Genomic DNA, 144,179 nt, shown 5'->3' on the forward strand with positions numbered 1-144,179 from the left:
GCTCGCTTACCTTTGGACAAGTAGAGTGGTGTACCTAAACGCTGTTTGCTTTTCAACTTGTGGTTTAGTTGTTATTTGTTTGCCTTTTTCCAAAGCCATTGTTACTGAAGAGTTTCCGCTCATTATGTATTTGTGTAGGCAGTGTCACTCATAATGCAGTGTTACCCATAATGCAGTGTCACTCATAATGCAGTGTCACTCGTAATGCAGTGTCACTCGTAATGTTGATCGCATCGCTTTAATGCTTCCCTCAAGTTCTAACCCAATTTTCATAAGAATAGATTGTGTTCTTTGAAACCTTAAATTACTGCTAAACAAGCTATAGGTATTAACATCTTTATTTTACAGTTAAAGAGATCTGAACTGATAAATATTCTTACATGGTCGGCTTAAAAGAGAAAGTTAAATTCTCAAATTCCTCTCAACTCTTCATCAAGAAAATTCCTTCTGGAACAACTATCCAATCAGTGTGTGAGTAGATAATTGTACTTCTGTAGGTCTCCATGCGTGAGAAAAGAAAATGAGTCTCCGTCACTGATTGTTAGTTCCTAAGGCGATTTTATTAAAATATTTCACGCCATTTTCATTCATTATGTTTGAAAACCCAAAATTTTGAAGCTCAAAAAGCAGTCAAGTTTATGATGCTACATTATTCTGACAAAAAACAAAATTCTTATTGCTATGCAAGTTTAACATCAGCCATTATACAATTACAATTAAACCACCTTTAATTAATTTGCACTGTTCGTTTAAACTTGATTACTGGCTGATATTTTGTAAGATTTTCCTAATTAGTAGCATAGCCAGGAAACCTTCAGTTGGTATAACTGAGATCACTCTTTGTAGCAGTAGAAGAGTATAAAATAGAGCTCTTATAATAATCCTGGATTTCATGTGAGAGACTAAAGCCTTCCTTTTAGTAACTTTTTCCGGAATTAAACTATACATTAATTAGTAGCTTGAGTTCTAACACAGAACTGAGATTTAAACACATTTAATCAATGAAGTTTTTAGCTAGACTCAAAGTTGTCACATTAATTTGCTACCAAAAGTAGGCCAACTCCAAATAACTTGTACAATGGCTCCACTGTAATAATAATAAAAACTATTGAAAGGTTAATAAAAACAATCGAAAAACTTACTGTTGTGCAAACTTAAAGTTTTAAATGTTTTAATGTCAATATTGGTAATACCAAATAGTAATTAATTATTGTGTATCATAAAATATTACATCTGGTTTCATACATATGCTAGTTGAAATGTTTGAGACATAATGTTTAAAGTCAGCACTTCTGGCTTCAAGATTTGTTTCCTTTTGACTAAACAAGTTTCAGTAGTTTTGTTATTATTTTTGTTAGCAGGTTGTTTTTGTTGATTCGAGCACCTGCCTTTATTACTGGTCTGCTAATAAATAATTAAATTAATCTATTGATAAGCTAAGTTTTCAGAGAAGCATTACTAGTTCTGACCAACAAAATGTTTAGTATTAATATAAGTAAAGGGTTTTGAATAAATGGTGTTAGCTAAAGAACTTAATACTAAAATGATGTTAGAATATCATAACACAAATGTCTAAATATATAAATCTCAAAAACCATCGTTCGGTTCCCCCTGCAAGGCTCGACATTCAACTAGTATTTGTTAAATATAAATGAGGATATTTATCGTTATTACAGCTCTGTTTAATAAGAGTCTAGTAGCTGACCTCTGCATAGACCTCACTCATCAGATAACAGTGGTTAGTGGGGTAACCTAATAAGTAAAGTCATATCATGTAGTACTATATTATATTTTACTAACTTTTCAATATTTCATTATGCTACATTATAGCAGTTCAAAGTTTACCTGCTATCAAACTTGAATGTTCACCAGAAAAATAGCGATACCTAAGTTTCAGATCATTTGCATTGCTCCTAATTGATGATTCTGACAAAAAAAGTAAAACTTCTGCATGTAGGACTGAATTAGATTAACATGTTCTAAAAATACCTGTTATCTGTAACTGATTCTCTATATTTTTGTTTTTAAGGGGTGGTATAAGTCTCAAGCCATCAGCTTTATGTTTTCTATATAGTGTAATAAGTTTATTGCACCGTTGCTATAATATATATAAAGATGCATGATGAGACGTTGCAAAGATGGCATGTTACCATTTTATGAACAGCATTACAAAAGTGCGACAATAAACATAACTGTCCAGAAGACCCTCGAAAGCCATAAATCCAACAGTCAAAAGCAAGAAAGATATAGCTTTTCTTTTAGTAGACATTTTAGCAGCAATCAGAAGACCTGGTAGAATGAGTTTGGAGAAAAAGTCCGGCAGATACTTTCTAGTTTTTTTAGAAGCGTGGAATCACTGGGTACCTTTTAAAACCTACTAATGCGAAACATGAGTAACACTAGTGCCAGTGAATAAAGGATTGGAAGATTGATGCTTTATAATTGTGGAATATTGTGAGTATTATGCCAACTAGCTGGTTGCTCAAGTCCAATATTATAAAACAAAGTCTCAGCAAACAATGATGTACCCTTTCAGCCTGTGCACAAGAAAAGTGTGTAAAATTTGTCATTCTATATATTAAAGCGCTACTCACAACAAATTAAAACATTTTACAGAAAGTATATATATTTTTTAGCATTTATAATTTTGTTTGTTTTTTTAGGTGATCTGACTGCCAAGATGTTTTACAATTAAATCTGATCAAACTTGATCTTTGTTAAAATGCTCTTAAGAAAGAAGATGTTCTTAGATTTTCCGAAAATGATATCAGTAGTTAAACGTACTGCTTGCACGTAATAAATATACATTTTCAACAGCATCAGGTGCTCTTAGGTTCACACAGCATTTAGACAAAACCATTGGGAAAAAACACTAACAAACCTAGTTTCAAACCATTTTAACCAACAACAGCTGTATCTGTGGCTATCTTTAAAGTTTTATTTCAAGAACTGCAATCAAATACAAAATAAAATATACCTATGTCAATAGAGATGCATAAGACTGCAACTTGAAAGCAATAGCTGATGGCATAACGAGAGGAACAAACAGGAAGTAAAAGTAGCCTTTTAAGCCATGATTTTTCTACAATGTTTTTTGGTGGTATTTCAAATAGTGTGAATGGTCATATTGTAAAGGTTTTGTGCAACCTTCACTTTCCTCCACTAGTACAAGACTCGGTGTATGAGTTTATACATATATTTCTGCTTAGTTCATCAAGGTGTACAAAAATGCTCAAGTAACAGGGAATGAACAGGCCCAGAACAGCTCTGCTCTCTAGCACAAATGTTCAGGCTTCTATAGCGGGTAGGCCCCGCCTCTCCTTCTACTTGGCTAGGCTTGACCTGGCTTGGCTTGGCTTTGGCTTGGCTTGGCTTGGCTCTACTCAGCTTGGCTCAGCTTGGCTTGGCTTGGCTCTACTCTGCTCGGCTTGGCTTTAACTGGCCTAACTCTCATCTCATTATTCTGCCTGACTGAGCACAGCCCGGCTCGGCTTAGCTCAGCTCTAGGCTCAACTCTCAGTGGATCACATTCCACAACACTATCGTTGTCATCGTTGCCATCATCACTGCCATCAGTATAATTAAATAGGTTCTACTACTACAATAGGTATGGTCATTTGAGCTATTGTATTTCACTACATGTGGTATATACCTGTCTATTGAGAAAAATGCTGCTTGTTTACAACTTATTTTCAAGACTCAACCAACGACTTTCTTAGCCACTAAAACTCTTATGCAAGCAGCTCTGTATCAATAAGCTTTGTGATTTGGGAATAACTTTGCACACCATAATTACATAAACTAATTTATACCAATTTTGCTTAGCTTGATTCTCAGAGTGTATGTGGATGGTTCTTTTGGTTTAAGGTGTTAGTCACTTCTCACAAGTACACAATAACTACTCCAAGGGATGACAAACTTATGCGTGTATTTATACTGATTTATATCTGTGAATCTATTGTATATAACATTATTCATTGTAAGATTACTCAGTGTCATCATCACTATTGATAATACTGCTAATAAGTAATGTAAGTGTGAGCCATATGGTAAAATAATGACTAAACATGTCACTTCATGATACAAAGTCATGAAATTTACCGTCAAAACATGTAATGTAGAAGTTGTAAATATGGAGCAACCAATTTTTTAAAATAGTCACTGTCACCAAAAATAGCCAAAACAACACTTTAGAGTAGAAAATATGCAAACGTCAACCAGATTGCGTTAATAGCTGTAGACTAAGCTACCGTTTTTATTTGAATATGACGCATTAAATTTGGACTGATGTTCAATCGAAAGTGAGTATACACAATTAAATATGGGTAGTTAGATAAAGAGGTTTTTGAAGTGGATCCCCTGGTTCACAGTTATGTTGTCACATATGGGTGAAGAGGCATACTGTAAATTGTATTCAAATTTATTGTTTATGCTTGTCAACACCGCTAAAATACAACAAAACAATAAATTGATTGTCAATAATTGGTTGTTGAAAGTATGTTAATTATACAGTTGATCATCTGTGAAGCCATTGCCAACATATAAAATAAAACACACAAAATGAAGGATCTGACATTTACTTAAATAACACATCCAGGAGATTGCTAAATAGTATATTATTCTCCTTCTGGTTAATTATTGCTTATATATGTATATAATAATAGCATAATGATGAAACTTATACACAAATAAAAAAAGTATCAGCATTGAAATCCGAGCTAGAAAAAATACTATTTTTGCTCAAATGTTGTCAGAAAAGTGGCTTCAAGCACACCTAATCCATTGTACAACACTATGGCAAGTCAGACAGACCACACAAGACCCAGAGACCACCCAAGGTCAACAGATCAACTGGCATTTAATCTAGGCAGAAGCAGTGAATCATACAAGGTGTCTGGGTTGTGAAGCGCCTTATCAAATTAGGAAATTTAACAGAGACAAGCAGAACCTTACAGTTTTGCTTGATAAATTCTATAAGTTGTCGAATGAAATGCACCGAAATGTTTTTTGTAGCAACTCCTAACACAGGTAGTGCTGTTTGTAGCTTTGATTACGCAATTATATTCTGCATGAGCATGTTTCTGTTATATATCGTGATCACCTTATAAATCAATTGTGGCATGTTTCCATTTATCTCCTATCATGCAACTGTTACCAATATTATTATAATATTATACTATTATTGCTATATATATTTTCTTAAAACAGCTGGTTCCGTTCTGAATAAATTATAGCAAATACAATCACTTGTTGGAAACAGCATTTTGTTGTTGGCATCAAAATGCAAATATATAACAGTTTCTATAGCCGTTATCTGGCTGATAAACCATAAACCATGTTTTACCAATGTACATAATTCTACCAATTTACCAGTCAATAAATTTTTGTCATGACTTCATATCGTCAACTGTAGTTGTTACTTACTGTCCTAGATCTGAGCCAGAAAGCGAAAAAAAGTTTGACGCCAGCCTTCATTCAAAAATTCAGGGTACATGTGCAAACGAGTGTGCGTTATACTCAAATAAATTTGGTAACTACTTTAAATTGATCTTGAAAAAACAAATAGGATCTTTAATAAAGATGGCTGAGTTGATTAATGAAAATCACAGTTATGCGTCTTTGATCGATTTTTTTTAATTTTCTGATATGAGATTAGCAAAAACAATACAGAGATAGTAGAGAAAAGTGAAATACAAACAAAACTAAGAATAGCTAGAAATCTTACTACAAATACGTTTTTGTGCTATATTTAAACTAAAAGGTGCATTTTTTATCCGCATAATCATTGATCTGGTTTACCATGTTTCTATTTGAGCTCGGTAAGCGGAGGTAAAAACAGAGCTGAGGAGTGACAGTCAAAGCTTCATGCCATTCACTCGCAGGTATGACAAAGGCTCTGTCATCTAGTTCATGTTTTCTTGAACAGTAAGCATTAACTTCTCGGTTCAGCTCCTTAAAGTGTTTTACCTGCAAAATAACAGAATAGCTGAGAAAGAGACTGACAAACCAAGAAAGCTTTTTACAGCAGTATCATAAATTTAAGCAGCATTTTGATCTCTCAGCTGTACTTTGAGCGATGAGAAATGATTTTTACCTACATGTACCAGTGCCATCATCACCTGGCAGTAGCGTGATGATATGTCTATGACATTAGGAGCTATGCTGACATTATGACCTACTGCTGTCATTATGGCCTATTGCTGATATTATGACATTGACACAAGTAGTAGCAGTGAATATCTCATATCTTTATCAAAATAAATTCTTACAGTTAACTACAATGGATGACATAAATCATTACAATCGAGTATCACATCATCATAAGCTATTATGCCTTAAATGGAATAAAGCCGAGATTTTGACGTTTTTGTCGGTTATGGAGCACTATTTAGAAAGAGCCTGTGAGGTTCGTTGCCCGTTAAGATCATCGCAACTCGCTTTTTTGACTCATCCAAATAAGAAATGCTGGATAAGGTTTGCTAGGGAGCCAAAATATTCATCCAAGTACTTTTCAAGCTGCAAGAAATCTCATACCATCTACAGAAACCGAGGTGAGAACATAGCAAATTCACTTACTCCATCATCGAATGGATAATCAAAGGATTAATCAATCAAGAAGTAAAAGCATTATTAAACTGAAGATTCTGCATTCTCTTCAAATCATTCACGTGCAACAATCATGTACAGTGAATGCTCCTATAGCGTATACCTCCTATAATGTAAAATCCGGATAACATATAAAATTTATGAGAGGTTTTTGCTTCGTAGTATGTAAAAAACTTGATATAACACTCGTGTCAAATAGAGTGAGTTCTCTAATTTGATTTCAATGTTAATCTATCTAGTGGCACTTGCAAAAGAAAATTGACTGGCCTATAGCATTATATCTACTATATATATAGATATATATATCTCAAAGTTTGTCACGTGTGTATGAGTGTACGTGTGTATGTATGTGTGTATGTACGTGTGTATGTACGTGTGTATGTGTGTGTATGTATGTATGTATGTGTGTATGTATATGTGTATGCATATGTGTATGTATGTGTGTATGTGTTTATGTAGGTATGCATGTAAGTGTGTACGTGGGCGTGTGTGTGTACGCGGGCGTGTGTGTGTGCGTGCGTGCGTGTGTGTGTGTGTGTGTGCAATTATGTGTAGGTATGTGTGTGTGCATATGTGTGCGCGTGTGTATGCATGCGTGTGGTGTGTGTAGTGCGTGCGTGTGTGTGGTGTGTGTGTGTGTGCGCACGTGTGCGTGTGTGTGTGCGTGCGTGTGGTGTGTGTGGTGTGTGTGTGTGCGTGTGCGTGTGCGTGTGTGTGTACGTGTGTGTATGATCAATCTCATTGGTTTTATAGACCATGATTGCGATAATTGTACAATAAGTTTAAAAGGTGTACATCTTCGACATTCATCTTTAATGATTGGCTTATTTTTTCTAACAGCAAAATATACTCTGCAATGTAAAACTAATTACAAATATTTTATACGTCTACAATAAGGCAAGACCCTAAATTATGTATACTACAAAAACAGCACTACTTGTTCACCGTCTATCTGTACCCAGGGGTCAAGGTTAAGATAAAAGGTAACTTTCAACAATACTTTAACTCGTGACAGTCAGGTTGGTGGACCGACGCTGTAACACCTGTGCCAATCGATCGTCTTTTTATTTAGGAACAATTGCTCAGCAATTATCTGTTTTGTTGACACCTCTGATGATCTATCACAACGAACTCAATTGTTGCAAAAGCTGTATAGAGATAGTTGTTGGCGAGTTAAATTAACTTAAAATCAAGTTAAAGAACTCGCTTGATTTGACAATTTACGTTATATGAAACTTTTTACACAGTACAAAGCATAAAATTCACATAAATTATTTACGTTATCTAGAATTTACATCATAGGAGGTATATGTTTTAGGAACGCCTACTGTGCTATACAACTTTCATGAGATTCAAATTTGCCACGATTAATCATCAGATGTGTCGAAAAAATAGAAAATAGAGTAGCTGACCAATTGTCCCACGACCGAACGCGAGCGAAGCGATTTTTTGGGAGCTTTATGATAAATGCATATGATAAATAAATGCATACACCACTCACAAAAAATTATCTGTAAACGACCGTTACCAAACCCTTGTACTGAAATCCCATCAAAAAATTTAACCCTTTTGTTTATAGTTTTTTTAAGTATAATAATGATACAAAAAATATATAAACATATTTAAATATGTTACCAAGTCTTTGAAAGGCTGATGCAATATCCTAAAACTAACCCATCTGATCGGATTATACATAAATAGACATATTAATTTGGCCTAAAACTGCCATAAAAACTTGTCATGGCTTTTTGAATTAAAATTATGACCGGCCAACAAAACGCTGATAAGGCCATGCGACAGAGAGTAGAACTATTAAGTCATGCGCATTTCCCCAAAAAAGCATCCACCTTTCACCAGTCTATGGCATCATCCAATTGCCGAAGGTTTCTGTAATTAACGTAGAAGTACTGAAAAGTAATTGTTTCTTTTTTGCCGATTCTACCAGACTCTGACATTTTGGACAGTTATACTTTGGTAATCCACCTGATGTCCAAAGCAGTGAAAGTGAAGGAAATGACCATTATATTTTCCTAATGATTTTTATAAGGTTATTACAATATTTAATTGTAAGAATAATTATTCGATTTTATACATTTATTATAAGATTTAGCTATTAGAATAATCATTTGAATTTACAAGATCGAAGTATATAGTGACCGATGGCGTGCAATATGTTACTGTTATTAATTTTCTAAAGATTTTATCGATGATACTGTGGCTGTGCTCAATATCGCGGTACTGCCAAGCCATTTTTAATATCTGCACAATTAAGTAATAGGCCTACATTTTTTTATAGATATACATTTATTTCTATGACAACCAGCTAAAATCTGTTTAGATTTTCAATTTCAGCATAATCTTTCAGATGTAAATACAGAAATCTAGATAAATATCACAACTTCTTGATATTGGTTGCTACGACCAATGATGTACAGCCCCCTAGCCTGTGTATATTACACAGCAGCTTGCCATTTTACTTCTAATATTGCATTTCTCCTATTGCAGGGAAGAGATAAAAGCATAGTATTTTCCTTTCATTAATGCTGTTTATTGTACATAGTAACACCCAGTACATTACAGCTACCATTGCAGCTACCATGGCAGGTCTCCTATTGCACTGCAGTGCCATTTGACTGCTAATACTGCATTTCTCAACCAACAATACCCTTTGTTTTTCCATGATCACTTTGGTCGTGGGCTGTATGACAGAGGAATTTCTAGTTCATATATACTTAAAGACGATCAATTAATGCAGGTGTAACAGCGTTGATCCACCAAACTGAATGTCACGTGTTGGAGTATCATTGAAAGTTATCGTTTGTCCTAACCTTGATTACTAGGTATAGATAGACGATGAACAGTTAAGGTAGTATTGTTTTTGTAGTGAAAACATTTTTTTGTTATGTTTTATTGTTGACGTATAAAATATTTGATATTAGTTTTACTTTGAAGAATAGACTCGGCAGTTTGGAAAAGATAAGCAAATGTTTGTAAGTGATTGTCGATGATGTGTGCTCTCTATTAATTTATTGTGAAGTTAGTACAATCATAGTCTATAAAACCATTGAAACTGATCAGCAAAAAGAAGAACAGTTGTCGATGCAAACCAATAATACTGCGAGTACAGTACAGCCAACAAATTACAAAAATCTAAGTCAATTTTTTTTCCTTTTTGCGGGGCTAAATGGGTGAGCTTGGAAAGATTTTAGAACAAAATAGGCAATTTACGTGTATTTTACTGTTCATATGACGTAAAATCCCTATAAGGTAAACGATCCTGAAACAGATTAATTACATTGTGGGATGGCTTACTGTATATAAAACCAAAATGTTGAAGGAAGAAACCCAAACTCATACGCCACTGCAGGTAGAGGTGGAACGAGACAGGTTTTTTAAGCTCGAGACGAGACTCGAGACACTGTCTTGTAAAAATTCGAGACTCGAGACACGAGACAGTAAAATAATGAGCATTTGGTGATGATTTCACTACACAAGTACTAGCTACTTGGTATATATAAAATTAATCAAACTCTTTTTAAATTGAATTTTCACCTGGTGTAAACGATTTAAATACAACATTTTAATAGTGATATGCATGTAGTTTTTGTAAACAAAAGTGACACAAACAGCTCTAAAATACCGAAGTTATATATTCTAAGAATTTTGAGCTTGATTGATCATAATTATTATAAACATATTGCTTTGTACATGTTTATTTTTACCATCTATTGAATAGTTCTTACTTTTTAATGTAATGAAACCGATAGCCGTCGCTCTACAAAGAAATACCGCAACTAAAAGAACACACAATAACACTTTCATTCTTATCGTTTCATTAATGTTAAGTTTTGTTTGTGTATTAGCTGTAGTATGTGAATTATATTTAAATTGTACTCATGAAATTATATTAATTACTGTATACATGCACATGTATATTCTTATATTGAACTAACAAAACGTCATTGTTAACCGAACACGGACTATGGTCGACACGGCCTTTCGTTCGTTTCTCTGTGTCCGGGCAAGTTTTACCCGCGATTGTTAGTATATACGTAAAAGAGGCCCGAATTTTATGAAGGGCAGCTGGCGTTTAGACACGATACGATAAAATACAGACATTTTACCCGCAAAAGACTTATTAAATTGGATTATCCGAAGAGTAATTAGATACGACCCGGTATCTGTTTTAAGGACACAACCGAACTAAAAAATAACAGGGCCGTTGTCTGGACTACATGATTAGACTCAGTGGCCAACGTAATCAGTAGCAACAGGTAGTTACGGACCGGGTATAACTTTGAAGGCAGTTGCCCGCAATCCATTACAATATATGGAGTTGTTGCTACCGCAAGAAGCCATGTTTTAACAACCGTGCGCAGGCGCTTTAGTTCTATTTCCTGTCTCGAGTTTGGCAATAGTTAAGTCGAGACGAGACCGATACGAGATGAGACAGGTCGATACTCGAGCCGTCTCGTGTCTCGTTCCACCTCTAACTGCAGGACATGAATTAAAAAGTTTAGAAATTAGAGACCTCTCAGTTCCCCCTGTATATTCAAATTTACCCCACAGGGAAATTTTTTTCCCTGGTTGGGAAACCTAGTCATAAATTATATGCATTTATTACATAGAGCTCAGGTAAGTTTCTCAGTAATAATCTTCTCTATGAAGGCCATTTTTTTGGAAAAACTTTGTCTTACTTATTATTCTAAACAGCCAATGGAGTCCCTAAATTGTTATGCTACGAAAATTATAGGTTATCTAGTCAAACATCTATTCTAATTGATAGGTTGTAAGGCCTAAGGACCACCAAATGGATATGAATGATACTACTTGCAAGAAAAAGTAAATGGGTCAAGATAGCTGTGGTAATGACCATGATGAAAAAATCTACCATACCACTGACATATGTCTGAAAATGTTCTAAAAGCAACACAAATAACGTGTTCTGGTAACATTAAAGGAGCCAAAAGTTGGTTGTACTGTCGATACAAAATAGTGTCAAGTAGCATTGTGTCGTGATAGCTTTGTTTTCTAGATAAATAAGATCAGTGATGAAGATGAAAAATGAAAGGTTATCAAAAGCTTTTATACAGAGACTTGCGATCATTGGTCATGCGTAAATTGCAAATGTAGAGAGTAGTCATGGTTACATATAGGCGCAATGGTCAAATATCATATGAGTATCCTAATGGTTTTACCATCAATTTTATGTGTTCCCTTCGACTCCCATTCACTTGCTAACATATCCTGGTTTGCTCGTAAGCATGTCAATTACAGATTCGCAACTAATTTTCCATGTGTGATTTTCTCTGCTAGACTCTTGCCATATACTCTGTGAAGGTTTGAATGGTGCAGCTTATGCACTTAATAAATACACTAGACTGTATTGTTATGTAATCCGTTTAACACTGTTTGAACAATTCATCGGCGAATGTGCTTCAAACAGAATTCTGAAACTTGTGCTTGGGAGAGGCTTTTTTAGCCTAAAAATTAGATGTTGTAAGATCTGACAAAAGACCAAAAGAACTAAGCAGGTTATAAGACTGCAAATGGGCTCATGTATGGCTCATAAGACATCTGTAATTGCAGATACATAGACCATGTAGGTACAGCAACAACAGCTAATTAAAGGCATACAGTAGTTTGATGTATAGTTTATTATCTATATGTACAATATGCAATCAAGTGGAATTATATTTTATAAGTACATGCCAACCAACAATAATCTCTCTCGTTTTTCCAGAGGAATGATTAAGTGAAGAGTATGCAAAGTTTTTAATGAAGTATGCATTCACCTTTTGATTGGTGAATCATTTGATTATTTATTAAAGGACGAAATAGATGAGTTTGCTGAATTCTCACTTTAGTTTCTTGAGATTTGAGATTCCTTGCAGCTTGACAAATTTTTAATAGTTAGCGTAAATTGTACACAGCATTTAATAAAAGTTTTACAGGAGACGAGCAGTTCGAGCTGGTAAGTTAGTTCTAACTATTTTCCAATGGACCTACCAGTCTTTTTGTAGATACTGCTCTATTGCTCACAAAAACATTCTATAAATGGTTTGATTTCATAAGCAAAACTTATTGACTAGCTTTTGATCTACGGCGTTTTCGTGATGGCTGCAAATAACTGTTCATTTTTTTGTGCTTTTAAGAGCTTGTAATTGCATTTCCATATATTTTGCACCTAAATCACAGCAGAGTAAGTCATGGTAAATCTGTTGATACCAAAAACTCGTAGTAGGAATTTTGTTGCACGTAAACCTTCAAGTAGAAATAAATCTTTACTGCTACTACGAACGTTAACGACGGTTTCTAACCAGACGATACCGGAAACAGGCCAAGTACCTAATTGCTACCGCTGAGCCCAAATAACTGTCGTATTAAAAAAATCTAGATTTTTTTCTGCAGAGCCGATAGGTTGATTTGGCTAAATACGCGTTGTAAAAAAAATTGCCTATGTATTTCCAGTCACAGTTTAAGCGACTAATTATCGCTGCCTAATAATAGTATCACTGGTAGGTGTAATTAAAAAGGTAAGAGATGCTCCGATCCTTTTGTTCAACCTAATACCCATTATACCACACAATCCTACTTCCTTGGTAAAAAATGACACAAAGATTCTCTGTGGCAACCAGACTATGAGCCAATTAAATAAAATATATGATTTGACAAATAGCGTTTAAATTAAGTTTCTTTTCTAAGTTGTTAAAGCAAACTAGCAATGATATTTTCAAAATAGTTGTTCAACGCTGTATGTTATTCGTTTTTATAACTTTTAATTGTAAATGGTAAATTTTTAATAACATTCTGAGCTGTTAAATATTGCCATCTTGCTACGCACCAAAAATATCAGTTCTAGAAATGCAGAATCGAGTAAAAATCAACTAAAAAACTACCTTTTAGACAACAATGTGAATGATATTCTTTAAATTATTTTTTGTCACTTCTTCTTGCTTTAACAAGTTCACTGATCGTTTGTTTTAATGCAATATCTTTCAAGTATTTAATATACTATTTCTGGTCTACATGTTTTTCAAAATAATTGTTTCGCTCTTTCTTTCACACTCCTGGTAAAATTTAAAAGCAAACATGTTAGCTGGTTTTAAAATTCTAGAACTTTTTGCAGTAACTGCATATTTATTAGACATAAATGTACGATTCTCCAAACTCTGCTCAGTTACAAATGCTTCTTGCTATGTGAACTTTTTTTCTTGCTATTCTGTTTTAATCTGTTTTTCTGTTCAAGTTAAGCGAACAGAAAAGTCAGAGCGTTAAAGCACAACATTTTTTATTCAGTATAACTAAGGTGGAGCACAACCCTTTTGAAATAAGTGGTCTTCAGAGGATGACACATGATACTGTGAGGAGGTGTTAGTTAAAGGGAAGCATGAGAGATTCGACAACTTTACTGATAGTGTAACACAGAAAAAAAACTGCAGATCTGCAGACATGCACAGACTGTTTATTATAATCTATTTTAGGTTTAAGTTTGTTAAATTTAAGCAATCTGAAGTTTGTATAGATTTTTTCATTGTTATGTCTCTGCTTCCCTGTTTAGCAAAATTTTATTTTACTCACACTTCTGGTAAAAACTTTTGTTATATTCTGCACACTTACAACGCGCACCATAAAGCTGCTAAAACTTAAAGTAACTGAAAACAAATGAGAACGAACTAATTCCATCAAAGAGAAATTTAAGGAGGCAGATTTCCAGTGCCCAGCAGAGCATGCTTGCCTTGCGGATCAGCATCATATTCTCACATACTAGCCTGCGTACTAATTGGTTAAAGTTGTATTCTCTCTTAGAGAAACAATTATATACCCAGAGTCCTAAAAATGGTAAAATGTGTATCAGCTCTCTTTTCAGCCTAGACTGGTCCACCTGAGGCGTGACTATCTTTGCACATTGAACCACAAAATAAAATTAAAAATTTGATTAAGTGTTTAATGTTATGTATATTTGAAGAACTCACTGTTGTGAAGATCTTTGTTATGTACATTATATTTTGATTTTGTAAATATTATGTATTGATCTACGTAACCACTTTGTAGCAAACTCTAAATGTTTATGGAAAATACAAACTATTGAATTCTCACCAACACATTACGCTCACTTGTTGAATAATATGCTGACAGAGTAGTTAATGTTCATGACCATTGAAAATTTCTTTCATAACCACATAAACAAGAAACTGCGTATTACATTACCTAAGTTCCGATCCGTTATCACCACTAGTTACCTCATTTACTTTTGCAAGTTTAAGCATAAGAAATCGCAGTAGTAAGTAACTCCTAAAATGCTCACCTCTTCCCAGAAATGCTGTTCTCTGAGCTCTGGATAGTTCCACCATGTTCGGTTCATGCCGTCATAAAGAAGTTTGTCTCCAAGGTTCACTTCTTTAGAAAGAATCTTTTTTATGGATTTTTTTGAGAGCTCTTCTTCGGAGTTTGCCATGAGCCCGTAAGACGTGTAAAAAATATCAAGGAAAGTCCAATGGAACTTTCTCTTCAGCAGAACTAGTGAAGCGTCTAGCTGGTCATAAAGCATTATAACATCAGCTCTGGAAAAGAAATGAAAGGACGACTAGTTCATGTGTCATAAATGAGATTTTATTCATAGTGAGAGTGGATATTCAGAGTATTTGCATCGTACGAGTGAACTAATTAGGGAAACTACAGTACATGTATGTTTAATGGTCAGTATATCCACATGCAAAGCAAGTACGCTGATGTTTGTTTACGATGCTGGTTGATAAGCATTTGTCATTAAAAAGCATTAGCTGATGTAAGAAGGTTAACACACTTTGTGCATTTTTTACACTTATGCTTTCTTACACTTTTTCTGCTTATTATATGAGAGGTTTTCATTTTTCTTACCATAACATTTTGTTGGAAGGCTTAAAAAGCATATTCCAGGTTGGCAGAGTTTCACTTGTTTGTATGAATGACAAAAATGTGGCTAACAGTGAAATACAGTTACAGCTGGCCACACATCTACTAGTCTAGTTGGTAGAGGGGGTCTGCGTGCACCCCCCGGAAATCAATTTCTAATTGATGTCTTCCTATGGGGAAAAATGTGTAGAAAACAGTTTGCTATGTTAAAAATTTGAAATATTGTCCCACGTGCCTATTTTATGCAAATTAAGCCGCCATTACATGAAAATACTAAAATCGCTATAACTCCGCCAATGCAACAGATAACTGCAAAAATAAGGTGTCTAGACCCAGGTTTTGAGGGTCTAGCATCAATATAAGACCAGTCTCATAGTGACCACATGTGTTCCTGACATGTAAGATATGCAAATTAGTGCCGCCATTACTGAAAAACCTATTTTTACCATATCTTTGCAAATGTTATAGCAATCGTGAAGAACGTGTTGTCTGTACCCTTGTTTTATGGGTTGATGTTTATTATTAGACTATATTTGAATGTGCCTTTTGCTTATTTGTTTTATTATAATGAGATATAGTCAGGTAATGAGAGATTCTGAGGGTACTTACCAATTAGTGTTTATTAAGCAGTGAAATATTTTTTATCATTTCATCATAGGTGGCAACACTTTACTGAATAGGAGAGGATGTGATTCATTGAATCCGTGTCATTTATATTGGATGAAGCAGTGTGTTTTTCAGCAATTTATGAATCATTCTAGGTTTATCTTTTCTAGGTTTATCATAATTTAGTCTGCTTATAGTCAGATAGGTAAAAGGTGTTTATATAATCTCTCAAGCTCTATTTGATAAGACAATTAATGCAATTACTTGCATGACTTAGTGTCATTGGTAGTAATATTTCAAAACACTTCATCATGTTGGTTATAGGCCTATACTTCTCATTTCAGAGTAATAGTTTTGGTATAAGTTCGCCATCATGCCAAAGCGAAGGAATGCTGAATCTGCCAGCACTGAACGCACCAGCCTGAGCAAAAAGCCTGCTTCACCTGCACCTGTATGCATGCTTCATGTGTTATCCATCTCAGATCATGGGCCTTTTACCCCACTCAGTAGAATCAAAGGAACTGAATTTGATAATCTAAAGCACCTTCATGAAATCCGGGACCTGCGGCTCTGTCAGCCACATGCATCTCCCTATCGTATGCAGTCTGTATGCGACCAGATTCCTGAAACTGTCCCCGAGGACCTTGAAAATAATGGGTATCACCGTCAGTGTTATCAGCGGTTCTCTGGCAATCTGCATCTTATAGAAAATAAGACAACTGAGGAACCACAGGCATCCACCTCGCTATTGCATTCACCTCGTAGACATTCAACTGGACCTGTCTTTTCAGAGGAGTGCATTTTTTGTGAGAAAGTAGAGATCAAAGGTGCTGATCGAAAAACTGTACGACCTGTCCATTTCTCATCTTGGAGAAACAAGGAAAATGCATGGGAACAAATTGAATCGAGAGCTGAAAAAATGGGCATGTTTCGGCTTCATAGACGTGTGAAAAATGTAGACCTCTTTGCTGTAGAAGCAAAACATCACCCATCATGTTTGAGATCATTCCACACCGCATTTGCTAACTTTGAACACGGGGTTAACAGAGCAAATGACCCAAAGCGTACTGAACACGCGAAGATTTCGGCCGCTTATGAGAAGGCACTGAATTTTGTACGGGAGCACATTCGAACTCATGTCATCCAACGGAATGAAGTCCTGCGTCTAACATCATTGCGCTTGCTCTATATTGAAGAACTGAAACGCAATGGGCAGGAAAATGAAAACTACCGCTCAGAGAAACTCCTGAAACGTCTACAAAATGACTCAATCAAGGAGCATGTGTCCTTTCTGAAGGTTGATCATGACAAACTTGATGCAATTTCATTTTGGCTTGTGTACAATTCCAATATTTCGGTTAACGATGCTTTAGCACAAGCTTACACGCTTGGTAGCAAAGACAAATACCAAAACGCTGCTCTGCTTCTTCGCAGTAATATTCTACAGGCTTACAAAGACTCCAAAGTCCTCCCATTGCTGCCAACATTAGATGATATGGACCTCAGCTGTGATGATCTACTACCATCTGATCTCATTCGTTTTCTAAGCATGGTGATGTCAGGAAAAGAAGACATAGATACAAGTGAAAAGATGAAGCGACTGGTATTCTCCATTGGGCAAGACATTTGCCGTGCAGTGTCAGATGGAACTTCCACGCGGGCCCAGTTTCATGAAAAGACCCTTGAAATGGCTGGCCTTCTTGACGATCCTGACTGCCCAAGGGCTGGGAGGCATCGCGAGCTTGAGAAGGCAGAGATAAAGAAGAGTGAGAAAGCAGTTCAAAGAGTCATCACTGCTGTCAGAAACTTCACGAATCCATTCACAATCCCAGATAAGGACAGGCTCTACTCCTTAGCCTCTGGTTCTCCTACATCCAAGGATGTTGAGAGGGATGTGCTGGAAGCTGACGCTGTAGGAAAAGCTGCAAAGGCTGACTTTATTACACGTTTGCAGAGCGGCCACCAAGGAAGCTTCTTCGACCCAATCAAAAGGAAGAAACTCAAGACCATGGAGGCATGCAACAAGAAGATCAAGCTCACATCATCGCAAGGAAAGGTAAGTTTATATTTCATTGAGCAAGTTATGTATTGTTAAGGGACTTTTGTACAATCTGTATTACAATATAAAATTATAATATATATTGTTATTTCAGGTCATACAGTATCAGGAGCAAAGCAATGTTGCATTCCTTCTCCTTGTGAAGTCACAGTGCCTAGATGAACCAATTGACTTGGATGAACTCATGAAGTACAGCCTGATGCCAGTGCCTCCAAGTATTGGAACATCAGATGGATTTTTTGCGAAGACCAACAAAGCCACCATTCTGCACTACCTGATGGAAGAGTTCAACCAAGATGAGCTGCCTTATCCAAAGGATGCCCTATTCATCTAGGATGGAATGGCACTTCTCCATGTCCTTTCTAACTTGCCCCCGACCTGTGGGGAGATCTGCCTTCAGATACTTGACCAGATGATTGCCAAAAAAAATTTCTTGTTCTCAACTGACAGCTATTTTCCGGGATCCATCAAAGCTCAGGAAAGACTTCGACGTGGCAGCTCAGAGAGGATCATTCTTGCCGGACCAGCAACAAGAAAGCCATACGACTTCAAGGTGTTCCTTGCAAATGACGACAACAAGAAGCAGCTCTGTCAACTCATGCTGCAGGTATGGAGTGGCCAACAGGCGGCATCTAGACTGGAGAGAACCGAGATGGCAGTACTGATTGTCGAGGGGAGAGCTCATCAGTTCGTTTCCAAAGAAGGCAAGGTATGTGAAATTGCACCTTTACTTTTAGGATGACTACATTCATTTATATGTTAATCCAAAATATGCTCAATGACCTTTTTTGTTTCAGGTCGAGGTGCTTGAGATGCCCACTATATACAGTAACCAGGAAGAGACAGATACGAGAGTGGTGTTGTACCTACATCATGCTGCTGCTCTTGGTTACAAGAATGCTGTGGTTAGAACCCCTGACACGGATATCTTCGTGATTCTACTCTACCATGCCCATGCTATCAAACTGACTGTGTACCTTGATACAGGATCAGGAAAGCAACGTCAGCTCATCAATGTATCTGAGCTTGCACAATCATTAGGGGAGGACTACTGTGCTACCCTTCTTGGCTTCTATGTCTTCACTGGGGAGGATTGTACCAGTGCTTTCAAAGGAAAAGGGAAGGTCGGTCCACTAAAAAAGCTTGAGAAGAACCCGAGATTCCACAAGGTGTTCAGAGAACTTGGGAATGACTGGAGCATAAATGGTCTAATGTTGAACCAGTTAGAACAATTCACTTGCTTGATGTACAGCCAAAGTCGTGATTTGTCTGTGGATGCCGTCCGATCTAAGATGCTTCGAAAGATGGTAGGAGAAAATGAAAAATTAACATTGAAATCTAAGGTGGACTTTGCTCGCCTCCCTCCATGTCTTTCAGCATTGAAGCCCCATGTCCAGCGTGTGAACCACCGGGTTTGTTTGTACAAACGAGCTAACGAACCCATTTGTGAAAAGCCAAACCCCTACGACGAGGGCCAGGGATGGATAAAGACAGAAGAAGGCATGCTGGAACCATTGTGGTCATGTGGTCCAGTACTACCTACCTCACTAGTTGATCTCCTTGAAACTATTGATGATCAGGAGGAAACAGAAGATAATTGCGAAGACGAAGAAACAGATTCATTTGACTTCGACAGCGATGAAAGCGATGACGATTGAAGCTTGTGATGACAGGGAACATTTAGATGATTTCCAGAAGCATCTATATCTTAATTTTTTTTTCTTCTTAATGTGCAAATGACACTTGTGATGAAAAAACGACTGGTCTTATGATGTTCTTTCACCCTTAAAATACTAGTACAGGCAACACGTTCTTCACGATTGCTATAACATTTGCAAAGATATGGTAAAAATAGGTTTTTCAGTAATGGCGGCACTAATTTGCATATCTTACATGTCAGGAACACATGTGGTCACTATGAGACTGGTCTTATATTGATGCTAGACCATCAAAACCTTGGTCTAGACACCTTATTTTTGCAGTTATCTGTTGTATTGGCAGAGTTATAGCGATTTTAGTATTTTCATGTAATGGCGCCTTAATTTGCATAAAAAAGGCACGTGGGACAATATTTCAAATTTTTAACATAGCAAACCGTTTTCTACACATTTTTCCCCATAGGAAGACACCAATTAGAAATTGATTTCCGGGGGGTGCACGCAGACCCCCTCTACCAACTGTACTACTACCAATGATGTTATGTGTTTAAAGTAGTTTTTAAGAATCCTCTACCATTATTTTGGACGCAAAAAAATCAGTAAATAAAGGCCCGCTGTATCAACAATATTTTATCACTGTGCTGATTGTTAACAAAATAAGCTAATTCAAGCTATTCAAATGCTGTCTGAACCAACACCCACATACTTAGCGTGTTCCCGATCATCCTAAAAGCGTGCGTCAAATACAGCAGTTCTGAACACCTGTGCCTTAAGGGTCAAGAGTTTTTGACAGAATCTTTGAGCAGTTTTGTAAACTGCCCAATAGTGAACAAGCGACCAAAAGCCATTATGCCAAAAACATTTTTCCAAATAATCAGGTAGCTAATTAACTGTTGCATTTACATGTACTAAGTACTAGTATATGTACCTCACAGTATAATGTGCTGTGAGAGTTTGTCTGGTGAAATGATAAACACAGAGACTAAGTATGTGCACAATAATTCAGAATTTCTAGAAGTGACTAATTAGCGCAGGTTGTTGAGCTGAATCGATTGTCAAGATTTTGAATCCAGTACAGAGCAGTATTTTATCATAACTTCTAATCCTGCTACAGACAAACAAACACAGCTCTCATATAAAATATTGTTAAAAGTAGAACTGAAAAGATAACTCCAAGTTTATGGCCTTTAGACACGCTTCTTCGCTATGTCGAGTGTTTTGGAATGTTTAGCTTTTTTATTGCGTTCAGTTTATTTTCAGGATATTGTTAGCATTTCCGCAACTTATTTGTTCATTGTTGCAAGACTTCAAGTGATTTGGTAATAGTAGAATAAAAATGGACTAAACAGTTAATATTGTAGTTGTTTTAAAATTTCAAACGTATTTTTTCACTGTTACATTAACACAAGAAATAAGACGCTTCTGTTGGTACTTGCTGTTTTAATTAAAATTACCCTATATTTATTAGTCCTTTTACTAATATTAAAACACGTTTTTATGTTGATCACCACTAAAGAGTCATTGAGAAACCCTTTTATTTTTATGTTGTTTAAACCTTTTGGCAGGTCAATGTTTAAAGCTGTTTAAGGTAACTGCAGTGGACCTTCTAGTCAGCCTTTTTAAATCAGCAGAATCAGCATTTCATAATTGGTTACCCTTCCTGTCACTATCAATTCAAGTTAGGGAAAGTTCACCACAACTTCTGGTTCACAGGCTAGACCCTTTAGACTACAGCGCTATGGCTATTCTGCAGTTTACTTCTGTCCTCTGTTGTCACTTACTGTTGCAATGCTTGAATGCAATGAGAAGTGTCATAATGGCACTTTTGATTGATCTGAGCGTTCTAATTGCGATAAATCTTTAACAGTTTTAATCTTAAAAGGGTCAGCTAAATGTGAATGTGAAAGCGAGTCAAAAGGAGCCAGGCCGGAAGAAAATAGTGCAAAATGCACACAAAGACAAACTTAGAATTAAGGTTAATGTGAAATTAAAAGTTATTTTCAAGTGTGTGTTTCGTAAGATAAATTTACTCAGGTTAAATTTAAAGTTTATGTTATGTAACATCACAACAGTGTCTACTGAACTCTGTACCATTAAGTCCCTCTAACACCGCCATTAGCCGCTACCTTCTGTCTCAAAGGTAACAACTCATTACAGTATTGTACATAATAATGTTACATTTTAATTCAGAATATAACCACAGAATACCACAAAAAATTTGGTTGGAGATGCAAGACAATCGTCATATGCGCAGAGAATACAAAGAATAGGTTAAAGCACCTTTAAAAATTTACAGCCTGAAAAGGCTAAATGGCCATCAGCATGTTTTGATACTTTTGTGATCTTTCATGTAGCGCAATAAAATTTATTCAAGAAGAAGTTAGATCAAGAGCTTTTCTGAGAAATTGCCCAATAAGAACAACCTGAATATAACGATAGTGTTGACTTATACAAAATCTAACTTTTTGGGATAGAAAAAATTGTAACAGTCAAACACTTTCACCCACTGATAATTGTTGTTGCACTTATTGTTTAATGAGATTTGAAATAAACTTATTTATAGCTGCAATTCATTATTATACACCTTGCAAAAGAAAACTGTATTATTATGTCACAACAAGAGTTTGCCCTGCGACTGTTGTTCTGTCAAATAATGTTCTTTGTTTTACTAATATGTAAATAATTGATAAAAAAACCAAAACGTCATGATTATAATATTACTAGAAATTCCACTGTCATACAGCCCACGACCAAAGTGATGTTGGAAAAAAGAAAGGGTACTGATGGTTGAGAAATGCAATATTAGCAGTCAAATAGGATAACTGCAATGGTAGCTGTAATGTACTGGGTGTTATTATATACAACAAATAGCAATAATGAAAGGAAAAGATTATATGTTTATATCTCTTCTCCTGCAAAAAAAGAAATGCAATATTGGCCAATATTAGAAGTAAAATGCACTGATATTATTAGAATAACCAATATTATTTATATAGTAATAATAAAAAACCAATGCACAATTTTGTTTACATTTCAAAACGTCATAGCTAACAATATCACGAAGTTGTAATATTTATATAGATTTTTAGAAAATCTGTACTACGTAGTCATTGCCCTGTAGTCATCCAAACTTATAATTAATTATTGCAATATTCTCATTAGAACCGTTAGAAAAAATATCATCGTCATGCCTTTACTTACGCTGCGTTATATTTTTAGAAAGTCTGTACTACGTAGTCATTGTTCTGTAGTCATCCAAACTTATAATTAATTATTGTAATAATCTCATAAGAAACGTTAAAAAATATCATCGTCATTTGCTTTACTTATACTGCATTGGACATCAGTTAGAATAGGAAAGTATTCAAGTGTGTCGGCAAATGAAAATGAAAAAATTGAAATCGCCAAAAATGAAACGATTTCTGTACTCCTATGTTAATTGCCAAAGCCTTCAGCAGTTCGACAATGCTATAGACTAGTAAAAAGTGCACATTATTTTTTGTGAAATGCGCAAGACTTCATCGTTCTATTATCTGTCCCTTGGTGTTTCAATTTTCGGTCTTAACTTTTATTAAACTAAGCTTTTCAAGTGTTTTGTGGTGATTTTCGTTGAAATTAATCTGTCTATTTGTGGATAATCCGATCAGATGGGTAAGTTTTAAGATAATACCGACGTTTCACAAAGACTTGGTAACATATTTAAATAGGTTTAAATGTGTTTTGTATCGTTATTATACTTTAACGACTTTACATAACGATGCTTAAATTTGTTGATGAAATTTCTTGACAAGGGTTCGTCTCATTGTTGATGAATAATTTTTGTAAGTTGTGTGCACATGCATTTATCATAAAAACTCCCACACTTCGCTCCGCTCGTTTGGTCATGGGACAAGTAACTAGTATATACTGACAGTCTTGTGTACCGTGAGAAATGGCCATGTGTAATAAGTAAGAGTACAATTATTCATAGATGGAAAGGTAGAAAGGTAGTTGAGCAGCGTAGATGGTAGTTCGCTTGTCTTTGAATCTGAGTATTTGGGTTTAATCTTTATTATATGATACAGAGATTTTCAGTAAAGGCCTATATATATTTTAGGGTAACTTACTGTTTAATGAGAGATGCAATAAAGCTATTTATAGCTGTGATATTATTCCTGTCAGCATAGTTGAAGCCATACCACAGCAGCTGACCAAGATGGAACCATGCATCAGGAAGGTCTTTGTAAAATCGAGTTACAAAGAGCAAACTATCATTAGTGGCTACCTCTTCAGGTTTCTGAAAGAAAATGTTGCGATCTTTAGTTGGTAGCTGGAAATTATACAGTGTAGCCAACAAACAGTGTAAAAGCATATATTGTATTTCAACCGAAATTAACTCTCAAAATCTAACTCAAGGGAAGCATAATGACTATCCTCTGTTTACTATGTTTCTGTGCGCATGTTGAGTTACCAAGCGATAAGTGTTTGAATGTACCTTCGCATGTTGCAGATTAACGTAGACACTGTTTAAAATGTAAGAAAGTGATCAGACTGTGTTGCTAATTATTTATCCATAAATCAATAGTTGGCGGGGTTATAGGGATTTGCAGCTTAGCAAAACCTTTTTCCTGAAGGGGTGGACCCTTTTTGTATTAATACATGAGCCACTACTTTGACATGCCTTCTAAGGCTGTTTGCATGGAAAACACTGAATTTTACCTTTAAAGATGTAGTTGCGTCAAAATTTAAGTTGATCTTAAAAAAAAGCATTTTTTTTCTCTATCAGTTGATATGTTGTTTGTTGTGTTACGCGATCGCATTGCCAAGATATTTGAAGATTAAAACCGAAAAAATCTGATCACCGTAAAAACGCTCAGGCCACAAAAACGTGCCCAGCCTCGCCAAAAATGATGTCACGCGTTTGGCAACCTCTCTTTATCTCTCGTATTCACATCGGCTATTTGCGATAAAAGTCTAGTCTTACGCGGCTCTATTGGCATATATCTTATTTTGTATTTGCTCGTGTTGGCTAAAATAAAATTTTAAATCCTGCTACAGATGCATTATTATGAATGTTTAAAAGGCCTCAAATAACGAAAATTGAAAGTTTGTTCTACTCACTTTCTCCAAATCTTGTGTAAACATTTGGGTACCGACTACCAATTCTACCGGTCTACGGTAATGCTGTCTAGTCACTTTATGTAGAACGCGGTCTTTGTATCAGCACAGTTCTGCAGCTACCCATATAAACGATATACAGCCTCCCATAAGCCCCGCCCACATTATGTCGCCTATTACCTACGTACTAGTTTCTTACTAGTATTCTTACCGAATGCTAAATAATTGAAATAAGCAAGCCACCTCTTTGAAAAGAATATAGACAGGGATAGAGTTTTAAGGATGAGAAGTCTGCTGCAAACTAGATTTGAACTCACATTCTCCAGTTCTGCGGACACCCATATACCATTCACTACAATATTCTGCAAATCATGTTTTGCATTATCTTCAACAATATTATTTTATTATATAATTTTTACAAGAGAAAATATTTTCATCTCGGCATAAAGCTTTTATTAAAAATCTTCATCAAGTCGTGGCCACTCACATAGTATTAGCTGATACAATAAGACAAATTCATCTACTGCAACAAACTCAAACAAAACATCATCCAGCATGCATTCAAGTCTTGCTTTCTCCTTTATAGCAGTTTCCACACTGACAAAGCTTCTTCGGCTGGTGGGACGACATAAACATTCTGTAATCAGTAAAACAAGTAAATGTAAACAAAGAAGATGCAATAAATATGTCATGCATAGATATGTCATTCTAAAGCGTATCTATTGACAGCTTCCAAATTGGGAGTTAAATAAATTGCGAGTGTAATTTTAAAAACGAATAAACATTTAATAAAGGCACAAGTACGCCAAGCCAACGATTCGAAGCTTTGGTTCTGGAAATTAAAGATTTGCAATGATCAATCGATTTTACCCACTTCCTACGTGTGAAAATAATTTGTAATCATGACTCTAATTTACCAAAGAAAATTTGAAAAAACTATTATAGCTAGGTAAAACGGCAGATAAGCTATGAAACGATGATTGGAGATAGCAAAGAGTTATCATTTTATTAATTAGTATATGTATTTATGACTAAAAAATATTACATTTACTAAAGTATAGAAGACTCTAAGTTAATATACCTCCATTCTGTCTTCTTCTGCAGCAAAACGCTGCTGACGCCTGTCAGCTTTGGCCATAGGCTGTCTACTCTAATCTTTTACTAAACGTTGCTCAGATAACTCTGAGTAGCGGTCGCTCGAACTTGAAGCCATTTTAAAACTATGTATAACTTAGTAATTGTTGAAACGCGTTGAATCAGTAACGATGAGCATGAATTCTCTAGCGATGAGAATCTTCGAGATCACAGACAACGCGTTTTACGAGTGATAACATTTATTACGGTCTATATAAAAACTTTGCGATCGTGATTGGCTAACGAAGCCACCTCATATTTATCACTCGTGGTTTCGTTTCAGAAAACAAACTAGTTACGTCACGAAATTGGCACCCGCTGGAACGTGAGCTTTTTAAAAGAGGGCCTCATTCAAACGCATATATCTCTGGACAGGGTTGGTCTACAAAGACAAAAATGGCATCAAATTGTAGCTGATGTTTTAGCCTTTTATGGGTCCTAATTTCATTTTTGACGCAACTACATCTTTAAGCACTAAACGTAAAGGCACTGCTAAGGAAAATAGCGACTATTTTCTTTTTATATTCCAAGTAGTTTTCTTATAAAAGGATTTACTTTTTACAGAAAAGAAACCTTGTATTCTAACAATATTATTGTTAGAAAATTCTGTTGTGAGCATCTCAAAAAATTCCTAAATGGCTTTCAATTGACAAAGTACTGCGGAAAGACATCAAACAAACGGTTTTACCTAGTTGGTTAGCTCAAAGCATTGTTAAATACACAGCTAAAACAACCTGTAAAGTTTATGGACCTCTACAACTTCGTGCTAAAATATATGACAGCCGTTTAACAGTTTTTTCGAAAAAATATTTTTTCGCATTACCATAAAAATTACTGTGACAACTTCAAACGCATTCCAAATTTTTAAGCAACTCTTTTAATTTTTTTGGTCGTAATCATTGGCGACATCTAGAGTGAATTGAAATTTTATGCACTACAACACTGGTAAACTGAAGCCTTTGAACTTTTACTCTTGTGACAATGCAATACTATTTCTCCGTAAATTTATTTGAAATTGTTGTTTGCATCAGAAACAGACATTGTTAAATGACTCTAATAATAATAACAATAGGAATAGTAACATTAATTAATCTTGGTGCGCCAGGAGACGCAATGATAACAGAAAAAAGAGAGTGGAGAGGTATCAAGACCTGGCAAGAGAAACAAGAATAATATGAAAAACATCAGCGACGGTAGTACAAATCATCGTGGAAGCACTGGAAGCAGTGGCAAACTTGCGTGAGCAAATGCAACTGCTGGACATAGAAAGGCAGAAAATAGATAGAGTACAATTCTCTGCCCTACTAGGATCCATGAAGATACTGAAAAAGGTGCTGGATATCCCAGGTTAGAGGCCCTAACCCGATACCAACGTATCACTGACTGAAGAACTGAGGAAATCATCAATACTACAGTCTGATAACTAAATCTTGAAAGTATAGTCTTAGTGACAATTGGGTTGCTAACAAAAAAATCTTCAAAAGCAAAGCATTTTGATTAAAAAATAGTAGCTTTATCAAAAATATAAGCAACCTTGCACAAGATACAGCAGCCTTTACAGAAGAAAAGATAATTTTAGCAAATTGATAGCTAGTTATACAAAAAAAACAAAAAGTTTACCAGAGGTCCAGGATTGGTGAAATGAAATCGATTTCTAATCTCGTCGTTACCAAACTTTGTGAAACATCTGACAGCCGATTTAAACCAGGAAATAGGTTCCCTGACAAGGGCTATGTGTTCATAACCAGGCTTCATAAACTTCTGCAAAAAGCTTTTGTTGTAAATAGCATGATTTACCAGTGCATCTGCTTTTTCTTTCTTCCTTGGTCCAATTGTCCAACCTAAGATAAATAAAGCTGTTTTTATTAAAAGTCCAAACGATACTTTCAGATAATTACTGAGCATTCCGCTGACATCAAAAATTTTATCATTCAATTTGGTTTGCAGCTCTTAGCCTAGATTTCAATAAAATTAATAAGCTTTTACTTGTATTTAACAGTGAACTTGCACAAAGTTTTAGTTGATTTCATCAGAAGCCCTTTTATATCATTTGCAATTGTTTTTGATATTAGAGGTTATTTGGCTGCAAAGACATTTTAAGATTAAAATTGACAAAAAATCATCATTATTAAATAGCTCAGATCAAACAAGAGTGCGATTACGACGCCTATATTTGCAGAGACTGACAAAATGGAGGCGCCTAATACTGCAATAATTAATGAACACAATAGCCGATATAAACTATTGCAATGCTAACAATTTGTGACATCATTTTGCACATTTGTAAGCGCTTTAACCGCAATCAGGTTTTAGTTGTTTTTGTTTATTTTAATTGTAAAAAATCCTGGCATTCAGATCATCTTAAACAATGAAAACAATTGCAACTGGTAACATAATAAAGATACATTCTGTTAAAGTCTGCTAAAACTTTGTGCAATTGCTTTTTTAAACTAATCTAGAATATCTAAAAGTTTAAAAAAATATCTTCAGTTCAACATGAGATGTACTCATTTCAATGAACTGACATGTTGTGTAATGAAAATGCTGTTACAGCAGAGATGCAAACATAAGATATCTATAACATGCCTAACTACCCTGAAACATCATTGTTTTAAAAATATATGACGATTGCTTAACAAATACTATTTCTGCTCCGTTATTTACTTTTGACAGAGTAAACTGTTTAAAGTGAACTTGTGTTCAAATTATTGTCTCTCTTGTGCTATTGGTAGTTGTGTGCTCATGCAGATGTATTATTTTTAGTCTTAGCACTCATCTATACTCTATTAATCATCACAGAATGAATGAATCAAGTTTGTTTTATGAACCTGTTTTAAAATAAATTGTGGTTGAATCAAAGCTTACACTTACCCTCTGTAGATTAGAAGTGGGTGTTTTTTGCAACACAATCTACTGCATAGGACAAAATTGCTCAATATACCTAGCCACAAAACTTGATAAAACAGAGACATCCTTGAAACAAGAACACGAATATGAGTAAGTCAAGTGAACTCCTAAACAGACAATATTTTCCTTTTAAACTTTTTTGTGATGAGTCAGTTTTAGTTTTAAAATTGGCTTAACAAGCGCTAAATAGCTCATTGATCAATAGAAATAAATGCATATAACAGCTATATGTCTGCTGGTTTGAATAACAAAATCAAAAAACTCAATGAAATTGTCGATTAAAAATGCCTGGATAATGCTATCGGAAAACTCATTTTGAAAAGTTTTCTATCCATAGGAGAGGATAACTCCGCTTGTGCATCATGAGCACTTAGTCTATGTTAAGTAGACTCACACAAAAATACAACAAACCAAAAAACTAGTCAAATAAATGGAAAATTGAACATTTAAAGTAAAAATATATTTTGAAATCCATGATAATACAATAAGTATTGCAGCGAAGGTTTTATAAATTTTCAGTTGATCGACATGACAGCAGCTTTTCATGACAGCAGCTTTTCTATTGAGATATCTTTGCATCACATAACATTACATCAGCATGACAGCAGCTTTTCTATTGAGATATCTTTGCATCACATAACATTACATCAGCATGACAGCAGCTTTTCTATTGAGATATCTTTGCATCACATAACATTACATCAGCATGACAGCAGCTTTTCTATTGAGATATCTTTGCATCACATAACATTACATCAGCATGACAGCAGCTTTTCTATTGAGATATCTTTGCATCACATAACATTACATCAGCATGACAGCAGCTTTTCTATTGAGATATCTTTGCATCACATAACATTACATCAGCATGACAGCAGCTTTTCTATTGAGATATCTTTGCATCACATAACATTACATCTACATGACAGCAGCTTTTCTATTGAGATATCTTTGCATCACATAACATTACATCAGCATGACAGCAGCTTTTCTATTGAGATATCTTTGCATCACATAACATTACATCAGCATGAAAGCAGCTTTTCTATTGAGATATCTTTGCATCACATAACATTACATCAGCAAATAAAAGTATACCAAACACCTGAAAATATAAACCAAACTTTTTGTACTTTTAATTGGTCACAAATTGGCAGCTTTTTTCAAACATACCTTGAAGCGTTTGCACTTTCTAAGGCGGTAAATAAAGAAGAATTTTTTTGATGCACTAGATGTAGATTTTACTATTATTTTGATGAAGTAAAATGAGAAGAACTGAAACAGTGAACTGGTAATTGAGAAGTTGGCAGTTTTGTTTTTCATTAATATTTTGTTTGTCTCTCATGCTACGTGAACATTATTCTGATGTCTGTTGCCACAACTAGGCTTTTTTGCTATGTAATTTTTGAAGACTTGTATTGCAATTTTAGTTTTGAAGTTTTTGAAGTCCAGTTTTTTTAAAATATATCACCAAATCTTTATTATAATAAAAACTACATTCGTCTGCTCAGCTCAGAGGTTGGTAAAAAGATTCATCATATTGGATTTGAACTTCTGACACTTGGTTTTATATTCCGACTCTCTAACACCTAGGCTACCCAATCTGCTTTCCATCGTGCACCAAAATATGTATGGGAATTTTTAATTCCTTTGCTTTATGGGGATACTTCACAATCTCTCACAGCACACAAGACTAGCAGAGTACTAGTCATGAATTATTCAGAGAAGATTAATTCTGTCCGTTGTGACTCAGTTTGCAAAAGGCCTATGCTTTGTGTCCCACTGGTGTTCCATGTAAACTAAGTTAGTGTTATGCTCATTTGTATAATAGTAAGTCACAAGTGTACATAAGACAACTTACTTTTTTTGTTGGTCCATTTGATATGGACACATTTGCAGGATGTTAGTACATTCAACTTGTTGTTCATTATATACCGAGCAAGGATGCCACGCAATGTAGAGGAACCTGTTTTTTCTACCTTAGTCATCACAAACCTCTGAACTGGTTTGTTCTTTTTTAGCTGCTCTACAAGAACAACTGCAATGTAAATATATTAATCAAAGTCAGTATGGGGGAATTAAACTGTGTTGGAATTTCTGCCAAGTATAATTTCTGAGTTAGGTGTTCTATGGAATTAACTGCAAATTAAATATTTTTAGTAATATTTTCAACTGACCAAAAGCCATGCCAAAGAAACGTTAATCGGACTGTGTTGTAAGCTGCTTTAACTAAATAAAAATGTATTGCCTAAAATCTGACATCGTTTTTACGATTCCAACAGAGCAGTTAATTGTTTGCAAATGATATACATTGGGATTATGCAATGGAAACACATAGCACTAACATTCACTAAATTTCTACGATGCACACAAAGCGCAACATGTAGATTTGAAGCTTTGTGCAAATTGCAATACCATGCGAATAAAGCGTTTCTATAGACATTCGCATGATGCCGATTGACTCTGGCGCCTTGATGAAAAAAGGGAAGGAACTGTACGCTATAAGTTAACAATTAGTCACGCTGTTGGCAACGCACATGCTAGCCACGCAAACACGTGAGAGGCGATTGATGAAGGATAACAGAAGTATTAAAAATGTTTAAGATTAAATTGATGGCACAGCATTTAAATCTGCATTATTTATGAGTGCTGTTCCCATTATTTACAAGCATGACGGACTTGGTAAATTTTTACAAATTGCGAAACATGCTTAGCTTGCTGAATTATGCTGTTTCCATGATGCGGTTCACTTGCAAATTGGCTCAAATTTGCAAATCACGTGAATCATGGAAGCATAGTCAAAAGAGCAACAATCAGAACGGTACTTGAAATGACTCTTGTGAGACAATTTAGTTTCTGATTGCCATTCAGTTAAATATTTATTACTATATGTATATTGTTCATTATTTATGCTCCAGTCTGTGTGTAACTAAATAGCTTTCAATCATGTTTTCACTAGAGGTATGAATATTAAAAACTTTCAAGGTAAATTTGCCGATATATCAAGTTCCGCTTGAATGACTACCGAAAACGCTACCAAGCATCATCCGAAGAGAAGAGTGAAAAGTTGCCAGCTCACCGTTAGGTATAGGCAGACTACACAGACCTATCGAATTTGCAAAACTTTTAATGAAGCATTACATCTACATGTCTGTAACGCTTTTTATACCCTGAGATGTTATTGAAAGCAAAGTTAAGCTGTCAAGTGTTAAAAAAATGAATATCAGTATTGCATGTCATTGGCAAAAGCGGTGACTTATTTTGTTCGGGTTTAATCCGGTTTCGCATGGTCTTTGCAGAAATGTGTTTTAAATCATAAACAGACCAAAAATCTTTCCAACCCAAACTCGCTTATCAGAAACAACTCTGAAAACTCTGACTCCTGTGCAACCATACCTTTAGTTTGAAGAAAACCAAGCCATATTAAAAAGGAAAACTATAGCTGTGATTTTGGTAAACTATTCAATTCTAGATGACTGCTTTTCTTAGCTGTTCAGACAAAGCTCTTTCAGTTCTTGCTGTAGTCTTGAACACTGTTGATTTGTTTTTGTCACAAAGGAGCATTTCAACTAAATGCAAATTTACATCATATTTTACCATATCTTGTTCTAACGAATAACTTTTCCAAATGTTTGGATCTTTTTACCTTGCTTATGCTAAATGTTTAATTGACGTTAATTCAAGGTTTCAAAATCTTTCAAGGTTTGTTTTTCATTTTTACAGGACAGTTCCAGATTTTTACTCATTTTAACCTAGCTACTGTATATCAATCCAGTAATTTGATTTTAGTTGCTAACTGATATTCGTTTTATTCTTTTTGTTTTATTGTTGTTTTTTAGCATTATTTGAAAAAAAAAACAATTTGTTTAAAATGACTTTACTGCCAATAAAGTACTATATATGTAAACGCAACAAGAATATTGAGGAGAAAAATCCTCAGAACCAACCTGCATGCTGTGACTTTTCCCTCCCATCATCACCATTATCAGAGACCAAATATCTCAGGTCACTCACTCCATGGCTCCTAAATATATTTATGCCAATAAAAATATTGTTCCTTCAACCCTGTTAACTTAACTACATGCTAATTTCTAGTCAAGCTCAAGTCTCCTACCAGAGACCTAAAAGCATGAGCTCTTCCTTCGGGTTTTAAACCATTCCTAATGATGCGATTTTCTGCGTCTGACTTGAGTTTATCATTGCTGGTATGTGAACAATCAATATTGTATGTCAGGGAGTTATTATTGCACCCTATGCTCTAATGACGACAAAAATCACAATTTTCTATTCATATCTATCCTCTATCTATATATATTTCTAAAATTACGTTCGTATGTCCGTCTGCATTCCAGCTATAGCTATTATTAGAATAACTGTTGCTGGACAACAATGCTAACACAACATCATGGAGTACCATCATTAAAATGATTGGCAATCCATTGACAATGTGCCAGGCTAATAGCTTGAAAGTTACAGTTGTTTGTTAAAGTATTAAAACCTTTACGGTTGTGTATATTTTTTTATTAATTCACTTCAACTACACAAAATACTTTTCTCATGATATGTAATTTGAAATTTATAATGGGAAATGTTGTTATACATTAAATACAAATCAATTTTCTGTTCAGACCTTTTTGTTACCTGGGCAATGCCGGGTAGCACAGCTAGCATATAATATATATATATATATATATATATATATGTATATATATATATATATATGTATATATAAATACATGTATATATATACATGTAATCTATGTACATATAGAATGGTGTTAACCTAACAAGACCATTCTATATGTACATAGATTGAGCAACCACCCCCCTTGCGTAATTAAAAACTTACCACTTAACATTAATAAAAGACTGAACAGACTTTCCTCTAGCAAACATATTTTTGACTAGGCCGTACAACCGTACCAGACAGCTCTGACAAACAGTGGATACAACCATATACTTACGTATAAAAATGCAAACTCCACTAACAAAAGAAAAAGACAAACTAGACAACGAACCATAACCTGGTATAACCTACCATTTAATTCAAGTGTAAAAACTAACATTGGAAAAAGATTCCTGACTCTGATTAACACGTGCTTCCGAAAGAAAAACCCTCTACATAAAATATTTAACAAAACTACCTTGAAATTGAGCTACTCAACTATGCCTAACATCAAAAACAAAATAGAAAACCATAACAACAGGCTCCTTTCAAATTTGCCAACTACTGAAACTAACAAATGCAACTGTAGAACAAAATCAGACTGTCCGCTTAACCAAAACTGCCTTCAGAAGAGCATAGTTTACCAAGCACAAGTGACAAGACTAGACAGCAACACTGCCGAGACCTACGTCGGACTTTGTGAAACGGACTTTAAGACTAGGTACCGCAACCATAAAAGCAGTATAAATAATAGCGCAAAAAGAAATGCTACAGAACTGAGCAAACACATATGGGCACTAAAAGACTGAGACATTAATTTCAAACTTGAGTGGACTATACTAAAACACGCCAAATCCTACAGTAACTTAAGGAAAAGGTGCAATTTATGTATTTCTGAAAAATATTACATTATTAAAAAATCAGACATGTCAACACTTAATAAAAGAACAGAAATTGCCTCAGCTTGTCCTCATTCTAAGAGTTATCTTCTCTGCAATTTTAGTAATAAGTCAATCAGAGCGCGACAAAAACCGCCAATCACGTAAAAGAAAGGGATGTTTGAAAAGTCACCATCTTGCCCAGTTGAAGCTTACAGCCTGAAGAATGCGCCAGCAGGAAACTGACAGTAGCTGAAAGATAAGTAAACTATTTGACTTTCCAATTTATATATATATATATATATATATATATATATATATATATATATATATATATATACGTATATATATATATATATAAGCTTTTATTACTTTTGACGTTTGTGAATTTTACCCTTCAATTACAGAGGCACTATTAAAAAAAGCATTAGATTTTGCAAGCAACATAACAAATATCACAGAAGACGAAAAGGCAATCATACTACATGCAAAAAGATCACTTGTATTTCACAAGGACACGTCCTGGTCAAAGAAAAACTCTAATAAATTGTTTGACGTGACTATGGGTAGTTACGACGGAGCGGAGACTTGTGAATTAGTAGGACTTATACTTCCTGACTCAAATACCCAAAGAATTGACTTGCAGCATTGGACTATACAGAGACGACGGACTTGCGGTTTGCAAGGGTACACCACAAGCTATAGAGAAAACAAAGAAACTGATATGCAACATATTTAATAAGAACAACTTGAAAATTACTATTGAGGCGAACAAACGATCAGTGAACTTTCTTGACGTAACTTTAAATCTACAAGATGGCAGCTTCAAACCTTTCCAAAAACCAGGCAACACAATACTATATGTGCACAAACAAAGCAACCATCCACCTTCCATATTGAAAAACTTACCAGACAACATAAACAAACGACTAAACGCACTTTCATCAGATGAACAACAATTTAACAGCACAGTACAACCATACCAAGAAGCACTTCACAAAAGTGGATACAACAGCAAACTACAATATGAAACCAACATGAAAGAACCTAAAAAACGTAACAGACAAAGAAAAATCACATGGTACAACCCACCATTCAGCGCCATTGTTGCAACCAATATCGGACAAAAATTCTTCAGCATAGTTACAACATGCTTCCCAAAGAAACACCCACTCGAAGCAATATTTAATAGACAAACCTTAAAACTGAGCTACTCAGTAATGCCAAACATGAAAACAATCATTGATGGGAGCAACAAAACCCTTAAAAAACCAGTACACTACAAAGAGAAGACAACGAAAAAAGTTGCAACTGCAGACAAAAGAACAACTTCCCTTTGGAAGGAAAATGCAGAGCCAAAAATGTGATATATCAAGCAACAGTAAGCAACAACACAAACAACCACGTAGCAACCTACATAGGACTTTGCTCAACCGAATTTAAAACTAGATACAGTAACCATAAAGCCTCATTTAACCCCAAAAACAAACAACTCCACACAGAATTGAGCAAACACATTTGGAAGTTAAAAGAAAGCAACTCAACATACAACATGACATGGAAAATACTAGCTCAAGCACAACCATACACAAACAAAACAAAACGATGCAAATTATGTTTACTTGAAAAATACTTCATAATATGCAAACCACACTTAGGCACACTAAATAAAAGAAATGAATTGACTTCTAATTACAGACATGCGAGGAGTTATCTTCTCGGTTACACTTAGCACTAAATTACATGATTACCACAGCGAGCCCATTTCTGATATTTTGGCACATTCAGTAAAGCTTTTCATTTTAGTACAATCGAGTCTGATGAGTGCTCCGCACGAAACAAATTTGTAACGCAAATACTAAAAGTTTACTTTTTTCGCAAAAATTTTTTCAAATATATATATATATAAATATATGTATATATATCTATGTGTGTATATTTCTCAAAGTTGGTCGTATGTGTATTCGTCGGTTTATTGTCTAGCTATAGCTTTTATTTTAGCACTGCACCCAGACATTACGAATCTCTGGTTAAGAAATTTCTATCTAAGGCGTTATCATAGCGCCCACACTCTACGAAGCCCTGATTAAAAAATATTTTGGGACTTATGTATATGCAGCTTGAGGCTTCTTCGTCTTTATTTCGTTAGGGCTAACTTGTTCAGCTCCACGATATCGACAATTATGTATCTACGAACTTAAAATTTGACGACTTGTGTACCTATTATATGTGTTATTAAAAGATATCAGTTGCTTGCCATAGCAAATTCAGTGTTATCCATTACTGTAAAATGATTTTGCAGATATAAAATTATTTGTTGATAAAATTTCAGCTAAATAACCTATTTATCGATACATACGGGTTACCATACACTTATAAAACAGTATACTTTTTGCCAAACATTATCAACAAACACTTCTCTCAAGATAAATAGTTGGCGACTGTTGTGGTGCTTTTGATTTGGTCATAACGATTTTTATTTTGTATTAATTGTATTATTACCAAATCATCGGTTTTGTAGTTTATATACTTGTTATTTATTTCACATCTACATTTAGTTTTCTAATTATTTATTCTAGCTGCTCAGAATACTTTTTTCCAGCTACACTATGTTTCCTTGACTGTCATTTGGTACCTTGTGTTCCACCTTCATTCCTTTATTTACAGCTTTTATGTTATTTATTTTAGTTCTACTTGAAACATCTTTGTTTATATGAATACTTTTTCCTTTGTTATTTAACGCTTATTTTAATAGTGATATAGTATATTAACAAGCGCAACTTCCTTTCCTCACCAGACGAATATTGAGTTATTACACACATGTTTCACAAAAGTTTCTATCAGTGCTCCCTTTGTGTTTTAATTTACACATTTTTTCATTTAAACCTAGCCAATATAAATTCATGATTAATTTCACATTTTACAGGAAAACATTTGTGAAATTCCTAAAATACTATGTTACACTATTTGTAAGATTTACTAGACTATCATGTAAGATTAAAGGTATCAGTCATTCTTCTCTCTCGGATATTTAAGTTTAAATACACAGACTAGCTGTGCTACGTGGCATTGCCCGGGGTAATAAAAAAGTATTTCGTCAAAGAATTGGTTTGTATTTAACATATAGCAACGATTACCATTCTAACTTTTAAACTTCATATTATGAAGAAATGTTTTTATGCAGGTCAAATAAATTAAAAAAATAAAACAAGCTATAAATAAATAGCAATTAATAGCTAAATTAAGTCGGTTTTGCTATGATTACAAAAAAAGATGCTTCGGTAATGAAACAATTGATATGAACTGAAGAAAAAAAGTTGAATATGTTCAATTAATAATAAAAATCTGAGTATAAAAAGTGTGAAAGAAAAATATAGAAAAGTATACTTTGTATAGTGTAGAAAAGTATACTTTGTATAGTGTAGAAAAGTATCCTATGTATAGAAAAGTGTGTGTGTGTATAAAAAAGGTTACTGTTCCATCAGAAGCTATCCATCAAAAATTTTCTCATGATATTCAGTTTGAAAAATAAAAAGGCAAATTTTGTTATAGTTTAAATACAAATCAATTTTAAAACCAAAGATTTTTTTATTACCCAGGCAACGCCGGTCAGCACAGCAATATTTATCTATCTATATGAATATCAACGTTTGTCTGTCATTGGTCTGTCTAGCAATATAGATTAAGTTTTAGCAAGGAAAAATCACCTTCATGCTGAAATTTGAAGTAACAAAGATTGTAACCGCAAGGTTGCAAACTATCGCGTAACCACAAGGGTAAGCTGTTTATATTGTAGCCATCGATCGCTCTTACTATATATATACAGTATGTATTTTTTGTGATTTCAAATGCTAAATTATTGAATAATACAGCCCACCCTTTGGTTTAGATGCCCCTGTTAAAATTTATTTTTGCCTTGCAATATAGAACTCAATGTTTCACGCTTATGCCATTTAGGAATTTTTTAATTTTTTTCTGTCATCAACAAAAGTTTCTTTCGAGTTTAAAAAGTGGCAGTCGGTATTCTGATTACGTCAAATTAACGACAGTACTGATATGCTATTTGTTAAAATCCCTCTCACAAGGCCTAAAAAATTACGACGTTTGCTCTCTCTTAGTTCAACATTACTCGTTATAAGCCTTACTTAAAACAAAATCTTAAATAGAGTGGTATTAAAATTTTAAACGGTGATCAGAATTTAGACAATGACAAAATTAAAATTTAGAAAAAAAAACATAAAACAGCTTAGCTTTAAGTATGTGCTTATTAAACTAAATTCATTTTTAATTTTAATTAAACATTTATGTTGTACATTTGTCTCAAAAGTAAGAGCTCTCTACATACACACTGCATGTAGTACATTGTGATCTTAAAGTTTATTGCACATCATAACTAATAAATACACTAAAGCTGCTGTATAGTAAATCTTAGGCCAACATTCCCTAACTGTCACTATTAGTTCAAAAATTTCATGTCTTTTATTTTTTTTCTCAGTTTGAATTATCTGTACCATTACCAAATCATTTTTCATTGTGATTGTAGCAAAACAAACTTTATGTAGCTATTACTTGCTAATTGTTTTACATTTACATTTTAAAGCTTTTAAATTTATCTTTTTTTCTTCTAATTTATGTGAACTGCACACAACACTTTTATCTTGATATGAAGTTTGAAAGTTTGAATGGTAACGGTTGCATGTTACCTAAATATTAATTTTTTGTGCAAAGATCTTTTTATCTCCTTGACCACGCTGGGTATTTAACTAGCACGTATATAAATCTTAGGATTTGTCTGTCTAGTGTCTGCCGTTTGTGTGTCCAGCAATAGCAAGGAAGTTTTGAAAACGAAATATTTGGTTCACCCTAGATTTGGACTTGGAACCTCCAGGTCTGCAGACAGGCAAGCTGGCCCTCTAGGCCAGGCGGCTAAATTGGTATGCAAAAAATAATTGTGACCGTATATATTACATCAGTTAAAATACTCATACTAAAATTACTTGAAAAAAATACAGTTGGTTTTTACTAGCACCCTTGAAAATCCTGATTGCATGAGAGATTATTACGCGAAACGATTATTAAGCTGGTTTCTGACACGACTATCTTATTAGAGTAAAGTTTTAGACTTGCTTAAGTTACTAGTTAAAACTATTTAACATCGTATATATATAGTATATGTAAAACATATGCAGATTGTTCTTTTAAACACAGCTTTAATTATTTAATTGAATGTTTTTATCAATATATACAGGTACATCACATTTTATATCGTATATAATACAATGCCATGCTGTCACCAAAGAATATATGCAGATGCATGATTGATGGAAATCACTACCAAATCAGTCAGAGCTTAAAAGATGTAGAAATTTAAACTTTAACTCACCTCAGCAGAACACCAGTCATCATTATGCATCCAACAGCCACAACTAAGACAGAAATGGCTTTACGACTTACAGACATTGTGGCTAGTTTCCTTCAGCTCTAGAAGTAACTACAACGACCACATGTATAAATGCCAACTTTTGCAACCCTAACCAATTGGTACTCGACTTTAGAAAATGTGGGTAGAAAAGTAAAAATAAATAAGTATCTAATCTAAGGTGAGAGATATAATGTCAGTGATGTGACGCACTACTAGATACATGTATATATATATATATATATATACATTTATATATATATATATATATATATTTATATATATATATGTATATATATATAAATATATACATATATATATATATACACATAGATATAACTATATACGTAAGTATAAGTAGCCTATATACATATGTATACATCATAAGTATGTACATTATGTATATAAGTATATAAAAATACACATAGTATAAATATGTTCATATGTACATTTTTATATACATATATATAAAAAGGGTAATATATACTTACATTTATATATACATACAAATATATACATATATATACATATACATATACACATATATATGTATATATACATATATGTATACACATATATATATATATATATTCAAATATATAAATATATAAATATATACATATATAAATATACATATATATACATATATATACATATATATTTATATATATATATGTATATATATACATATATGCATATACATATATATCTTCATATATATATGTATGTCAATATATATTTATATAATTGTATACATAAATATATATGTATATAGATATATATACAAGTATATATATATAAAGAATATATAGATACATATGCATTTTTTTTAAGTTAGTATATGTATAATATATACTTACACTTATATGTATACATACAAATATATATGCATATTATATATATATATATATATTTATATATATAATATGCATATATATTTGTATGTATACATATAAGTATAAGTATATATTATACATACATAATATATATATATTTATATATATACATATTATGTATTACAGTAATACTTCAACTTCCGAGTGCTCCAACGTACGAGAAACTTGAGATACGAGTCAGCTTTTAAGCAAGTTTTAGCACTAACATACAAGCCATGTTTGAGATACAAGCACGTGAGTCAGTTGCCAAGTATGCCGGAGGTGTTTTATGAGAACAGCATCACTCTGTATTTTTCAACTGCTCAGGTTATACTTTAGTACCATGTTTTTTTTGCGCGATTTTAAGTGCAGAATTATGTTAATTAAAAGTACTGTGCGTAGACCAAAAGTTTGCCAGCAAAATGAAAGATGAAATGCAAAGAAAAATCAAATGATAACAATTGATATTAAACAGAAAATTATTGAAAAATATGCGAAATGTGTATGCGTGATTGAGCTATCTCAGCAATATGACAGAAATACATCCACAATTATCAAACAGAAGGATTATATTCAGGGCATTTATTTAGTTCGCAAAAGGACTAACCATAGTTTCTAAACGACGCAGCGATCTTTACGACCGCTGATGGAGAGACTGCTCAGGCATTGGATAAAAGATGAACAATTGGTCGGTGACAACGTAACTGAACGATGCTATGTGAAAAGCTGATGTTATCTATCAGAACTATAAACATTCAGACAAGTTGGCTAGTGGTCGTACATTAACCGTTTGCGACGACACCTGTGTTTGTTCTAATCGCAACGTGTTGAAAGGGCGACAAAGGCAAACGTCCTCAAATAGGTTTGTCTTAAAATGGCCGGCTAGTCGTGAAAGCGAAACAAAGGAAAAATTAGCTAACCCATGAGAAACTTCCAAATATGAACGCCGAAGAAATTTTGATTACGTTAAGTTAAAAATGAAAGTTTGCTTTTAAGTTTGCTTCTAAGCTTGTCTTTTAAGATTTTGATAAAATCAAAATTTATCAAAGTCAACCGTTGTAATGAAGGATAACTCTCTATAATTCCCTAGGATATCTCCCTCTAGCTATCTCTAGCTATTCCTAGGATATCTCCCTCTATGTCTACACATATATATATATATATACATATATATATATATATATATATATATATGGTCAGCAAGGACTCACCATCAGCAAAGACGACATTAAGTGCAGAGTGCAGCGTATGAAGAACTGGGCAGCACCTGGCCATGACATGATTCAAGCCTTCTGGTTAAAGAAATTGACATCACTTCACACTAGAATGGCTAAGCAGATGGAATACCTAATAGAACAAGGTGACCATCCAGAATGGCTGACCAAAGGACGAACTGTGCTTCTGATAAAAGATCCAAAGCAGGGGCCGATTCCCAAAAACTATCGACCAATAACGTGCTTGCCCACCACTTGGAAACTGCTCTCAGGAATAGTTGCAGACAAACTGGAAGAGCACATGAGTCACTATATGACCAGTGCTCAGAAAGGAATTGGGCGCAACACCCGAGGAGCTAAACATCAGTTACTGGTGGATCGGACGGTCTGTCAAGACAGCAGGAGAAGGCAAACCAATTTTGTCATGGCTTGGATTGACTACAGAAAGGCCTATGACTCAATTCCCCATAGTTGGATACTTGAGTGCCTCAGTATGTACAATGTTCACCCTGCTCTTGTGGCATTCATCAAGATGTCAATGACCAAATGGAAGACGGAACTGGAGGCTAATGGCAAAAAGCTGGCGAGTGTACAAATTAAGCGAGGCATCTATCAAGGTGACTCCTTATCACCGCTGCTCTTCTGCATATGCCTAAACCCTCTAAGCAATATGCTGGAGGAGACTCAATATGGGTACCAGTTTAAAAGTGGCACCAAGATAAACGACCTCTTCTACATGGATGACATCAAGCTGTACGCTAACAAAGAAAGGGACATTGATTCGCTAATACATCTCACTCAGGTATACAGCAAGGACATCGGAATGACCTTCGGTATTGAGAAATGTGGAAGGCTAATTCTTAAGAAAGGCCATTCTATGCTCACAGATGGCCTAAGAATGCCAAATGGTACCATCAAAGATATAAAAGAAGGGTACAAGTACTTGGGGATTATGCAAAGCAACATCAACCACGAAACCGAGGTACGTCACAAAGCCATTACCGAATACAAGAAACGCCTTTGGCAGGTCTTACGGAGCCAGCTCAATGCCAAGAACCAAATCATGGCAATAAATACCTAGGCACTGCCAGTAATAAGATATCCAGCAGGCATAATAAAGTGGACTGAGGAAGCCATCAAAGAAACAGATATAGCAACTCGTAAACTGCTGACCATGCATGAAGCACTCCACCCAAAATCTGATACTATTAGATTGTATCTTGATAGGAAAGATGGCGGTAGGGGACTCAAAAGTGTACAGCAGACAGTGAAAGAGGAGGAGCAAAGCATCAAAGCATATGCAGCCTCCATGGCCATCTCAGATAATTTGCTAGCTGAATTTCAATCGGCTGCTCTTACAACGGACCTACGCCCTGATGATGAGGAAATTGACTGGCATGCGAAACCTCTTCATGGTGCTTACCACCAACAAATATCTAAGGTTGGCGATCTTCACCAGACATATATGTGGCTGAACAAAGGAAACCTAACGGCCAATACAGAGTCGCTAATCATGGCAGCCCAGGAGCAAGTGCTCCCAACAAGGCAACTCCAAACGAAAATCTATCACACTAGAGACGATCCTAGATGCAGACTGTGCAAAGATGCACCTGAGACCATCCAACACATCATCAGTGGATGCAGACAGCTAGCAGGGAACGCATACACTGAGCGGCATAATCATGTTGCAGGTATTGTGTATAGAAGTCTATGTGATGAGTATGGCCTTAATAAACCACAACACTGGTGGGAAGCTCCTGGTAAGGTCAATGAAAATGACCGCGCTAAGATCCTCTGGGACTTCTACATCCAAACTGACAAGCATGTCCTAGCAAACCAACCAGATATAGTGGTGGTAGACAAGGAGAACAAGAGGGCTCCTATAATAGATATAGCAGTACCCAATGACTACAATATAGCCAGCAAAGAAAAAGAAAAGGTAGAAAAATATCTCCCTCTTGGAGAAGAAATTGAAAAATGCTGGAATGTAAGAACAACCGTAATCCCAGTAGTCATTGGGGCACTGGGCGCAATAACACCGGCGCATAAAATGTGGCTTGCCCAGATACCAACAACAATCAACTCAGGTGAGTTGCAGAAAAGTGCGCTGTTGGGAACAGCTAAGATCTTGAGACGAGTGCTCAAACTTCCAGGTCTCTGGTAGGAGACCCGAGTTAGAGCAGAATTTACCACCCATACGGGTTATCCGGGGTGAGGAAACAATTTTTATATATATATATATATATTTAGACATAGAGGGAGATATCCTAGAGATAGCTAGAGATAGCTAGAGGGAGATATCCTAGGGAATTATAGAGAGTTATCCTACATTACAACGGTTGACTTTGATAAATTTTGATTTTATCAAAATCTTAAAAGACAAGCTTAGAAGCTTGTCTTTGACTTTGATATATATATATATATGTTTATATATATATATATCTATATATATTTATATATATTTATGTAAATGTATACATAAATATGTATATATATATATATATATATATATATATATATATATATATATATATATATATATATATATATATATATATATATATATATATATATATATGTACATATATATAATATATGTAGATACATACATCTATATACACTTTTTCTTTCTTATATTCAGTTCAAAATTGATAAAAAGTTGTTATTAATCCCTAAGATCAAGAAAATTGCTTCTGTATACAAGGTTACATCTCAAAGTGTTAACCCATTATGCGCTTCCACCTTTTTTGCCAATTTTATCCAAACTTTGTGTGCATATGCTCCGTGTATTGTACCAAGCCACAAAAACTGTTTGGCTTCAAATTTCTAACTGGTTCTCAAGAACCAGCTTTTTAAAGCCCTGCATGTTGATATCTCATTGAAAACAAAAAAATCTGAGATTGCTGATCTTACTAATTGTATGAACAAACAGTCAACACTCACTATAAAGTATAACTCAAACAGTAAACATACATATGTCCGCCAGCGCCGGCGTACAAGCGTACTACAGTGTATATACTTACAGCAAGAGCTCTTTCCTACCACAAAGTCAAGCTTTATCCATTGGAATATGATTACATGAGATATAACCTGCCAGGTGGTGCAATACATTATGTTGAATTACTAGTAAATCATAGATTCATATCTTTTGAGACACACAAATGTATGAAAGCTTTGATACTAGTATAACAACTACTTAGGTCAGACGTCAGCACTCTATCATTTATTCAAGAGTTTGGCTGTGCAACCGCACTCTCGCTCACTCTTTTTATGTAGCTGTTTTATTATTCATGAGCAAGCATGAATACGACTAAAAATTCAGTAGGCACATTTCTCTATCACTAATAAATACTTCATAATCCCTTTATCCTTGTGTATTCGCTTTACTCAGAAAGTTGTTACCAACGTCATTGCACTGATTTGAACCAATTTGCTATTTATGTCTTGCTAAATTATCTGGTTTGTATAAAGTTATGTTTTCAAATATATACTCAAGTAGATATTTCTAATGATAGTTCATCCTTTGATCTTTTAGGTTTCATTTGTAATTTTTTTGAAGGTTACAACTTTGGCTTAAATTTCTATGTACGTAAAATATTATTTATGAGCTAGAGTGAATACAAGGACAGATCGGAGCTAACAGATTTACATCACCAATAAATACTTTGCAGACTTTTCATGTTGGTGATCAGACTCCTATTTGTTCTTCTTCATGGCAACTAAATTTATTAGTGCTTTTGCTCATATTGATTAACTATTATAGACCATCAGGCAGCAGAAGTGTGTCGACCAATCCACTGACAGGAGGAATCAACAGTCGTTGTCCTAACCTAAAGTCATGCACACAAGTATGGAGTAGTTTATAATTTGTATATTTTCATACGTGCTAAACTTCAGGACTCAGTAATCCCAATGTACTCAATATATATCTAGTTATATACCATTTCCATCTTTAAAGCTTGCTTTGTTGTGATCGTGTTGTCCTGTTTGCAAGTTGAAATTTAATCTTTCTAACTACATAATACTTTAATTTACTGATATCTTTTCTGTAATAATGAAACATTGACAAAAGTAAATTGATGGTAATTCTTTCTATTGGACTATTTTGTTAAGTTCTGTGCAGTTTTTCAATTTTTAGACAGTTTTTCTTTTCCAGCAGTATTAATTCAATCGTTTTCTCTGTTTAATCATTCATTTATCAGAACTCTCAGTAAAAATTAATAATGTTTAACAATGCTTAGCAACGTAACAGCCAGAATATTGTTTTTAAAAACTAGCAAATAAAAAACAGATGAACGAGCTTCTGAATATTAAAATTTTACCAAGTTTCTGTACTCTAGTCATTTTTAAGTTAAATTACAACTGGCTATATACATGTATATTTCAGAAATAATAAATTGTTTTAGATGACGCCATAATTTTGGGCAAGACTGTACATATTTGTATAACAAGGTTAACAGAGATAAGCCTTAGCTGGCTTTAGTGATAAGATAAAGACTAACTGGCCAGAGTTTTTATGATACTATCATACGATGTTTAGTCACATCAGGCAAAGTAAGCTGCGGCTGACCAATTGAACTAGGAATAGAATAGAGAACATCAAGATAGAGGATTGAGCTCATTGATAGATTTATCTAGCTGTAAATTTATATATTCAGAGTAGCTTTATTTGCAGCTTAATCTAATCTGTTACTTCCGCAAACTCAGCTTTTGCCAAATGTAAGAAACCATCTAACATTTCAACAATGATTATATGTTTATACCCATTACTTTATTGCCAATAATTTTATTTCTACTAGTTTTCTTCCAAATTATGCTTACAAAATCATTTCCAAAGCATATTCATGATACAAATTTGATTCAAACACCAATGCCGAGTTACAATCTATTTAAAAATATACAAACTAAATTTTCTTTAGGCTCTTAACTAACCAAAAAGCTTGAAAAATGTCCACCAGTGCCCGATCTTGTTTCCACCAATCAACATACATAATGATTCAGGTATCAAGTATGATTGGTCTACTATATTTCCACATTTACATTATTGATTTGCTCTAAAGCTGATAACATTACATAATAAGGTTTTAATATGTCTTTAAGTAATTTCGACTAACTACTACTTTTAACAAGAGTTTCACAATAAAAAAACAAGTGAAAAAGATCACAACATTTGGAAATTATCAGCTGCAACTGGCAAATAAATTTATAGGTATATTATAATCACTTAGTTTTTGAGCAAAAAAATCCAACAAAATTTCCAAAAAATCATTATTCAAAAAGGCGGAACATGTAGTGGTATGTTTTTAATTTACGTATAATTTTTGAAAATATTGATTTCTTATGAGCAATTTTCCTAATTTATACTCTCTTTAAACTGAGAATTTATTGACAGGACAGTGCAAAAAAGAAAGCCTGCGAGGCTATTGGTACAAATTGATGACCACCACTCAAAAACTAACCAAGTTTTACGATTAGGCATTGAACTTCATTTGGCTACATATGCAGCCTTTTCAATCTTGCATAGTTAGAATGAAGTAACTAATTATTTGATGCATGGTCCATAAGCTAAGGCATGTGTGATAACATTTAACAAACAGCATGATGCTCTGAAAATAACACATAATTCACATATCTATATAAATCTCTGCGTTTGTTTGTTTTTTTGTTTGCCTTTTATTTTCATCTCTGTGTCTAGTTATATCGATTATAATCTAGCAATGAAAAATCTGCATTGTGGAGGATTTCAACACGTGACATTCATATCAGAAGTCTACACACAAATGCACCTATAACCACTAGACTAAGCCACCCTTTCCATTTCTGGGGTCTTACATATAGCTATATCCTTTTCATGATGGCAAACGCTAATTCTGTACTTTATTATTAATTAATATTACCTTTTACAATGGTTATTTTTTTAGAAATTAGTTTAAAAGCTTATTTTTCACCATTACCCATTACCTTTCTTTTACCAATTCTATAGTTTGTATTTTTCAAATTTGCCGTTACACTCCTATTTTCGGTTTTGGTAAGTTTGTAAAAGCTAAAGACTTTTCACTTGGACAAATGTATTATCGGGAGTAAGATTTACCTCTACATTCTCTCTTCATTTGGTCAGACAAAGTATCAGACAAAGACAATCCGATATCCCACTTTTACATTTGTACCAGTATCGAGAGGTGCCAGTATCATCCAGCAAAACTTTGAACACATCTAGCTTTCGCCGCAGCAGCCTTTTTCGCACAAACACTTCCTTGTACTCATTCCTTATTTTTTATTCCAATTATTGGAACTTCACAAAAATCTTTTTTCGTGATATGAAATTTAAAAGGTAGAATGGTAACTGTTGCATATGTTAAATAAAAATAGGTTTTTGCACAAAGACTTTTCATTACCCGAGCATTGCCGGGCATTCACCTTGTTGTAAAACATAGTAGTACCAATTACTATGTTCAATGTGAAATAAGCAATAGTGTGGGTGTGATGGCAAAGTGCCAGTGTCGACCTTGCGTTGAAAGCAACACTTTTGTTGTCTGAGCACTCACTGCCGTAGTTATGCTTTGATTGCTAGTTGAGTGAAATATTTAGAACATGACTAGATAGAGATTTTAAGCGTTGCAAATATACTGTTAGCGGTGAACTGTTGTTTGATGAGCCGATAGGTATGTAACTATCAGTTTTAAATTTATCTTAGCCTAAATGTACATGCATACAAAATACATTGTAATCTGTAATGTATAATGGAACAGTTTGGATCATATATGTGGTGTTATTTTTATATTTTGCGTGTTTCCTTAAGTAACAGTATATCAGCCACAAAGTTAGTCAGTGACTTCAATGTATTTACTTGTTATTTTTAGTCTCAACGATTGGTTGGTCAAAAATTTTATAGCGATGGTGGCATTATTGAATTCAATAAATTAGTGAAGAATAATGCCAAACAGGTTCCAGCTCTCTATAGCATGCAAATAAGCCAATGCGACGAACAAATGACCACGTAATATATGTATGGTACATGGCCAGGTCTGTGTGAAATGTTGTGTATGCTACTCACCGCAAACAAAAACATGATTTCTAACAAAACAGAACCCTGTCATGCACCAATTAGGTTTTAAGGAAACACCGCAAGAAGAAGCTAGAATTCTATGATAGATCTAATTTAGTCAGCTTTGCAAAAGTATATCTTTCGCTACTTCATAGTTCAGCTTGCATGGAATTAGTACTTACCACTTTTGGGGCTAAAATGCTCAATAAAAAAATAAAAATTAAAGTTGGGCAATAAAAGTGTGAAATGGATAAATCCTTTTCATACTCTGGCCGAGAGAGATCCCTCTGCAAGCAATATTGTGATAGGATTTGTCGCAGTTCGCAGCTTTCCTTGCTATATTATGTCAAGTATAAAATTGCGAGGTGCTTGTGACACCCTTATTCATGTCTTTTAACCGCTATCATCTCTCAAAATTGCCTGATAAATGTAAAAAAGAGGAAAATTCTTATGGCTAATGAATATAATTGACTTCATTAGATATGAGTGCATTACTTTCTATTTCATGAGTTTTCACTTTTTGTGGGATGCCATTCACGATTAACTGTGAAAAACAGGGATTACAGTATTTACTTGTAATTACAAAAGAAAATAGTCTTGTTACATTGTAAGTAAGAGCCACACAGTTTTGTTGTGTCTAGAACTGTCTTTGTGCTCTACTAACACCAACATAATAGCTAAAAAGCAAAATATCATGATTATAGCGTCACAAATAATTGCAATTTCTAAATGCTGTCAATTAAGCTTTATATATTGTAATACGGAGATCTCTAGCAAAGGATTTTATGTATTTTAGATTAACTTACTGTTTAATGAGAGATGTAATAAAGCTATTTATAGCTGGGACATCCTTCCTGTCAGCATAGTTGAAGCCGTACCACAGCAGCTGACCAGTAACAGTGAGTGATGTCAATTCACACATACTTTTCTGTTGAGCGTCCTAATCGCGATCATGTTTTATCGATTAAATCTTGAAACATCCTGGCTGTAAGATTACCTCTAACATCAACAACAACTGCAAATAATAGAAGAATTCTGATATTTTCTGATAAAATTTACAAAAATCATGTAAGGTCATCTAACTAAATACCTACCATCTAAAAGGTATCAAAAAGATTTCTAAGGACTCTATGAGAGATAATGGTTTCCATGCCAAAAAGCCTTACCAAGGGTGTAGAATAGGTGATATGAAATTTTTTCTTAATATCATTAGATTCAATTAGGGTAAAAAACCTAACTGCAGATTTAAACCAGGAAATAGGTTCTCTGACGAGTGCTAGATGCTTGTAGTCGGGTTTCATGTATGTTTGGATAAAATTTCATTGTAGACAACATGATTTATCAGTGCATCTGCCTGTTCTTCCTTTCTTGGTCCAAATCTCCAACCTAAGATAAATATTGAATTCTACATACATATGACGGGATATCGGACGGGAAAGGATATCCTAACAGCATCTGTTTTCATTTATTTGTGTGAAGTCTAAAACTTTTTAAATATCTTTTACTTTTGTACCTGGTCAGTTGGAATCAAGGCGGGCTAAGCAAATGTACGTGCCACTACAGCTCTGCGTGCAGTTTCACAAAACAGATTTATAAGTTTGTGACGCGTAGAAAAGAGGTTGAGAGGTAATTGATATTTTCTGCAATCCCTTTTTATTTATGATATGTGGTTGATATTGTGCATACTAGTTTTAAAACCTATTTTTATACTATCTTTTAACATTATTGTTATTGTTTCATTATACAGTTTTACAAGATTATGCAAGAAGATAAAATTTCATCTCAGTAAAACTACTGTTAAGAACTTTCAAACTAGCAAACCTTTATTCATTTGTGTTGTGACAAGCTGCACATAGATGGCTTTAACTAGCGTAATCAGCTGGGTTGAATTCACTGAAAAACGTAATGCAAAATTAATGCGTAATGTACTGCATAATCGCTGTGCATTATGCATTAATTTAGCAGTACATTGCAACTTTCTAATGCGTAGTAGATATTTACTGCTACTGTAACCGAGTTATCACTGCAATTTGCCCTCTGCGATCTTCTGTGCATTCACTTCCATAGCGCGTTACCTGGAACCATGGTTGTGATCATTATGGAAGAGTCCTAACTGTGCATTAATAAGCACTCACTGATGCCTGGTTGTAAAATGTATTGCAGTTGCAGTAAATTTCTGAATGGATGTCTATGTAGTGGCATTAGCAGTGCCGTAGCAGCAGTACGCATATGACAGGTATGCAGTATGCAGTACAATTTTATCGTGTACTTTCACTACTGTACGGTCCGTAGTATACATGCATTACAACTACTTTCTAATCTATAGTAAGCAGTATTGATGCAGTGGCGCTGTTCTCTACTGCAGTGTGCACTACTAGATGCAGCGGGAGTTTTGCTAGTAAGCATTTCACAGTGCTAGATACGGTGGGAACTTTTGCATTTTGCTTTAAATATATACACAGCACATCTTTGTGAAAACTCGCAGAATCAAGTATTGAGTTAACATGGTTGTAACCACAACACAGTTGTAAGATGTGCATGCTACTCAAACCTGAGTACAAGCGGGCAAGCAAATTGATCACAATGAGCATGTTTTATATGGCTGTAGTAGAAATCCACTATAGTTTCACTATATAATGTTAACGAAAACGTATTACAACATTCCCAATTTTATCGATCGTAATAGTGATAAAGCCTGACTCCCTATTCAGAAATGATATGGGAGTTAGAGCTCAAGTTCATGAGCTTGCTAAAAATAGCATCTGAAAAATTCGTACAATGCAGTACAGACGCTTAGAAAACCAGCAGTGTCAGTTGATTCACGGTATCAACTTCACAATAATGCACAGTTACAGTACCCTTGCAGTTTCAAGTTGTGTAGAGAATACGTACAGTACGTGTAGAATATTTTATATTGTATATATGAAGGCTTTTTACAATTGTATATATGGGACATTTATTGCTTCTTGCTTTTTTATTATACAGGATCAGGCTTGCCTCTATGCATTACGTTAAGCACAACGTAATGTAGTTGGTGTTGATTTGAATGGGCTGAGTTGAGCTGGGGATCTGTGCTCTTGTTCTTTTGTAATACAAACTGTGTATCATCACTTCTTCTAATCTTGCTTCATTATACAGAACATGTATAAAACTTTGATGTTTCTTATCAAAGGGTGTTTGCATTAAATAATGGCTATAGCTTTGTATACCACTTTGTTGCCTACGACATCTTCGCCTTACGATGCCAACATCGGAACGGATTAATGTCACGTGGCGAGGCCTACCGCACATAGACAAAGATTTCCTGCAACGCGCTTTACATTTGGGCATCGGTGAGTATTTATCAATGAGCCATTATGATTAATGTAATGGTTTTGGCCAGTGTAATCAGCTTTTTGAGAGAGAATAATCTCAACCCATGCAGTAAGTCACAGTTTGCGTAATGTAACTTACTCTTGCTATAAGTCCGGATAACACGGTGGTATTTGCAAGATGTTAGTAATTCAACTTTTTGTTTACTATAAACCAAGCGAGGATGCAATGCAGTGGGGTTGAACCTGTCTTTTCTACCTTGGTCATCACAAACCTCTAAACAGGTTTATTTACAAAATATATTTTATGTAAAATTGAGTTTCACAAGTTTTACTAGCGTTTAGCTGACTAGCGACCATTAAAGGGTCACTTACGTCAAATTGTAAAATATTCTATCAAAAGTATAGATATTCTTTAATCATTTGAGATTTTATTTGCTGCTTTAGGTGATCTGACTGCCAGGATGTTTCAAGATTATAATAAACCAAACTTGATCACAGTTAAAGTCAAAAGTTACAGTCAAAGAGAACGACTTCTCAAAAATGATGTCAATGGCTTCTTTTTGTGTCTCTCGTAATGAAATTGAGTTTCAGGGCTACGCATCTCTATTGACATATATTTTATGTTGTATTTGCTCATGATTGTTGATACAAAATTTCAAATATAGCCTCAGATATATCGCTAGAGGCTGGTTAGAATAGCTTCCATTGTTTTTCTCTAAATGCTGTGTAAACAAATGAGCACCCATGCTAATAAGACAGTATATTTATTACTTTTAAACGATATGCACAAATACTAACATCATTCTTTGGAAATTTCTGGGCTCGTCTAGACTCGTCTGGACTGGTCCTAAGACCCGCTACTAATTTGATGCTGAACCAATATACTTACTCACTAAAATGGCTGTATAAATGTAGAGAGTTGTATCATCTATCATTACCTAACATTTCTTCCAGTATCATTTAATGAAAATATATTTTATTCATATAATATCAAGCCATGTTATACTCACTACAGAATTATGCATTGCTTAGTAATTACAGTATGTATACTCCAATCATCAGTATCCATTTATACAGCTACTAGCTGCATTACCCGTCTACAGGAATAGATTCACGCGCAGCATAAGGTTTATTGAGAGTTGTCTTTCATACTGTAAAACAACTCCAAATATGCAGTTACATCTCCCTCTCTCCATCTCTCCCTCTTTCCCCTCTCTCCCTCTCCCTCCCTCCCCTCTCTCTCTCTCTCCCTCCCTCTTTCTCTCCCTCTTTCTCTCCCCCCCCCCTCTCCTCCTCGCTCTCCCTCTCTCTCTCCTTCTCTCCCCCTTTCCCCTCTCTCCCTCTATTCGTCTCTCCCCTCTCTCTCCCTCCCTCCCTCTTCCCCCTCTCCCTCTCTCCGTCTCTCCCTTCTCTCTCCCTCTCTCTTTCTCCCCTCTCTCTCTCTCTCCCCCCCCTCTCCTCCTCGCTCTCCCTCTCTTTCTCCTTCTCTCCCTCTCTCCGTCTCTCTCCCTCTCTTCCCTCTCTCTCTCCCTCCCTCTTCTCCCTCTTTCTCTCCCTTTCTCTCCCTCTCTCTCCCCCCCTCTCCTCCTTGCTCTCCCTCTTTCTCTCTCCTTCTCTCCGTCTCTCCCTCTCTCCCCTCTCTCTCTCCCTCCCTCTTCCCTCTCTCCCTCTCTCTCCCTCTTTCTCTCCCTCTCTCTCTCCCCCCTCTCCTCCTCGCTCTCCCTCTCTCTCCCCCCCTCTCCTCCTCGCTCTCTCTCTATCCCTTTCTCTCTCTCCCTCTCTCTCTCCTTCTCTCTCTCCTTTAGTTCAACGCAACACATGCGGATAGACAACATTTTTGGTTTTTCTGTCGGGCGTATGAAGAAACAGTTTTTGGCGTGTGCCTACTTTTGAGCAGGCGACGTATAGCTGGTCATGGCTGATGCAGGATGACAGTAAGTCGATAGCAGCTGCTCTCTTTCTTTTCACAATAGCGTATCGGAACCCTCGGAGTACTCATGAAAGTTCTGTAATAGTAAGTTACAGTAGGCCTACTCGTAGCTGGAAAAAAATTAGTAACTCGGCTGCTGAAGGAAATGAACATGACCCACTATCACGAACAGCGGCAAATCCAACGTTATTTAGTAGTGGAGATGTGGCAATTCATAGACAATACAACGTCGTATAAGAAACGCTTACCCTTTTGATGTGGAAATTTAGTAGGTGTAAAATGCGTTTTTCCAGTGGCTCCAAGAAACAAACGTTTACGTGACCTTCTCGGTACACGTTGGCAGTAATTATTAATTGCATGTAAATAACTACTAGTTAATTTATTTTATTTAATGAATAGTACATTTGTATAGCTGTATAGACACCTTTGTATAGGCCGCAGAACTCAGGAAAGATGCTTTTAACACGACAGAAAATTTGGCGTTTAAAAAGCGTGCTAACCGGATATTTCGGTTAATGCGCTCGAGCGGTGAAAGAAAAACAACAGAATCGCCACACCTTTATATAAGCCGCTTGGCTCAAATCGTCAGAGAAAAGTAGCGGTTGATAGTCCATATTACGAAATTACGATAATTAGTACTCATATTAATTCGCTTTGTTCGACCGAATGGAAAAAGAAAGACCGCTCTATAATTTATTTATCGTTACTACACATATTAATTCAGTTCGCTTCGTACCACCGAAATTCGTACGACGATAAAAGAAAAGACCGCTCTATAAGGCGGACAGACAGATACACAGATAGATAGACAACGATTGCCGTTTATATAGTAGATAGAGAACAGCGTTTTTCTAGTGGTTGCAAGAAACAACCTTCACATGACCTTCCCGGTAGACGTTGGCAGTAAATATTAATTAGATGTAATTTACTACTCATTAATTTATTTAAAGAGTAGTAAATTTTATTTAATTCACTACTAATATTTACTACTAATTTAATTTTACTACTTACACATATTAATTAAGTTTGCTTCGTACGATCGAATCGAAAAAAAGACCGCCATATAATTTATTTATACTGCTCATATTTGGGAGTTATCGGTGACTCAATATATCGAGAAGACAACTCGTACTATTAGCATATCGGTATTTATCGTCCATCCCTACGATGAATAGCGGGTTACGTATTATAATAGAAGCGTGTACTAACAGGAGATTCTCGTTAATGCGCCCTAGCGGTGAAAAAAAAACACAGAATAGACACGCCCTTATATAACAGTAGCGGCTAATAGTCCGAAAAGTACGGTACTCTATAAAGCGGACAGACAGATAGATAGACAGATAGACAACGATTGCCGTTTATATAGTAGATGACAGAATTAGCTGATATTGTTGATAATTTCAGCTAATTCTGACATCGTCTTTTGTTTTACTTGTAGGAACTTTCAAATGGTAGACAACATCTACACTTTCTGATAAGATCTACTAAAATTTGGGGTTTTTTACAACACATGACAGCTTAGAAAACTTATTAAAATGTCAGAGTTATCTTCTTTTGCACTTTATTATTCTGTTGATAGGCTATGTTTTAGAGTAACATTACTAGTACTGACCAACAAAATTTTTAGTATTAATATAAGTAAATGGTTTTGAATAAATGGTGTTAGCTACAGAACTTAACGCTAAAAGTATTGTTAGAATATTATAACACAAGTTTCTATATATAAAAATCTCAAAAACCATCATTCGGCCCATATGCAACGCTTGGCATTCTTTTGTGCACATAAGTTATTGAACTAGAGTTATTAGAGCGTCAAATGACAGAGTTATCTTCTTTTGCACTTTATTAATCTATCGATAGGCTAAGCGTTTAGAATAGCATTACTAGTACTGACTAACAAAATGTTCAGTATTAATATAAGTAAAGGGTTTTGAATAAATTGTGTTGGCTACAGAACCTAATACTAAAAAATATTGTTAGAATATTATAACATGATTATCTACATGTATTTATACAAATCTCAAAGTCTATTGTTAGGCTAGTAGTTCTTAAATATGAATTAGGAAAGTTAAAAGAACCCACTCATCCGGTAACAATGATGTATACCTAATAAGTAAAGTCATATCATATTGCACGACAATATATTTTACTAAATTTTTCTATGTTTCATTATGTTACATATTGTTACATTATAACAGCTTAAAGTTTACCAGCTATCAAGCTTGAATGTTGATAAGGAAAATAGCAATTCCCAAGTCTCAGGTCATTTGCAATGTTCCTAATTGATGATTCTGACAAAAAAGGTAAAACTACTGCATGTTGGACTGAATTAGATGAGTATATTCTAAAAATACCTGTTATCTGTGAGTGGATCTCTGTTTTTTTAAGGACTTTTGTAAGTCTCAAACCATTACCTTCATGTTTCCTATATAATGCAACAAATGTATTGCATCGTTGCTATAATATATACACACTTACATAATGGAACTTTGTAAAAATAGCATGTTACCATTTTATGCACAGCATCACAAAAGTACTGCATTTAACTTGAACATACCTGTTCAGAAGACCTTTGAAAGCCATAAATCCAACAACCAAAAACAAGAAAGATACTGCAAGTACTTTGGCCATACTGCAAGTAGTCAGCAATATTCAGCTAGAACCAAGACATGTATCGTGTGCCATAAGGTAGGGTATTATGCCAGAGCAAAGTTCTGTAAAGAAATACCTGGTAAGCCCTCGACCTAGCGACGACAAGTGGACAACGTCAACGATGCTGAAGTAGCTAGCAGCGATTCCGATGAAAACGGATTGTATACCGTGAACCAGATTAGCAGACACAAGATGCCATGATGCAAGGTGCTAATCGAGGGTGAGACAGTTTCATTTATTATCGACACTGGTGCTTGTGACAACATTATAGACATTTCTGCTTACAATCAAGTCAAGCATAAGGTAAAGCTCACACAAGCTGATAAAGAATTGTTTGCATTTGGCAATAGCTCAAAATTAGATTTTCTAGGCAAATTTGATGCCAATTTTCCGCATAGAAAGTCTGAGGCGATGACCACAATTTTTGTTTGCAATGGTTGAGCTAACTGCCTAATGAGCTATCACAGTGCTGTACAGTTGGGGTTGTTGTCTGTCAGCAGTGGTGTTTTGATTTCTGTGGTCACTGATGATGACATCATAGATAGGTACCCTAATGTTTTCAAGGGTGTGGGTGAACTGAAAGGGGTGAAAGTCAAACTTCATGTAGATAGAAATGTGGAACCAGTTGCTCAACCAGTGCGCCGATTGCCATTTGGTTTGAGAGATAAAGTAAAAGAAAAGCTAGACGAGCTGCTGGCCCAACAACAATACTGAGCGCCTTAAAGAAGCGGGCACTTCCTGGGTGAGTCACTTGGCAGCTATTTTGCAGGATTCAGGAGAAATTCGACAAACGGTTGGCATGAGGCAATCAAATAAAGCCATACTTCGCGAACAACTCACAATACCAACTGTAAAATAAATGTTGACAGGTTTAGAAGGGACCAAAGTTTTTTCCTAAGTCAGATTTAAAACAAGGCTTTTATCAAATTGTCTTGAATGAAATTTCAAGAGACATCACAACTTTTTTGATGCCATACAGCTTTCACCGTTACAAGCGTTTGAGCATGGGGGTTAATTCTGCCCTTGAACAGTTTCAGTACATTATCTAGAAAACCTTGCCTTGGTTAGAAGGTGTGCAAAACATGCCGATGACATCATACTGCATGCACCAAATAGAAGATTCATGACACCAGGCTCAATGCTTTATTGAATAGACTGCAGCAAGTAGGTTTGATGTTAAACAAGAAAAGTGTGGGTTTAGAATGAGCTCTAAATTCTTAGGCTATGTCGTGTCTTACAATGGTGTTTCTCCAGACCCAGAGCAAGTGAGGTCGATAGTTGAGTTCAAAGCTCCAACCAATGCTACCGAATGTTGCGGCCTTTTAGGGCTTGTGAATTTTGTAGGTATATTTGTAAAAGATCTAGGCACGCTTAGTGAGCCAATCCGGCGACTGACTCACAAAAATGCTAAATTTGTGTGGGTCAAGGAACAAAGTGATCCTTTTGAGAAAATCAAAATAGCAATGTCTGACGCCCAGACACTCGTACATTTTGATCCTAGAGCCGAAATAACACTAGTTGCAGATGCAAGCTCGTATGCAGTACGCTGCGTTCTTTTGCACGGTCCACAGGGGGCTCAAAATGTTGTTGCGTACGATACGGAGATAGAGCGTAGATACAGCCAGACGTAGAGAGAGGCTCTAGCTTAAGTTTGGAGTTGTAAGCACTTTCAAATGCTTTTGCTAGGTACCGAGTTTAGTTTGGTTACTGACCATAAAGCACTAGAGTTTACATTTAACAGAACAACTTCCAAGACCGTGCCTAGAATAGAAAGGTGGGCTCTCAGGCTACAAACTTTCAAGTTCAGAGTAAAGTATGAGCTAGGCTCTAACAACAATGGAGATCCACTGTCTAGGCTTGTTACTAGGCATCCACCGCAGGCTGTAGCACCTAATGTAGCTGAGATTTACATGAGCATGTAGCCCACGAGTCAGTATCTAAGGCTATGTCTTGGGAAGCTATAGTAGCTGAATCTAATTCTTGCACAGAAATCCAAGCGGTACGCAAAGCCATTCATGACAATGATTTCAAGCTATGCAATATTGGCTACCAGCCTGTTAGGATACAATTAGGCGAGGTTCAGAGGGTTGTACTTAGAGGCAACAGAATTGTAATGCCAGTCAAGCTTAGGGAACAAGCACTGCATTTAGGACATGAGAGGCACCAAGGAATTGTTAAAACTAAACAAAGACTGAGATCCAAAGTGTGGTGGCCAGGAATAGATAGTGATGCAGATAAAAAATGTAGGTCATGTATAGATTGCCTTCAGGTTAGCGCTTGTAATCCACCCCCTCCTTTGTCTATGATTGAATTTCCTACTGCAGCGTGGTCATTCTTGAGCGTAGACTTGTTTGGACCTCTGCCAAATGGAAAGCACGTTATTGTCTTGATTGACTATTACAGTAGAATCTTTGAAACTGCTATGCTAGGGTGAACTAGTGCCGCTAATGTCATAGTAATCATGGACACAGTATTTTGTAGAATGGGATTTGTCAACATTTTAAGGACTGATAATTGTCCCCAGGTTTCTTCGTATGAATTTCAAGACTATTTAAAATCAAATGACATTAAATGGTTGTCAACCAGTTCATTGTGGCCTCTAGCTAATAGTGAAGTTGAGAGGGTCAATAGAACAGTAGACAAGGTGTGGAAAAATTTCTCACTCTAATAGGTTAGACTTAGGGGCTGAGCTGAGAAAGTTTCTGTTAGCATATAGATCGACTCCACATGCTACCACGGGTGTAGCACCATACACGTTGCTTTTTAGTAGAGAAATGCGTACAAAACTACCATCTCTTGAGGTTGAAGTAAATCCATCTGTGCATGAAAAAGCTAAGGAGAACAATGAAACAAGCAAGTTTAGGGCTAAAGAATACCCAGATAAAATCAAGGGTACAAAAGAAACTCCGATTGAAGTAGGTGACTCAGTTTTACTTAGACAAGAGAAAAAGGGAAAGCTAGATGCTAACTTATTACCAGAGCCACCAAAAGTAATGGCTAAGTTGGGCTCAGGCATTTGTTGTCAAGATGAGTCTGGAAAAACAACTAGACGTAACACAAAATTTGCGAAGGCTAATCCTAACGCTTCAGAATCTGTAGTAAAAAATAGCCAGAGTTCTGAAATGGCCAACAGGGACGTACTCAATGGTGGAATACCGATTCAATGCTCTCAGTGGGCTCGTAATTTGCCAGAACGATTTGGAAAATACGTAGTTCACGCAGTGGGGGATCCTGGTTTCGCATAACCTACACTGCACTTCTTTCAGCTCAACCATCGCCTTATTCAGTACTATTTCGCAATATTGTTATTTGCTTATGCGCATGCTGCTACATTCATACTATGCTAAAAAAAGTACTGAGACTAGTTTGTAATATTTTAATGCACTTGTTTTACCCAAGACTTGAGTCAGCACTTCATGGTAAATGTCTATTATCTAAAGAAGAAAAGGGTTGTAGTGTTGTCAATAACACTGAATCATTTTATGTGCTGTCTATTTATCTTGTCATCATACATTCCCTACACAAATGATTCATTGTTTACTACTCCATGAGGTCACCTTACTATTTGTAAATACTTCCGGTTATACTGTCATTGATATATAAGTGCTGCTCTGTGTTTAATAAAATATAATTATTCCTACCACCAGACCAACATGCTAAGCTCTCTGCAAATATAGTAATTAATACCTATAACACGAGTATAACAATAACATTTATTTTTAATATTGTTGTCATCATTGCCACCTTCACTCGCATTAGTACTATTAAATACTACTACATTAGGCATGATTTCTTGCGCTTTTGTATTTCATTAAATGTGGTATATACATATCTCTTTAGAAACATGCTGCTTGTTCATAACTTATATTGCAAGATTCAACTGACAAATCCTTTAGCTACCAAAACTCTCATGCAGAAAGGTCATTGTCGATAAGTTTTGAGATTTGGGAATAACTTCGCTTATCATTACTCCAAAAGATGATTTTCCACAACTTTTCTTAGCATTTCTTTGGTTTAAGGTGTTAGTCGCTTCTCACAAATACACAATAACTACTATAGGTGATGACAGACTTATGTGTATATTTATACTGATTTGTATATGTGAAACTATTGTAATATTGTTCATTGTCATCATATTAATAATACTGTTAATAAGTAATTTATAGGTGAGCCATATGGTAGAATAACAACTAAACGTGTCATCTCAGTATACAAAGTCATGAAAATTACCAGCAAAACATGTAATGTCGAAAGACGGTGTAAATAAAAAATTTTTGAAATAATGAGTGTCACCAAAATTTGCCAAATCTGCCGCAGTCAACCAGCTTGTGTAAATGGCAGTACACTAAGCTACTGTATTTTTTGAGTATAACCCATTAAATTTTACTGATTTTCAATCAAAAGTGAAAGGCTAATGAGTATACACAATTAAACGTAGGTAGTTAGATAAAATGGTTTTTGTAGCGGATCCCTTAGTTCACTGTTATGTTGCCACTTTTGGGTGAAAAAGCATAGTGTAAAAAATCTATTCAAATTTATTTTTTATGCTTGTCGACACAGTAAAAATACAATAAAACAATAACTCGATTGTCGGTAAATGATTATTGAAAGTATGTTAACCTTTTTGCAGGCGAATTTTCAGGACGATATCAGACCCCCTGAGCAAATTAATTTACAGGAAAATCCATTTCTCCTAAAAGGTCTATACCATTTTTTGTATGTTAATATGTGCATATTTATCTATGTTTAAACGTGCATTTGTATACATGTATTTGTCCACGTGTATATATGATAAACTAAATATATCTACTAACTCTAAAAAGTAAATGTTAGCTGTGATTCTCTTAGTAACGCTGATACTAGTACTTGTTGTATTAAAATAATCTTGTAGAGTTATCTTAGAAGTCGCTATGACGATAAACTAAATTCAAATTTTCTAAGCCTTCAGTAAATAAAGGCTAAAGCATAGCTAAAAAGATAAAAAAGTTTAAAAGTTGTTTAGAAAAATCTTCTGATTTTTTCGCAAATTTTACTTATTTATCACTGCTTAAAACGATCATTTTGTGTAAATGGAAAGTTGATTTTAGAGGTTAGCCGGAGCCATTATATCATAGCTTGCTATTAGTCAGAAACGTAAACAAAAAATGGCATTTAGCTAACCACAAACCGCAATAAAAATATGTTATTGTGGCAACAAAAATGTCGCTCTGCATATTTGCGGTAGTATCGCGAAGCAGCAAAAACTTCGCCTTGCCTATAAAAGGGTTAATTATACAGTTGATCATTTGTTAAGCCAATGGCAACATATAAAATAAAACACATAAAATGAAAGATCTGACATTCACCTAAATTACACATCTATGTTAAATAGCATGTGATTGTCCTCCTGGTAAATTCCTAATTATATATATACATAATATTGGCGTAATGACAAAATTTAAATACAAATATAAGAAAGTATCAGCATTGAAAACATAGTTGAAAAACAGCACGCTGTTGGCTCAAAAGTGTAGCGTTTTTGTCAGAATACTCAACTCTTTATTGATTCACAAAAATCAAAAACATCACTGTACACTAGTCAAGCAAATTTACATCTGACTGCCCAGTTACTCATCAGCACTAACGACAGATAATATATTTGGTTACAGAACAAATAAGTGGTTGCAGCACAGAGACATAAAAGCAGATAATATAGGCTAGCAAAACAGCATGTGTGGTTACATAACGATGACTATCCACAACTAATATGTACTTGTAGTCTCAAGGCACCTACCACTAAATATTCACATCACTTCACCCCTTCATGTAAAAATCACACAAAAACTGCATTAAAAGATCGCACGTAAATATCAAAAGGTGTATGATTCTCCAAAAAGTTCTGGTGGGCTTCTATTATGTACAGGCCTACCTGTGTCAACACTACATGATTCGTTGTCATTACTACCACTACTATCAGTTACACTATTGATAACATTGCCACATTCTACATGTAGTTCAACAACACTCACCTTGTCACTAGCGCTGTCACTTGATAGCATAGGGCCATTACAGTCGCTGTTACCTCGCTGTTACCGCAGCTACACGTTAAGCGGAGATCAGCTACATGTCTGTTAATGCCATTAACTTCAATTGTGGTATCAGAGACTATGTCTGTCACTTTGTCTCCAGGCCACTCTGTGGTACAGTTTGCCCCCACTGGCATGACGTATACAATGCATCTCACTCTGTAAGAATTTGACATGTTGTTGGAGTCGTCTGCTTCTACTGGAACATCAAGAATTCTAATATTGTACGAGTACACTTTTTGTGATAGCACAGTACCATCCGCAATTGATGTATTGTTGTATCAGAAAACCAGTTCTTTTATACTATTCCCAGAATGTGCAGCAACTTGCTTGAATGTTCGGTGGTTTCGTTCCACATTCCCATTACCAGATGGTATGTAAGCACAGCTGAACACCTGATGCACATTCTATCTATTTAGCATCGTAGCGAGCTGTGCGCTTTTTAAAACAGGATCTATTTTCACATAACAGCCCTACAGGCGGTCTGTGATCACTAAATACATGCTGCAAGTGAGTACCAACCAAGTGGGCGGTCTCATCCCGCAACTTTATCCAAATTGCAAGCCTACTCGAGCCACAATCTATGATTTACAGAGAAGGTCTATTGTTCATGTGAGTAATATCTACTGCTAGTCTGTGCCAGACTTTGTCTACATCAAGTGTCCCTTTCTCTATGCTGGAAGAAGCTGGATCTACTCGTTTGCACACCAAGCATTCTTTAACTATATTCTCCACAATTCCTCTTTCTATATCTGGCTCGAACCTCTCCTTTGCTAGGTAAAGCATCATTCTAACACCCAGGTGGTGCATTTCATGTATACTTTTTTCTGCTGCCTTTAAGTCGATTTGTTGACCAGCTGCTGCAATTATAGTAGGCTGGTTCCTCCTTAGCCACTTCTGATTTACTATTTTTAATGCATCTGTATTGTTACCTGCTGATTTCACCAGAGGCACATTCATATCAACTTTTAAGGGATCATAAGTTCACCAATCATCCCCTAGTCTCGTAACTATCATCTCAATCATGCTATTTACTTTTAGCCTTCTGACTGTTTGTGATGACAGACTTAACCCAATTGTACACTGTAACCGAGTCTTTGATAATACTTGTTTCTATTATTCCCATTTAATTGCTAGATTCAGTCTCTTTATTACAGCTTCCAGCTCAGCTACATTGATATGCAATCTATCATCGACTTTCCTGAGCCATGCAGCATTCTCTACAATATACCTCTCGACCTCTATGCTAGCACCGACTGCTATGCTACTAGCATCACACTATACCTTGCAGCAATTGGTGTCACTTACTGACCATTCATCTTTCATAGGATCGTTTACTAATATTCAATTCACCATTTCTTGCAACATTGTTACCGTGCCACTTGGTATAGCATTATCTCAACTTCCAAATATTGCTTATCTTTTTACAAAACTGCTGGCCACCCTTAACCATCTTGCTACTGAGTGGTGTCCTAACAACTTGCCACATATAGAGAACACCTCTCACTTGTTAACATTGTTGTTTACTTGCGGAATGCTAGTTTCGCAGGCCCATTAATGGTTACCTAACTCATCTCTAGTCACCTTCAGACCTAAAACCTGAGCCTTACTTAGTGCCACTAGCTTTTTGGTGACCAACCAAAGTTATATAAATGTTCACTGACTACATCAACAGAGACTACTGATTCATCTACCCAAAAATCGTCAATGTAGTGATCAGTGCCGGCATCTACTCCCCTATCGAGTGAAAACACTTTTGATAGTTTTTTGGTCATGATCTTAGGTGCTACATCATAGTCAAAACCCATACGTGTCATAACGTATGCTTGCCTACAATATCTTACAGCCTGAAAACGTTGTATAGAAACATCAACATAAAATTGCAAGTAAGCTTTCTGCAAGTCATGCACACATGCATTACAGCCTAACTTACGCCACTTACATAACTTTTTTTGGCACACTGCTGTATCTAACCATGGGTGGTTGCTTATGCAGTCCTTCAGTTCTTTACTATATTCTATTACTGGTCTTACTTTTATTTGTTTATTTGGTTGGCATGCAGCCAACAATGGTACTAGTCCAGTCACTTGTCCGTAGATGGTTTTGTCATGTGGCTGAAGCCAACCATTTCCTATCCATTGCTGAACTTCCTTGTTTTACTCTTCATGCATATTGTCAGCAACCGCATACTCTGCATACATTTTTTTAACTGTGGCTCACCTTCTTTCTATTTCCCCTTAAAGGTCTACTGCTGCCCAATAAAATGCTCGCTAAAGTCTTGATCAGCAATGTCAATTGTCTGCTGTTTCGATTCAGTTTTATTTGGTAGTCTGTTGCTGGAGCTCAATAATTCAACAGCTCTAGGCGCAGCGCATTAAATACAACATCACGAGCATTACTCACGGTTACACCACCAAGTTTGGTTATAACGTCTATTCCTAGGATCACTATACAGCCGCCAACTAGTTCTTGTGCTATCATACACTGCACAATCACACTCTGGTGACTGCTCATTTTCACAGCTACCATAGCCTCACCTTTACATGTAGTTGTTTGCTCATTTAACATTAACACTTGCCACACTGGGCCTCAACGAACAAACTTCAACTCTCTAGCTAGTCTCTCCTGCACTACTGATTGCTCGCAACCATTGTCTGCTAATGCTTTTACATTGACTCTTTGAACTTTCATGAATAAAAATAGTAACACCACATTGTTTACTTGAGGTGAGCATCCGGGGCACACGCTCCCCTATTTTTGTTTCTCTGCTGTGGTTGCGAGCAAATACTTGATTTATGTCTAAACGCACTGCAGTAATAACACTTTACGCCTTTTGTTGTGACTTCTGTTCTTTGCAGGACAGTTACAAGTTAAGTGTGACCCTGAGCAATGGTAACAGTTTAGCTGTAACAGTTGCTATGTTGAATGCTGCACTGCTGCGCACACAGCTGCGTGACCACTGCTTGTCGTTAGCATCATTCTAGCTCTAGCCACTAAGTTTCCAAGCTTAAGACTTTCTACAGCGGCCACTGATTTTAACTGCAATGCCACTTCACTTGGCAAGCCTCCCATAACGGTGCATTTAAGCAGTGGCTTGAGATCAGTTGAACCTATTAATGCCACCAACCGCTACAAATCTGCTAAAAATCCGTCAACTGTCTTTCCTTCCATCAAGGTTGTTTACACTAATGGCAGTGAGCAATGCTTTCTTTAGTACTCCAGAGCCGGCATTTGCTTCTTCAGATAGTTGTTTGTATACGGAAAACGCATCTCTACTCAAAAACATCAGCAAGAAGATTGTAAGATCAGTAATCTTCTGAAGCTTGGCAACTAACTCCAGCTTATCTATCTACAAACAAAAATCTTCCCCTTTGCTGTTTTCAATGCATTTGATCAAGTATGATAGTTTCACAGCCTGTTTGTAGCATGTTTGTCAGATTATTCAACTCAACTCTTTATTTACTCACAAGACACAGCAGCATTACTGTACACTAGTCACGCAAGTTTACAACTGACTGCCCGGTTACTCATCAGTACTAACAACAGAGAATATATCTGGTTACAGCACAAAGACATAAAAGCAGATAACCTAGGCTAGCAAAACAGCTTGCATGGTTACATAAAGATGATTATTCACAACCAATATGTATGTGTAATCTCAAGGCATCTGCCACTAAATACTCGCATCGCAAAAAGCTGACAGAAAAAATGCTTCAAGCACACCTAATCAAATGTACAACACTATGGCAACTCAGAGAGACCATGCAAGACCCAAAGACCACCAAAGATCAACAGATCAACTGGCGTTCATTCTGGGCAGAAGCAGTGAATCACACAAGGCGTCTGGATTGTAAAGTTCACGATCAAGTTAGGAAATTTAACAGAGAAAAGCAGAACCTTACAGTTTTTCTTATTAAATACTATCAGTTGTTAAATTAAATGTACCAAAAGCTTTTCATAGCGACTCATCCTACACACAGGTAATGCTGTTTGTAGCATTAAAGATGCAATTGCTCTTCTGCATGAGCATGTTTATGTTGCATATTGCAGTAGTGTTATAAAACAATGATTGCCTGTTTCCATTTCCCTTCCATAATGCTATTGTTATTATTATACAGTATTATTATAATATTGTATTGTTATTGTTGTATATATTTTTATTATATATAATGCAAGTCAGTTGCCGTTCTAAATGAATATCAGCAAAAACAATCGCTTATTGGAAACTAAACATGTTTTGTCTTTGGCATCAAAATACAATTATAAAACAGTTTTTGCAATTGTGCCTTTATTACTTGGCTGATAAACAATAAAACATTTTGTACCAATGTAAACAAGTAAAAAAAACTTTGACATCAAATTTCATTCAAAAATTTAGAGTGCATGTGCACACGAGTTTGCGTTATATTCAAATAAATTTGGTAACCGCTTTAAAATGATTAGGAAAAAAACAATTAAAATCTATAATAAAGATGCTCAAATTGATTAATGAAAATATCAGTTATGCTCCTTAGAACAATTCTATTGAATTTCGTGATATTTGATTGGCAGAAATAAATTAGAAGTAGTAGACAAAAGTGCATTTTCCACAGAACTAAAAGTAGCTAAAAATCCTACCACGAATACTTTCATGTGCTATATTTGAACTAGAAGGTGCATTTTTTGTCAGCATATTCATTGATCTTGTTTATCATGTTTGAATTTGAGCTCGGTAATCGGAGGTAAGAACAGAGCTGAGGAGTGACAGAGAGAGCTTCATGCCATTCACTCGCAGGTATAACAAGGACTCCATCATCTAGTTCATTGTTTCTTGAACAGTAAGCATTAACTTCTCGGTTCAGCTCCTTAAAATGTTTTACCTGCAAAATAACAGAATGGCTGAAAAATAAAGTAACAAAAAGTAAAAACAAATTGAGAGTGACAGACCAAGTGAACTTTTTACACCGCCGTTATTAATTTAAGCAGCATTTTGATCTGTCACCAGTACATTGAGCAGTGAGAAGCAATTTGACCTGCCAGTTACATCGGCATCTGCTAGTAGCGTGATGATCTGCTTATGACATTATGAGCTATTGCTGACATTATGACCTTTTGCTGCTGTCATTATGACCTATTGCTGACACTATGGCCTATCTCTACCATTATGGCCTATTGCTGAAATTATGACCTATAGCTAACATCATGGCCTATCACCGATGTTTGACCTGTTTATACATATATATATATATATATATATATATATATATATATATATATATATATATATATATGTATGTATACATATATATATATATACATATATATATATATGTTATATATACATACATGTATATATATATGTGTATATATATGTATATATAAGTAATAATAATAATATGTCAGTAATAAAAGTGTTTTAACCATAAGTTTTATACTTACATTTTTGTATATATATATATTTCTCAAAGTATGTCGTCGTATGTCATGTATATGTCGGTTTTTCGGCTATAGATCTTTAAATCTTGATTTTCCGCGATCTGATGGATTCGAACACACAACAATTTTCTCATCGAGGAGGGTTTATCCAGAAGCTCTACTACTGGGCTACAACACCATAGTTACTCTACGCTTTTTCATATAAAATATACAGCCTGTGCGTGTGCTAATTATTTTAGCCTTAAGTTTTTCACTAAAGATTTTGAGATTTGTTTGCCTCGGAGCTTGAATATAAATTCGGTTCTCGACTACACTGGAGCATGCGCATCGCAATTAGCAAAGCTCCGGACATGCTTAGAAATAAGCATTTTACGCTTTGCAAATTCTTTACAAAAAGGGAAAAACCATGTGGGACGACGCCTCCTCTGCCAAACAAATTTGCTAGGGAGTTAACCCTTCCAATCGAGTTACTATAAATTGTATTGGAGAATGAGTCTCCCTTAAATATGTAAAGTAAACAGGCCATTGCTGTTTGTATTTACTTTTTCCTACGATTTTTGATGAAACCACATGTATCCGTTGCATATTTTTTAGTATTGTATTTTAACCTTCAATGCTTTGGATGTTTTAAAAGCCAAACATACGAAATTTTTACTTTTGCTTTCTTTTTCTATCATCATAAATATAAAACATTTTATTAAAATTAAACACGATCTATATATACCCCTTTCTATTTATAGTATGCAGTATACAGTACAGCTTATGGTGTAAAATGTTGAAAACATACTTTACCGAAGTATATCTCCAAATTTATCCAAGTTTTTCCTCATCTTGGAACAAATTAACATCTACATCATTTAATTTTAATTAGACCAATGGTTTCGAATCTCTTGGATCGAATTAAAATCTACATAATTTTAATTTAATTGGAAAAATCGTTTCGGATCTCAAAAAACTCGGTTAGCAACGCTAGAACAGTTCCGCTAGAATATGTTGAACTGTATGTTATTAAAAGCTAAACGTGGCTGAAAGTTATGAACTTTTAAATCTACAGCGGTTTGAAAACCTTTTCCTCATGATATGAAGTTTGAAAGTTTCAGTTGTTTGAAAAATTTTGAAAACCTTTACAGTTGTTTTTATTTTGTTAAATGTTATTCATTTTGTTAATTAGCATTTATTTTAATAGTGATATAGTATAGTAACAAGCGCTATTTCCTTTCCTCAACAGTTGAATGTTTCATTCGTTAAATGTGTTTCACAAATTTTTCTATCAATTCTCACTTTGTGTATTAGCTTACACATCTTACCTTCTAAACCTAACCAATTAGTAATCCGTAATTATTTTCACATTTTCCAACAATCATTTGTAAGATTAATGTAAGATTATCTGTAAGATTTATCGTTAGTATCAGTTATTTCTTTCTCTCTTATATTTACATACATTTACATTCTCTTATTACATTTATATACTTTTTATAACTTTTGAAGTTTATAATATAGGTTTTTACAGTTTGTTGTGTTATCGTTTTTATTGCAACTTGCATTTTTTAAACATAATTTGAGTTTAATATCTGTTTGAAGAGTAACCATTATTCATTGTCCTATCACTATTACCTATTATTACTTAGTTAGTTTCCAACATTTATTATTAATATTAATTTTTCATTCAACTATTTTTGGCAGGCATTGTTCTAATAAAATTTCAACCACCAAATACGACCATATTCTGTCATATTTTTTATTGTTCTGTTAAATACATGTATTTTCAGAAGTTACACATTGTCTAATACCTCTAAAGAAAAGAACCTGTTCTGCACAAATTCATTCCCTCATGATATAAAGTTTGAAAGTTACAGTTTGACAAAGTTTGATAACTCTTACAGTTGTTTTATTTTCTCTCCTAATTTATTTCAGCTCCAGAAAACACTTATCTCATGATATGTAGTTTGAAAATTAGAATGGTAAATGTTGTTATATGTTAAGGACAAATCAATTTTCTGTCCAAAGACTTTTTATTACCCAGGCAACGCCGTGTGGTACAGCTAGTATATATATATATATATATATATATATATATATATATATATATATATATAAATATATATACTAGCTGTACCACACGGCGTTGCCTGGGTAATAAAAAGTCTTTGGACAGAAAATTGATTTGTCCTTAACATATAACAACATTTACCATATGAAGTTTCCGTAAAGTTTGAGTTATCCATGTTTGGCTGTATAACATGGATAACTCGAACTTCAAGGGACCGAGCAAAAATGTTCGAGTTATCAGAGCACTGTCACAAGTCCATTTATTTATTTATTAGTAGATATATGTACATATACAAACTATAATATAAATCAAAAGCATGAATGGCTTTTTCAAATTAAATGCTTCTAATGTAAAGTTTAAAACCTTTTTATCGAAAAGTATAGAGATTTTTCTATCACTTCCGATTGCTTTGTTGTTTGAGGTGATGTTATTGCCAGGACGTTTTTTAAATTAATATTGGCAAAACTTGATCGTTGTTGAAATGCTCAGAAGAAAAGACATCTTTTTCTTTTGAGCGTTTTAACCAAGATCAGTTTTGCCAAGTTTTCTTGAAGGTAATGCGAAGGTTACTTCACTTTTCCTTGTTTCCGAAGGGTAGCCGCTAAACGGATGTTTGCTAAAATAAAATTTTACCAAACCTTTAGAAAAGTCATTGACAAAAATATTTTGCCAATGGTAGTAATATAACGAAGCTTATGATTTACGAAAAGTTGAGGTTTACCTTTATGGCTTGGAACAAAATGATTTTCTAAAGCAATAACAGCCGTCTCGATAGCCGTTGGGCAAAAACTGTTCGAGTTAACAGAGTTGAGATCAAGTTATCTAAAGCAATTTATCATTACATGGGAACGGACCAAAGAAACCGTTCGAGTTAACCATGTGCTCGAGCTATCCGAGGGCAAGTTATCCATGTTTGACTGTAAATATATATTATATATATAGATCTGTTTTATATATAGATCTATAATATATATAGATATGTTATATATATACATATATATATATATATATATATATATATCTAGATCTATTATATATGTATATATAGTATATCTCCCTCTTGGAGAAGAGATTGAACAGTGCTGAGATGTAGCAACAACTGTAATTCCAGTAGTCATTGGGGCACTGGGCGCATTAAAACTTGCCCATAAAATGTGGCTTGCCCAGATACCGACAGCAATCAACTCAAGTGAGTCGCAGAAAAGCGCGCTATTGAGAACAGCTAAGATCTTGAGGTGAGTGCTCACACTCCCATGTCTCTGGTAGGAAAATCGAGTTAGAGTAGAAATTACTACCCATACTGGTTAACCAACAAATGCAAAACAACTTTTTTTTATCTCTATCATATAAGTAAACAAATAAATAACATTTCCTGGTAATATTACAGGAATATATAAGGGAATATTCTTGGTAATATTCCCTTCAACTTCCACTCACTTACTCACATCTCCTGGTTTGCTGGTAAGTATGTCAATTACAGAGATTTACTGATTCACAAATAGTTTTGCATGTGTAGTTTATTCGTTACGTACTTACTATATATATTTTAATTGTTTGAGTAACTTATGCAACTTATGCACTCGTTAAATACATTGGGCTGTATTGTTATGTAATCAGCTTAACACAGCTTGAACAATTTATTGGCTGATGCGTTTCAGACAGAATTCTGAAACTCGTGTTTGGGAATGGCATTTTTAGCCCAAAAATTAGGCGTCGTAAAATTCGACTGAACGACCAAAAAACTTGACAAGCTATGAGACTGCGAAACGGCTCATGAAACATCTGTAGTTGTAGATATAGAGACCATGTAGGTACATCAACAACACCTAAATAAAAGCAGATAGTAGTTGTAGGTAATGGAAAGTAGGTGTAATTAAAAAGGTAAGGGATGCTCTGATCTTTTTGTTCAACTTAATACCCATTATACCACATGGTCCTGCTTTCTTTGGAAAAAAAGTGACACAACAGTTCTCTGAGGCAACCAAACTATTAGCCAATAAAATCAAATACCCTACAGGATGAATTTATTCGCGAATATACAGTACTTCGCGAAAATTGTCTTTTCATGCATATTCGCGGATGAATTTATTCGCGCCTGAAAACTGATACTCTCTAGGAAAAGTTAACTCTATTACATCTAGTAATACAGTCAACCTTACGCATGCGCGGCTGCGCGCATTGCGCGTTTCCTTTTCTATTTAGCTTACAACTACGGGTGGATCGTGCTAAGCTATAAATTATTTGCTGCGTTCAGAGGTTTTCACGAATGTTCATAGATTTGGAGGCCTTTGATGAACCAACAATTTGTTGTAAGTAATGAGTTTTTCACATTTACTAAATGAGTTGAATTTTACTTTGGTTCTTCGGTAAAACGCAATATTTATTTTTTTCCATCATTACCGCTTCATTATTTGTTTTAGTGTGAGAGAGCGATCTTTCATCATACACGGAAGAACAATGATTGCAAGGGTGGTAGATGTCATTCTTAAAAGATCACCAATCATTCAGGGAGGTCTTGAAATTAAGATAAATGTCGCGGCAGCTGCTAACGAGGAGAATATACAGTATATGTTTTAAAAAAGGAACAAAAACGCCTTTACGAGCACAAATCTTTGGCCAACCGGCAGAACTTTACAATAGTAAGCCGCGAGGAGAGTTCTGATGATAACTTCCTTACCAGCGATGTAGTAGCAAAAGAATCGCCTTTAACATCTACCCAGGACAGTGACAGAGCTACTATTACCAAAATAACTAGTCAGAGAGCACCATTACACGCTAGTATTCACTTATCAAGAGTACCAGTTTAATTTTACTGCTAGATAACCGCCATAATGACTAAACTGTTTCTATTTACTCCATTCATCGTTTGTAAAATTTTATTTGTATTTGAAGTATTTTATTTGTACACTCAAGTTTGTAATAAATTATAATATATCTATACATAAAATAAAATATATAATTTAATCATGTTTGCTGCAGCGATATCAAGAAGTTTTTGTCGATGAAGGGGTCTAAGTTGACTGGTTGCTTCTCTGCCAATATTTCTGCCTTGATGAATATTACTAATTGTCTCTAGTTATCGTAATCGGAGTAGGTTGTTTTATTCTCAATCTGCAGTAAACACAGAAAAGAAAAAAATATTAACAAGTGTCAAGGAAGTACAAAAACAATAGCTGAAGTACATAATGAAAGCCATCAGTTTTTAAACAAAAAAATTAACTAATGCAGTTAATTATTGAAAAACGTATCTGCACTGCAAATCAAATGCATACCATAATGTCCAGATCAGAATCATGATCGTCCTCAACTTCGGTTTTAGAGATTGATGGAGTTGATTTCAATGTAAAAAGACTAGGAGAGCTTTTTGCGATGACGAAGCCATGCCGAACAACTTGTAAAAACCTTGAATAATTTTGTAAAGTTTGCTGCAATAGCAATAAAACTCGAAGCCCGGCGACAGTTTTAAAGAAGTTTTGGAACTCGGCTACGTTTAGTACTTTTGCCTAGTGGCTATTTTTGCTATGACGCCGTTCTGCATATCTTGCGACAACCTTGAATAATTTTGTAAATAAGTGTGATGCCTTGGCAATGGTGTTAGCTCAAAGCCCAGGCAATGATTTTAAAAATGTTCTGGAACTCAACAATGTTTAGCATTTATATTAAAAACTAGCCTAGTGACTAGTTTTCAGTTTGATGCAGTAGTTATTCTTCCTTGTGATTAAAAATAGAACTAACTATTCACAGAATTTAATAATTCGCGGAATTGACTGTTCGTGAAATTGCGAATTTTTATGACCAACGAATATTTTCATCCTTTAGGGTATATGATTTGACATATAGCATTTAAAAATACATTTCTCTGTTTAGAGGACGGATTTTAGCTAGAAGACTGTTAAAGCAAACCTGCAGTGATATTTTCAATTTAGCTACTAGGTGTTGTATGTGATTTGTTTTTATAACTTTTAATAATGAATTGTAATTTTTCAATAACAATATGAGCTGCTAACTGTCGCGGTTTTGCTAAACACAAAAAAATGGCAGTTCTAATTCAAATTCTAAATTCACTAGTAGTTTGCTTTAATGAAACAAATTTCAAATATTTAATATACTATTTCCGATCTACATGCTTGTCAAAATAATTGTGTCGCTTTTTCTTTCACACTCCTGGTGAAATTTAAAAACAAACGTGTTGGCTGGTTTTAAAATTTTACCTTTTTTGCAGTAACCAGGTATTCATTGGACCTAAATCTACGATTCACAAAAACCTGCTCAGCTACAAATGCTCCAAGCATGAAAACTTTTAATTTTTTTTTGCTAATATGTTGTAATAGGTTTTTCTGTTCCAGTTAACTGGGCAGAAAAACCAGATCGTTAAAGCACAATTTTTTTGATCCGGTGTAATTTAGGTGGAACACAACTTTTTTGAAATGAGTGGCCCTCAGAAAAGCAAAAGGATGACGCATGATATCGTGAATAGGTATTACTGACATTGGAAAGCATGAGGTAATTGACCGCCGTATTGGTGGTGCAACATAGAAAAAAGACTGCAGATCGGCAGACGTGCATAGACTGTTTATTAAGTTCTATATTAGGCTTAAATTGGTCAAGTTTAAGGTATCTAAAGTTTGTATAGATTTTGTAATCGTTATGTTTCTTTTTCCCTGTTCAGTAAAATTTTATTATACATTTCTGGTAAAAACTTTGTTATATTCCGCACACCTGAAAGAGTTTAAACCATCAGAAGACAAAGGAGAACAAACTAATCCCATCAAAAGATACTTTTAAAGAGTACTTTTACTTTGACATCATAATACTTTTACATCATATTCTCACATACTTGCTTGCATACTAATTGGTTAAAGCTGTATTTCCCCTTAGAGCAACATTTATATACCTTGAGTCCTAAAACTGGGAGATCCCTGTGTATCGGTTCTACCTCCAGCCTAGACGGGTCTGCCTGTGGCATTACAATTTTTTCACATTGAACCACCAAATATAATTACAAATTTGATGAAGTGTTTAATTTTATATTTAAAGAACTCGAGGTAGGAAATACTGTTGTTAATAATATCTTGATATTGTTAATATTATTTATGTATGTATATTTTTAATATTATTATGTATTGATCTATGTAACCACTTTGTAGCGACCTCTGAATGTTTATGAAAAATGAAAACTATTGAATCCTTGCCAAGCCATTAGGCTCACTTATTGAATAATATACTGACGGAGTTGTTAACATCCATGACCATTGCATATTCCTTTCATAACTACATACGCAAAAAACTGCTTATTAAATTACTTGAGTTCTGATCAGTTAGCACCACTAGTCACCCCATTTACTCTTGCGAGTTCATTCATAAAAAATCACAGGAATAAGTAACTTCTTAAAAATGCTCACCTCTTCCCAAAAATGTTGTTCTGTGAGCTCTGGATAGTTCCACCATGTTTGATTCATGCTGTCATAAAGAAGTTTATCTCCGAGGTTCACTTCTTTAGAAAGTATCCTTTCTATGGATGTTTTTGATAGCGCTTCTTTTGATTGCGGCCGGATCATGTAGGACTTGTAGAAGATGTCAAGGTAGGTCCAATGGAACTTTCTTTTTAGCAGAACTAGTGAAGCGTCTAGCTGGTCATAAAGCATTATAACGTCGGCTCTGGAAAAGAAATGAAAGAAAAACTAGATCATGTGTCAGAATTGAGATTTTGAGCATAGGAAGAGTGTATATTTGGATATTTGCATAGTAAGAGTGAACAAGTTTGAGAAACTATGTTTAATCGTCAGTAGATACACATGTGAAGCAAGTACGCTGATGTTTGTTTACGATACTAGATAAGAACTATTTGTCAATAACAAACATTAGCTGATGTAAGATTATTAATACTGTTCGTGCATTACTTACGCCTATGCTTTCCTACATCTTTCTGCTTATTATATGGGTGGTTTTAATTTTTTTTTAAATCATATTTTATTAGACAACTCCAAGTTTATGACAATCAGACACGCTTCTTCGCTATGTCAAGTGTTTTAGAAAGTTAAGCTTTTATCTTTTTAGTTTATCAGAATATTGCCGGCATTTCAACAGCTTTTGTGTGATGGGTAATGCTAATTTAATTTTTGCAAAGTTTGGGGTGATTTTATAATAGGAGCAAAAAAAAAGAAGAAATACTTACGATTGTAATTAGTAGTAGTGGATTGTAGTAAATATTGTATTTAACATCAAGTCCTTTTACTAATATTAAAACATCTTCCATGTTGATTAGCATTAAAGAGTCATGAAAAATATTTTTATTTCACATGTTATTTAAAGCTTTAGCAGGTCGACGTTTAAAGTTTTTTAAAGTAACTGCAGTAGACCTTTAAGTCAGCCTTTTGAAATGAGCAGAGTCAGCATTTAATAATTAGTTGCCCTTCTTGTCACTATTAATAGAAATCAAGGAAACTTTCCCACAACTTCAGGTTCACAGGCTAGAAACTCAGGACTACAATGCAATGGCTACTCTGCAGTCTACTTCTATCTGCTGTGTAATTAAATGTTTTACTTTCATTATGTTAGATACAGGGTTATGATCATTACGCAAAAATGGATTGCTTTATCAGGATTGAAATGCTTGGAAGAAACTTATGCGGGAAATGAAGTTTCTAGTTGTTACCGTCGCAGTGAATGATATCTGCTATTGCGTTCAAGTTGCAGCGTTTCGCTTCTGTATTCTGTCAATCTCTTTGCGATGAGAGGTGTCACAATGGTGCTTTCATTCGATCTAAGCATCTGATCTAAGCATTTGATCTTAGATCATTGATCTAAGCATTTCAATTGCAATCATTTTTATTATTTTCAATCGTGACGCGATCTGACATTCAGATCACCTCAAACATCAAAAACAACTGCCATTGATTGAAAAATACCGATACTTTCTGAAAAACTTTACTGAACCTTTGTACAAGTTCATGCGCATCAGTAGTTGCGTATTAATGAGTACTCGCTGATCCCAAACTGTGAAATTCATTGAAGTTGCAGTAAATTTTATCTGAGAAGCTGTATTAACAGCGCAGTAGAAGTAGCATTACAAGTACAAAGTACAATTACAAGTACAATAACAAATACAAGAAGTGCACTACACACTGCACGATATGCTGTATAATTGCATTACACACTTTTACCTACTTTTACCACTTTTTCACATTGGTGAGCACTCATTGATGCCTAGCTGTGACATGCACTGCAGTTACAGTAAATTTTATTTGAATAATAGCATTAACAGTGCAGTAGAAGTAGTGAACATATTACAGCATGCGGTATAATCACATTGCATATTTTTACTACTGCGCAGTACGCAGTAAACATGCAGTGCACCATTTTTAATACGCAGTAAAAAGTATTGATGCAGTGGCGGTATTGCCTACTGCAGTGGGAGTGTTGCTAGTCCACATTTCACAGAGCTAAATGCAGTAGGAGCTTTTGCATGACATTTTACACTCGTGCACAGCCCATTTTCGTAATAAATTCATCACAAAATCAAGTTTGGAGTTCACTTGGTTACAAATGTAACAAAACTGCAAGATGTGAATGATGCTCAAGTTTGAGTAATAGTGGCCAAACAAGTTGTTAGTAGTTAACATGTTGTGAGGTTGAAATGCAAATTTATTATGACTTTAATATACAGTCATACCTTGACATACGACTGTTTTATCATGCGATAAATTTAGGATTCGAGGAAAAATCCAAGCAAACTTTTGGTAACTCGGACAAACATGAGATGTGAGCAGATGAGACAGTTCTCAATGCATTGTAAGGTGTCCTATTTTGCGAAAGGCTGCTTTTGAAAACAACATTGCTTGGTGATTCTTGTCAGACCAAAAATAATTTGAAAAGGTCAGCTAAATGCGAATGTGAAAGCAAGTCAAAAGGAGCCAGGCCTAAAAAGATAGTGGAAAATGAACTTGAAGACAAACTTGGAATTAAATTTAATTTAAATTTAAAAGTTAATTTCAAGTGTGCGTTTAGTAAGATAAATTTATTTAGGTTAACTTTAAAGTTTTCATTCTGTAGCATTACAACAGAGCATTATGAATGCTGTGCCATCCAGTCTTTCTTAAACCGCCCTTAGCCGCTAACGTCTGTCTCGAAGGTAAGAACTCCATACAGTATTGTACATAATAATGTTACAACCAACTTTAATGTTTATATATGTCATATAATCCTTTTATAATAATATACTTTATATATATTTTATACATGATACTTTCTCGCTAGTTGTTCATATGGACCTTTCTAGAAATTACAGAGAAAATGTTAAAGCATCTCTAAAAGTTTACAGCCAAAAGCATCAATTGTCTATCAGTACGTTTTGATACTTTGGTAATCTTTTTACGTAGCGCAGTCAAATTTATTCAAGGAGCATTTAGATCAAGAGCTTTCTTGAGAAATGTTGACCATTGTTCAATAACAACAACCAGAGTGTACCTTTAGTGTTGACTTATACAAAATCTAACATTTTGGGATAGAAAATATTCTAACAAGCGAACGCTTTCACCCACTGATAAATTTTGTTGCACTTACTGTTTAATGAGATTTAAAATAAACCTACTTATAGCTGCAGTTCATACTTAGACATTTTCTGAAAGAAAACTGTATCATTATGGTACAAGCAAGAGATTGCCCTGCGATTGTTGTTCTGTCAAGTACTGTCTTTTGTTCTACCAACATGAAAACAATTGTTAAAAAACAAAATATAATGAATATATTGTTATAAGTAACTAGTACACCGACAGATCCTTTGTGCCATAAAAGATGGCTATGCGTAATAAGTATGAGTACAATTATTCATGAATGAAAAGGTAGAAAGGTAGTTGAGCAGCGCAGATGGTAGTTCTCTTGTCTTTGAATCTGAATATTTGGGTGTAATCTTTTTCTTAAAAGATGGACAAACACTGCTCTTATTATAGTAAATATTGTAATCTCAAAGTTCTGTCAGTTAACCTTTACATATTGTGGTACAGAGATCTCCAGTAAAGGCCTATATATGTTTTAGGTTAACTTACTGTTCAATGAGAGATGCAATAAAGTTATTTATAACTGTGATGTTATTCCTGTCAGCATAGTTGAAGCCGTACCACTGTAGCTGAGCAAGATGAAAAAATGTATCAGGACGTCCTGGGGCCGACAGGGTCACAAAGAGCAAACTATCATTAGTGGCTACCTTTTCCGGTTTCTGAAAGAAAATGTTTCAGTCTTTGGCTGGTAATTGAAAATTATGCGGTGTAGCCCACATACAGTATAAAAGCACAAATTATAACTCAACCAAAATTAACTCTCAGAATCTAACTCAAGAGGATGTAAAATAACTATCCTCTATTTGCTATGCTACTATCGTGTGCATGATATGGATTTGGAATTATGAGGACATTGAGTTGCCTTGTAATAAGTGTTTGTATGGACGTTCACATGATGCAGATTAACGCAGGCTTTTTATTAAAAATGTAAGAAAGCGAAGAAAACTGTGTCCCTAGTTTTTGACCAATAAGTCAATAACTAGGGACACAGTCTCGGCAAGCTTAGTAGCATTCGGAGCTCAAATTAAAATATAAATAATTACTGAAGTACGAACATGTTTGTAATGGAATAGTCTGACAGCATTTGCGTGCGCATCATTAGCAAACATGAAACATTTAATATAGATTTTTGAGTAACAAAACTTGCTTGACTTGCGGATTTTTGTCGTTTTCATCTTGTGGGTGACATGCGGATTAATGAAAGCAGACAGGTCATGGAAACAGAATGAGTGGCACCAGCAATAGCTCTGGGTATCTGTTACTTGACTAGCAGGAAATGACCAACTAAATGAATTTTCCACTCCACTGGCCTGCATCCGTGTTTATACAATAAAAAGCTGTGGAAGGAGCACTCGTTGCAGGAAAGTATGGATTTTCTATTTGAAAACTTTTTATAAATGATTTTTCTATGTCCAGTTAGCTAGTTCAAACTTATCAGCTCCTTTGCTCATCATTAGAAGATGCAAGGAAGTTGTTCTAAAAATATATTTTATGGTCTTCGGTGAGTATGAAAATGTGATATCACAATTAAGCTATTAGAAAAGGTAGGATATAAATAATTAAAGAATCCTGCAAATGTGGATTATAGTACCTTTAAACTTAAAGGTTGACTTGCAACAAAATTGACATTACAGTTATTTGATGTCAAAATATTCACCATGTCTTACTCTGCTGTGTTGTAGGTGCAAAATATGTGGGAATGTGATTACATGCTCTTAAAAGCTAAAAAAAACTAACAGTTAATCGCAGCTACATGAGACCGCTGTGGTTTGGATTCTCTTTCTAAAATGGCTCAAATGTGACGTACATGTAGTTGTGGGAGATGGTTACTGTTTACACTTTCATGCAACCTTATTCGTCAAAATATTTACACAAATATACTTCACGCATTCAAAAAAAAACCATGTCTATTGTTCTTAGGCGTCTGTTTTATCTTCATTGTGTTGCTGCCGCTTTTAGCACTGATATTTTATAACTTACCGTAAAATATCGTTTAATTTTTTAACCTTACCGCGAAGGAGTACATATTATTGTCTGATAGTTAAGATGAGCCTGTTGGTCACCTGTGATAATCGAAAAGTGCTGCAAAAATTATTTGCGAAGTATTGGGCCACATGATCAGACTACGACTTGATGATTAGATAATGCCGAAACAACACTGTAAAGTAGCGAGTGTTTATACTTGATATAGGGTCTTTGTTAAAACTCGAAGTGTTTGTCATAAACTAGTGCTACGATAAGTTTTGTATTGATTTTTTATTGGCCTTTTAATTCACGTGAGAACATCACATGACAAGACAATAACCAAACTGTCATGACTACATCAGAGAAATAAATAGAATCCAATCTAAGGCGGTTTTTCGTTTTTGAGCTTTGAAGAGCCTGTAATCACATTTCCACGTGTTTGGCGCCTACAACACAACAGAGTAAGACATGGTGAATCTTTGATACCAAATAACTGTAATGTGAATTTTGTTGCGAGTCAACCTTTAATAGTTACTATATCCTGGCCCAATTGCAGTCAGCCTTATTTTAAAAAAACTAATGGGAGTCTTGGGCGGCCCGGCAAGCTAACTGTCTGGTTTAAAGCACATAAATTACATAATTTTTGTATTATGTATTTCAATACATCAGAGTCTTGGCTTTTGAATGAGCCTATATTCAATACACAAAGAATAATAGAACTATGAAAAACAGGGTGTCAAAGGTATGTCCTGCAAAAAACACTTGGTTCAAGTTCTCAAAATGTGATGTCAAATTTTTTATTTAGCCTTAGGTAGTCGATCCCTTTCACTGCCATTGAGGCTGCGCTTTTCTGTCACAATCGGTGTTGTTTAACCCAGAAACTCTAATAATAAACTAGGATTCTAGATAATTAAAAATGCCCGGTATCGTGCTAACGCTGAACAACACACACACATGGTCTGGGTTAATTAATTACGCTTCAATAAATGTACTGTCATTGATAAAGGTAATGAAATCACTAATTCAAATCAATATGAATGAATGAAATCACAGGTAATGAAATCACTAAATCAATTAAATTGTGACCTGCGGTGGCGTGGTCCTAGGACTACATGTCAATCGCACTTTCGGAGATCACGCAATGCTTGAATCTAGTTAGTCTCAGTTGCGACCCTCAACATCACAATAAAATGAGAGGGCTAGTGCATAATATCATTGGGAAAACATGGTTTGGTGCTTGTAGTCTGAGTTATTTATCAAAGAAATAATCTGTACATGGAAAACTAATGACACTGATTCCTTTGTCATCTTAATTGGTTCTCTGGAGTTGTCCTATCTTCGCCTGACACTAGCGTCATTATCGTAGTTGATAAATATAAGCGGTAAGCAATAAAATAGGCGGTAAGAGCACACAAAACCGCTTGAGAAAATTGTGACATCACAATTTCCAAGCCTATGCCAGTAAAGATTTCTGTGGTAGAGCTCTGGGGAAATCCTATAACCTATTCAGGACTAATTAGTTACATTATTGGTTGACTGCCCCCCTAGCCTAATTAATTTTTCAGTAGCTTTACAATTAAAATAGAGCTACACAAAATTGAGTATAACTAGAGTTCTTTTCAAAATAATCTTGATTTGTTTTTTGCAGCTTAACAAACACATTGCAGGCTACCATTTGATACAAATGTCTGTGCACCTTTACAAATTTTACTAACCACAATTTCTAATACTTCCGTGAACTTTTTTTAATCAAAATTATTTTTTATGTTTCATAGCAGCTCACAAGCAGTCTTTTTGGTACTGACATTGTTGAACTTATGTTAGATTGATAGCAAACTTTATCAGCAGCAAATAAAAAAAAAATTTCTCAATTCCAAGCAATAGAACAGGTGTTACGAGCTTCTAACCAACACTACGTCACTGACAGTTTTATCAATTATATAATCAAACAATCTGTTAATTTATATTGAAATGCATTGCAGAGGTTATGATGAATATATTATGCACACAACATCGCTTGAGAAAATTGTGACGTCACAATTTCCAAGCCTATGCCAGCAAAGATTTTTGTGGTAGAGCTCTGGGGAAATCCTATAAACACCAACCAATGTCTGTCTCACCATGGCAAGCAATAGCTCATTCGAGAGCCAAGACTCTGATGTATTGGAATATACAATAAAAAAATATGTAATTTATGTGCTTTAACCTATGAGCCTGTATATAGGTGAACATATTAATAGGTCTACATATTATTACAGAGACATCACATTAAAAAGCCTATGCATTGCACTATATACTGTACACTTCACTATACTCTATATACTTTATAATATTCACTCTGTAAAAGAACTCTAATCTGCTAAAAAAACACAGGAAATACAAACAAAGATGAGACAACTCCTGCAATTGCAAACTATTTCCGAAGATCTCTGTTACCACAAATCATTACAACCGTTTTGTTTTATTGAGTATTAGGTGCTCATTGCGCATAACATAGTATATTTTGAAGATAGTTATAATTCATATAAGATTGTATTTAACCATCACGATTGAAAAATGTATTTCACTTTTGCGACTGATTATTATAAATAGCTTCAACAGACTAGCATCGGTAACCATTGTTGCCCGCGGGATGGATGTTGTTATAATTACATTTATGATATTTTACATGTATCACGATCATATCTTGTTATAATATATTATTTAAATATTAAAATTTGAAATGTTATAGCAAATGATTTTAAAAAAGGAAAGTTATAGGAAACAAAATATTGTAATAGAAAAACAAAAAAGTCACTCAGCGACAAAAAATTCAAGATTGTGATGCCACAAAAATATTAAGCCCGGCATTGGCCAGAAGTTCTTTCTTTGTAAGGAAGAAATCCATGACGTTATCAAATTGTCGCGAGATAAAAGGCTATAAGAGCAGACTCAATACAGCTTATTTCATGTGCAAAATCAGGCCCACTTCAAGCAATGTCAGGCTATACTGGCAATTTTAGCACTTTAGTTTTCTATATAAATTCACCATTATTTATATGAAGCAATTTAGCAAGCCTAAAATGGCTAAAATTTTGACAATTGCCTTTAATGCATGCAGAGACGGATTGTTGAGTTTTTATTCATATAGATTGTGGTGAATTTATATAGAAAACTAAAGCTCTTAAATTGCTAGTTTAGCCTGACATTGTTTCAAGCGGGCCTGATTTTGCACATACATGTGAAATAAAATGTATTGAGTCTGCTCTTATAGCCTTTTCCTCTCGCGATAATATGGTAACATCACGGAATATTATGAAACATCTCAAAACACTACGGAACTTCACAGAACATCTCAAAACATTACGGAGCATCACTGAACATTGCGGAACATCATGGAACATCAATGAACATCAAGGAACATCACGGAACATCAATGAACACCACTAGTGCGATACTAAAGATGGTTCGTAGTAGCATTGCAACCAGTAGAGTGTCGACCTTCGAAGCTGAATGTCATGAGTTTGAAACCTGAAGATTGCAACCTTTTATAAAGCACTTTAATTACCGCCTCTATAAGTTATTTTGTGCAATGTTTTCAAGCAGGACTACGAGATCAAAGATTAATGATATAGCAGATATATGAGGTGTGATCAGAGAAAAGGTACTTAAGGGTGAGTTTTCCTTATCTTAGTTATGAGGACTTGTAGCTTGGAAAATCATTTTTCCGGAGGGGTGGAGCCTTTTTTCGTATTAATACACCAGTCACTACTTTGACCTGCCTTCTAAGGTTGAGTGCAAGGAAAGCGCTGAGTTTTACTCTTAAACCAGAAAATAAAGGTGGTAAAGGCATTGCTAAAGAGAATTTCAAATATGTTGTTTCTATATTCCAAGTCGCTTATGGATAAAAGTTTTTACTTTTTACCCAAAAACAAATCTTGTATTTTACCACTATTATTTTTAAAGATGTGGTTACGTCAACAAGGTCAATTTATTGAAATTAAAACCAATAAAAGGCTAAAACATCAGCTGCAATTTGATGTCATTTTTGTCTTTTTAGAGTAACACTGTTTAAAGATATATGCGTTTGAATGAGGCCATATTTTAAAAAGCTCAGATTCCAGCGGGTGATTCAATCGTGACGTAACGAGTGATAGCCTACATGTGAAAAGAGTCCACGAGTGATAAACATAAGATCTCATCTTCAGCACATCATTAGAACAAAATTTTAATATAGGTCATGTTAAATGTTAATGCTCGTAAAACGATTTGTCTGTGATGTCGAAGATTCTCGTTGTTAGGGAGATTACTCTATTACTAGTTAATTTTGCGCATACATCGACTACTAGTAGATTATACTAGTAGATTCCAGTAGCTATACATGCATCAAAATATTTTATATTAATCATCAGACAGGTTATGGTTAGAGCTGACAGGCTTCAGCCGTGTTATGCTGCTGAGGAAGATAGGAAAATGGAGGTAAATTTATCTTCGACTTTGAGTAGCCTATAATACATATATTCTAAGCTAACGGTAATCATTTTAGTAGGCCTACTCATGAATACATTTACTAATGAGTAAAATTATAACTTTTTGCTATCATAAATCATTGTCGGATAACTTTTTAATCGCTTCACAAGATTTTATCATTTCACCTAGCTGTAGCCTTTTCTTTGGCCTTTTCAGCTAGTAAATTAGATTTATGATTAGAGCTTGTTCAGTGTGTAAATCGATGAAAAGTGAGGAAAATCGATTGATCAATGCTCATCTTCAACTCTCAGAAACAAACCTTCGAAATGTTGGCTTGGCGTATTTATGCTTTTGTTTAACATTTATTTGTTTTGAAAATTACACTCGAAATTTATCTAACTTTCAAATTGAAAGCTTTCAGTAGATACACAATAGAACGACGTATATATATGAATGACATTTATTACATTTGTAATAATGTTGCAGGGTTCGTTATGTTTACAGGTTTACTAGGTGAGCAGTCGTGTCGGTCTGGAAACTGCCATAAATGGGAAAGAGAGACACAAATGTGTGCTGCACAAACTATAATATGTTTTGTTTGTATTTGCTGCGGTAGATTAAGTTGTCCTATTATATGAACTAAAACTATGTGAATGGCAAAGACTTGAATGGATGTTTTTAATAAAAACTTTGTGCTGCGATAAAAATTGTTTGGCTTGCAAATTATATAATGAATTAATATTGTTGAAGACAATGCAAAACATGATTTGCAGAACATATTAAATACATCATACCCTTGTTATCATCTGTGTTAAAATTTTGTCTAATAGATGGATTTATGAAGTGTAATCAGAGTTGTATAAACAGGTACTTTTGAATAGCTCCACTCAATTCCAAAGGACCAGATACAGTATAAGGTTCAAAAAATTTTATGTTCCACCCACTAAGTAAAAACAGCTGAGTACACAAACCACCAATCAGGTGCCATAATGGTTTTATTAATCTTTACCAGAATCAGTGGGTTAATTGATTTCAACGAACTTGGCATTGTTTTGCGTTCACTATTTCACTCAACTCATAAAACCATTTGTTTTGTACTTGAATTACCTAATCGAATGGACCAGTAAAATTTTCTACAAACTGATGCTGATAATGACTAGATAACGTAGACTATACATGACATTCTGGGAAGCAGTTGATTTCGCCATATATTAAAACATATTATTTCCAAAGATGACGTCGTGCTTATATAATTTAGTAGCTAGTTTTCGGTGTGCGTGTACCAACCGAGAATTTAGCTGATATTAAAGACCGTGATAGAACAAGCTAACTCGGGGACCTAAATACAGTAGACCGGTAGAATTGGTAGTCGGTACTCAAATGCTTACTTACGCAGCATTTAGAGGAAGTTAATATGACAAGTTTTCAATTTCCCTTATTTGAGGCGTTTAAAACATTCACGATAACGTATCTGTAGCTATATTCAAAATTTTATTCTAGCCTACATGAGCAAGTGTAAGATAAAATATATGCCAATAAAGCCGCATAGGAGTAGAATGTTATCGCATTAGCCGATGTGAATACGAAAGATAGAGACAAGCTGTATCATGCATGACACCATTTTGGGCAAGTCTAGGCATGTTTTTTGACCTGAGCTTTTTTGCCGCTAACATTTTTTTTGTTTTAATCATCAAATATCTTGACAATGAGATTGCCTAACACAACAAACAACATATCAGCTAATAGACAAAAAATATTTTCTTTTAAAATCAACTCAAGTTTGACGCAACCACATATTTAAAGTACCAGATTTTTGTGTGACTATCTTAGAGAAAAGTCTAAATGACTTTCAATTGACAAAGTAATGTGATAAGACCTTGGACAAACTGTTTCATCTAGTTGGCTAGCCCAAAACATTATTAAACACACAGCTAAAATAACCTATGTAGTCCATTGACCTCCACAATTTCTTGCTTAAATATATGTCGATTGTTTAACAGTTCTTTAAAGAAAATATGATCCCACATTACCATAAAAATGACTACGACAACTTTAAACCCTTTCCAAATTTTCAAAGAACTCTTTGAAACAAAGAAACAAACAAACAAGAAGCTTTACCAGAGGTCCAGGTTTGGTGTAATGAAATCGATTTCTAATCTCGCTGGGACTAGAGCTTGTGTAAAATCTGACAGCTGATTTAAACCAGGAAATAGGTTCCCTGACAAGTGCTATGTGCTTGTAACCAGGCTTCATGAGCTTCTGTAAAAAGCTCTTGTTGTAAAGAGCATGGTTTACCAGTGCGTCTGCTTTTTCTTCCTTCCTTGGTCCAATTGTCCAACCTAAAACAAATATAGCTGGTTTTACCAAAGGCCTAAACGATGCTCTCAAATAATTACTCAACAATCCACTGACATCAACAAATATTCTCAGTCATTTTGTTTACAGCTCTTAGTCTAGATTGCACTTAAATTAATTAGCTTTTACTTGCGTTTAAAAATGAACTTCAACTAAATTTTAGTGTATTTTATCAGAAAGTATCAGTTTTTTTTCATTATTTGCAATTGCTTTTGATGTTTGAGATTATTTGGCTGCAAGGAAGTTTTGAGATTAAAATAAATTATTTTAAATAATTATTATTTACAAAAGTTCACTATGATGAAAACGCTTAGATCAAGTGAAAGTGTAATTATAACCGTCCATATTTGCAGAGACTGACAGAATGCTAATGCGTAGTAACATGAACACAATAGCTGATATCAACTATCACAATGACAACAACTAGTGACATCATTTTGCACATATTTCTCTTCTGAGTGTTTTAATCAAAATCAAGTTTCAATTTTTTTTACCAATTTTAATTGTGAAACATTCTGGCAGTCAGATCAGCTCATCAATTACCAATTGCAGCTGGTAGCAAAATAAAGATACATTCTGATAAAATCTGCTAAAACTTTGTGTGATTTCCTTTTTAAATATAAATAGATTTAGAATCAGACTAGGAGTTTATAAAATAGCCTCAGTTCTTCATGAGACGTACTCATTTCAATGAAGTGACATGTCGCGTAATGAAAACGCTGTTACAGCAGAGATGCAAACATAAGATATCTATAACATGCCTAACTACCCTGAAACATCATTGTTTTAAAAATATATGACCATTGCTTAACAAATACTATTTCTGCTGCATTATTTACTTTTGACAGAGTAAAATGTTTAAAGTAAACATGAGTTCAAATTATTGTAGCTTCTGTGCTATTGGTAGTTGTGTTCTCATGCAGACATATTATTTTTAGTCTTACCACTCATCTATACTAGATTAATAGTCACAGAGTGAATGAATCAAGTTTGTCTATGGACTTATCTTATGGAATTAGTTTTTTGTGGAATCAAAATTTACATTTTCCCGGTGTAGATTTCCATATAGTGACATGTTATGTAATAAAAATATTGTCGCAACAAAGATGCAAGCATAATATATCTACAACATTTCTAACTACCCTGAAATAGCAGTTTTAAAAATATATGACCATTGCTTAACAAATACTATTTCTGCTGCATTATTTACTTTTGACAGAGTAAAATGTTTAAAGTGAACATGAGTTCAAATTATTGTCTCTCCTGTGCTATTGGTAGTTGTGTTCTCATGGAGATGTATTTTTTTTAGTTTTAGCACTCATCTACACTCTATTAAAAATCACAGAATGAATCAATTTGTCTGATGAGCTTATTTATTGGAGTTAAATTTTTGTGAAATCCAACTTTGCACTTTCCTTGTGTAAATTAGAAATGGGTTCCTACTGCCACACATTCTACTGTATGAGACAGAGTTGTTATATACATCTAACCACAAAACTTAATATAACCGAGGCATCTTTGAAACACCAACACAATTATCTGTGAGTCAAGTGCACTCCAAGACAGACAATATTTTGAATTCTTTTGAATATGTGGAATTAAAATATATGGAACATTATTCAGATGTCTGTTGTCACAACTACGCTATGTAATTGTTGAATACTTGTATTGCAACTTTAGTCTTGAAGCTGCTGATGTCCAGTTGTTTAAAAAATACATCCCTAAATAGTTACTATAATAAAAACCACTTCCATCTGTTCATTTGTCTGAAGCCAAGGTCAGAAGTTGGAAAAAGATTCATCTTATCGAATTCAAACATCTAACACTTGGCTTTATATCCCAACTCTCTAACACCTGTGTTATCCCATCTGCCTTCCAAATACCTCAGAATAGTTGTGTACACTTTTTAATCTCTTTGCTTTATAGAGACACCGGACAACCTCTCACAGCACACAAACTACTAGGTAACATGATGGTAAATTATAAGTATAATTTACCAGCATGTTTGAAATATGTATTTCACTTAAATAGACTGGATTGGTAACTGTTGGTGCCCACGTTTTGGATGTTGTTACAATTATTTATTATGATATGTTCCATATATTACGATCATATCTTGCTATAATATATTATTCAAATAATGAAATTTGAAAGTCATAGCAAAATAGCTGGTAGGTGAACAAGCCATATTTGATGTCAGGTGTTATTATTGCACCCTATGCTACAATGACTACCGGAATCACTAGTCATGAATTATTCAGAGAAGATCAATGCTGTCCATTGTGACCAAGTTTACGAAAAGCCTAAGCTTTTTTTCCCACTAGGGTTCAATGTAAACTAAGCTAGTCTTAAGTTCAGTTGTATAGTAAGTTACAAGCGTAGATAAGACAACTTACTGTTCTTGTCGGGCCATTTGATGTGGTAACTTTTGCAGGATGTTAGTACATTCAACTTGTTGTTTATTATAAATCGAGCGAGGATGCCACGCAATGTAGAGGAACCTGTTTTTCCTACCTTAGTCATTACAAACCTCTGAACAGGTTTGTGCTCTTGTACCTGTTCCACAGGATTAACTGCAATGTAAATATTTTTATCAAAGTCAGCATTCCAGAATTAAACTTTGTTGGAGTTTTCAACACCGAAACTAAGGATGCACTCACGAGAAAAGGTAAAACCATACAAGTGTATGACCTACCCATTTGCATCAAGGAGTTTTATCATGCAAACATTTTATCCTCAGAGACGAGCACTCAAATTAATGTTCATCAAGTTTCAAATTGGAATGTTTCACTTGTTAGCTACACCATTACACTGACAAAAACAATCCCAATGTACTACTAACCGAACTGTGTTGCAAGTAGCTTTAATAAATAAAACTGAATTGCCTAAAATCTGACACCATTTTTACAATTCCAACAGACCAGTTAGCTGTCTACAAATGATCTACATTTGAATTATTCAATGGAAACACATAGCACTACATTTACAATGTTTCTATGATGCCCATGAAGCGCATCATGTGGATTTGAGGTTGTGTGGAAGTTGCATTGTCGCGCGAATTACGGGTGTCTATAGACATTCGCATGATGCAGATTGAATCAAGCGCCTTGATGAGAGAAGGAAAGGAATTGTATGCTATAAGTTAGTAATTAGCGAGACAATTAGCAGTGCAGGTGTTAGCAATGCAAAAGCGTGAAACTGGAATAATAAATGATGACGAAAATATTATTATTATTATTGTGTCTTATTCGCGATTGTTGTTTCCATTATTTGCAAGCATGATGGGCTCGATAAAGTGTTGCAAATCGTGAATCTCGCTTCGCTTGCAGATTTATGCTGCTTCCATGATGCAGTTAACTGGCCGATTGGCTCAATTTTTTGAATCATGCACATCATGGAAACAGCAAAAAGAGCAACCTTCAGAAGAGTTGTTGAAATGACTCGGATGAGACAATTTAGTTTCTGATTGCCATTCAGTTAAACATTTATTACTATATGTATTTTGTTCATTGTTTATGCTCCAGTCTGTGTGCAACTAGGTAGCTGTCAATCATGCTTTCACTAGAGGTATGAATGTTAAAAACTTTCAAAGTAAATCGCCAGCAAATCAAGTTCGATTTTAATGTATATTACTAAAAACGCTAGCAAGCATCATCGGTGGTGAAGAGTAAAAGGTTTGAGGCTCTCCGTTAGGTAGACTGAGACTACACAGACCCTACGAAATTGAAAAACTTCAAATGGAGCATTACAGGTACAAGTCTATAACGCTTTTTAATTTGCTACGTTGCTATGATGTTATTGAAAGCACAGTTTAATAGCTGTAAGAAACAGTAAAAACTGCAATGCTAGCAAAGCTACTTAAGGTTTTTTACACCAAGAGGATATATCGGTGTTGCATCACTCCGACAAAGTCGGTTTGGTATAAAACGAAAAATGGGTGTAATAAGGGCTTTGTCCCAAATGCCAACACAAAATCATTGAACTGCGGCATACTATTTTTGTCCAATTTTGATGGCCATAATTGACATATTAAGGATGGATTTGAGCAATCATATCTCGCTCTCTCAATAGGGCAGGAAATACAATGGTGGGATATTCTGTTCTCCCAAAAGAACAGCTAAAAATAGCTTAAATTACATTAGGTGAGTTTGAAACAAGCCAATTTAAAGTTAATAGTAATAAGTAATTACTAATAACTAAAATTATTATGCATATATGTACATGGCCTGTAGCAATGCAGTGACTCTCTTTGAGGTTTAGGCTGACAAGTGATCACAAAGGAATGGATATCAATAATGCATTTCATTGGTGAAAACTGTGACTTATTTTGGTAGTCATAATTTAATCCGGTTTAGCATACTCTTTCAAAAAATGTGTTTTAAACCGTAAACAGGCTGAAAGCTTTACAATCGAAACTCACTTATCGGAAACAAAATGAATTATCTTTCCAAATCGTGGAATTTTAAATACTCATCTTATGCTAAATGTTTATTTTACATCAATTCAAAGTTTCATAATATTTCAAAGTTTTTGTTTTTATTTTTACAGGACAGTTACAAGTTTTTAATTCATTTTAACTTAACTACTGCATGCCAATCCAGCTATTTGATTTTATTTGCTAACTGATACTCAATTTATTCCTCTTTGCTTTATTGTTGTTCAGCATTATTTGAAAAAAAAACAATTCGTTCGAAATGACATTATTGCCATTAAAGTATTATATACGTAAACACAACAACGATATAGTTGGGAAAACCTGTGAACCAACCTGCATGCTGTGACTTCTCCCTCATTTCTTCGCCATTACCAGAGACCAAATACCTCAGGTCACTCACTCCATGGTTTCTAAATATATGCCTATATTAAAATATTGTTTCCTCAGTCTTGTTAATTTTACTAGAAGATAATGTCTACTTAAGCTCAGGTCTCCTACCAGAGACCTGGAAGCTTGAGCTATTGCTTCAGGATCTGAACCATCCCCAGTGAGGCAATTTTCTGCAACCGACTTGTGTTCATTGTTGCCGGAATTCTGGCCATCCATGTTTGATGTGCCGGCGTTATTACTGCATCCTATGCCCTAATGACTACAGGAATCACAATTTTTCATACGTATCTACACATGTCAATTTCAAAGTTTATCTCTCATTCGTCTGTCCAGCTACAGTAATAAAGTTTTAACAATGAAAAATCACCTTCATGCTGGATTTGAACTAACAAAGATTGTAACTGCAAGGGTGCAAACAACTGCATAACCAGAAGGCTAAAAGGTTCTTATCGCATCTATCACTAATATTATATGCCGTATATCCTTTTGTGATTTCACATGGTAAATTATTGAATAATATGGATGCCCCTGTTAAAAATTAGTTTTACCTTGCAATATAGAACTCGATGTTTTACACCCACGCCATACAAGGACGAACATTATTTCAAAACTTTTTTCCATAATCAACAAAAATTTCTTTCGAAATTAAAATGTGGCAGTCGGTGTTCTGATTACATCAAAACAACACAAGTGCCGATATGCTACTTGCTGAAATCTTTCTCACAACTCCTAAAAAAGATATGATGTTTACTCTCTCTCCGTTCAGCTCTAGTTGTTATAAGTTATAGTCAAAACGAAACTGGAAACATATTGGTGATATAATTTTAGATGGTGATCAAATTTTAAACTATTACGAAATTGAAGTTTAGAAAATACATATACAGCTTAGTTTTAAGTATGTGCTTGGTAAGCTAAACTCAATTTTAAGGTAAATTAAACATTTATGTTGTACGTCTGTCTCGAAAGTAAGAACTTCCTACAAATTTACTGCATGTAGCACATTGTAATGTTAGAGTTTATTGCACACCATAACTAATAAATACTCTAAAGTTACTGTATAGAAAATTATAACTACACATTGTTTGCTAATTGGCATTATTAATTCAACAAATTCATGCGTTCTAATTTGGTTTCTTAGTTTGGATTTTTTGTATCATTACCGAATCATTTTTTATTGTAATCGTAGAAAAATAGACATTATGTAGCCATTACTTGCTAATTTTTTTACATTTGCATTTAAATACTTTTACGGTTGCCTTATTTTATCTCCTAATTTATGTCAACTGCACAAAACACTTTTATCATGATATTAAGTTTGAAAGTTAAATTGGTAGCTGTTATATGTTACATAAATATTAATTTTTTCTGCAACAAATTTTTTAGTACCCTGGCCATGCCAGGCAATCAACTAGTGCATGCAAAAGTCCTACTGTTTGTCTGTCTATTGTCTGTCATTTGTGTGTTCAGTTATAGCAATGAAGTTTTGAGAATGAAATATCCGGTTCACTCTAGATTTGGACTCAGGTCTAGGTCAGATTTGGATTCAGGTCAAACCTTTAGTTCCGCAAAAAGGCAAGCTGACCCACTAGCACGAGCGGCTACATTGGTATACAAAAGAATAATCATGGTCATACTCAGTACATCGGTTGAAATACTTATGCCTAAAGTGCTTGAAATTATACAATTTGTTATTACTAGCATGCTTAAAAATCCTGATTGCAAGAGAGATCCTTACGTGCAATTATTATTAGGCTGGTTTCTGACACGACTATCTTATTAGAGTAAAGTTTTAGACTCGCTTAAGTTACTAGTTAAAATTATTTAACATCGTATACATGAATATATGCAAACCATATGTATATTGTGTTTTTACATACAGCTCTATATTATAATTGAGCACATTTATTTCAAGATGCAAGTACATCGCGCTATATATATAATACGACGTCATGCTGTCATTGTAGAATATATGCAGATGCATAGTTGATGGAATGCACTACCGAATCAGTGAAAGCTAAGCAGATGTAAAAATTTAAACTTTTACTCACCTCATCAGAACACTGGCCAGCACTGTGCATCCAACAGCCACAACTAAGACAGGAATAGCTTTACGGTTTATAGACATTTTGACTAGCTTCTTTCAGCTCTAGAATTAACTACAACAACCACATGCATGAATGTCAACTTGTGCAACCTTCTCCATTAGGTACTCGACTTTTGAACACGTGGATAGAAAAGTGAAAATGAATGGGTGGCTAATCTAAGGTCAGATACATAATGGCAGATGTGACGCGCCGTATACATACATATATATATATATAAAAAATTGTTTCCTCACCCCGGATACCCGTATGGGTGGTAAATTCTGCTCTAACTCGGGTCTCCTACCAGAAACCTGGGAGTTTGAGCACTCGCCTCAAGATCTTAGCTGTTCCCAATAGCGCACTTTTCTGCAACTCACCTGAGTTGATTGTTGTTGGTATTTGGGCAAGCCACATTTTATGCGCCGGTGTTATTGCGCCCAGTGCCCCAATGACTACTGGGATTACAGTTGTTCTTACATTCCAGCATTTTTCAATTTCTTTTCCAAGAGGGAGATATTTCTCTACCTTTTCTTTTTCTTTGCTGGCTATATTGTAGTCATTGGGTACTGCTATATCTATTATAGTAGCCCTCTTGTTCTCTTTGTCTACCACCACTATATCTGGTTGGTTTGCTAGGACATGCTTGTCAGTTTGGATGTAGAAGTCCCAGAGGATCTTAGCCCGGTCATTTTCATTGACCTTACCAGGAGCTTCCCACCAGTGTTGTGGTTTATTAAGGCCATAATCATCACATAGACTTCTATACACAACACCTGTGACATGATTATGCCGCTCAGTGTATGCGTTCCCTGCTAGCTGCTTGCATCCACTGATGATGTGTTGGATGGTCTCAGGTGCATCTTGGCACAGTCTGCATTTAGTATCGTCTCTAGTGTGATAGATTTTCGTTTAGAGTTGCCTTGTTGGGAGCACTTGCTCCTGGGCTGCCATGATTGGCGACTCTGTATTGGCCGTTAGGTTTCCTTTGTTCAGCCACATATATGTCTGGTGAAGATCGCCAACCTTAGATATTTGTTGGTGGTAAGCACCATGAAGAGGTTTCGTGTGCCAGTCAATTTCCTCATCTTCAGGGCGTAGGTCCGTTGTAAGAGCAGCCGATTGAAATTCAGCTAGCAACTTATCTGAGATGGCCATGGGGGCTGCATATGCTTTGATGCTTTGCTCCTCCTCTTTCACTGTCTGCTGTACACTTTTGAGTCCCTTCCGCCATCTTTCCTATCAAGATACAATCTAGTAGTATCAGATTTTGGGTGGAGTGCTCCATGCATTGTCAGCAGTTTACGAGTTGCTATATCTGTTTCTTTGATGGCTTTTTCAGTCCACTTTGTTATGCCTGCTGGATATTTTATTACTGGCAGTGCGTAGGTATTTATTGCCATGACTTGGTTCTTGGCATTGAGCTGGCTCCGTAAGACCTGCCGAAGGCGTTTCTTGTATTCGGTAATGGCTTTGTGATCTACCTCGGCTTTGTGGTTGATGTTGCTTTGCATAATCCCCGAGTACTTGTACCCTTCTTTTATACATTATCTTTGATGGTACCATTTGGCATTCTTAGGCCATCTGTGAGCATAGAATGGACTTTCTTAAGAATTAGCCTTCTACATTTCTCAATACCGAAGGTCATTCCGATGTCCTTGCTGTATACCTGAGTGAGGTGTATTAGCGAATCAATGTCCCTTTCTTTGTTAGCGTACAGATTGATGTCATCCATGTAGAAGAGGTGGTTTATCTTGGTGCCACTCTTAAACTAGTACCCATATTGAGTCTCCTCCAGCATATTGCTTAGAGGGTTTAGGCATATGCAGAAGAGCAGTGGTGATAAGGAGTCACCTTGATAGATGCCTCGTTTAATTTGTACACTCGCCAGCTTTTTGCCATTAGCCTCCAGTTCTGTCTTCCATTTGGTCATTGACATCTTGATGAATGCCACAAGAGCAGGATGAACATTGTACATACTGAAGCACTCAAGTATCCAACTATGGGGAATTGAGTCATAGGCCTTTTTGTAGTCAATCCAAGCCATGTCAAGATTGGTTTGCCTTCTCCTGCTGTCTTGACAGACCGTCCGATCCACCAGTAACTGATGTTTAGCTCCTCGGGTGTTGCGCCCAATTCCTTTCTGAGCACTGGTCATATAGTGACTCATGTGCTTTTCCAGTTTGTCTGCAACTATTCCTGAGAGCAGTTTCCAAGTGGTGGACAAGCACGTTATTGGTCGATAGTTTTTAGGAATTGGCCACATCTTTGGATCTTTTATCAGAAGTACAGTTCGCCCTTTAGTCAGCCATTCTGGATGGTCACCTTGTTCTATTAGGCATTCCATCTGCTTAGCCATTCTAGTGTGAAGTTATGTCAATTTCTTTAACCAGAAGGCTTGAATCATGTCATGGCCAGGTGCTGCCCAGTTCTTCATACGCTGCGCTTTGCACTTGATGTCCTCTTTGCTGATGGTGAGTCCTTGCTGGGCCACAGTGTGTTGATGGCTCTCTTTAAGCCTCTTCAGCCAATTTGCAGTGGTGTTATGAGTAGTCTCTTTCTCCCAGATGTCCTTCCAGAACTTTGAAGTGCTAGATCGGGGAGGATCTGACATTGGCCTCTGCAGTTCACCTTTGAACTGGGAATACACTCTAGATGGATTATTGATAAACAGTTTGTTCATTCTCTTGTTATCCGGCTCTTTGGTGTACCGCTTCAGTCGTGCCGAGAGTGCTACTAGCTGCTGTTTGGCAGATTCTAGAGCTTCTATTGTGGCTTCCCTTTTTGAACGCTCCAAACTGTGGTTAGATCTCTTACTGAGCCTACTAACTTTCTTGCGCAAGTCCTTGATCTTATTTTGTAGCCTCAGCTGCCATTGGCTTAATATCCATCTCCTCCAAAATTACGGTTGCTGTACTATAGATTAAGGCATTAGTCTCGCTGATTGATCCAGTTGAGATTGACTCCAGTGCCATGTTAATGTCTTCTAACAGCTTCTTAGGTATGGCCTTGCTAACTCTTTGTAGTGGTACACTGCTTCCATAATCATTAGCAGCTGACATCTTGTTGATGATATTTTCCGCAAGCTTTCTCACCCTTGGATCAAGGTCCAAGTGCATGTCTTCTTCAACCCGTGAGTCAACACATGATCGTGTATGTGTGACAGTTTGTGATGATATGCACTCTTCGTTGGTTGAGATTATTTGGGTGAACTGTTCCCTAATTTTATCTACCTCAAGTTCCGATATGAGGTGCCGCTTGATTATGTTACTCCTCTGAGCAACAAGTTGCTTAGCGGTTAGTGGCAATTTAGGGGGCATGTTTATCCACAGTTGACGCATCCTTCCCATATAGCCCCACTTTTGAGGTTCACTCATAAAGTAGCACTGCATGAGGTCCGTGTTATCAGTCCGAGTCCATTTTATCCGTTTTGAACCAGTAGCACATTTTTCACTGCCTTGTCCTGGTTCAGCTACAGGCAGCGCAGACCTTGTTTGACTGGGCGACGTCTGAGCCGGCATGGCTTTGGTTATTGCACTCCTCATAGAGGTTGCAGACATTATACAAGCAAGGGTCTTGTCCAAGGACCACCAGAAAAGTGCAGTTGTTGGGGTTTGAACCGAGGACCTAATGATCACGGTCCCAATACCTTACCAACTGCACTATCTGTCCTGTCTATATACATATATACATGTATATATATATATTTATATATATATATATATGTATATCAATATATGCAAAGCTCATCCCTTTTGTGACATGAGCACTCTGGTGCCAGCACATTGACTTTCTTAAAGTCTGTGAGGCAACCTAGTTGTTTCATGGCAGGAAGTCAACTCTCATTTGTAATCGGATTTGTGTCCCTTGCCTAAGCTCCGAGCTGCACTGATGAGGCTTCAATAGCCGAAACAGCACTGTCTGTAGCATGAGTATATAAGTATATATATATATATAGATATATATATATATATATATATCTATATATATATATATATATATATATACATATATGTATGTATATATATGTATATATATATATATATATATAAAATTGGGTAAAAATGAAAGTTAAAGTTAAGTTTAAAACAACTTTATTACTAATAGTTTCATATTGCCATGCAATAATCATCAGATAAAATTGTTAGCACTGAAAACGACTTATATATAGATGGAAATAAAAGCGTAGGTCTTAAAATACCTAAATACACCACTGATACGTAGGATTAAAATTAGCAAGCAACACGATTTAAAGCCTCAACAAAGCAGAAGTTTAAAAGTTAAGTCTTAAAATTGCTTAAAAGGAATTTGCCAGCATGTCTACATGTTGAAACTAGTTCGCAGCGTTTGTTTAAGGTAGCAATGTTAGGATTGTATATAATATAAAATTTCTCATACAGACATAGGTTGCATCTGCCTGTGGTCTTGTTGTATGATGTAGCTCTTTTGACTATGCTCCACTTAATGTTATATTCTATGCCTTGGTCTTTTAAGGTCCATATGTGCTTACTGAGCTCGGTGCTTGATCTTTTCTCTACATTTCTAAAGGTTGTCATATGATTGTAATAGCGTTGTTTGAATGTGGTGTCAGTCAATCCTATGTAATGTTCGTCCGCAGATTGATCATTGGTGGTGGTGACGAAGACCGATACTATGGTACAACCCGCCATTCAGCAAAAATGTAGCTAATAACATCGGTAAGATTTTCTTTAATATCCTGGACACAGAGTTCCCTAAATCACACGCTCTTCGTAAGATCTTCAATAGAAACTTTGTGAAATTAAGCTACAGCTGTATGAACAATGTGAGCAGTATCATTAGCGCTCATAATACCAGATTGCTGCAGCATCACAATGAGACCCCTATAACTACAGAACCAAGAGAATGCAACTGCCGACATAAGAATGGCTGCCCACTACAAGGAAAGTGCCTGAGCAAGTCAATTATATATAAGGCGACAGTCACCACTAATGATCAATCTGCGGACGAACATTACATAGGATTGACTGACACCACATTCAAACAACGCTATTACAATCATATGACAACCTTTAGAAATGTAGAGAAAAGATCAAGCACCGAGCTCAGTAAGCACATATGGACCTTAAAAGACCAAGGCATAGAATATAACATTAAGTGGAGCATAGTCAAAAGAGCTACATCATACAACAAGACCACAGGCAGATGCAACCTATGTCTGTATGAGAAATTTTATATTATATACAATCCTAACATTGCTACCTTAAACAAACGCTGCGAACTAGTTTCAACATGTAGACATGCTGGCAAATTCCTTTTAAGCAATTGTAAGACTTAACTTTTAAACTTCTGCTTTGTTGAGGCTTTAAATCGTGTTGCTTGCTAATTTTAATCCTACGTATCAGTGGTGTATTTAGGTATTTTAAGACCTACGCTTTTATTTCCATCTATATATAAGTCGTTTTCAGTGCTAACAATTTTATCTGATGATTATTGCATGGCAATATGAAACTATTAGTAATAAAGTTGTTTTAAACTTAACTTTAACTTTCATTTTTACTCAATTTTACATCGCTCTATTTTAATATTGAGCACTTTCATGCAAGAGACTGTTCATACTGCATCTACTGTATATATATATATATATATATATATATATATATATATATATATATATATATATATATATATATATATATATATATATATATGTGTGTGTACATATACATGTATATACGCTATATCTATATATACATGTTTATGCAGCACATATATATTACATATATTGTGCATATTGTATATACTATATATATGCATATAATATATATGTTATATATTATAGAATGTTATTTGATATCATCATTGCGGTTATACAGAGCTTATGCTGAATCGATGCTCATAACTCCTCTTTTTTTGCACATGAAAAGCCATGAAAACTGTAGCAAACATATTGATGATGCAATGAGCTTTTATATAACCTAGGTAGATGTATTAATAAAAAGAAAATATGTCTCCAAATTTACCATGAACTAAAAAAAATTAAAATTTTTCTGAATTGCAACGCAGGCTATAAGATCATAGCAGGTTAATTGCAAGCAATGGATATCAACTGGCAGAAACATGTACCAGCTTCCTAGTGCATGCCGTAAGTCCTTATGCTCAAGCTGCGCGGCTGTTGCGTGCCCAAGGCTACTCTTCATCACTATATTTCCTCGCATGACACGCATTTGGGGCTGTGCACAAGTTCTTTTACATTGCAATCCAGTGTCTCAATGAACATTTACACAATGTGCATTTAATGCCAGCGCTTGACCCAATAGGTCTAGTATTAAACTAATTGATTACTTTATAATTAGCTACGTAGTCCTGTCACGCTAAGCTTAGCAGCAATCATTGGGAACATTGGCGCATTGAGACTGGTCAAACCGAAAAGCGACTGAAGCAAGAAAATTTTTATCACGGAATAGCCAGCGATATTTTAAGGCGGATCATTTGCCAGTGCCGTTTCCATCATTCGCAAGCATGATGGATCCAATAAAGATTTGGGAACCTGCAAAACTCGCTTGTCATGCACATTTATGCCGTTTCCATGATGCGGTTACCTGGCTGATTGGCTCAAATTTGCACATCATGCATGTCATGAAAACATAGTGAATGACCTTTGTTTATTTTTGGAAATAAAACACCCAAAGTTTTTGTGTTTTAACTGCTTTATTGTCATATAGTAATGATGTAAATATTTGCGACTTGCAGACATTTACACTAGCTTTTTGTTTCTGGCATAGTGCAGAGAAATCATGTAAAGCGCTGTCTGGATTATGGAATTATTTGCTGCAGATCTGTTTGTGGTCTGCCTGCCTGACTTATTTCTACTCTAGTTACTGTGACACTCTGGGGCATGTTATGTAATTTTAGACTTGCGTTAGCTATGCTAGTGATGATGTCAGAGATGGGGTGTTAGTGAAATATTGAAATAGATTCCCATGCACTCATTTGTAGTCTTCCTGGTTGTAAACAGTTTGATGGTTAGTTAGTCTAGTGACTTCCAAATTGCTATTGTAATTACCGCGTATAGCTGGAAAAACCTCAAAACAATCTTTACTATGATGAGAACCGTGTCTATTCGTCAGTCCAAAATCACGCATGGAGCATTAGGAAAAAAATGCATCGCACAGGACTTGCACTCAGCTACGTGACTCAGCAGCCAGGCAAACGACTAACTGCACTACTCAACCACCTCTCTACGTCTAAGAATAATTGTGCACATAGTTATTACACATGACAATATCTTGTGTCACATAGAACCCCCTGCATACTAGTTTAGTACAATGAAATCTATTTAACTAAAAATTCCTCTGTCATACAGCCTACGACCAAAGTGATACTGAAAAAAAGAAAGGGCACTGATGATTGAGAAATGCAATATTAGCGGTCAAATGGCACTGCAGTGCAATAGGATAATTGCAATGGTAGCTGTAATGTACTGGGTGTGGGTGTTATTATATACAACAAACAGCAATAATGAAGGGAAAAAATTATATGTTTATATCTCTCCCCTGCAATAGGAGAAATGCAATATTGGCCAATATTAGAAGTAAAATGCACTGATATTATTAGAGTAACCAATATTGTTAATATAGTAATACAGTAATAATAAAAAACCCATGCACAATTTTGTTTACATTTCAAAACGTCATAGCTAACAATATCAAGAAGTTGAGATGTTTATATAGATTTTTAGAATATCTATTTAACAGAACCATTTAGAAAAAATAATAACAGTAACATATTGCCCATCATCGATTTTGTTAGTGTGACTATAACACTTCAATAATCATCCAAACTTATAATTAAATATTGTAATAATCTCATAAGAATCGTTAAAAAAAAATTTCATCGTCGTTTCCTTCACTTTCACTGCTTTGGACATCAATTAGAATACCAAAGTACTTGAAAGTTTCCAAAATGTCAGTTACTTCAAAATCGGCAAAAAAGAAGTGATTTGAGTACACCTACATTAATTACAAAAACCTTCGGCAATTTGCCGATGCTATAGACTGGTGAAATGTGCATGTTAATCTTTCGTGAAATGTGCACAACCTAATAGTTCTATTCTCTGTCGCTCGGCGTTTCAATTGCAGGTCTTAATTTTGATAAAAGTAAGGCTTAGCAAGTTTTAATAACAATTTTTGGCCAAATAAATCTGTCTATTTGTGTATAATCTGTTCAGATGGATAAGCTTTAAGAATATGTCGACACTTTTTGAAGACTTGGTAATATATTTAAATAGGTTTATATGTGTTTTGTATCGCTATTATACTTAAACGACTCCACAAAAAAATGGTTAAATTTGTTGATGAGATTTCGATACAGGGGTTTGCGACGTTGTTGATGAATAATTTTCGTGAGTTGTGTGCACATGCATTTATCATAAAAACTCTCAAACATTCGCTCCGCTCGTTTGCTCGTAGGATTACAGCAACAATATAAATAAATAATCACAGAAAAGATTCAAAAATGCAACTATTCCATGAATTTAAAAAAAGCAGCAATCCAATTAATAAGTGTATGTTTACTTTTTCCTAACTTCTGGGAGCATCAGTAGTTGCAATACTCTGTCATGTACGAGGTCTGATCCAAAAGTTCCCGGAATTGAGTTGTATACTCGTGCATACTCACACGATGGAAAAACCCATTGCAGGGTTGGCTGGGAAACACCTCTGGAGTGTTGTCACAAAATTTCAGGTTGCTATGACAATGCGTTCTCATGTGAGCTAACGATATGTCAAGGTCTGTCCGGTGCTTCCGTCTTTTTAAAAAAAAATTTATCATCATGTCTAATAAACCAGAACAGCGCATTTGCATTAAATTTTGTGTGAAATTAGGAAAAACAAGGATATTACGACCTTTAAAATAAAGTTTTGATCATTCTTGAAAGCTTCCTTAAAATCGTTGCAAGCGTGCATCCTGAGCTCGTTTTGGTCATCAGTCAGCAAGCTTGGCACGAACTTTGCTGCGACTCGTTTAATTTGTTAAAAAATTTTTTAAATTGTCAGTTAAAACTTTTTGAACAGTTCCAAAAATAAGTCCAGTCTCTCAAGATATCTGTAATGGTTAAACGTCGATCTGGCATGACTAGTGACCTCACACTGTCAATTTACGAGCAGGTTCTTGCCGACGCTGGTCTGCCAGACCTCGCGTCATCTTCGGTGCTGTCTCTACCTTCACAAAAATGTTTGTACCACTCCAAAATTTGTGTTTTTATAGACCAGCATCTTCAAAAGCAATAGTTAACATTTCAACTGTCTGAGTACTTGTTTTCCCTAATTTCGCACAAAATTTAATGCAAATACGCTGTATCGATTGATTAGGTATGACGATAATTTGTTTAAAAAAAAAGACGGAAGCACCGGACAGACCTTGACATATCGTTAGCTCACATGAGAACGCATTGTCATAGCAACCTGAAATTTTGTGACAACACTCCAGAGGTGTTTTCCAGCCAACCCTGCAATGGGTTTTTCCATCGTGTGAATATGCACGAGTATACAACTCCATTCCGGGAACTTTTGGATCAGACCTCGTAAATGTACAAATTGTGTTTTTGTCAAGCAAGAAGCATAGCTCTATAGCGTTGAAGATAAAACAAAACCCAGACAACACCAGGGAAATGACAGCAAAGACAATAAGGAAATTATCCAGGACGATGTTTTGGTTAGCATGAGCTCCTACTAATGTTCCACATGTACTGTATATATAGCATAGCAGACATATTTATATGTGTGAACAAGTCCATACAGATTGACACTAGGCTAAACTAACAGAAGAGTAAAACTGACAATTAATGTGCGTCTATAATTAAAGGTACTTAGGTGATTCAAAGCGCTGTTAGCTGTCCGAGGTGAGGTAAACTCATGAATTAAACCTGTCATCACTAACAGAATAATTTAGTCATATACCAACAACAATGCACCACTATACCTTTTTACACTGGTTGAGGCAACTGGGGGAACGAGTTAGACGTAGCGGTATGAGTAGTCACGCAGCAAATAAGATGCATTGTGAAAAGCAATACAAGCTGTAGGCCAATGCCAATCGATCAGTGAACAATCTGATGAGCAAATTGATCGGTGACCATATTGATCACAGACAAAGGGTTTATTGACAACTTGTTTGACAATTGCGCCAAAACCAATAATGCAATGAGCTGTAGGGCGTTGTAAGCTTTAGCAGTTGAAAATCCTACTGGCTAACTAAATGCATGCTGTGACACCCTGAGCAAGGAAATTATTTGTTAGCAGCCAAAAGGCTACATAGTGCTGCACAGTGATGTGACAATGGTAGCTAGTGTAGCATAATGTTACAAATAGAATACGATGGAGCTACTTAAAGTTACAACTGTGATATAACACTACGACACATCGTGGCAGAGATTTTTACAATGTTGCAACACTGCTAGACAGTATTTTGCAGTATGAAAACTGTAATACAACAGTGTTGCACACTGTTACAAAAATTTTATACAGTGTTGGGCACTGTTAAAACTGGGATGCAAAAATGCTACACAGTGTTACAACAGTGCTACATTGTATTTGCTAGTGTTACAACTGTAATACAACAGTGCTACACAGCGCTAAAACAGTGTTAAATGAAAGCATCATTCCCCTACACCAAATTTTTAAAGGTCGGTACTCTAATCCAACAACCTCTACTACTGTAATTTGGAACATACATGTAAATCCTCATTATATGGCAGTTTAATTGTTTGGTGGCTAGTTTTAAATTAAAAGATTTGAAAATTGCCACCATTAAATGAGATATTGCTATTAAAGAGATATTGCTAAATGTATAAATTATGTTTAGATAGATCAGGTAATGGCAATTTGTCTCACACCTGATGATTTTCGGAGTGATACTGGAACTAAAATACACAAACCTAGTAATCTTATAATAAGCCTATATCATTGCCTTCCATGCACAAGGGCATTCATGAAATTTTTTTTAATATCACAAACACAAAACAGTTTTTCTGATTGTTAAAATATGTAAAAGATGTTAACAAAAATTTACAAACGTAAGGATAATATCGTGATATATTGTGAACCGATTATTTGCCTAATCAATCGTGTGGTAACTTTTGAATATGGTGAAGCTCTAGATACCTGTAGGTTACGCTCACATTCTAATGGGCCCAGACATACAACATTAGTAGTACATATGTTTGTATGTATTAGTTTTATATTTGCGTGTTTGGTTAAGTAACACTTTAGTAGTTACAAAGTTGGTCAGTGACTTCAGAGTATTTATTTGTTCTTTTTAGTGCGAAGCACGTGTGACACTTTTCAACTTCACATTCTCTCGACCCTCAATATTGCCTAATAAACCTAAAAATAGAGGAAAATGCTTGACTAATTGACTTTATTTGATATGAGTGTATCAGTTTCTACTTCATGAGTTTTCACTTTTCTTGGGCACCATTCTCGATTAATCACTAGAAAAAAGGGATTACAGTATTTACTTATAATTACATAAGAAAATAGTCTTGTTACATTACAAGTGAGTGTCACATAGTGTTGTTTTGTCTAGAACTGTCTTTTTGCTCTATTAACACCAAAATAATAGCTAAAAAACAAAATGTCATGATTATAGTGTCACAAACATTTGTAATTTTAAAATGCTGTCAGTTAACCTTTACATATTGTGATACAGGGAGCTCTAGCAAAGGCCTTTGTATATTTTAGATTAACTTACTGTTTAACGAGAGATGCAATAAAGTTATTTATAGCTGTGATATTATTCTTGTCAGCATAGTTGAAGCCGTACCACTGTAGCTGACCTAGATGAAACCATGCATATGGACTACCTGGGTGGTCACGGTTTACAAAGAGTAAAGAATTATTTGTCGCTACCTCTTGGGCTTCTACAAATCAAAAGTCTCTGATCAACTGCTGTAGAACTATAAACACAAGTGGTACACACAGACGTGTGGTAAACACAGGTACTGTGATGTGTGTTTACCGTAGTAAATACACAGTGCAGGTAGTAGCCAGCTGGGTGGCTAACTCAAAATTTGAGGGTTCGAAGCCTACATAAGGCAATTTTTTCGCAACCTCTGACTGTAGTTTTGGACGGATGCGCCGCCTTATTATTGCAAAGGTTGAAAATTTCTACTCCATCAGCACCTATTCTGTGTCATATTGTCCTGCTTCTTCTCTTAGTTTGAGTATGTCAGATGATGGGGTATGACTTGTCTAAAGTAAACTTGTACTTCAACTAACTGATCTACTATAAACCAATGTCTAAGCAGCAATGACTCATTCAAGACAGAATAAAGACGTGTAACACTTCAACTTGAATTCGATAGTCAATATCAACTATCGCCACAGTAACAGTGAGTGATGTCATTTTACACGTATTTTTCTATTGAGCGTCTTAATCGCGATCATGTTTTATCGATTAAATCTTGAAACATCCTGGCGGTCAGATTACCTCTAACATCAACAACAATTGCAAGTGATAGAACAATTCCTATACTTTTTGATAAAATCTAGAAAAATCGTGTAAGTCCATCCAACTAAATACCTAGCATCTAAAAGGTATCAAAAAGACTTCTAAGGGCTCTGAAAGATAATGGTTTCCATGCTAAAAAAGCCTTACCAAGGGTGCAAAAGAGGTGATATAAAATCATTTTTTAATATCACTAGGTTCATTTAGGGTAAAAAACCTAACTGCAGACTTAAACCAGGAAATAGGTTCTCTGACGAGTGCTATATGTTTGTAGTCGAGTTTCATGTATGTTTGGATGAAATACTTATTGTAGACAGCATGGTTTATCAGTGCATCTGCCTGCTCGTCCTTTCTTGGTCCAAATCTCCAACCTAAGACAAATATTGAATTCTACATACATATGATGAGAGAGGGTTTTAGAATAGTTACTGAGCAGTCTATAGAGATCATGCATAATAAAAACATTTCATTTAAGTTATTTAGATTTTTATTAAACAGACAAAAGGAAGTATTTACAGGTAAAAGTCTGGAGTAAATTACTATTTTTAAATTATCACGATGGCTGGAACTTTTTAGCCATCTTAGTTTAAGCAGAATATCGGTGTTAGTGCGAAGGTATTGAGTACCTCGATAAATTTGTGTAGAAAACTTGGTTAGCTAAACAGCATGAGTAGGGCACTTTGTGTTAGAAAGAACTACATATAGTTGACAATCGGAATGCACAATTCATTACCGCTACTTGCTGCTCATATCACTTTCCTAGACATAAAACATAACTTCAAACATCATTTTTACTCTACTTTAAGCCAATCATCCTTTATGTATTCATATCCCATCGTCTCTTAATGAAGCCCCTGCTGAGGCTGTTTTATACTTTGTAGTGGTACTGACCATGGTTCAATGCAACAATTACCTTGGACTGTATTTGGCTATAGCTTTGTTTATGGAGGGAGCTGGAAAAAAAAGATATTCTGACAGCATCTGTTTTCATTTAGTTGTGTGAAGCCTGGAACTTTTTAAATATCTTTTACTTTTATACATGTATCTGTTCAGTTGGAATCGAGTCGGGCTAAGCAAATATACCTGCCACTACAGTTCTGCATGCATTTTCACAAAACATATCCATACGTTTGTGACGAGTAGAAAAGAGGTTGAGAGGTAATCGATATTTTCTGCAATCCTTTTTTATTTATGATATCTGATTAATATTGTGCATAATAATTTTAAAACTTATTTTTATATTATCTTTTACCATTATTGTTATTATTGTTTTGTTATACAGTTTTTGCAAGATTACGCAAACGGATAAAATTTCATCTCAGTAAAAAGTCTTCGTTAAAAACTTTCAAACTATCAAACTTTTTTTCATTTGTTTTGCGACAAGCTGTAGATAGATGGCTTTAACTAGCATAATCAGCTGGGTTGAATTCACTAAAAACATTATGCAAAATTAATGCGTAATGCACTGCATAATCGCAGTGCATTAGGCATTAATTTAGCAGTTCATCGAAACTTTCCAATGCGTAGTAGATATTTACTGCTACTGCAACTGTGCTCCCAATGCAATTTGCCCACTGCAATCTACTGCACACTTACTTCCATACCGCATTACCTAGAACCGGGGATGTGAACATTATCAAAAAATCCTAACCGCGAAATGGTAAGTACTCACTGATGCCCAGTTATAAAATGTATTGCGATTGCAGTAAATTTTGCCTGCATAGATTTGTAGTTGCACTAGCAGTGTAGCACCAATAGTAAACACGTCTTAGCAATGCAGTATTGTAGAGGTTTTGTGCGACCTTCACTTTCCTCCACTAGTACAAGAGTCATGCATGAGTACAATACATATATTTCTGCTTAGTTCATCAAGGTGTACAAGAAAGAATCAAGTAACAGGCAATGAACAGGCCCAGAACAGCTTTGCTCTTCTACACAAATGTTCGAGCTTATAGAGCTAGTAAGCTCCGTTTCCGTTTTACTTGGCTGGACCCGCCATGGCTCTGGGTGGGCTTGGCTGAACTCCGACCTCATTAACATGCCTGACTGGACACAGCTTGGCTTGGCTTAACTCAGCCCTATGCTCAGCTCCCAGTGAACCACATTCAACAACACTCTCCCCCATTGGTGACCATGGTCTTCAATCTAGACCTAGGGAGAAAGCCTATGATAGCCAGGTGGCAGACCTTCTCTGCCCAGGTCCTCCACCTCCGTGTCTGAGGCAGCTGCCCCAGAGCAGTTTGCGGCGGCGTCGGTGGCCGCCTTCTCCCACTCCTGATCTCCCAGGTCTGCTGCCACACCGACTGGCTTTGGTGCACTTAGGGCTTTCTCAGCTTCTCACAAGCTCTTCGTGACCAAAGCCAATAGTTCTGGCAAAGACGCATCACATGCGTCATCAAAGTTCTCCAACAAACTGAGGGTGTCTGGGGTGAGTGAGTGTTCCAACAGAAAGGCCTTGGTAGCGGCCATGAAAACTATCTAGTTGTCCTTTTGTCCCACCTCTGGGTCGTTTGCCGGTGACTCCATCAAGTAGCACACTCCGTTCCCGTGCCGGTCCGGCCTTCTAGTAGTCCGGGCCGGCCTTTGGTTGTGGCGGACAAGTTCCGATAAAGTCTCCGGTGTCGGAGCCATTCCGGTCTCCTTCAGGTTTGATTTTTGTTCTCTTAGAACTTTTTCTAGTGGGAACGGACTGGCTTCTACCGAACTGGGAGAGCATCCTTGGCGTCCCTGGCGTTCTCCTTCCTCCGGTCCGGCCAGGTTTTTTCCGGAGTTACCTCCTGTCCTTGCTTTTCAGCAGCCTCCAGCAGCAACCTTTCCTAGTTCGGGGGCGGCATTATCGGCACAGGGTCCACTCTGGCCTCTTCCTGCCTTTTTTTGGCCTGCTGTGTCGAGCGCCTTTCATGTTAGGACCCCTATTTGGCTCCACCAGAGTTGCTGGAACCTGTCCCAACCTCTCTCGGCAAGCATGATAGGGTTTTAGCCTTCCTTCGCTCTGGATGGAAACCTGGCCTTGACGTTCCACCAGGTATGTGTGGTTTTCCTAGGCCTTCAGAACCCGGTATGGTCCCACGAACTTTGCCTGCATCTTGGGATTTTCTCCCCGTCTCCGGCGTTTGTTCGTGAGCCATACCCAGTCGCCTGGGATGTACAGCGGTGGCTCTTTTCTGTCTTCTTGCTGCACCTCCATCTGGCTTTGCCATAGTGCCTCGTGCACTGTCTGCAGTCTCCGCTGCACCTCCAGAGCCTGCTCATGGGCAGGAAAAAACTCGGTCGGTAGAGGGTGGTTTTCCAGATGGTCTGGCAACCTCAGCTCTCATCCCAACATTAGCATGTTGGCCGTTTCTCCAGTCGTGGAGTGAGGGCGCCTCGGTATGCTCTCATCAGCTGGGGGAGCAGTAGGTCCCACTCATCTTGTCCTTGAGCCAGGAGCAGCGCCCTCAAGGAGTCTCTGAGTCCCTGGTTATTCCGCTCCATGATTCCGTTTGCCTGTGGATGATACAGAGTAGTGTGGGTCTTTCCCACGTTCCGGAGTTGGCACAATACGGCCATCAGTTGGCTCTCGAACTGCGTTCTCTGGTACGTGTGGATCTGCGCAGGCAGTCCCAGGTAGCAGAAGACCCGCTCATCCAGTGCGTTGGTGACCACCGAGGCCGTGGCGTCAGGTAGTGGCAAAGCGTCCTGCCTCCGGATGAAGTGGTCGGTAAGAACCAGCAACCACTTGTTTCCCCTTGGTGTGATTGGAAATGGCTCCACCAGATCCACGGCCACCTTCTGCCAGAGTCATCCTGTGTAAAGCCTCCTTTTTTGTTCAACCGCCTTTGTCCCTCCATGCCTTGCGACCTGGCACACCTCGCAACTCTTGATGAGCCATCTGACTGTGGACGTCAGTCCAAGCCAGTACCACGTCAGTTGGAGGCGACCTATCGTCCTTCTCACCCCAGCGTGAGCCATGGCGTGCGTTTGCCACATCGTGGTTTCTCGCATAGTCGGGGGCAGATGGCGCACCATCTGGCGTGGCCCTGAGGGGCCATGTGTGCTTCCAGCACGCCGTCCTGTCGTATGCGCAGAGAGCCCCGCATGTGATGCAAGATGTAAAGCTCTCTGCTCCCGACCTCCAGGTGTTCTGCTGGCACCTGCTCTCCTGTGGCAATGGCACGGTACATGATGGCCACTGGTCCCTGTCCGGAAACCTGTGTCCTTGCCAGTTCGCCTTTTGGTCCTGTCACTCCTGGCGGGACTGATAGCTCCTCGGGGGAACCTCCGGCACCCAAATTCAATCCCGCCACTGTTGGGGCAGGAGTCCTGTGCGGGTTGCCGGCCGGTCTTTCGGGGTATGCGAAGTTGCCTAGCTCCCGCTCTATCGAAGGCGGGAGTCCCATCCAGGCAACTGGTCGGTAACCACGCGGCTAACGGCCCTTGTTCCCTTGCCAGCACCTTCCACGAGGGGCCTCTGTCTTTCTGTTCATTTATGTGCATTGCCGGCAGTCTTCGCAGGTTTGCCGGCTCAATCCATTCGCATTCCCATGGCGAATCCCTGACCGGTGCTTCAGGGTGTATTGGAACTCTGCCAAGATCTCAAACCACCGGACTACTTGGTTTGAGAGTTCCCTCCTCCAGCATAGCCACCTGAGTGACGCATGGTTCGTCCGTAGGAGGAACTTCTGGTTATACAGATACGGCTGGAAGTGCTTGACTGCCTTCACTACCACAAGTCTGCCTTCTGCTGCTAAAACCACTTATCTCCCTTAAAAACGGTTTTTCGCTATGCCGCTGGTCAATTTTGCTCAGATTAATTAGTTTAAGCAAAATTCTATTACATAATTCCTTCAACTATTATGTAATTTTGGTTCATCAACAAAGGATTATTAATTCCTGTGTTAATCTGTTATGAGTAGTTCTATCTGCAGTTCCCTTAAACAGATTTGGAGAATTCTGCAGATAAAACTACTTATCAGCTGTTAAGTAGTTTTGTGTGCAGTTGAGGGAATCTGATTCATGCAATGTCTGCTGCTGAAACTATTTATGAAATGTAATTAAGGCAACAGACAAAACTTTAAAGCTCATTATACAAATATTATCTCATTTTACCTACAGTCAAACATAGATAACTCAAACTTCACGGGACCGAGCGAAAGTGTTTGAATTATCAAAGCGTTCAAGTTATCAGAGCACTGTCACAAGTCCATGTATTTACTTATTTATTAGTAGATACATGTACATATACAAACTATAATATAGATCAAAAGCACAAATGGTTTGTGTCAAATCAAATGCTTCTAATGTAAAGTTTAAAACGTTTTTATCACAAAGTATAGAGATTTTTGTATCACTTGAGATTGGTTTGTTGTTTGAGGTGATGTTATTGCCAGGACCTTTTTAGATTGACATTGGCAAAACTTGATCGTTGTTGAAATGCTCAAACGATAAAACATCTTTTCTTTTTAACCTTTTACCCGCAATCAATTTTGCCAATTCTTTTTGAAGTTTATGCAAAAATTACCTCACTTTACCTCGCTTCCGAAGAGCGATTGCTAAGCGGATGTTTGGTATAGATCAAATTTCACCAAACCTTTAGAAAAGTCATTGGCAAAAATATTTTGCCGATGGTGGTAATAACGACGCTTATGAATTACGAAAAGTTGAGGTTTACCTTTATGGCTTGGAATAAAGTGATTTTCTAAAGCGATAACAACCGTTTCGGTAGCCGTTGGGCAAAAAACAGTTTGAGTTAACAGTGTTGAGTTCGAGTTATCTATAGCAATTTATCATTACGTGGGAACGGACCAAAGAAACTGTTCGAGTTAACCATGTGTTCAAGCTATCTGTGGGCGAGTTATCCATGTTTGACTGTATTTATAAATTTGAACAGCTCACAAAAAGCAGTGTTTACTTACATATTGGCTTCTTAAGAACCTGAAAACTCGCTAAAAAGCAGAGACGCGTTTAAAGAGACAAGATACAGTATGAAAGATCTAAACATCTGTTGAGACCATGTTTTGATTGTTCAAAATTATACAGTCAAAAAATAAACCAGTTCAAAAGAGTTTGAGTATATGTAGAGTTTTTTAAAATCAGTTACAATGATAAAAAAACATTTATCCATCAGAGTGTTGACCAGCAAGCAGCGAATAAAATTCCTCTCGCTTTAAGAAATAGAGAAGTTAGATTGTATAAAGATTTGTACACTTTACTTATACTATACTTTACATGCTGTCCAAAAAAATCTTAACATTGCATTATTCATTTTATATAAATCTGCATGGGACATTCTGCATATATCTTTTAATTATTCTCCATATACCATTTTACACAATATTTCATTTTGCTTTATATAGTACCCTAAATATAAAACTAAGCTCCACTCCGTTCTACTTGGCTGGACCCGCTATGGCTCTGGGTGGGCTTGGCTGAACTCTGACCTCATTAACATGCCTGACTGAACACAGCTTGGCTTGGCTGAGCTCAGCCCTATGCTCAGCTCCCAGTGAACCACATTCCACAACAGTATGCCGTATAGTTGCATAATCGTATAATACTTTAATTACGCTGCAGTACACAGTATACATGCATTACAATTATTTTATAATCCACAGTAAGCAGTATTGATGCAGCGGCGCGATTGCCTATTGCAGTGTGCATTATTAGATGCAAAGGGAGTTTTGCTAGTAAGATTTCACTGTGCTAGATACAGAAGGAAATTTTGCATTACGCTTTAATTACATGCACAGCACATTTGTGAAATGAAAATGCTGCACACAGTGAGTATGAGTGGGTAAACAAATTGATCACAATGAGCATTTTTTATATGGTTGTAATGGAAATCCACTATGGTTTTCCCACGACCAAACAAGCAGAGTGAAGTTTGAGAGTTTTTATGATAAATGCATGTGCACACAACTTATGAAAATTATTCATCAACAACGTCGCAAACCCTTGCATCGAAATCTCATCAACAAATTTAACCATTTTTTTGTAGAGTTGTTAAAGTATAATAACAATACAAAACACATACAAACCTATTTAAATGTTTTACCAAGTCTTTGAAAAGTTACCGCAATATCTTAAAACTAACCCATCTGATCAGATTATACATAAGTAGACAGATTAATGCGACCAAAAATCTTTATTAAAACTGGAGAAGCCTTACTTTTATCAAAATTAAGACCGGCAAACGAAATGCCGAGGGACAGAGAATAGAACCATTAAGTCGTGCGCATTTCACGAAAAAATAACATGCACATTTCACCAGCCTATAGCATTGTCAAATTGCCGAAGGTTTCTGTAATTAAAGTAGAAGTAGAGAAATCATTTCTCTTTTGCCGATTTCAAAGTAACTGACATTTTGGAAACTATTGAGTACTTTGGTATTCTAACTGATGCCCAATGCAGTGAAAGTAACGGAAATGACGATGATAGTTCTTCTCTAATGATTTTTATGAGATTATTACAATATTTAATTATAAGTTTGGATGACTATTGAAGTCTTATAGTCACACTAACAACATCAATGATGGGCAGTATGTTACTGTTATTATTTTTTCTAAATAATTTTTTTAAATAGATTTTCTAAAAATCTATGTAAATATCACAACTTCTTGATGTTGTTAGCTATGACGTTTGGAATTGTTTTGAATGGGTTGAGTTAAGCTGGGGTTCTGTGCTCTTGTTCGTTTACAATACAAACTGTGTATTATCACTTCTTCTAATCTTGCTTCATTATACAGAACATGTATAAAATTTTGACGTTTCTTATCAAGGGGTGTTTGTATTGAAGAATTGCTACAGGTTTGTATACCACTCTGTGGCCTATGACACTTTCCATTTACGATGCCACCACCAGAACAGATTAATTTCGCATGGCCGGGTCCACCACACATGGACAAATATTTCCTGCAACTGCAATGCACTTGACATCTTGGCATGTGTGAGTACTTATCAATGAGCCATTATGATTTATGGGATGATTTCGGCCAATGGAATCAGAATTTAGTTTTTTGAGATAATATAATCTCAACCCATGCAGTAAGTCAAAGTTTGCGTAACGTAACTTACTCTTGTTATAAGTCCAGATAACACGATGGTATTTGCAAGATGTTAGTACATTCAACTTGTTGTTCATTATAAACCTAGCGAGGATGCAATGCAGTGTGGTTGAACCTGTCTTTTCTACCTTAGTCATCACAAACCTCTAAACAGGTTTATCTACAAAATATCTTTTAAGTAAAATTGAGTGTCTAGCAAGTTTTACTAGCGGTTAGCTGACTAGCAACTATTAAATGGTCACTCACGTCATTATTTAAAATATTCTATCAAAAACTATAGATATTATTTGATCATTTGAGATTTTGTTTGCTCCTTCAGGTGATCCATCCGACTGCCACAATGTTTCAAGATTAAAATAAACCAAACTTGATTGCAGTTAAAATGCTCCAAAAAAGCGACTTCTCAAAAATGATGTCAATGGCTTCTGTTTGTGTCTCGTAATGAAATTGAGTTGCAGGGCTACGCATCTCTATTGACATATATTTTATGTTGTATTTGCTCATGATTGTTGGTACAAAACTTCAAATATAGCCTCAGATATATTCCTAGAGGCTGGTTAAAATTGCTTCTATTGTTTTTCTCTAAATGCTGTGTAAACAAATGAGCACCCATGCTAATAAGACCGTATATTTATTACTTCTAAGCGATATGCACAAATACTGACACCATTCTTAGAAATTTCTGGCCTCATGTATACTTGTCTAGACTTGTCCTAAAACCTGCTACTCGTCTGATTCTGAAACATTACTGACTCATTAACAAAGGCCTATGTAATTGTAGAAAATGGTATCATCCGTCATAACCTAACATTTCTTTCAGTATCATATAAGGAATACATATTTTATTCATATAACATCAAGCAATGTATACTCACTAAAGAAATATGTATTGCTAAGTAATTACAGCGTGTATACTCGTTTCATCGGTATCAATATATGCCATTATCAACAACGCCAGATCTAGCTGACAGTGTTGATAATTTCAGCTAATTCTGACATTATCCTTTGTCTTATTTGTAGAATCTCTCAAATGATAGACCAACATCTATACTTTCTCATAAGATCTACTAGAATTTGGGGAAATTAATGTTTAGAAAACTTATTGAAATGTATGAGTTATCTTCTTTTTCACTTTATTGCTCCATTTATAGGCTAAATTTTCAGAGTAGCAAGTTGTCAAGTTTTTGATAACTAATGACATTTGCATTCATAATTATCACATACCAAAAAATATGAAACTCTTTGGAAGCTGAAAAGAACCATAAAAATTCTAATGCTATCATTATCATGAAATTAACCTGAGGGTATTAATCTACTACTCCTAACAATTTGCAGTTACAGTAATCTCTCATGTTTCATGGTTAGCCCCGACTTCTGACCACATGAAAAGTTAAGATTCGCAAAATAGAAGCTAATAAACTCTAATAAAATCACTTTTGCATTAATCATAAGCATGCTACTTTTTTTCTTAAATAAAAATATTGTTGTTAAGTTTTGATTTTTTAATAAATAATTTTTACCTCTAAAAGTAAACAGCAAAGTGGCAAGAGAAACAGCTCTATGTCCTGTTTCATGATTAAAGCCCTGCACTTTGCACTATTTCCTTAATTTTTCACTCATTGAAGGATCTGTTACATCTAATAATGAAAAATAAAAAGAGGTTTCTAAACTTATTGTGAGCAAGCAAAAAACTACAGTACGTGGAAAACGCTACAAAAACGCTACAGTAGTGTGGAAAATAAACTGGCTCTTAAAAGAATATCCCCTTTGTTGATGTTGCAGCACTCAATGCATTTAATAACTTTTTAAGTATTGCTCTTTTGCTCCCACACAAAATATACATAGACAGAAAGCTTAAAAAGAGTAGAGTTTGATTAAACTAATTATTGTTTTAAACAGCTAAATTGGGTAACTCTTATAGTGATTCAAACTTAACAATTATTTCTGACACTTTCACTCATTTTGACATTGACTAAAGCCATATTCCATTTGCAAATAACTTTAATAAATAAAAAATAATAAAGCATTGTATTGTATCAGGATTGTACATTGTTTTTTGGGCACGTATGTTATTGGGCAAGGGTTATCAGAATGTCAAATGTCAGAGTTATCTTCTTTTGCACTTTGTTAATCTATTGATAGGCTAAATTTTAGAGTAGCATTACTAGTACTGACCAACAAAATTTTTAGTAATAATATAAGTAAGTGATTTTGAATAAATGGTGTTAGCTACAGAACTTAATGCTTCAAGGATCTTTAGAATATTATAACACAATTGCTTATATATATAAATCTCAAAGTTCACCGTTCAGTCCCCATGCGACTTTGAGCATTCATCTAGTAGTTTTTAAATATAAATTAGGATATTTATTGATAGGACAGCTCTGTTTAATAACAGTCTAGTGGCTAACCTCTGCATAGGCCTCACTCATCAGGTAACAGTGATGTATACCTAATAAGTAAAGTCATATCATATCGTACTATATTATACTTTACTAAAATTTTTAATATATTTTTATGTTACGTTATAACAGTTCAACGTTTACCAGCTATCAAATTTGAATGTTCACATGGGGAATAGCGATACCCAAAGTCTCAAGTCCTTTGTAATGATCCTAGTTGATGACTTTGAAGGAGGTGGTAAGACTTCGGCATGGCTTACTGAGTTAGATGAATATATTCTGAAAATAGTTGTTATCTATGACTGGATGTTTATATTTTTGTTTTTAAGAGGTAGTGTAAGTCTTAAGCCATCAGCTTCATGTTTCCTATATATTGTTATAAGTGTATTGTACCATTGCTATAATATATATGAAGATGCATAATGAGACTTTACAGAGATCGCATGTTACCATTTTATGAGCAGCATTTCAAAAGTGTGACAATAAACCTACCTGGTCAGAAAACGCTTGAAAGCCGTAAATCCAACAACCAAAAGCAAGAAAGATATAACTTTCTTTTAGTAGACATTTTAGCAGCAATCAAAAGTCCTGGTAGAATGATTTTGAAGGAAAAGTCAGGCAGATAGATTCCAGTTTTCTTTAGAAGCGTGCAATCACTGGCTGCTCTTTGAAACCTACATGTATTTAAAATGAGTCCTAATGGCGCCAATAATACCATGAGTAATACGCTAGCAGGTTACGCCAATCAAATATTACAAAACAAACGCTCAGCGAAACGTTGGAGCACTATCTCAAGCTGTGCACAAGGAAAGTTTTTATATTTGTGATTTTTTATATTGAAGGGTCACTCGCGACAATATTAAAATAATTTCAGAAAGTATAGATATTTTTAGCATTTACAATTTTTTAGTCGATATAAGTGACCTGACTGCCAGGATGTTTCAAGATTAAGCTTGACCAAACTTTATTGTGGGTAAAATCCTCAGAAGAAAAAGATGCAACTAGAATTCCCAAAAATGACATCAGTAGTCGTTCATATTGTTTATAAGTACTAAATATGCGGTCTCATTGGCATTGGGTACTCATATGTTAACACAGCATTTAGAGAAAACATTTGGGCAATATTTTAACCAGCCTGTTTTTAAATCATTTTCACCATCTATAGCTGTATCTGAGGCTATCTTTAAAGTTTTATTTCAAGAACTGCAAGCAAATACAAAATAAAATATACATATGTCAATAGAGACACATAACACTGCAACTTGAAGGCACTAGTTGATGTCATAATAACAAGAAAAAACAGGAAGTGAAAATCGCCTTTTAAGCCATGATTATTTTCAAATTGTAATTTTTTGTTGTATTTTGGGTAATTTATATTTTTAATATTGTTGTCATTGTTGTCATCGTTGCCATCATCACTGCCAACAGTCCTATTAAATACTACTACGTTTGGCATGGTCTCTTGCACTACTGTATTTCACTACCTGTGGTATATACATATTTATTTAGAAAATGTGGCTTGTTTATAACTTATAGTACAAGATTCAACCAATTACTATCTTAGTCACCAAAACACTCATGCAGAGAGGTCAGTGTCGATATGTTTTGAGATTTGGAAAGAAATTCGCTCATCATTACTACAAAAGATGATTTTCCACAACTGCTCTTAGCCTGGTTCACATAGTGTATATGGATGTTTTCTTTTGGTTTAAGGTGTTACTTGTTTCTTACAAATACGCAATAACTACTCTAAGTGATGACAGACTTATGTGTAAAATTATACTGATTTATATCTGTGAATCTATTGTAATATTATTCGTTGTCATCATAAATATTCATAATACTGTTAATAAATAATGTATATAAGAATCATATGTGACCCAGGCAGTCAGAATGTACAATCGTGCTAAAACCACTTTTTTGAGTTATTTAAAGATTTAAAACCAGCAACTTCTGAGGATTTTAATGCATTTCAAGTTTTTTAAATTGGGTTATTTATGCCCAGGTTATGCAAGATTTAGTACAAAAGGTCTCACGATGAACTAAAAGTGTTGTTTTGAGTTTAAGCAGGATAAAGTTGGTGATTCATGAACTGTAAATCATGGTATTTGTTTACAAATCAAAATGCCATAGCAACCAACCACTTAATCTCAACCTATATTGATGAATCATGGCATTCTCTACAATAAAACCCTGAAAAAGATAAACGTTGCATTTTTATTCCAATTCAATTGACGGAAGTCATGGTAAGGTTAACAATATATGTGGCTAAAAGCTCACCATCCTGGAGAAATTCATTAAAAGGGTATGCTTCAAACTGGGCACTTCTCATCAAGCTATATTGCTATGACTGCATATAATGACAGTGCAACAACTTAACAAAGAGTTGGAAGTGTATTCAGAATTGTCCACCTACACAGAAGGTCGTGGTAAGGTCAACGAAAATTGACAACAGACGGCATCAGGATGCAGAAACATCAACCGACTCATCAAGTGACCATTCAATCTAGAGCTCTTTTTATGTAGTTTAACACTCATACAGTGTAGCACGAGTACGCTGCAGAGATTTATTGTAGCGCATTGGAGGTGTTTGATTGTTATGCTAGTGGCAATTTGTCCCAACACAACCATATCCAATGTTTCCTTCGGTAATCCTTGATACACAGTTCAAATGAGGCTTAGTTGTTCAGATGACATAAAACTCACGCATAATTCCATACATTTGCACCTACTTATTAGTTTGGTGTCAACAGCTAAAATGGGAATGTTATCAGCAGTGATAGGCTGATCGTTATTCTCTGTAATTGATTTAATTCATTCGCATTATCGTTAGCAGCCACATATTGGGTAAGCAGCGGTATTTCTAAGGTTGCCCTATAATCACAATCATCATCATTGCTTTCACTATGATCTGAGGCAGCTGACTCAGATTCTAAGTAAAAATACTCATCTAGCATCTAGTGATGGTTTTATTTTGTTCTAGTCTGAAACATTGAAACAGGAAATATCCACATACATGCGCGCACCCACAGTTAGAGCCTATATTTATGATCTTGGGTTATGAAAAATTCCATAGCAACCACCGATATGGGTATAGTCAGTGTCGTATAGTTTCACAGAGTCCCGTGACCAAGGGCCGGAAACAAAAACGCTTGATTCCAAACAAACCCGATCGACATACTGATCTCTAATGGAATATTCTTACCTCGCTCTCAACATCTCACTCTTTTGCATTTACTTTATTACAAAAAATCACTGGTAGTTTCTTGTAGAGAATTGTCTTTTTTTCAAATGGTGTATAATACAACAATCAATTTCAGAGCGACTGCCAATGGGAGTAATTTTTGTTGGTTAGTGTTGCGGCCTCTCCACTATAATTTATATAAAACAATAGTGGGCGCGGTTTATTTATTTGGAGCCGTGCGAGCTCCGATATGCGCATCCGTTAGCAGCGAAACTCTGTGAAGTTATACAGCTCTGTACTGGCAGAGTCATATAGCTTTAAAAAGTCTCGCGACCAAAACCGGAAACAAAAACGTCGCATTCCAAACAAACCGGATCGACATACTGATCTCTAATGGAATATTCATACCTCGCTCTCAATACCGCTCTTTTTTGCATTTACTTTACGTTTTTACAAAAACATTATTAGCGGATTTTTGTAGGAAATTTTGTTTTCTTTCAAATGGTTTATGATACAACAATCAATTTTAAAGTGACTGCTAATGGGAGTAGTTTTTGTTGATTAATGTTGCGAACTCTCCATTATAACTTATATAAAAATAGTAGGCGTGGCCTGTTTGTTTGGAATCGAGCGAGCTCCCGTATACGCTTCTGTTAGTCGCGGGATTCTGTGAAACTATACGGCTCTGGGTATAGTCAAATGGCAATTCTAGCTTTATGATTGGTCAGACACAAAAATAAACAAGACCATGTGAAAGAGCAGGGTCGAATGCACTATAAACCGCTGTTTACTAAAATAGGGATGGTGAGTCATATAATAGTGTAAAGCACGCTTAGCGCGCTATTGTGAACAATGTAATTACCGCACGATTGTACATTCTGACGGCCGGGGTCACAAATGGTAAAATAATAACTAAACATGTTAACTCATGATGCAAATTCAGGAAAATTACCCTCAAAACTTGTAATATATAAGATGGAAAATGGGACTAAATCTTTTTTTAAATAATCAGTATCACTAGCAATTGCCAAAAAAACGCTTCGGAGTAGAAAATCTGCAAACGTCAACCATGCAGTTTGAGTCAATAGCTGTACACTAAGCTATCGTATTTATTTAAATATAACACAATAAACTTGTACTGATTTTCAATCGAAAGTGAAAGGGTAGTGAGTATACACATTTAAACATGGGTTGTTAGATAAAGCAGTTTTGTAGAGCACCCCTGGTTCACCAGTTATGTTGTCACATGTGGTGAACAAGCATAGTGTAAATTATGTTCAAATTTATTGTTTATGTTTGTCAACACCATAAAAATACAATAAAACAATAACTTGATTATGAATAAATGATTATTGAAAGTACATGTATACAGTTGATCATCTGTGAAGCCATTGGCAACATATAAAATATAGCATATAAAATGAAAGCTATAACAATTACCTTAATAACACATCCAGAAGATTGCTGAGTAGTTTATGATTCTCCTTCTCATTAAATCTTGATTACATATGTATATGATAATGGCGTAATGACAAAACTTATATACAAATAAAAACTATCATCATTGGAAACAGAGCTAAAAAACTACATGTTGTTAGCTCAAAGGCTGACAGAAAAGTGACTTCAAGCACACCTAATCAAATTTACAACACTATGGCAAGTCAGGCAGACCACACAAGACTCAGAAACCACCCAAGATCAACCGATCAACTAGCGTTTATTCTGGGCAGAAGCAGGGAATCATACATGGTGTCTGGGTTGTAAAGCGCACTATCGAATTAGGAAATTTAACAGAGACCAACCAAACTATACAGTTCTGCTTGATAAATTCTATCAGTTGTCGAATTGAACGTACCGAAAAGTTTTCATAGCAATTCTACCCAAAGGTAATGCTGTTTGTAGCTTTGATTATGCAATTGCTATTCTGCATGAGCATGTTTTTGTTGTATATTGCAACAGCGTTATAAACCAGAGGTTGCTTGTTTCCTTTTCCCTCCTAATATGCATTTTTTATTAATATTATTATAGTATTATACTATTATTGCTAAAGATAGTTTCTTATAATAGCAAATACAATTACTTTTTAGAAACAGTATTTTGTCGTTAGCATCAAAATGCAAATACATGTATATAACAGTTTGTGCAAGGGTGCCTTTGTTATCTGGCTGATAAACAATGAACCATATTTTACCAATATACATAATTCTACCGGTATCCCGGTCAATAAATTTTTGGTCATAATTTTGTCAATTGTAATTGGTCCTATATGTCCTAGATCTGAGCCAAAACACGTGAAAAATTTTTGACTCCAATTTTCAATCAAAAACAAAGGGTGCATGTGCAAACGAGTGTGCATTATACTCAAATAAATTTGGTAACTGCTTTAAGTCGATCTTGAAAAAACAGTTATTTGCCTTTAAGCGATTTTATTCAATTTACTGATATGTGATTAAAAAAATAAATTAGAGGTAGTAGTAAAAAGTGCAATTTAAACAGAACTAAAAATAGCTAAAACTCCTACCACAAATACTTTTATGTGTCATATTTGAACTACAGTGTGCATTTTTTATCAGCATAGTCATTGATCTGCTTCATTATTTTTTTCTTTGAGCTCGTTAAGCGGAGGTAAGAACAGAGCTGAGGAGTGACAGAGAGAGAGCTTCATGCCATTCACTCTCAGGTGTGACAAAGACTCCGTCATCTAGTTCGTGTTTTCTTAAACAGTAAGCATTAACTTAATATATACAGTAGAACCTCAGTTCTTGACCACCTCGGTTATCAGCCAAAGATTTTGAGATTTGTTCGTCTCAGATCTCGAACATTAATTCGAGAGAATGCGCATTAAAATTGGAACAGCTCCTTGAAAGGCATGAAAACATATGTAGTTTGAAAGTTAAAATGGCAGTTTTTGGTATATGTTATATACAGATTGATTACCTGTCCAAAGAATTTTTTATTACCCGGACAACGTTGGGTAGCACAGCTAGTATATATATATATATATATATATATATATATATATATATATATATATATATATACTAGCTATGCCACCCGGCGTTGCCCATGTAATAGAAGATTCTTTGGTCAGAAAATTGATTTGTATTTAAAATATAACAACATTTCCCATTCTTACTTTCAAACTACATATCATTAGAGAAGTGTGTCGTGTAGTTGAAATAAATTAGGAGAAAAATAAAAACAACTGTAAAGGTTTTAAAACTTTGTCAAACAACTGTACCTTTCAAGCTAGTAGCATGGCATAATGCCAATAGGAAATTCCAGTAAGCTAGTTAATAAGGTTAGGCTTCCAAAAACGGTAAGCCATTACTTTGAGTCTGCATTGTTGGCTAGCTCAGCTGTTCTAATAATAGCTATAGCCGGAAAACCTACACACATACGACATACTTTGAGAAATATATGTATAGATATAAATATATAGGTATATATATTTCTCAAAGTTGGTCGTATGTGTATTCGTTGGTTTGATTGTCTAGCTATAGCTTTTATTTTAGCACTGCACCCACACATTACAAATCTCTGGTTCAGAAGTTTCTATCTAATCGTTTTCATAGCGCCCACACTCTACGAAGCCCCAGTTAGGAAATATTTTGGGACCTACATGTATGTATATGCAGCTCGAGGCTTCTTTGTTTTTATTTCATTAGGGCTAATCTGTTCAGCTCCACGATGTCGACAATTATTTATCTACGAACTTAAAATTTGACGACTTGTGTACTGATTATATGCATTATTAAAATATATCAGTTGCTCGCCATGAGAAGTTCAGCGTTATCCGTTACGGTAAAATGGTTTTGCAAATATAAAATCATTTGTTGATAAAATTTCAGCTAAATGACCTATTTATTGATAGATTGCGCTCACGGGTTACCATAAACTTATAAAACTCGGTGCTTTTTGCCAAAAAGTATCAACAAACATTTCTCTCAAAATAGATAATTGGCGACTGTTGTGGTGCTTTTGATTTGGTCATAACGATTTTTATTTTTTATTAATTGTATCATTACCAAATCATCGATTTGTACTTTATAAACTTGTTATTTATTTTACATCTACATTTAGTTCTCTAATTATTCATTCTAGCTGCTCAGAATACTTTTTTCTAGCTACACTATGCTTCCTTGACTGTCATTTGGTACCTTGTGTTCCACATTATTCCTTTATTTACAGCTTTTACGTTGTTTCTTTTAGTTTTATTTGAAACATCTTTGTTTATATAAATACTTTTCCCTTTGGTATTTCACGTTTATTTTAATAGCGATATAGTATATTAACAAGCACAATTTCCTTTTCTCAACAGACGAATATTGAGTTATTACACACATGTTTCACAAAAGTTTTTATCAGTGCTCCCTTTGTGTTTTAACTTACACATTTTTTTATTTAAACCTAGCCAATATAAATTCATGAATAATTTCACATTTTACAGCAAAAATTTGTGAAATTACTAAAATACTGTTAGACTATCTGTAAGATTTACTAAACTACCATGTAAGATTAGAAGTATAGGTCATTCTTCACTCTCGTATATTTAAATTTATATACACCGACTAGCTGTGCCACCTGGCATTGCCCGGGGTAATAAAAAAGTATTTCATCAGAAAATTGTTTTGCATTTAACATATAACAACATTTGCCATTCTAACTTTTAAACTTTATATCATAAGGAAATTTTTTCATGGGGGTCAAATAAACTGAAAAAAATAAAACAAGCAATAAGTAATTAGCAATTAATAGCTAAATTAAGTTGGTTTTGCTACGATTACAATAAAATATGCTTCGGTAATGATACAATTAATACGAACTGAAAAAAAAAACAAAATAATAATGTTGAATATGTTGAATTAATAAAAAAAATCCGAGCATAGAAGTGTGCGTATAGAAAAAAAAATATAGAAAAGTATACTTTTGTATAGTGTAGAAGAATATTCGATGTTTAAAAAAGTGTGTGTGTATAAAAAAGGTTACTGTTCCATCAGAAGCTATCTATCAAAAATTTTCTCATGATAGTCAGTTTGAAAATTAGAAAGGCAAATTTTGTTATTTTTTAAAAACAAATCAATTTTAAAACCAAAAGCTTTTTTATTACCCAGGCAACGCCGGTCAGCACAGCAATATTTATCTATCTATATAAATATCAAGGTTTGTCTGTCATTGGTCTGTCTAGCAATATCGATTAAGTTTTAGCAAGGAAAATCACCTTCATGCTGAAATTTGAAGTAACAAAGATTGTAACCGCAAGGTTGCAAACAATCGCGTAACCACAAGGGTAAGCTGTTTTTATCGCAGCCATCACTCTTACTATACAATATATACGGTATGTCTTTTTTGTGATTTCAAATATTAAATTATTGAATAATACAGCGCACCCTTGGGTTTGGATGCCACTGTTAAAAATTATATTTGCCTTGCAATATAAAACTCAATGTTTCACGCTTATGCCATTTAGGAAATTTTCAATTTTTTTCCGTAATCAACAAAAACTTTTTTCGAATTTTAAAAGTGGCAGTCGGTATTTTGATTACGTCAAATTAACGAAAGTGCTGACATGCTATTTGCTAAAATCCCTCTCACAAAGCCTAGAAATTTGCGATGTTTGCTCTCTCTCAGTTCAACGTTAGTCATTATAAGTAATATTCAAAACAAAATCTGAAATAGATTGGGGATAAAATTTTAAACGATGACAAAATTAAAGTTTAGAAAATACATATTACAGCTTAGCTTTAAGTATGTGCTTAGTAAACTAAATTCATTCTTAAGTTTAATTAAACATTTATGTTGTATGTTTGTCTCAAAATTAAGAACCTCCTACCTACACGCTGCATGTAGTACATTGTGATCTTGATGTTTATTGCGCATCATAACTAATAAATACATTAAAGCTACTGTATAGTAAATCTTAAGCCAACATTATTTACTAACTGTCCCTATTAATTCACCAATTTCATGCCTTTTATTTTGTTTTCTCAGTTTGTATTATTTGTATCATTACCAAATCTTTTTTCATTGTTATTGTAGCAAAATAAACTTTCTGTAGCTATTACTTGCTGATTTTTTTAGATTTACATTTTAAAACTTTTACATTTATCTTATTTTTTATCCTAACTTGTGTGAACTCCAGAAAACAGTTTTATTGTGATATAAAGTTTAAAGGTTAAAATGGTAGCTGTTATATTTTACATAAAGTTGAATATTAATTTTTTCTGCATACATTTTTAGTACCCTGGCCATGCCAGATGTTCACCTAGTGCAGGGATGAATCTTAGTTTTTGTGTGTCTATTGTCTGTCATTTGTGTGTCCAGTTATAGCAAGAAAGTTTTGAGAATGAAATATTCGGTTCACCCTAGATTGGGACTCAGCACCTCAACGTCTGCAGACAAGCAAACTGACCCAATAGGACAGGTGGCTACATTGGTATACCAAAGAATAATCGTGATCATACTTATTACATCAGTTAAAATACTCATGCTTAAAGTGCTTGAAAAAATACAGTTGGTTATTACTAGCACCCTTGAAAATCCTGATTGCATGAGAGATTATTACGCGGAACGATTATTAAGCTGGTTTCTGACACGACTATCTTATTAGAGTAAAGTTTTAGACTAGCTTAAGTTACTAGTTAAAACTATTTAACATCATACATATAGTACATATATGTAAACCATATGCATACTGTTTTTTTAAACACAGCTCTAATAATTTAATTGAATGCTTTTATCAAAATATACAGGTACATCGCATTATATAATGTATATAATACAATGCCATGCTGTCACCAAACAATATATGCAGATGCATAATTGATGAAATGAACTACAAATTCAGTCAGAGCTCAGAAGATGTAAAAAATTAAACTTTAGCTCACTTCATCAGAACACCAGTCAGCATGATGCATCCTACTGCAACAACTAAGGCAGAAATGGCTTTACGGTTTATGGACATTTTGGCTAGCTTCTTTCAGCTCTAGAAGTAACTACAACAACCACATGCACAAGTGTACACTTTTGCCACCTTCTCCAATTGGTACTTTACTTTGTAAAACGTGAGTAGAAAAGTGAAAATGAATACGTATCTAATCTAAGGTCGAAGACATAATGGCAGTGATGCGACACACTAGATAAATATATATATACATATACACATATATATATAAGTATATACATATATATAAGTATAAGTATATACTTGTGTAAATTATATATACATATATATACAAATGGTAATATATACTTACATTTATTCCACGACCAAACACGAGCGAAGCGATTGTTTGGGAGCTTTATGATAAATGCATATGTGCACACAACTCGTGAAAATTATTCATCAACACCATTGCCAACCCTTGCACCGAAATCTAATCAACAAACTTAACCGTTTTTCAATGGAGTTGTTTAAGTATAATAATGATACAAAACACATATAAACTTATTTAAATATGTTACCACGTCTTTGAAATTTGTAGACAATATCCTAAACCTTACCCATCTGATTGGATAATACATAACTAAACAGATTAATTTGGCCTAAAATCGCTATTAAATTCTGACAAGCCTTTTTTAATCAAAATTAAGACCGGCCAACGAAATGCCAATAAAGCTGTGCGACCAAGAGTAGAACCATTAAGTCGTGCGTATTTCCCGAGAAAAATGTGCATATTTCACCAGTCTATCGTATTGTCCAGGTTTCTAACATCTTTCGGTTTTTAATATCTTGTAAAAATATTTAATTATATGAATAATTATTTGATTTTATAAAATGATTATACGATTTAACTATAAGAATAATCACTTAAATTTATTTATTTGAAGGTTTCTGTAATAAACGTAGACCGTTTGAGGTGTAGACCGATTTACAGGTACGAAATTGTGGTACACAGTTTATCAGCCTATGTTTTTTGTCCAATTGCCGAAGGTTTAATTAAATTATTTATAACGTTGGCCAAAATTCATTACATCTTATGTACAAGCTAGGGCCAAACTACAATGCCCCTTTACAATGGGAAATTTTTTTTATTTTGCTCCCGTTTGCGGAAAACTTCTAGACGCGTGAATGCTGATGGTCGCTTTCTGTTACAGATCGCTTTCAAAACCGTTCTACATTCAACACAACCAACTTTCAAACTGTGTATATTACAGAGCAGTTTGCCATTTTACTTCCAATATTGCATTTCTCCTAATGAAGGGGAAAGATATAAACATATCATCTTTTCCTTTCAATATTGCTGTTTGTTGTACAAACATAATAACACCCAGTACATTACAGCTACCATTGCAGCTACACTTGCAGTTATCCTATTGCACTGCAGTGCCATTTGACTGCTAATATTGCATTTCTCAACCAGCAGTACCCTTTCTTTTTTCCGTTATCACTTTGGTGGTGGGCAGGATGGCAGGGGAAATTCTAGTACATATATACAGATATATATATACGTATAGATATACAAATGTATCCATATATATACATATATATATATATATATATAGATATACAATTGTATCCATATATATTCATATATATATATTTATATATATATATACATATATATATATAAAAAAAAATTGTTTCCTCATCCCGGATACCCCGTATGGGTGGTAAATTCTGCTCTAACTCGGGTCTCCTACCAGAGACCTGGGAGTTTGAGCACTCGCCTCAAGATCTTAGCTGTTCCCAATAGCGCACTTTTCTGCAACTCACCTGAGTTGATTGCTGTTAGTATTTGGGCAAGCCACATTTTATGCGCCGGTGTTATTGCGCCCAGTGCCCCAATGACTACTGGGATTACAGTTGTTCTTACATTCCAGCATTTTTCAATTTCTTCTCCAAAAGGGAGATATTTCTCTACCTTTTCTTTTTCTTTGTTGGCTATATTGTAGTCATTGGGTACTGCTAAATCTATTATAGCAGCCCTCTTGTTCTCCCTGTCTACCATCACTATATCTGGTTGGTTTGCTAGGACATGCTTGTCAGTTTGGATGTAGAAGTCCCAGAGGATCTTAGCCCGGTCATTTTCATTGACCTTAGCAGGAGCTTCCCACCAGTGTTGTGGTTTATTAAGGCCATAATCATCACATAGACTTCTATACACAACACCTGCGACATGATTATGCCGCTCGGTGTATGCGTTCCCTGCTAGCTGCGGGGACGGGGTTTGGGTTTGGATATATATATACATATATGTATATATATATATTTAACAAGAACACTCTAAAAATCAGCTACAGTTGTATGCAAAACAAAAGTATATATAAATATATATATATAAATATATAATATATATAAATTTATATATAAATATATATATACATACATATATATATATATATACATATATGTATATATATATTTAACAAGAACACTCTAAAAATCAGCTACAGTTGTATGCAAAACAAAAAATCCATCATCGACTCGCACAACCTAAAACTTTTGGAGAACATAAAATCTACTAAGAAAAATTTACCAGCAAATGCTTGAAACTGCCAGATTTTAAAACCTAATGCTTCTATGAATCCATAATATTCTAGCTATGAAGTTTTAGTAATTTTAATAGTTCTAGCTGTACAGTATATAAGTAACCAAAACTGGTGCTAACATTTTATTTGAAGATTGCTCTTACCAAGCATAAAACTAATAGTAACAAAGTGTTTTATTTAAAGTTATAGTCTGTTTTATTGATTATAGGAAGATTTTCTTGATCCTAGGGAGTAATAACAAAATTCTATCACTTTTAAGTTGAATATAAGAAAAAAAATGTAGATATCTATATATTTATATATACATTTCTGAAAAAATCTCCGAGATTGCTGTTCTTACTACTTGTATGAACATACAGTCAAAATTCGTTATACAGTCAAGCAGTAAACATACGTACGTCTGCCATGAACATAAGTTGAAGAACACAAAGAATTGGCGTACAACTATACTGCGATGTGTATATTTACAATAAGAGCTCTGTCCTACCACAATGTCAAGCTTCATCCGGTAGAATATGATTTCATGAGATATAACCTGCCAGGTGGTGCAATATATTTTGTTGAATTACTAGTAAATCATAGATTCATATCTTTTAAGACACACAAACATACGAAAGCTTTGATACTAGTATAAAACTTTTTAGTTCAGACGTCAGCACTGTATAATTTATTCACAAGTTTGCCTGTGCAACCGCACATGCACTCACTCTTTTTATGTAGGTCTTTTATTATTCATGATCAAGCATGAATATAACTTAAAATTCAGTAGGCACAATTCTCTATCACTAATAAATATTTTATAAAACCTTTATCCTTGTGTATTCACTTTACTCAGAAAGTTGTTACCAACGTCATTGCACTGGTTTGAACCAATTTGCTATTTACATCTTTTTAAAATATTTGGTTTGTGAAAAGTTATGTTTTCAAATATATACTCGAGTAGATATCTTTAATGATAGTTCATTCTTTGATGATCTAAGTTTCATTTTTAATTTTTTTGAGTGTTAAAACTTTGGTTTAAACTTTTATGTACGTAAAATATTATTTATGAGCTAAAACGAATACAAGGACAGAACGGAGCTAACAGATTTACATCACCAATAAATACTTTGCAGACTTTTCATGTTGGTGATCAGACTTCTATTTGTTCTTCTTCATGGCAACCAAAGTTACTAGTGATTTTGCTCATACTACTAACTATTATGGACTGTCAGGCAGCAGAAGTGTGTTGACCAATCCACTGACAAGAGGAATAAACAGTTGTTGTCCTAACCTAAAATCATGCACACAAGTATGGAGTAGTTTATAATTTGCATATTTTCATTCGCCTAAACTTCAGGAGTCAATAACCCCAACGTACTCAATATATATCCAGTTTTATACCATGTCGATCTTTAAAACTTGTTTTTTGTGATCGTGTTGTCCTGTTTGCAAGTTGAAATTTCAATCTTTCTAAATATATAGTACTCTCATTTAATAAAATCTGTTCTGTAATAATGAAACATTGGCAAAAGTAAATTGATGTTAATTCTTCCTATTGGACCTTTGTGTTAAATTTTGTGCAGTTTTTCAATTTTTGGACAGTTTTACTTTCCAGCAGTATTAATACAGTCATTTTCCTTATTTAAGCATTTATTTTTCAGAGCACATAGTAAAAAAATAATATTGTTTAACATTGTTTAGCAAATTAACAGCCAGAATATTGTTTTTTTAAACTAGCAAATAAAAAAAATAGATGAACGAGCTTCTGAGTATTAAACTCTTACAAAGTTTCTGTACTCTAGCTATTTTTAAGTTAAATTACAACTGGCAATATATATTTCAGAAATAACTAATTATTTTAGATGGCGACATAATTTTGCACAAGACTGTACATATTTGTATAACAAAGTTAACCGAGATAATCCCTAGCTAGCTTTAGTGATAAGATAAAGACTAACTGGCCAGAGTTTTTTATGATACTATCATACAATATTTAGTCACACCAGGCAAAGTAAGCTGCAGCTGACCAATTGAACTAGGAATAGAATAGAGAACATCAAGAGAGAGGATTGAGCTCATTGATAGATTTATCTAGCTGTAAATTTAAATATTCAGAGTAGCTTTATTTGCAGCTTAATCTAATCTGTTGCCTCCGCAAACTCAGCTTTTGCCAAACGTAAGAAACCATCTAACATTTCAACAATGATTATATGTTTATACCCGTCACTTTATTGCCAATAACTTTATTTCTACAAGTTTTCTTCTAAATTATGCCTTACAAAACCAATTCCAAAGCGTATTCATGATACAAATTTGATTCAAACACCAATTCCGAGTTACCATATATTTAAAAATATACAAACTTTTTTTTAGGCTTTGAGCTAATTAAACAGTTTGAAAAAATTCCACCAGTGCCCGATTTAGTTTCCACCAATCAAAATACACCAGGATTCAGGTATCAAGTATGATTGGTCTACTATATTTCTTCACATGTATATCACTGTTTTGCTCTAAAGCTGATAACGTTACATAATAAGGTTTTAATATGCTTTTAAGTAATTTCGACTAACTACTACTTTTTAGCAAGATTTTCACAATGAAAAGATGAGTGAAAAAGCTCACAACATTTGGAAATTATCAGCTGCAACTGGCAATTACATTTTATAGGTATATTATAATCGCTTGGTTTTTGAGCAAATAAATCCAAAAAAGTTTCCAAATAATCCTTATTCACAAAAGCAGAACGTGTATTGATATGTTTTTAAATTACGTATACTTTGTGAAATTATTGATTTCTTATGAATAATTTTCCTAATTTCTATTCCGTGTAAACTGAGAATTTATTGACAGGGCTGTGCAAAAAAAGAAAGCCTGCGGGGCTATTGGTACAAGTTTATGACCACCACTCAAAGACTGACCAAGTTTTACGATTAGGAATTGAACTTCATTTGGCTACATATGCAGCCTTTTCAATCTTGCATAGTTAAAATGAAGTAACTAATTATTTGATGCATGGCCCATAAGCTAAGGCATGTGTGATAACATGTAACAAACACCATGATGCCCTGAGAATAACACATAATTCATGTAAATCTCAGTGCTTGTTTGTCTTTCATTTTTATCTCTGTGTCCAGTTATAGTGATTAAAGTCTAGTTATGAAAAACCTGCATTGTGGAGGATTTGAACTTGTGACATTCATATCAGAAGTCTACAAACGAGTGTACCTAACCACTAGACTAAGCCACCCTTTCTATTTCTAGCGCTCTTACATATAGCTATATCCTTATCGTGATTGCACATGTTATATCTGTACTTTTATTATTAATTAATATTACCTTTTACAATGGTTATTTTTTAGAAAAAATTTTAAAAGCCTGTTTTTTCACCATTACCCATTACCTTTCTTTTACTATTTCTTTAATTTATATTTTTCCAATGTGCCGTTACACTCCTATTTTTGGTTTTGGTAAGTGTGTAAAAGCTAAAGACTTTTCACTTAGACAAATGGATTATCTGGAGTAAGATTTGCCTCTACATTCTCTCTTCGTTTGGTCAGACAAAGTATCAGACAAAAACAGTCCGATATCCCACTTTTACGTTTGTACCAGTATTGAGAGATACCTGTATCTTCCAGCAAAACTTTGAACAAATCTTGCTTCCGCTGCAGCAACCTTTTTCATGCAAACACTTCCTTGTACTCCTTGCTTATTTTTCATCCCAATTATTTGAACTGCACAAAATCTTTTCTCGTGATATGAAATTTAAAAGGTAAAATGGTAACTGTTGCATATGTTAAATAAAATTATGATTTTGCACAAAGACTTTTCATCCCCCGAGCATTGCCAGGCATTCACCTTGTTGTATAACACAGTAGTACAAATTACTATGTTCAACAAAAAATAAGCAATAGTGTGGGTGTGATGGCAAAGCGCCAGTGTCGACCTTGTGTTGAAAGCAACACTTTTGTTGTCTGAGCACTCACTGCCGTAGTCATGCTTTGATTGCTAGTTGAGTGAAATATTTAGAACAGGACTAGATAGAGATTTTAAGCGTTGCAAATATTCTGATAGCAGTGAACTGTTGTTTGATGAACCGATAGGTATGTAACTATCAGTTTTAAATTTATCTTAGTCTAAATGTACATGCATACAAAATACATTGTAATCTGTAATGTCTACTGGAACAGTTCGGATCATATAAGTGGTGTTATTTTTATATTTTGCGTGTTTGATTAAGTAACAGTATATCCATCACAAAGTTAGTCAGTGACTTCAATGTATTTACTTGTTATTTTTACTCTCAACAATTGGTTGGTCAAAGATTTCGTAGCAATGGTGGTATCATTGAATTAAATAAATCAGTGAAGATTAATGTCAAACAGGTTCCGGCTCTCTACAGCATGCAAATAAGCAAATGCGGGAAACAAATGATCACGTAACATCTGTATGGTACATAGCCAGGTCTGTGTGAGCTGTTGAGTATGCTACTCACCACAAACAAAAACACGATTTCGAACAAAACAGAACCGAATAATTAGCACCAATTAGGTTTTAAGGAAACTCCGCAAGAAGAAGCTAGAACTTTATGATGCATCAATTTGGTCAGCTTTGCAAAAATATATCTCTCGCTCCTTTGTGGTTCAGTTTTTATGGAATTAGTACTTATCACTTTGGGGGCTAAAATGCTCAATAAAAAAATAAAATTAAAGTTAGGCAATAAAAATAAAAATGTGAAATGTATAAATCTTTTTCATACCCTGACCCGCCCACAGAGATCCCTAGCGAGCATCACTGTGATAGGAGTTGTCGAAGCTTGCTGCTTTTTTTTGCTAGATTTGGCCAAGTATACAATTGTGCTTGTGACACCCTTATTCATGTCTTTCAAATGCTCTCAACTCTCAAAATTGCCTAATAAATGTAAAAAGGGAAAAATGCTTATTGCTAATGACTATAATTGACTTTATTAGATATGAGTGCATTACTTTCTATTTCACGAGTTTCCGCTTTTTGTGGGGAGACATTCTCGATTAACTGTGAAAAAAAAGGAATTATAATATTCACTTGTAATTACAGAAAAAAATAGTCTTGTTACATTGTAAGTAAGAGCCAAATAGTTTTGTTCTGTCTAGAACTGTCTTTGGCCTCTACTAACACCAACATAATAGCTAAAGAACAAAATATCATGATTATAGTGTCACAAATATTTGTAATTTCTAAATGCTGTCAGTTAATCTTTACATATTGTGATAAAAAGATCTCCAACAGAGGCCTTTATATATTTTAGGTCAACTTACATGTACTGTTTAACGAGAGATGCAATAAAATTATTTATAGCTGAGGTATTGTTCCTCTCAGCATAGTTGAAGCCGTACCACTGTAACTGACCAAGATGAAACCATGCGTCTGGACCACCTGGTTGATCACAGCTTACAAACAGTAAAGAATTATTGGTTGCAACCTCTTGGGTTTCAAAAAATCAAAAGTCTCTGATCTACTGATATAGAACTATAAACACAAGTGGTACACACAGACAGGTGGTAAAGACAGGTACTGTGCTGTGTGTTCACCGTAGTAAACACACAGCACAGGCAGTAATCAGCGCAGGCTGGGTGGTTAATTCGAATGTTAAAGGCTTGAAACCTACATAAAGCAGTTTTTTCGCAACCTCAACTGTTGCTTCAGACTGACGCAACAGTTAGACAGACACAGTGCCTATCATTGCAAAGATTGACAAATTTCCACTCCATCAGCACCTAGTCTATATCATACTGTCCTGTTTCTTCCCGTTGTTTAAGTATATCAGAGGATGTGGTATGAATTGTCTAAAGTGATCTTTTACTTCAACTAACTGATCTGCCATATGAATGCCTATGTAGCAATGACTCGTTCGAAACAGAGTAAAGACACGAAATGCTTCAACTTGAATCCAGTAGCCGATATCAACTATTACCGTAATAACAATTACTAGTGATGTCATTTTGCACGGATATTTCTACTGAGCATTTAAAATGCAATAACATTTTATCAGCTTTAATTTTGAAATATCCTGGTAGTCAGATCACCTCTAATATTAACAACAATCGTGAATGATAGAAAAATGCAGATCTTTTCTGATAGTCTACAAAAATCATTTAAGGTCATCTAACTAAATACCTAGCATCTAAAAGGTATCAACAAGATTTCTAAGGACTCTATGAGAGATAATGGTTTCCAAGCCAAAAAGCCTTACCTAGGGTGCAGAATAGGCGATATGAAATTGTTTCTCAATGTCATTAGGTTCGATTAGGGCAAAAGACCTAACTGCAGATTTAAACCAGAAAATTGGTTCTCTTCCGAGGGCTATATGTTTGTACTCGAGTTTCATGTATGTTTGGATGAAAGACTCATTGTAGACAGCACGGTTTATCAGTGCATCTGCTTGTTTTTTTCTTTCTTGGTCTAATTCTTCAATCCAAGATAAATATGGAATTTTACATACATAGGGCTAAATAGATTTTTTCAGAATAGTTACTGAGCAGTCGATAGAGACCTTGTGTAATAAAAATAGTTCATTTAAGTTATTAGATTGTCATTAAACAGATAAAAGGAATTATTTAAAGGTACATGTCTGAAGTAAATTATTATTTTTTAATTTATCGTAATGGCTGAAACTTTTTAGCCATGTTGTTTTGAGCAAAATTGGGTAGCAAAGCTGGGTAGCTAACTCAAATGTTGAAGGCTTGAAGCCTACATAAGGTGATTTTCTCGCAGCCTTTAACTGTTGCTTCAGACAGACACGGCGCCTATTATTGCAAAGATTGATAAATTTCCACTCCATCAGCACATAGTCTATATCATACTGTCATGCTTCTTCTCTTAGTTTGAGTATGTCAGATGATGGGGTATGACTTGTCTAAAGTAAACTTATACTTCAACTAACTGATCTACCATACGCCAATGTCTAAGCAGCAATGACTCATTCAAGACAGAATAAAGACGTGTAACACTTCAACTTGAATTCGATAGTCAATATCAACTATCGCCACAGTAACAATGAGTGATGTCATTTCACAGTATTTTTCTATTGAGCGTCTTAATTATCATCATGTTTAATCGATCAAATCTTGAAACATCCTGGCAATCAGATTACCTCTAACATCAACAACAATTGCAAATGGCAGAAGAATTTTGATATTTTCTGATAAAATCTACAAAAATCATGTAAGGTCATCTAACTAAATACCTAGCATCTAAAAGGTATCAAAAAGACTTCTAAGGAATCTATGAGAGATAATGGTTTCTATACCAAAAAGCCTTACCAAGGGTGCAGAAGAGGTGATATGAAATTGTTTCTTAATATCATTAGATTCAATTAGGGTAAAAAACCTAACTGCAGATTTAAGCCAGGAAATAGGTTCTCTGACGAGTGCTAGATGCTTGTAGTCAGGTTTCATGTATGTTTGGATAAAATTTCATTGTAGACAGCATGATTTATCAGTGCATCTGCCTGTTCTTCCTTTCTTGGTCCAAATCTCCAACCTAAGATAAATATTGAATTCTACATTCATATGACGGGATATCGGACGGGAAAGGATATCTTAACAGCATCTGTTTTTATTTAGTTGTGTGAAGTCTAAAACTTTTTAAATATCTTTTACTTTTGTACCTGGTCAGTTGGAATCAAGGCGGGATAAGCAAATATACGTGCCACTACAGCTCTGCGTGCAGTTTCACAAAACAGATTTATAAGTTTGTGACGCGTAGAAAAGAGGTTGAGAGGTAATTGATATTTTCTGCAATCCCTTTTTATTTATGATATGTGGTTGGTGTTGTGCATACTAGTTTTAAAACTTATTTTTATGCTATCTTTTAACATTATTGTTATTATTGTTTCATTATACAGTTTTACAAGATTATGCAAAAAGATAAAATTTCATCTCAGTAAAAATACTGTTAAGAACTTTCAAATTAGCAAACCTTTATTCATTTGTGTTGTGACAAGCTGCAGATAGATGGCTTTAACTAGCGTAATCAGCTGGGTTGAATTCTCTGAAAATGCAAAATTAATGCGTAATGTACTGCATAATCGCAGTGCATTATGCATTAATTTAGCAGTACATTGCAACTTTCTAATGCGTAGTAGATATTTACTGCTACTGTAACCGAGTTATCACTGCAATTTGCCCTCTGCGATCTTCTGTGCATTCACTTCCATAGCGCGTTACCTGGAACCATGGTTGTGATCATTATGGGGAAGTCCTAACTGTGCATTAATAAGCCCTCACTGATGCCTGGTTGTAAAATGTATTGCAGTTGCAGTAAATTTCTGCCTGGATGTCTATGTAGTGGCATTAGCAGTGCCGTAGCAGCAGTACGCATATGACAGGTATGCAGTATGCAGTACAATTGTATCGTGTACTTTCACTACTGTACAGTCCATAGTATACATGCATTACAACTATTTTCTAATCCATAGTAAGCAGTATTGATGCAGTGGCGCTGTTCTCTACTGCAGTGTGCACTACTAGATGCAGCGGTAGTTTTGCTAGTAAGCATTTCACAGTGCTAGATACGGTGGGAACTTTTGCATTTTGCTTTAAATATATGCACAGCACATCTTTGTGAAAACTCGCAGAATCAAGTATTGAGTTAACATGGTTGTAACCACAGCACAGTTGTAAGATGTGCATGCTACTCAAACCTGAGTACAAGCGGGCAAGCAAATTGATCACAATGAGCATGTTTTATATGGCTGTAGTGAAAATCCACTATAGTTTCACTATATAATGTTAACGAAAATGCATTACAACATTCCCAATTTTATCGATCGAAATAGTGATAAAGCCTGACTCCCTATTCAGAAATGATATGGGAGTTAGAGTTCAAGTTCATGAGCTTGCTAAATATAGCATCTGAAAAATTTGTACAATGCAGTACAGACGCTTAGAAAGCCAGCAGTGTCAGTTGATTCACGGTATCAACTTCACAATAATGCACAGTTACAGTACCCTTGCAGTTTCAAGTTGTGTAGAGAATACGTTCAGTACGTGTAGAATATTTTATATTGTATATATGAAGGCTTTTTACAATTGTATATATATGTGATATTTATTGCTTCTTGCTTTTTTATTATACAGGGTCAGGCTTGCCGCTATGCATTACGTTAAGCACAACGTAATGTAGTTGGTGTTGTTTGACTAGGTTGAGTTAAGCTGGGGATCTGTGATCTTGTTCTTTTGTAATACAAACTGTGTATTATCACTTCTTCTGATCGTGCTTCATTATACAGAACACGTATAAAACTTTGATGTTTCTTATCAAAGAGTGTTTGCATTAAAGAATTGCTACAGGTTTGTATACTACATTGTTGCCTACGCCATCTTCGCCTTATGATGCCAACACCGGAACGGATTAATGTCACATGGCGAGTACTACCGCACATAGACAAAGATTTCCTGCAACGCGCTTTACATTCGGACACTGGTGAGTATTTATCAGCTTTATCATGATTTTGAGCCATTATGATTAATGTAATGGTTTCGGTCAGTGTAATGTTTGCTTCAGGTGATCTGACTGCTAGGATGTTTCAAGATTAAAATAAACAAAACTTGATCGCAGTTAAAATGCTCCAAAGAGAACGACTTCTCAAAAATGATGTCAATGGCTTCTGTTTGTGTCTCGTAATGAAATTGAGTTGCAGGGCTACGCATCTCTATTGACATATATTTTATGTTGTATTTGCTCATGATTGTTGATACAAAACTTCAAACATAGCCTCAGATATATTGCTAGAGGCTGGTTAGAATTGCTTCCTTTGTTTTTCTTTAAACGCTGTGTAAACAAATGAGCACCCATGCTAATATGACGGTATATTTATTACTTCTAAGCGATATGCACAAATACTAACATCATTCTTTGGAAAATTCTGGGCTCGTCTAGACTCGCCTGGACTGGTCCTAAGACCCGCTACTAATCTGATGCTGAACCAATATACTTACTCACTAAAAATGGCTGTATAATTGTAGAAAGCTGTATCATCTATCATAGCCTAACACCTCTTCCAGTATCGTATAATGAAAAGATATTTTATTCATATAATCTCGAGCAATGCTATTGACTAAAGAACTATGTATTGCTAAGTAATTACAGTATGTATAGTTCAATCATCTGTATCAATATATACCATTATCAACCATGTCAGAATTAGCTGACATTGTTGATAATTTCTGCTAATTCTGACATTATCTCTTTTCTTATGTGTAAGAACTCTGAAATAATAGACAAACATCTATACTTTCTGATAAGATCTACTAAAATTTGGGGTAATGACAGTTCAGAGAACTTATTAAAATGTCAGAGTTATCTTCTTTTGCACTTTATTAATTTATTGATAGGCTAAGTTTTTAGAGTAGCATTACTAGTACTAACAACATGTTTACTAATAATATAAGTAAACGGCTTTGAATAAATGGTGTTATCTACAGCGCTTAATACTAGAAAGATCGTTAGAAGATTATAACACAATTGTCTATCATTATATATAAATCTCAAAGTCTATTGTTCGGTCCCCATGCAACGCTGTACATTCGACTAGTAGTTGTTAAATATAAATGAGGAAATTTATCGTTATTACAGCTCTGTTTTATAAGAGTCTAGTGGCTGACCTCTGCATAGGCTTCACTCATCAGGTAACAGTGGTGTATACATAATAAGTAAAACCATATCATATCGTACTACATTCTATTTTACTAAATTTTTCGATATTTCCTTATGTTACATTATAACAGTTCAAAGTTTACCCGCAATCAAGCTAGAATGTTCACAAGAGGAATAGCGATTCCTAGTCTCAGATAATTTGAAATGTCCCTAATTAATGACTTTGACAAATATGGTAAAACTTCTGCATGTTGGACTGAATTAGATGAATATATTTTAAAAATACCTGTTATCTGTCACTTGATCTCTATATTTTTGTTTTCAAGAGATGGTGTAAGTCTAAAGCCATTAGCTTCTTGTTTGCTATATACTGTAATAAGTGTATTGCGCCGTAGCTATAATATATATAGAGATGCATAATGAGTTTTTGCAGAAATAGCATGTTACCATTTTATAAACAACATCACAAAAGTGTGACAATAAACATACCTGTCCAGAAGACCCTTGAAAACCATAAATCTAACCACCAAAAGCAAGAAAGATATAGCTTTTCTTTTAGTAGACATTTTAGCAGTAATCCAAAGACCTGTTAGAATGAGTTTGAAGGAAAAGTCAAGCAGATAGATTCTAGTTTTCTTTAGAAGCGTGCAATTACTGGCTACTTGTTGAAACCTACTGATGTGAGACACGAGTATCACTGGTGCCAGTGGATAAAGGCTGAGTTAATAAAGGGCCAGTGAGTTTTACGTTTACACAGCAGTTAAAGCAAAACACTGGTAGAAATTTTAACCAACCTATTTTCAAGTCATTTTAACCAACTAAAGCTGGATCTGAGGCTATCTTTAAAGTTTTATTTCAAGAGTTGCAAGCAAATACAAAATAAAATATATGTATGCCAATAGAGATGCATAACACTGCAACTTGAAGGCACTAGTTGATGGCATAACATGATGAAAAAACAGGAAGTAAAAGTAGCCTTTTAAGCCATGTTTTTTCAACAAGGTCTTTTTTGTATTTTTGATAACATATTTTGGATACAAGAGTCAACCAACAACTTTCTTAGCTACCAAAACTTTTATGCAGAGGGTTCAGTGTCGATAAGTTTTGAGGCTTGGGAATAACTTCGCTTACCCTAGGACACTAATATTTTGCTAGTATTTAGTTTCGTGAGTGGCATACAGAGTAAAATTTTGCTGCAACTTAATTTCGTAGCTCTGATGAGTGCGAAAATATAGTGATGTGAAAATAAATGCAGTAGAACAAACATAATTAGATTCATCAGTTCCAGTTCACTGCTACGAAATTTTTTTCAATTTGCGACTAGTTTGTTTTTGTAAACCGCAGGTAGAAATGTGTTGACGAGATCGATAATGCAATTTGATCACTTGCTGCCATTTGTTTCTTGGACTATCAATGACGTCAAGGTCCTTCCCGCCGTGACTGATGCGGTACCAATATGAGATCTCAAGTATCTATAGCACGCGGTGGCCATGGCTCCGGGTTGTTATTGTTTTTGGTTAGTAATAAAATTCATCACTACAATAATTATTATTAAATTTTAGAACTTTCCCACCAGACTTTCATCCTCATCAGTTACAAATTCAGTTACTAAACTAATATCATCATCTTCCTCATTTTTCTTGGCGTTTCCAAAAAAACCTGTTATCGTAATTTGCTTTGCCATGCTGCTCAATCGGTGTATTAGCTATAATGAGTTTAGCAGAAATTGTCCAATGAGCCAACCACACACGAAAAATGCCTGCATTTCTAATACGTATGATGATTTTACTGTGAATATTAATGACCAAAGCTACTTAATTTCGCATTTTCGCTCGTTTGTTATGATAGTTTAGTTTCGCTCAGGAAATTTTCGGTGAAAGGATGACTCCGCGAAAACGCGAAAGTTAGATGAGGCGAATACATAAGTGTCCTAGGGTATCATTACTAAAAAAGATAATTTTCCACAACTGCCCTTAGCCTGATTCTCAAAGTCTATGTTGATGGTTCTTTTGGTTCAAGGTGTTAGTCGCTTCTCACAAATACACATTAACTACTCTAAGTGATGACAGACTTATGCGTGTATTTTTTCTGATTCATATCTATGAATTTATTGTAATATTATTCATTGTCAGCATCAATATTTATAATACTGCTAATAAGTAATGTATATGTAAGCCATATAGTAAAATAATGACTAAACGTGTTACCTCATGATACAAAGTCGTAAAATTTACCGTCAAAACACCTGCAGAAGTCAACCAGTTTGTGTCAATGGTTGTACACTAAACTAGTGTATTTATTTGAGTCTAACGCATTAAATTTTTACTGATTTTCATTTGAAAGTTAAAGGTTAGCAATTATACACGATTCAGCATGAGTTGTTAAATAAAGCGGTTTTGTAGAGGATCCCCTGGTTCACCAGTTATGTTGTCACATGCGGATGAAGAGGCATATTGTAAATGGTATTCAAATTTATTTTTTATGCTTGTCAATACCGTAAAAATACAATAACACAATAACTTGATTGTGGATTAAATGATTATTGAAAGTATGTTAATTATACAGTTGATCATCTGTGAAGCCAATGGCAACATATAAAATAAAACCCATTAAATGAAAGATATAACATTTACCTTAATAACACATCCAGGAGACTGCGAAATATTACGTGATTCTCCTTCTGGTTAATTCTTGATTATATATGTATATGATATTGGCATAGTGATGAAACTTATGTACAAATAAAAAACCTTTCAGCATTGAAAACAGAGCTGAAAAACTACTTGTTGTTGGCTCAAAGGCAGACGGAAAAGTGACTTCAAGCACACCTAATCAAATGTCCAACACTATGGCAAGTCAGACCGACCACACAAGACCTAAAGACCACCTGTGATCAACAGATCAACTGGTATATATTCTAGGCAGAAGCAGCAAATCATACAAGGTGTCTGGGTTGTAAAATGCATTATCAAATTAGGAAAGTTAACAGAGAAAAGCAGAACTTTACAGCTTTGCTTGATAAATTTTATCAGTCGTCAAATCAAATGTACCGAAAAGTTTTCATAGCATCTCCTAACACAGGTAAAGCTGTTCGTAGCTTTGATTACGCAATTCTATTCTGCATGAGCATTTTTTGTTGTATATCGTAATAGCTTTATAAATCTATGGTTGTGTGTTTTCATTTCTCTCATATCATGCTATTGTTATAGATATCTATATATATATATATATTTCTCAAAGT

The 144,179-nt window shown here is 35.1% G+C and overlaps 2 protein-coding genes across 3 annotated transcripts; both read right to left on the reverse strand.

Annotated features, from left to right (window-relative positions):
- Positions 1 to 5,750: 5,750 nt before the first annotated feature.
- LOC137408477 (galactose-3-O-sulfotransferase 3-like) lies at positions 5,751 to 104,694 on the reverse strand. 2 transcript variants are annotated; one of them, XM_068095018.1, is made up of 8 exons: positions 104,676 to 104,694; positions 39,890 to 39,997; positions 32,910 to 32,986; positions 30,824 to 31,000; positions 27,676 to 27,896; positions 23,931 to 24,100; positions 14,915 to 15,170; positions 5,751 to 5,967 (listed from the first exon to the last, which is right to left on the reverse strand). In XM_068095018.1, the coding sequence occupies exons 2-8, from the start codon at positions 39,964 to 39,966 to the stop codon at positions 5,755 to 5,757; spliced, it is 1,191 nt and encodes a 396-aa protein (XP_067951119.1). In that variant the 5' UTR covers positions 39,967 to 39,997; positions 104,676 to 104,694; the 3' UTR covers positions 5,751 to 5,754. The 2 variants fall into 2 exon arrangements, with proteins under 2 accessions (XP_067951119.1, XP_067951120.1); XM_068095019.1 differs by lacking the exons at positions 32,910 to 32,986; positions 104,676 to 104,694 and having other exon boundaries at positions 39,890 to 39,999.
- LOC137408479 (galactose-3-O-sulfotransferase 3-like) lies at positions 75,951 to 90,385 on the reverse strand. The gene is made up of 3 exons (XM_068095021.1): positions 90,206 to 90,385; positions 87,573 to 87,793; positions 75,951 to 76,143 (listed from the first exon to the last, which is right to left on the reverse strand). The coding sequence occupies exons 1-3, from the start codon at positions 90,330 to 90,332 to the stop codon at positions 76,120 to 76,122; spliced, it is 372 nt and encodes a 123-aa protein (XP_067951122.1). The 5' UTR covers positions 90,333 to 90,385; the 3' UTR covers positions 75,951 to 76,119.
- Positions 104,695 to 144,179: the final 39,485 nt, after the last annotated feature.

This window comes from Watersipora subatra, chromosome 11, assembly GCF_963576615.1.
Source record: "Watersipora subatra chromosome 11, tzWatSuba1.1, whole genome shotgun sequence".
NCBI lineage: Eukaryota > Metazoa > Bryozoa > Gymnolaemata > Cheilostomatida > Watersiporidae > Watersipora > Watersipora subatra.

Coding starts and splice junctions, on each gene's coding strand:
- LOC137408479 (XM_068095021.1), bottom strand. CDS start 90,332: ATGACTAAGGTAGGAAAAACAGGTTCCTCTACATTGCGTGGCATCCTC. Junction 87,794..90,205: donor CAAATGGCCCGACAAGAACA/GTAAGTTGTCTT, acceptor TATTTGTTTTAG/GTTGGACAATTGGACCAAGG. Junction 76,144..87,572: donor ACACCAAACCTGGACCTCTG/GTAAAGCTTCTT, acceptor TTTCTTTTCCAG/AGCCGACGTTATAATGCTTT.
- LOC137408477 (XM_068095018.1), bottom strand. CDS start 39,966: ATGTCTGTAAGTCGTAAAGCCATTTCTGTCTTAGTTGTGGCTGTTGGA. Junction 31,001..32,909: donor GGAAAAGTCACAGCATGCAG/GTTGGTTCTGAG, acceptor TTTACATTGCAG/TTGTTCTTGTAGAGCAGCTA. Junction 15,171..23,930: donor ATTGCATCTCTCATTAAACA/GTAAGTTACCCT, acceptor TTTCTTTTCCAG/AGCTGATGTTATAATGCTTT.